A 144,179-nucleotide genomic window follows, 5' to 3' on the forward strand; every position below is an offset into this window, starting at 1 on the left:
CCACGCTGTCGCGGCATGCTACCAGTGTTAAAGACTGCGATGGAGCTCCGTATGCCACGGCAAACTGGCTGACACTGACGGCGGCGGTGCACAAATGCTGCGCAGCTAGCGCCATTCGACGGCCAACACCGCGGTTCCTGGTGTGTCCGCTGTGCCGTGCGTGTGATCATTGCTTGTACAGCCCTCTCGCAGTGTCCGGAGCAAGTATGGTGGGTCTGACACACCGGTGTCAATGTGTTCTTTTTTCCATTTCCAGGAGTGTATATTGTGAATAGCAACGGTCCTAAGACACTCCCTTGCGGCACACCTGAAATCACTCTTACTTCGGAAGACTTCTCTCCATTGAGAATGACATGCTGCGTTCTGTTATCCAGGAACTCTTCAATCCGATCACACAATTGCTTCCAGTCCATTTGCTCTTATTTTGTTCATTAAACGACTGTGGGGAACTGTGTCAAACGCCTTGTGGAAGTCTAGAAACACGGCATCTACCTGGGAACCCGTGTCTATGGCCCTCTGAGTCTCATGAACGAATAGCGCGAGCTGGGTTTCACACGATCGTCTTTTTCGAAACCCATGCTGATTCCTACAGAGTAGATTTCTAATTTCCAGAAAAGTCACTATACTCCGACATAATTCGTGTTCCAGAATTCTACAACTGATCGACGTTAGAGATATAGGTCTATAGTTCTGCACATCTGTTCGACGTCCCTTCTTGAAAACGGGGATGACCTGTGCCCTTTTCCAATCTTTTGGAACGCTACGCTCTTCTAGAGACCTACGGTACACCGCTGCAAATAGGGGTGCAAGTTCCTTCGCGTACTCTGCGTAATCCCATCAGGTCCAGCGGCCTTTCCTCTTTTGAACGATTTTAATTGTTTCTGTATCCCTCTGTCGTCTATTTCGATATCTCCCATTTTGTCATCTGTGCGACAATCTAGAAAAGGAACTACAGTGCAGTCTTCCTCTGTGAAACAGCTTTTGAAAAAGACATTTAGTATTTAGGCCTTTAGTCTCTCATCCTCTGTTTCAGTACCATTTTGGTCACAGAGTGTCTGGACATTTTGTTTTGATCCACCTACCGCTTTGACATAAGACCAAAATTTCTTAGGATTTTCTGTCAAGTCAGTACATAGAACTTTACTTTCGAATTCTTTGAACGCCTCTCGCATAGCCCTCCTCACACTACATTTCGCTTCGTGTAATTTTTGTTTGTCTGCAAGGCTTTGGCTATGTTTTATGTTTGCTGTGAAGTTTCCTTTGCCCCCGCAGCAGTTTTCTAACTCGGTTGTTGTACCACGGTGGCTCTTTTCCATCTCTTACGATCTTGCTTGGCACATACTCATCTAATGCATATTGTACGATGGTTTTTAACTTTGTCCAATGATCTTCAACACTATGTGTACTTAAAACTTTTGTGTTGAGCCGTCAAGTACTCTGCAATCTGCTTTTTGTCACTTTTTCTAAACAAAAAAAAAGATCATCCAACCTTTTTTTGAATATTTCTATTTACGGCTGAAATCATCGATGCAGTAACCGCTTTATGATCGCTGATTCCCTGTTCTGCGTTAACTGTTTCAAATAGTTTGACACCAGAAGGTCTAATATGTTATCGCCACGAGTCGGTTCTCTGTTTAACTGCTCAAGGTAGTTAAAAAAAATTTCACTGGATTCTTTGTCCCTGCCGCCTGGTATAAACTTTTGAGTCTCCCAGTCTATATCTGGTGAATTAATATCTCCACCCAAAACTATAAAATGGTCGGCAAATCAACTCGAAATATTTTCCAAATTTTCCTTCAGGTGGTCTGCCACAACAGCTGCTGATCCAGGGGGCCTATAGAGACATCCAATTACTATGTTTGAGCCAGCTTTAACCGTGACCTTCACCCACGTTATTCCACATTTCGGATCTCCGTCAATTTCTTTCGATACTATTGCACTTTTTATCACTATAAACACGCCTCCCCCTACACTGTCCAGCCTGTCTCTGCGGTATACATTCCAATCTGAGTTTAGAATTTCATTAGTGGTTACATCTTGTTTCAGCCAACTTTCCGTCTCTAGTACTATGTGGGCATTGTGACCGTTTATTAATGAGAACAGTTCTGGGACCTTTATATAGACGCTCCTGCAGTTTACTATTACCACATTAATATTGTTATTCCCTGTTGCATTTTGCCTACTCCTACCTTGCCGCGTTTCAGGAGGCGTCTTGTCGGGTCTAGGGAGGGAATTCTCTAACCTAAAAAACCCACATGTGCACTCCACACGTACTCCGCTACCCTTGTAGCCGCTTCCTGCTTGTAGTGCACGCCTGACCTATTCAGGAGGACCCTACATTTCTCCACCCGATAGCGGAGGTCGAGAAATTTGCACCCCAGACCTCCGCAGAATCGTCTGAGCCTCTGGTTCAAGCCTTCCACTCGGCTCCAAACCAGGAGACCGCAATCGGTTCTGTGAACGACATTACAAATAGTTAGCTCAGATTCCACCCCGGGAGCGAGGCTTTCCGCCTTCACCAACTCCGCCAACCGCGTGTATGAACTGATGATGACCTTTGAACCCAGAAGGCAGGAGTCATTGGTGCAACATTGGAGCAACAATCTGCAGTCGGGTGCACCTAGTGCTCTCTATCGCCGCCGGCAGGGCCTCCTCCACATCTCGGATGAGACCCCCCGGCAAGCAGACAGAGTGAACACTGGCCTTCTTCCCCCAGCTTTCTGCTATTTCCCTAAGGCGCTCGATCATCCGCCTAACATTGGAGTTCCCAATCACTAATAAACGTAAATCGGAGCTTGCTCCAACTAAGGTTGACAACCTTCGACAGTCAAAAATGGAAAGGTCTTTCAGGAAAAAAATTTCACCGTCCTGCTCAAAAAGGCAGGAAAAGGCTACATCGGATTCGGTGGGTAGTCAACTAGAAGACAGCAACGAATCGGAGCGTTTGCAACCATCCAAATGCACACTAAAACACAAAAAGAAGATTAAACATGAGCAAATAAATTATATAGCAACACACAACATAAACTCACTACTTCAGACCGGAAAACTCAAGGAGCTCACAGATGAACTAAATAAACAAAAAATTTTAATAACAGGTATCCAAGAAATGAGAAACACCACAGAGGACCCACTCGAATCACAAGGATACAGAATTTATAGTGGGAAACCAGGACCGAGGGCAATGAAACAATGTCCCCAGTTTGGGACAGGGTTTTTAGTAAACATAAAAATAATAGATTCAGTAACGGATTTCCAAGCAGTATCACCAAGAATTGCGACTCTAAGCTTTAAAACAATGAATAAAGCCTATACAATAATAAATGCTCATGCCCCAACAAATGAAAAAATTGTCTAACAAAAACAAAGGAAGAGGTAGATAAATTTTGGGACCTTCTAGAACAAACTGTGAACAGAGTAAATAAAAAGAATGTAAAAAGCTTATTGGGAGATTTCAATGCTCAGTTGGGAAAAGAAAGGAAATATAAAGATATAATTGGAAAATGGAGTCCACATAAATTTACAAACAAAAACGGTCAAAGACTTGTAGAACTCTGCAGAGAACACAACCTTATATCTAAATCAACATACTTTAAGAGGAAGCCAAGTAAACTTAAAACATGGAAACATCCAGACTGGAGGAAGGGCGAGTGGCAGCTAGACCATGTCTGTATGGACAAAAATTTTCATAAGGAGATCCACAATGTTAAAGTACTGAGAGGAGTAGACACAGGCTCAGACCATTATACGGTTAAAATTCAAATCAAATTCACACCGTTAAAGAAGAGGACCGGAAAAACTAATAAAATAAAATGGAGGTTTGACCCACATCAGCTAATTAAAAATAATAAGTACCAACAAATAACACAAACCATCAAATTAACAGATGATCTAGAACAACTAGCGCCTAATCTTGAAAAAGAAGCAGAGAATCTAGCTCCCTTGAACCCACGAAGGAAACATGCATGGTGGACATCAGAATGTGACAAATTCCATGAAGACAGACACCAAGCATGGTTAAAGTTTCAAACACATAAAACTGAAGAAAATGCCATCAACCTAAAAAATGAAAGCAAAAAATGCACTCAAAATATTAGAAGAATCAAGAGACGATTTCATAAAGATATTATAAAGTCTATAGAAGGTAATTATCATAAAACCAACTCCAGGAACTACTACAAAATCTTTGGGAAACAACTACAACAATATGAGGCCCCTACACTAATACTGAAAGATGAAGATGGAAGAATGACACACAGTAACAAGCAAAATGCAGAAATCATGGCAAAAGCATTTTACAAACTTCTGAACTGCGAGGAACCCAAAGAACCCTTACAAATCAACATAAATACCCCAATAAAAACCAAACCTAACAAACTAGACCCTCCAACTTTCCAAGAAGTAGAAGAAATTCTTAAAAAACAAAAAAATTATAAGGCATGTGGAGAAGATCAGGTTTTTGTTGAAATGTGGAAATATGCAAGTGACACAGTCAAGACCTCCTTACACTTGGCTCTAACAAAAATTTGGGTAACAGAACAATTTCCCGAACATTGGACCACAGCTATAATCCACCCACTACACAAAAAGGGAGATAAGAGCAACCCAGACAAGTACAGAGGAATCTCTCTCCTAGATTGCACATATAAAATTCTATCCAAGATCCTATATGAAAGAATCAAGGAGCAATTAGAACAGGAGTTAGGGGAAATCAGGGAGGTTTCAGACCATGGAGAAGCTGTGCAGAGCAGATAATTAGTTTAAAATTGATTATGGCATACTACAAGAAACGGAACAAACCTCTGACAATAACATTTGTAGATTTTAAGAAGGCATATGACTGTCTCCACAGACCTTCAGTATTAAAAATGTTAAGAAATCTAGGACTCCATCCAAAACTAATTAAAATAATACAACTCACTCTAACCAACACCAAATCAAAAGTGAAGTTTATAGGAGAAATTTCGGAACCATTCCTCATAAAAACAGGCTTAAGACAAGGTGATTGCCTATCACCATTACTTTTCAACTGTGCACTGGAATACATAATGAGAGAATGGTACAAGGACAATCCAAAGAGGATAAGAATTGGAAGTGCAAAAGATGATATTAGCTTAAACTGCTTGGGATTCGCTGATGATCTTGCTCTCCTAGCCAACACCGTTCAAGAAGCCAGGCAACAAGTGAAATCACTACAAGAAATAGCAGAGAAAGTAGGCCTTAGAATATCATTTGAAAAAACGGAGATTATACTAACTGATCCACCACTTGCAAACAAAATTACAATAGGAGAACAGGAAATCAAAATTGTTGACAAATTTAAATATTTAGGCGAAATAATAACATACAATCTAAATGAGAAGCCATCATGGCAAAATAGATTAAAAAAAACTGAACTATGCAAATTATATTACCAAAACTACATACAACAAAAAAAGTCTATCTATAGATGCAAAATTAAAACAGTATAAAACAGTTACACAACCAGAAATAACGTATGCAGCTGAAACTATCTTCAAAACAACTAATACAGCAGAAATTGACAGAATACTAAAAATAGGAAGAAGAATAATTAGGACATGTATAAATAAACAGTATAAAATAAATGGACATTGGAGAATAGCATCAAATGAAACAGTATATAAGAAAATAGAACCAGTCATGAGCACAATCAGGAAGAAACGCATCTCATTCTTTGGACATCTGATGAGAACTCCAGAAAACAGAATTAGTAAAAAAAATAATACAAAAATTGTGGAATAGCAAGAGCTACATTAAATGGCTCACAGAAATTAAGGAAGATATAAAAGAACTTCAAATTACAGTAGATGACCTAAAAAACAAGACAGAGAAAACCAGAATACTCCAAGACCCGCAAACCAGACTACAAATGAAAATCAATAAAAGGAGTACAGGAAGAGTTGTCTCAGATGAAGAAAGAAAGAAAATATCTGAAAGAATGATGAAATATTGGGCAGGCAGAAGAGCAAAACACCTTTCATATAAGAATAGCCTCTAATAATTATATTACTTAAATATATTAAGTTATTGTCGAACTAAATTGTATCCATGTGTAACAACTTGTTTAGAACTTTGTATTTTTGTCTACAGTGGTCCAATGAAGGCCATAAAATAAAAAATAATAATAATAATAAACCCCTCCCCCGTGTGCCTGCTCGGACCTTGCTGAAGGAGCGGCCGCATGTCCACTCACAGGCAGAGCGGGCGATGCCACCCCCAGCCTCCACATCGACCATCCGCCTCGTGCGACGCGAACGCCGCTGAACCCGCCACTCCCCTTGGGGAGAGGGTGGCCCAACCGCGCCCGGTACCCGCGGAGATGTCTCGACAGCAGGGACCGTGGCTGAAGCATGTAACACCTAGGGAGTACCGTGCGACGCACCAGACTCCCCATTGCCGCCACACTCCGAGGCAGCAGCTTGAAGACGGCTCACCGCGGCCATCAACACGTCCAGCTGTTGGTGAACAGTGGCCATCTCCTCCTGCGTCCGTACACAGCGGTCACACATCCTATCCACGCTCTTGACGCTGTGGATTTCGGAGTACAGAATTCCCTAAAGATTTCCGGAAACGAAGGTCCAATGTATTCCGCGTCAAGGTCTGTTAATTCCCATTGTGCGGCCATAATCACATCGGAAACCTTTTCACATGAATCACCTGAGTACAAATGACAACTCCGCCAATGTACTGGCATTTTATACCCTGTGCATACGATACTAGCACTATATGTGCACGTGCGTATCGCTATCCCGTGACTTTCGTCACCTTAGCGTACCGCCAGTTCCGTAAGACGTTTCAGACACGTTTCAGGTGTCGCACTAAAGCCATCCTCACGACACCTATACGTTTTTGTCTTCTTACTACCAAAATATTTCAGTAGTTATATGGAAAAAAATGATGCACTCACAGCGGGATGTTACGCTCCACCATCTTTTGGAAGCAAATCTTACATACGATATAGTGGTAGAACGCACACATTCATATACACGCACCCACGCGTGACCAGATGGTGTTGTATTTCTCATTTTTTTTCTTTATTCGTTGAATATCCTGCGCGTGTCAGGCCACAGCGACGCCTACACAGCATTTACCCTAATCCTTTGGTGACCCTTTCCGTGGGCAGTGAATCCAGTGGTCGCCGTGAAATCGCTTGGGAAGACCAATCAGTTAAGTAAGCTGTTAACTTTGCATTGCAGACGTTTTTTTCTGGACCTATAGGCAAAGATAGTTCAATAATAATGCAATAAATTATTTTTTCTGGAAGCAGGTAGCTCTTATTCAGGGTTCCAATATATCATATCACTCTCTACGCTTTTGGCTACAAAATCCTACGTCCCAACATAACCTCCGTTCAATGCGACGGCCTTACGCCATTTTCCTGGGATGGGCTGTATGTCCGGGAGGTACCACTCTACTGGTTGACGCCGGAGCGAACGGCTTGCTGCCCCAATAAACACCCCTTCATCCACGTACTGCTTCCGCACAGTGCAGCTTTCAATGGGCCAAACAGTTGGAATTGGGGAGGTGCGCGATACGCCTGTAGGATAGACGAGGAAGAAGAGTCCAATTAAGTTTTGTGAGCTCTTATATGCTGTCCAAACTTGAATAAAGCCTTGTGTTGTCGCGGAGAAGAAGAGGTTTGTTTGCAATTTTGTGGCGACGTTTCTTCAATTTCCTGAGCGTGGCACAATACAGGGTGTAAACGGTCTAAGCTACCAAAATTATACAGATTGTCTATCTCGGTGTGCTTGACAAAAAAGCCTAATAAAATACCGTTGTATAACGTTCTTTATTTTTGGATTAATAATAGACAGTTATTTGTAGGTTTGATAGTAGCCGAGTTTCTATATACATTGTCAAGTGACGGCATACGACCTTGCTTGCGTATTGCAGACATCGACGCGACGGTCAGAGAAAGGTAATTGAGGGGCTAGAGCAATGTAAACACTGGACGTGTACAACGACGCAGGACGGCGTCTAGGTACTACCGAAACAAGCCATCGTAAACAGTCACTGCATTGTCAAGAACGTGTAATTCGTTTTACATAAACCATGAATTAAGTACAACCAGACGTTTTCTCTTTTACAACATTACCATAACGAAGGTTGTGGTAGTAAAGAAGGGCTACCATAAAATAAAATGTGTTTCCCTTAGTACAAAATCAAATGATCAGCACGTAATTTGTTGTGCATTATATACAATAAATTGTTTCCCCTTTCTACTATAATACCGTAAAGAAAATTAAATTCAGATTGGTTTCCTTTTCTACAACAGTACTGAAATGGAAATAAAACCCACATTAATTTGTTTCCTGTTACACAAATACTGCCCAACATTCTATTGGACACAGGTTTCATTACAATGAAACCAGTTTCGTAGCACTCGTTCACACACATGCACATTTCCGTATATGGTATTGGTAGCATCGAAAATCCTCTGCGTAAGTTCTCTGAGCAAAATAAGTTCCTTCATATGACCCCAAAAGTAAAAATCCAGTGAATTTAAGTCAGGACTGCGTGCTGGCCATCGACGTGGACCAAACCCACCTACTCATCGTCCTGGAAACCGTCTATTCAAAAATCTTCGTACTCTGTGACCAATGTGGGCTGGAGCACCATCGTGAAGGAACCACATGTTATGACGTACAGCAAACGGAATGTTTTCTAATAAAGTTGGTAGCAATCTTTCCTCTAGAAAGGTTCGGTAATTGTTACCAATCAATCGCGCAGGTAAAACATAAGGCCCAATAATACAATCATCGATTAGGCCCTATACCCTCCAATACAGCTACGGAAAAGCGACGCTGAAAAATGTATTGCTACTGCTTGGTGCAGATTGTGTACACTCGAATCCATCGCGAGTGAAACAGGCTTCATCTGTGACGAGTGTTTTGTTTACAAAATCATGCTGCACACTTTGTAACAAAAGCGACTCTGAGAATTCTCATCGTGTGGTAAAGCAGCAGACGCTCCTCTTTCAAAGTGCGATAAACGGAAGTGTGCAATACACCCACTTGGTGGGCGACGCTTCTAGTACTCCTGTAAGTAGGCTGTTTAGGTTTTTATGTTGGTAACGCCACGTTGCGCTCTGTATGAAAATCACTGACTGTGCTGTGCGCAGTCTGTGGTTGGTTTGCATTGTTGGAAGGATTTTAAGAGCAAGTTTCATACGGCGGCCCTGTCAGGATTGGAACCTGGAATTTTTCTTCTCAACAACAAGTAATGGATTGTTGTATGAGCTTACTGTAGGCTCAATAATGCCCTCGTCAAGCATAGATTGTATTTCTGTTCTAACACGGTCCCTATAATGTGCCGGAATTATGTATGGTGTAACACAAAATTTAGTATGCTCACAAAGACGAAATTGGTATTGAAATCCCTTGATTGTTCCTGTTTTGTGAGTAAAACTGTGGAATGTGCTTGTAAAATCTCGAAAAGGTCCTGCCTATCAGTGTCATTACAGTTCTCAATTGTTTGAATTTTATTCTGAATTAACTCATTAGTATCAAATATGCCGTCGATATCATCCCTGTCAGTACTTGCAGAGTGATTGTTAGTGTTAAATTCCGCCGAAAATTCCGAACTGTTGTCTAACAGGGGGTAAAGCCGATTAATTTGCTCGTCATGGTTAGAGAGCCAATCTTCAAATTTCAAAACTATTGACTTACCTTATTTCTCTAAACTTATTTCAGCATCGAGAAAGTTTAAGATTGCTTTGTATTCATTCAAAAAGTCTACTCCTACTCCCAATATAATTTCCGTCGACAATAATGGAACAATAAGTAAGTCCATAGAGAAGCTGTGGTTTTGACAAAGGAATTCTAAGTTGGTTTGTTCGCGTACATCTACACTTTTTCCAAAAATTGCACCTTGTAATTTAATCTTACGTAAAGGAAGTGTGGGGCAATCGTTCGATTTGCTGCATTTGCTAAAAGCTGTTTCATTAATTACTGAAATGGGACTGCCAGAGTCAAGTACTGGCGTAAATTTTACGTCATTTACTGTAATGTGTATCACAGGATACGCAAGTTGACCAACAGTGTATCAATAAGCGTGTGCATGTGATATCTTTGTTATTGTACGAAAATTATTGTACGTAATTATGAAAAATTTTATCAAAAGAACTGTAGTTTGTTACGAATGAGTTGCAAAATAATCGAGTGAAAGTAGAGAATTGTGCTGATACAAATCTTTGGTGAGCAGCTAGAAATGTTGATCGAGCAGGAAGTCTTGATTGTGGGAGCCGCGCGGGGTATCTGCACGGTCCAAGGCGCCTTGATAAGGTTCGCGCGGCTCCCCCCGTCGGGGGTTGGAGTCCTCACTCGGGCATGGGTTGCCCTTATGATAAATTTTCTTCATTGTGGGAAGTATTCTCGATAAATTAGTATAGCTGCTCTCGCAAGACCTTCTGCCTCGCCGTAAATTAAATGAATATCACGTAGTTCGGTGATAGTAAATCTACATACCATCATAACGTTTAACAGAGTTGCAATAACGTTTGCACAGGTAACTCGACGACTACCGACAATCGGGGTATTACAGTGACTCAACCAGGCAGGCCGTTGTTGCCTACTCATTTGCGACTCACGTTCGCGATGTCAATATGGGCAGTAGTAAATAACACGAATCGATTGCTTACCTAAGTGCACCTGTGCTGGGGGAGGGGGCGGAGCCAGCAACCCGTAGCGTTTTAATTCTGTTTAATGAATTCTCCCACTCTATAATGCATAATGTTTCCACATATCACATCTAATCAGACTGCGGTGTCCAGTGTCTACTTTTCAGAAAACATTTCCGAGGATGAAGCGTTATTTTTTCTGGAACAGCCGTAGGAAATGGAAAAACATGTTACTAGACGTTTTGAATCAATTACTTGTGTTCTACTAAGAGTATATATATATATATATTTTTTTTTTTTGGCGGCCTATACCGTTTAAACCCTGTGTACTTCAGAGTCGATTACTGCACCATGAGAGAGGACATCAATCTGAATGACCTTGTCAGTATCCCAGAAGACAGTCGCCATGACTTTACACTGGTTGAGGGTGCAGCATCGAACTTTTTCTTCGTAGTGGTGGTGTGGCGTAGAGCACTGCAGCTGCATGGCGAATCCGCGTGAATAGCGGCGCTAATGGGCCCGGCAAGCGTTCACATGCAGTTAGAAATAGATTTCTTTTTAACTGTCGAATTTCCGTGTTTTATCTGTGGAAGGTGTGCAGTGTATACCTGAGATTCACCAGTTGTTATCACAGTATAACGAAAATTAAAGTAGGAGAGGTTGAAAATACCGCTTGAGTTGTAAATTACTTTATTTTCACACGACCAGTTTCGGACTGTTGTAAGCCCATCCTCAGGTGTCGTACTGGAAATAGCAAAAGACGGGAGATAATTTTCACTCGCCGCAACACACATAAAAACAAAAAACAAATTTTTCTAAAAAGTTATAAAAACATTTCAAAAGCGCCGGTGTGTTGTTATCTCCTGTATTTTCCTATTTCCAGTACAACAGCTGTGGATGGGCTTATAGCAGTCAGAAGCTAGTGGTGTGAAAATAAAGTAACTTACAACTGAAGCAGTATTTTCAACCTCTGCTGCAATGCTCAGTTGCGGATGTTCTGCCAACAGAATTGTTTATAGAAAACTAAAATGATAAGCGAATATTGAATGCTATTGTAGAACTGTATACTTTTGTGAAACTGTGCTGGCGTAAGCTGTTGCTAGCACACCAGTCGCTGAAGATGTAGCAAGAAGATCGATAGTAAGTGCTGGATCAAGCGCGCCTATCAGGAGAGAGGCCAAAGACAGACTCGCAAGCAACTGGCCGCCAACGCTCTCTCAACTGTAAGTAGTTAGATCGCCTCAGCAGACCGGAGCGCTCAGCTCAGTCTGTCAGTCTGTCACTAGCTCACTTTCAGTCAGTCTCAGTCGCCCAATCACCAGTTCAGTCACAGGGGCACTAACTCGCTTTCTAGTATGGCACCTGCCAGTTCACATCGCCGGCTGCGACAGTGCGACCAGAGTGACGTTTTTAGCGGGACTTGTACTTCACCAGCAGTGAGGCTAATGAGGACTAATATTGAAGAGCTTGTATTTCAACATAAGGACGCTATCAGAGTTAAGGGGCTCCGGAAAGGCTCAAAATCATGAAAAGTTCAATTTTTACTTTTTTGCGTTTTCTGAATCTGCAGACTATTACCTTTTAATAGATATATAATTTATTCAATTCCGAAGACTACAACTATTTTTAATTTTTTTTTGAAATGTGTTCTACATGGGCGTGACCCACTGTGGCGCTGTTAAACTGCTGTCAAATGGTGTTATTATTAACGTCCGTGTTCATCAGGTACATTTTAGTGATGTGAGATAAAGTATGTGTTGTGGCTAACCTGTGATGGTTCAATATATATCGCTGGTGTGATTTTCGATTGTTTCATGTTTATTTACTCTGTCGTTATCTCGAAAATATTCGTAATTAATTCTGTTTCTTGAGTCTCTGTTTTGTTGAAGTATAATAATGAGTAAAAGTAAAGTTATTAGAAATCCTCTGAAGGCTTTTAAGAAAAGGAGAAATGTTGGAAAGCCAAAGGTATGTGTTACTACTCTAAACAATAAAGACGATAACCAAGTGAGTGAACCTAACCTCTCAAGTACACCTGCCCATAGCAGCCAAAGTGGGAAAGAAAATACTTCACAGGAGAAGCTTGGTTCAATGAGTGAAAACTATGAATGTTTTATGGGCGAAGCGGATGTGAATGAAATATTTGATATGTCGGTTCTCAAAGGAATTTTTTCAAACTGTGTAAGATGTATTCATTGTAGTGAAGTTGGTCTGGAACTCTCCATAATAAAGCACGTAGGACTTGCTAGTGAAATACAACTGAAATGTGATAAGTGTTCATACATGACCACCTTTTGGAACAGTGTTGCAGTAACTGCAACTGAAGAAAATGGTAGCAAAATGTACGAACACAACAACGAGCGATGCTTGCTTTAGACAAGGAACGCCTTCGGGCTGCAGACAGGGCTGTAAAGAGTCTAGAAATACAAGCAAGAGTAGACAGGAGGAGGAACAAGAGGAAGCTGGAGGAGGAGTTTGCAGAGGATGAAGATAATCCATCCTATGGACCTGGAATGCACTAAAAAGTTAATCCAATCTTTGTCGCTCGATTCCCAAAACTTTTATTTTTTCATACTAATTACATGTTTTCTAAGGATCTTCCAAACATATTTGTTTCAAACTTTCAGTAAATGTTACACAGTACCTTCTGCATAATTTAACACAGCCTTTTTCCAAAAACCTGTATATTTTTGAATATATAAATAAAAAATTGCAAAAAAATGTTGTGAATATTCATTACAATTGAAAAAAAAAATCATCTTTAATAACTGAACTAAAATTTTGTACAATCCCTGTGTTAATTTGTACCCCATATTCCAATAAATAATCTGTAAAAAGTTCAACTTCCTACCTCAAATACTTTGTGAGGAAAGATGTAATTTATAAGCGTTATTTTAACATTGCAAGTATAGGGCGTTCCGGAGCCCCTTAAGTAGAAGCTATATGTTTAAATAAATAAAGAACAATGTTAATACATGTGCGCATCCTCTCCCTCGATTCCTAAGGTACCACTACAGTGATGTCGAAGATACAACGGAAATAATACCTTATGAATTAATGCTTGCTTCCAGTCAGCTGCTAAGATCGCACGGAGACTTAGACATATTTCAAACAGAACAAATTAAAAAGGTTTACTTTGAGAGTGTGACAACAGACAGGGCAATTGACCCCAAATAACGAAAAGTGTGAGGTCATCCACATGAGTGCCAAAAGGAATCCTTCAACATCGGTTACGTGATAAATCAGTCAAATCTAAAGGCCGTAAATTCAACTAAATACCTAGGAATTACGATTACGAACAACTTCAATTGGAAGGAACACATAGAAAATGTTGTGGGGAAGGCTAACCTAAGACTGCGTTTTATTGGCACGTTACTTAGAAAATGTAACAGATCTACTAAGTAAACTGCCTACACTATGCTTGTCCGTCCGCTTCTAGAATACTGTTGTGCGGTGTGTGATCTGTACCAGATAAAACTGACAGAGCACATCGACAAAGTTCAAACAAGGGCAGCACGTTTTGTATTATCGAGAAATAGGGGAGAGAGTTTCACTGATATGCTACAGGATTGCTGGTGGGCATAATTAAAACAAACGCATTTTTCGTTGCGGAGGAGTCTTCTCATGAAATTACAATCACCAATTTTCTCCTGCGAATCTGAAAAATATTTCGTTGACGCCGACCTACATATGGAGAAACGATCACCATGACAAAATGAGGGAAATCAGAGATCGTACGGAAAGCTATAGGTGTTCATTCTTTCCGCGCGCTATCCGGGATTGCAGTAATAGAAAATCGTGAAGGTGGTTCAGTGCCGCTCTGCCGGGCACTTAAATGTGATTTGCAGAGTATCCATGTAGATGTAGATGAACTGTCAGTTTTGTTTATAATTAACTTTGAAACTTCACTCCAGCTACACTGCAGGCTTTCTTGAGTGTTAGTGTACTAGTTGGATTCGTTACATTTGATAATATGTACAGTAAGAGAAAGGCAGATTAAGGTATAGTGGTGAAAGAGATGGGTTTTATTCGAACAAATTTCTATCTGGATAATTATTCGAATAACTAGGTCATTCAAAGAAATGTATTCGGCAATAAATGTTCTGTAAATTAAATAAGGAACAACATATTTCTCCACTGTATTTTCTTTTTTCATTTCTTGCACAGAATTATTATTTGTTCCCTTGGTTCAGAGCAGTTTCTGTTTTATAAATAACTTATTAATGGCTTGCCTAGAAATGCGACTTTTTGACTCAGTGGCTCAGGGTCCGATCGCCGGTTCGTGCTACGGATTTCTCTGTTCTTATCGCCTTTTTCACCTATAACAATGACAATCATGCCACCTCCAGTTTCAACATACACTCCTGGAAATTGAAATAAGAACACCGTGAATTCATTGTCCCAGGAAGGGGAAACTTTATTGACACATTCCTGGGGTCAGATACATCACATGATCACACTGACAGAACCACAGGCACATAGACACAGGCAACAGAGCATGCACAATGTCGGCACTAGTACAGTGTATATCCACCTTTCGCAGCAATGCAGGCTGCTATTCTCCCATGGAGACGATCGTAGAGATGCTGGATGTAGTCCTGTGGAACGGCTTGCCATGCCATTTCCACCTGGCGCCTCAGTTGGACCAGCGTTCGTGCTGGACGTGCAGACCGCGTGAGACGACGCTTCATCCAGTCCCAAACATGCTCAATGGGGGCAGATCCGGAGATCTTGCTGGCCGGGGTAGTTGACTTACACCTTCTAGAGCACGTTGGGTGGCACGGGATACATGCGGACGTGCATTGTCCCGTTGGAACAGCAAGTTCCCTTGCCGGTCTAGGAATGGTAGAACGATGGGTTCGATGACGGTTTGGATGTACCGTGCACTATTCAGTGTCCCCTCGACGATCACCAGTGGTGTACGGCCAGTGTAGGAGATCGCTCCTCACACCATGATGCCGGGTGTTGGCCCTGTGTGCCTCGGTCGTATGCAGTCCTGATTGTGGCGCTCACCTGCACGGCGCCAAACACGCATACGACCATCATTGGCACCAAGGCAGAAGCGACTCTCATCGCTGAAGACGACACGTCTCCATTCGTCCCTCCATTCACGCCTGTCGCGACACCACTGGAGGCGGGCTGCACGATGTTGGGGCGTGAGCGGAAGACGGCCTAATGGTGTGCGGGACCGTAGCCCAGCTTCATGGAGACGGTTGCGAATGGTCCTCGCCGATACCCCAGGAGCAACAGTGTCCCTAATTTGCTGGGAAGTGGCGGTGCGGTCCCCTACGGCACTGCGTAGGATCCTGCGGTCTTGGCGTGCATCCGTGCGTCGCTGCGGTCCGGTCCCAGGTCGACGGGCACGTGCACCTTCCGCCGACCACTGGCGACAACATCGATGTACTGTGGAGACCTCACGCCCCACGTGTTGAGCAATTCGGCGGTACGTCCACCCAGCCTCCCGCATGCCCACTATATGCCCTCGCTCAAAGTCCGTCAACTGCACATACGGTTCACGTCCACGCTGTCGCGGCATGCTACCAGTGTTAAAGACTGCGATGGAGCTCCGTATGCCACGGCAAACTGGCTGACACTGACGGCGGCGGTGCACAAATGCTGCGCAGCTAACGCCATTCGACGGCCAACACCGCGGTTCCTGGTGTGTCCGCTGTGCCGTGCATGTGATCATTGCTTGTACAGCCCTCTCGCAGTGTCCGGAGCAAGTATGGTGGGTCTGACACACCGGTGTCAATGTGTTCTTTTTTCCATTTCCAGGAGTGTATTTCGGAGTACGTGTTGAAATGAAGTTCCCCCTCTATTTGGCTGTGGAAGAGGAGGGAGGAAGTCAAGGACACACCACCATGCCTAGTAAAGTATTGCAGTACTGAACCCGTTCTTGAAGCTGAGCGCAGCTTTACTTGATTTACAGCGTAACAAAAAAATGGTTTAAATGGCTCTGAGCACTATGGGACTTAACATCTGAGGTCATCAGTCCCCTAGAACCGCTAGACCACCGCGGCCGGCTACAGCGTAACAAATGAAACATAAAAATGCTTATAGGTGGGCAGCCTCAGCAGTTGGGACTATAAAGAACGAAGCAGCCGCCATATTAAGCAACCAATTTAGTCGGCCAGCTGACAGTCAAACGTCACCGTTCAGCAGAACGAGATCGACGTGGAATGTGTTATCCCTTTTTCCTCATAAAAAACTATGTTAATATAATTTTAAAAATTATATTACTTGCTTTACACGCTGTGAATAAAAAGCTTACTTCTATTGATATTGGAGCGTGGGGAAATATATTGACACATTTGTTTTTATGCAATTAGTTTTGCATGATAACCTCGTTAAAATTACAAACATCGGAAAAAAGCGCCATATCAAACAAGGGAGTACCAATACTATGCGTTGTTGTCGGAGGAGAGGCATTTGGTACATCTGAAAATTTAACGCGTCCTTATGGAGGAAGGAGTTTAACAAACAAAAGAATTTTCACTATGCAGCGGAGTGAACGCTGATATGAAACTTGCTGGCAGATTAAACTGTGTGCCGGACCGAGACTCGAACTCGGGACGTTTGCCTTTCGCTGGCAAGTGCTCTACCGACTGAGCTACCCATGCACAACTCACGATCCGTCCTAACACTCCAATTCCGCCAGTACCTAGTCTCTTACCCTCCAAACTTCACAGAAGCTCTCGTGCTCTCGCAGGTAGGAGACGGAGTACTGGCGGAATTGGAGCGATGAGGACGGGTCGTGAGTCGTGTGAGTCGTGCACTTGCCCACGAAAGACAGGGGTCCCGAGTTCGAGTCTCGGTCCGGCAGACAGTTTTAATCTTCCAGGAAGTTTCAAACAAAAGAACCTTTAAGAATGGACCTTCTCGAACTTTGCCGTTTATAGAACACACTCTGGCAAGTAAATGGGGAACGGAGAATTATTCTTCGCTCAGTGCATGTTCGAGATGAATTTGGAATTGTAATAAATGCATGCTCTGTTTTACAAAACAATGTGCCAGAAAGAGACGGCTATAAGCTTGAAGACAATTGCACGTTCCTCCAGAACTGGGAATTCCCTAAGCCCTACAAAGTGTCGAAAGTCGTCACGAAATATGCTTCGGGATGCAAGGAAGGTATGGCTGCTTCGACAATTACACGGGCACTGAAGGCAGCCAGGAAGTAGCTTGCTCACGGCGGGCAGCGAGGAGCCAGCTGGCTGTCGCAGCGCCGCAGTATGCGGGCTACTGCCGTAGACGGTCTGCCTAGTGCGTTGCAGTTCAACTACACTACCGACTCGGTCCCCTTCATCTCTCTATGCACCTGCCAATATGTCTCTCAAAACCTTTTTTAGATTGCTAACAGTATCGGATATGCGTGACTCCTTAGTATAATTGCGCAATCCGTGGCTGAAGTGCTATAAAATAAGTGAACCGAGTGGTTTCCTAACGATTATCATCACGAGAATTTTAAACTAAAATCTCCTACAACGTTTATGGACTGCTGTTAGCTATCCAGAGTTATCCTAAGTGTCTTAGGATTAATTCTGAGCGAGCTTGCCGCTATAGTATGGAATCCGGCGTCCATTTACGCAGTTACGTAGAGCTTTGAGACCATAAATTTTGGAAGAGACACTCGCTTCGAGTATATAAGAGAGTTCGTAATATTGCAGCACACTTGCAAGTTGTGTATCGTGAAAGCGTCAAGAGATGATATTAAGGCGTTTTCGCCTTTCTATACCAACTGCACAAAATTACCCACAATTTAAAAACCAGTGTCTTTATGCCGTCCACGATCAAGGGGGGCTTACGAAAAATTTGAGACTTATAATAGCCAAAGAAATCGGGTCAAGACTTTGGAACGACATTGTTGTTGTTCTTGTTGCTGTTGTGGTCTTCAGTCCAGAGACTGGTGTGATGCAGCTCACCATGCTGCTCTAACCTGTGCAAGTTTTCTCATCTCCCGGTACCTACTGTAACCTACATCCTTCTGAATCTGCTTAGTGTATTCATCTCTTGGTCTCCCTCTACGATTTTTACCCTCCACGCTGCCCTCCAATACTAAATTGGTGATCCCTTGATACCTCAGCACATGTCCTACCAACCGATCCCTTCTCCTAGTCAAGTTGTGCCACAAGATCCTCTTCTCCCCAATTCTATTCAATACTTCGTCATTAGTTATGTGATCTACCCATCTAATCTTCAGCATTCTTCTGTAACACCACATTTCGAAAGCTTCTATTCTCTTCTTGTCCAAACTATCTATCGTCCACGTTTCACTTCCATACACGGCCATACTCCATACAAATACTTTCAGAAACGACTTCCTAACATATCTATAGTCGATGTTAACAAATTTTTCTGCTTCAGAAACGCTTCTCTTGCCATTGCCAGTCTACATTTTATATCCTCTCTACTTCGACCATCATCAGTTATTTTGCTCCCCAAATAGCAAAACTCCTTTCCTACTTTCAGTGTCTCATTTCCTAATCTAATTCCCACAGCATCACCCGTCTTAATTCAACTACATTTCATTATCCTCGTGTTGCTTTTCTTGATGTTCATCTTATACCCTCCTTTCAAGACACTGTCCATTCCGTTCAACTACTCTTCCAGGTCCTTTGCTGTCTCTGACAGAATTACAATGTCATCGGCGAACCTCAATGTTTTTATTTCTTCTCCATGGGTTTTAATACCTACTCCGAACTTTTCTTTTGTTTCCTTTATTGCTTCTTCAATATACAGATTGAATAACATCGGGGAGAGGCTGCAACCCTGTCTCACTCCCTTTCCAACCACTGATTCCCATTCATACCCCTCGGCTCTTATAAATGCGATCTGCTTTCTGTATAAATTGTAAATAACCTTTCGCTCTCTGTATTTTACCCCTGCCACCTTCAGAATTTGAAAGAGAGTATTCCAATCAATACTGTCAAAAGCTTTCTCTAAGTCTACAAATGCTAGAAACGTAGGTTTCCCTTTCCTTAATCTTTCTTCTAAGATAAGTCGTAGGGTCAGTATTGCCTCACGTATTCCAACATTTCTACGGAATCGAAACTGATCTTCCGCGAGGTCGGCTTCTATCAGTTTCTCCATTCGTCTGTGCGGAATCGCGTTAGCATTTTGCAGCTGTGATTTATTAAACTGATAGTTCGGTAATTTTTACATCTGCCAACACCTGCTTTTTTTGGGATTGGGATTATTATTTTATTGTTGAAGTCTGAGGGTATTTCGCCTGTCTCATACATCTTGCTCACCAGATGGTAGTGTTTTGTCAGGACTGGCTCTCCCAAGGCTGTCAGTAGTTCTAATGCAATGTTTTCTACTCCGGGGGCCTTGTTTCGACTCAGGTCTTTCAGTGCTCTGTCAAACTCTTCACGCAATATCATATCTCCCATTTCATCTTCATCTACATCCTCTTCCATTTCCATAATATTGTCCTCAAGTACATCGCCCTTGTATAGACCCTCTATATACTCCTTCCACCTTTCTGCTTTCCCTTCTTTGCTTAGAACTGGGTTTCCATCAAAGCTCTTGATATTCATGCAAGTGGCTCTCCTTTCTCCAAAGGTCTGTTTAATTTTCCTGTAGGCAGTATCTATCTTACCCCTAGTGAGATAAGCCTCTACATCCTTACATTTGTCCTCTAGCCATCCCTGCTTAGCCATTTTGCACTTCCTGTCGATATCATTTTTGAGACGTTTGTATTCCTTTTTGCCTGCTTCGTTTACTACATTTTTATATTTTCTCCTTTCATCAATTAAATTCAATATTTCTTCTGTTACCCAAGGGTTTCTACTAGCCCTCGTCTTTTTCCCTATTTGATCCTCTGCTGCCTTCACTATTTCATTTCTCAAAGCTACCCACTCCTCTTCTACTGTATTTCTTTCCCCCATTCCCGCCAATTGTTCCCTTACGCTCTCCCTGAAACTCTATAGAACTTCTGGTTTAGTCAGTTTATCCAAGTCCTATCTCCTTAAATTCCCAACTTTTTGCAGTTTCTTCAGTTTTAATCTACAGTTCATAACCAATAGATTGTGGTCGGAGTCCACATCTGCCCCTGGAAATGTCTTATAATTTGAAACCTGGTTCCTAAATCTCTGTATTACCATTATATAATCTATCTGATACCTTTTAGTAACTCCAGGGTTCTTCCATGTATACAACCTTCTTTCATGATTCTTAAACCAAGTGTTAGCTATGTAAGTAGGCTGTTTAGGTTTTCTTATTGGTAACGCCACGTAGCGCTCTGTATGAAAATCACTGGCTGTGCTGTGTGCAGTCTGTGGCTGCTTTGCATTGTTGTAATACTCGCCATTGTAGTGTTAGACAGCTGGCTGTGAACAGCGCGTAGCGTTGCGCAGTTGGAGGTGAGCCGCCAGCAGTGGTGGATGTGGGGAGAGAGATGGCAGAAATTTGAGAGCCGATGATCTGGACGTGTGTCCATCAGAGACAATACATTTGTAAGAATGGATGTCATGAACTGCCATATATATTATGACTTTTGAACCCTATTAAGGTAAATACATTGTTTGTTCTCTATCAATATCTTTCATTTGCTAACTATCCCTATCAGTAGTTAGTGCCTTCAGTAGTTTGAATCTTTTATTTAGCTGGCAGTAGTGGCGCTCGCTGTATTGCAGTAGCTTGAGCAGCGAAGATTTTTGTGAGGTAAGTGATTTGTGAAAGGTATAGTTTAATGTTAGTCAGGGCCATTCTTTTGTAGGGAATTTTGAAAGTCAGATTGCGTTGGGCTAACAAAATATTGTGTGTCAGTTTAAGCACAGTCAAGTATAATTGATTAAAGGGGACGTTTCATATGTCGACCCTTAGCCGAGGATACCTCACTGGAATCTTCTGATTTTTTTCTTGTAGTTTGTGTAATTAGTGTAGCTTTTGTTTATTGCTAGCGGGTAATTGTAGAGAAAATCTCCTTTGTAGTTGCAGTCTTTCATTGTTGTTGTGGCATGCATGTAGATTTGCACCAAGTATTTTGCAGCTGCGCTTGCTATTAACTAGATATTATTTTCAATACTATGTTAATGTGTTTTGTTATTTTGCTCTTCAAATTGTGCTTTTCTGTGTTGTCGTGTGAAATATTGTGACAATAATGGCGTGTGAAAAACGTAATACTAGGCTTCAAAGTAAACTGAGAAATGACAGTGAAGACGAAAGCAGTGTGTTAGCGCCACCGAGTAATGAATTAACTAATGTTCAAAGTAGTAATTTGGTAACTGTGCATCGGGAAATGGAGCGGGCGGCAAATAATGGTGTAGACAGTGAAACAATTACTGAACAGGGAAGCATTATCGATCGATCGGTCAGCAACAGTTCGCCTCAGGAATCCGAAATGACAGGACACAATCTTGCAAATACTGTAGATTCAGGTTTTGGGTCCTCACCGTTTTTTCAAATAAGTCAAGACACATTTTCTGCTTGTGAAAATGTGAATGTTGCTGGTGCAACTTCACTGCCGAAAAGCACTGAGGAATATGTTTCAGACACCAGTTCATTGTTATTACAGTTAATGCAACAAATGGGACAAAGGCTACAAAATTTAGACACAATGGACCAAAATCTTCAAAAGCTAGACACAATGGAACAAAATCTTCAAAAGTTAGACACAATGGAAAACACCAGAGACAAACACAGCAACAGTTAGACACAATGGAACAAAATCTTCACACCACGCTTGAACAAACACTACTGAGTTACATAAAATCGAATCGAAATGTCAAAAAGTCTGTAATGACGTAAAAACACAAATTTGTGAGCATTTCCAACCTATTTTTTCGCGGCATGAAAATACATTACAGAAACACAAAGCAGCCATAAAAGAACTGCAAACTATTGTTCATGAAAATCATGAGACCTTGCAAGCTAAAACTGACTTAGTTGCATCTACCGATACGGTTACGCAACTTGCAAAAACTCAGGAAAACTTAAAGGACACAGTAGATTCGATTTCAACACAAATGGACACTCTGAAACTTTGTTCAGAAAAACACACTGAGGAAATGTGTTCACTATCGGAGAAAGTAGCCGAACTTTCGGATCAGATCACTAACTTATCTACAAAGGTAGATGATGATCTGAATGACAAGACCTGTAGCCTTCACTGACACAGAAGAGTATGAACAAATTAGAAAATTCAAACAGAATCAAAATCAAATCAATACACAGTACAAAAGAGAAATCCGGGAAGTACAAGATCAGCTGACTCAGGTAATACAAGAATTACGTATTTCAGAGGCCACTCGCGCTCCAATACGGGAAGAGGGACTTAGAAATACGGAGCAACCACAAAATAATAACACAGGAAACTTCGGAAATTATGAAAGAAATTGGCAAGGTGCACCGAATTTTGAGATGGAACCGCCGAAACGACGTAACAATGACCGATATGCGACTCGCCGACATGATGACTTTGACTATAAGCTGTTCATTACTACACGTAAATTCAAAACATTTAAGAATTCTGGCAACGACATTCATCCACAAGCATGGCTCCATCAATTTTCTCATTGTTTTCCTCCTAACTGGTCATTGGAGCACAGGTTAGAATTTATGTGTGGCTACTTATAGAATGAACCAGCTGTAAGAATGCGATCGGTCATTCACGACTGCCACGGTGAAGGAGAATTTTACCATGCCTTCCTCTCAGCATATTGGTCTCAAGCTACACAAGACCGAGTAAAACATAGCATTATGATGATGAAACACTTTGAACAATCTGAATTTTCCAGTCTTGTCAAATATTTTGAAGACATGTTGCATAAGAATCAGTATCTATCAAACCCATACAGCCCCTCAGAACTCATCCGCATTTGCTTAATCAAATTACCTGAACATTTACGGCATATTATTTTAGCAGGACGTTGCAAAGACAACATTGAAGCCTTTCAGGGACTGTTACAAGAATTAGAAATTGACACAGACAGTCGCGGGATGCGAAAACAGGAAAGCAATCACTACAGGTCACATCCGTCACAATTCCGTGACGACAGAAATAATAAGTGGACACGACAAGGCTACTCTCACAACACAAATCGTGACCAAAACAGACACCACCCGTATGACAACCGTTGGCAGAGTAGTAATAACTACAGGGAAAGATCACCTCTCCGTGGTAATGACTATCACAGAGACAATAAGAGAAACAGACAATATGGGAACCAAAATAAATACTATCAAGGGAGACAGAATAACTTTAGACGCAACGGACCAGCGCGCAGTTACGATTCAGGAAGAAATTCTCCACCACGTGACCGACAAGGAAGAAACTACGGAATCTACCGACATGACGACAGACGATATAATCATAACGACAGACGTCAATTTCATCAGAACTGGCGGGATTCTAACACGGCTGGGCCCTCTCGGCAAGGCGAATTTGTAGAAGTTAGGTCTCCTAATCCCAATAACAACGCGCGCCAACAAAGAGACAGACAATGACTCGCGCCGCAGGCACCCACATGCGCCGGCTGGCTCAGAGAAAAATAACATAGACGCTAACCTTGAGAAAAATTCCAGTATTCTTTACCGACGTATACCGCATGACAATTGCGTTGAAGTTGAAACTCTGCGTACTAGGAAGAGTAAAGGCTTACACCACATTTCACATGTAAAACCGTTTATTGAAAGATAATCTGCTTTTTAACTTTGTCATTGCCATAAAACTTTTCACTTTACATTACTAGTATGCCTGTCAGACTTAGAATCTGTTAACATGCAACAATGTTTGAAGTTAAATATCCAGTCAAGAACCAAGAGAACTTATTGAAACAGAAATGACGAATGCATTGTTATAGTGAACAGACGTCACAGTGTTATTGTGTGTGTACATTCTTGCTTGTTAGTTGCACGATTACGTAACGACTATAAGGCTCACATACTTAGAACATATACTGGCACTGCTAATGAGATTTTCATGCAACATTTTGGTTTACTTGAAAATACATTTGGGATTTAAAGTACTTTCTGTGAGATTAAAGATGACTTAGTATTTGGTTTCTTTGACAGCTACACGGTTATATTACGACACTACTAATGTGTGACATAATTTACATTGTTGCTTTTGCGGTGTATCTGCTTTATATCTGCACAGTTTTTCTGAATTCTTCTGGAAAGCAAAACATGTTTTTTTAGTAACTTTTGTGGTATAGCTACAAGGAGACAGCCTTTTCCATAGCACAACAATACGTTACTGTACAGTACTTTCTTCATCACACCAATAAGCATAATAACTACGATATCTATACGCAAAGCATTTCACTTTTGTTTATCATGAGGTAAGTACATTGGCTTCTGTAGAACTTAGCTTTCGGAGGATGATAACTACGACACTTCCACAGAGATTATCTTACAGCAAGACGCACATATAGCGCTACAGGACACGTATTTGAGTGATTAATTTTATACTTAAAACATTTATTTTCAAAGATTTTTGAATTACAAAGAAAGTTTTCCGTGATATATTTCATTCCATTGGTGTAATCTGTAACACCTGAGGGTATAATTACATTAATCCTCAGGGGGGTACACACTTACTTTGTGTACCATGTGTGTGGCAAGCACAAGGAGCCCTAGCTAATATGGTATTTCCTTATACAACTTTACACATCGGTACCATATTTCTCCAACACAGAATTACACAGCTACCTGATTATTTAACAGAGAAACAAACATTTTTTTTACTATGTCAGTGACGGACGTTTACGCAATTACGCAGTTGGATAACTTCACACTTATGTAACTGTATTTTGTATGTACTTCGTGAACTCTTCACATTTTTTCGGAACCATTGTGATACTATGAGAGCTTTGAATGATGTATTTGGTATGGGATCATGATTTTTAAAGTACGTTTGAGGCAGATGACACTTTTGACATGAGCAGAGAATTGTTTTTAGGTTTTGAAATTATTGGAGGAAGCTATGACGATTTTGAGAGTTGACTGAGGTGTTATGATGTTATTATTACGATGACTATGTGTATTATGCTGTTGCGGTATGTTTATGATCAATGAGCTGATGCTATATGAGTTATTTGATTAAGCCACGTAGCTGTTATGATGAAATATTGAAGAAGTGTCGACGAATAAGGTAAGGAATAATGAGTAGTGTTTAGGGACTCTGATTTGTGGAAAAGGTTGTTGGAAACCAAGAATCGTACTTTAAGAATTATGAAATGTGTGTAAATGAGTGAATGTATCACAATGCTGGCGAAAATTTTTTGGACTCTGTTATATTTACAGGATTTTGTTTCTACAGATTTGTAACGCAAATTCTTAACCTGTGAATTTTTTTTTATATGAGACTGTCACTGTAGCGGAAACTGCTGTCGTAAATATTTCCGTAAGAAAGTTAAGTGACCACCTGCACGTAATGCGTCGTCGGAACGCAGCTGTGTCAGACGCCGGGAGAACAAGTCATTAGTGAGTGCCTCATCAGAAGCACAGGTAGAAAAAAAAGAAAGGGGAGGCCATTGTCCTCGCTATTGACATTTCCTTGTCGAAAGCATACTGTGGAGCTCATAATTTATGATATTTACTGAAATGCCTAATGAAATGACGAGAAATATTTTTACATCTGCACACCTGATTACGACAAGCGTCTTTCTACGAGAGTTGAGAGAATTTCTATTAATTTATGAAATGTCACATGACTATTGAATGATATTTTTATGCTTTGCTTTTCGTAGTTGCTTATTTCACTTGATATCTGGTTTCCAGCTGTGTTGCAGCATTGCTTTTATAAAATAAAATGCATTTGCTAATGTGAACACTTTCTGTCAACAGATCTATTAAATAATAATTTTGTAATCTACATTCTTTAAAAAAAGGAGCACTTGGAAAGGAAAGAACAATAAGAAGGGACTAGTAACAGTAACTGGACACATAATTTTCTTTTCAAGTACATGGTAATATTTTTTTTACAATAAGTTGTTGTGGTGCACCACTTTAATTTCATAGACATTAAGGTGTGAATATACATTTCCCTTATCTGCATTGTTGTTTTTACTGTAATATTTTTTCTGCTTGAGCTATGTCATGTTTAGGTATAAGTTATTTCATTTTCTGTTGTTGGTTGCCAGGCATAGTGCTACTGAATTTCAATTTGTGTTACTCTGCTAAGCCAGATTTATTTTTCTTGTTTGCTGCGCATTGCCTCATATTAGTTGTAATGTTGAATTGCTTGGTAATTTAGATTTACTGTAGCTTGCTTTCCAAATTTCCATTTTTTATTGCTGTTTGTATTAATTGTTTTGTGCTGCTGCATTGCCTCGTCCCTTAGTTTAGCATCTGAGCTCAGTAGATTTAAGTTAGCTTAAGAGTGGGTAGCCTATAAGAGAATGAGTTGCGATGAATTTGAAGAAATGCACTGACAGGCTATACGAAAAAAAGTACAGAAAACAGGTTTAGGTAGGATTTTCTTGGAAATAAATGTTGAGGTAAGAAATGTGTGAACATATAAATACAGAAAGCATGCTTAGATAGAATTTTTTTGGTGGAAACAAAGGATGAAATAAGAGGAAAGATATATGAAGTTTTGGGTTGGACTGCAGTACCAAATGTTACACTGAAAACGAACCCTGTCCTTTCCTATTGGTGTTATCCCACTATGTGTTTGTGTACCCTTGTGTATTTGTTTCCTTCCTGTCTCTGTGTAATTTCATAGAATTTTTTCTTCTTTTAATATTAAGCTACATTCACTATGATGAGGAATACTGTTATCCTCCAATATAATTGGCATTAATAATATGTTATTTACTTTGTAAAGATGTTAGACATTATTAATTCCGTTCTGTTTCAATGTTCATGTGTGAAATTAATGTTTCGAAAACTATTCTCATTATTTTATATAATTGCTTATGTCATAATTCTTGTAACACTGATGTACATGTTTGTTTCTATTCTTTTGTAAATCCTGTTTTACTAAAAATGTTATCTGTATTGTTATGTTCTTTAATGATGTATTTTGTACCTTTGTAATTGTATTCTTATGTTATAAAATTGTAATTGACACCAGCTCATCAAATTAAGTAACTTGTAGGTTACATTTCACTGCACACGTTTCTGTTGGTCGTAGTATATGCACAATATGTGAAAAAAAGGACTGTTAGTGTTTGCAAATGTGTTAATAATTCAGCAAGGGACTCGATAACAGCATTGCTGGTTCTAAGGACATTTCAAAAAAAATTGTTTGTGAGTGGACAAGTGGTGGTTCATGGACTTGCTATACTGTCCGCAAGACTCTTCGATGATGATTCTGCACCTGCACAATCGCAACAGATGGCTGCTGGCCGTCTCTACAAGGACTACAGTGCGTCTGCATCTTTGATGGCCCACTAATACCGTAATCTCTACCAGGACTACAGTGGGTCTACTCTGTGACGACCTACGTACCAATATTCTTCAAAACTTTGATTGACTCTGCTGTGGGTTTGCTCTGTTGTGGCCCATTACCTGCTTGCATGTCAAGAGTCAGCACTGTCTTTCCGTTGGAAGGAAAACACTACTTCTTCAAGACTGCGTGGAAATCCATTACTTCCATGTGCATTTTCTTTTACTGCTCAGACTTTGAGAAAAACATTACTATTTTACCGTGATGACCAATCAGGACTGTCTTTATGGACTGTGAGAAAATTTGAGCTTTTGACCAACATTGTATCAATAAGTGTGTGCATTTGATTTCTTTGTTATTGTAACTACGAAAAATTTTTCCAAATCTGTATTGGCCACTGCCCAATCCAATTTGTAAAATTTTTTGTGGGGAGCATGGGGACTATGTAAGTAGGCTGTTTAGGTTTTCTTATTGGTAACGCCACGTAGCGCTCTGTATGAAAATGACTGGCTGTGCTGTGTGCAGTCTGTGGCTGCTTTGCATTGTTGTAATACTCGCCATTGTAGTGTTAGACAGCTGGCTGTGAACAGCGCGTAGCGTTGCGCAGTTGGAGGTGAGCCGCCAGCAGTGGTGGATGTGGGGAGAGAGGTGGCAGAAATTTGAGAGCCGATGATCTGGACGTGTGTCCATCAGAGACAATACATTTGTAAGAATGGATGTCATGAACTGCCATATATATTATGACTTTTGAACCCTATTAAGGTAAATACATTGTTTGTTCTCTATCAATATCTTTCATTTGCTAACTATCCCTATCAGTAGTTAGTGCCTTCAGTAGTCTGAATCTTTTATTTAGCTGGCAGTAGTGGCGCTCGCTGTATTGCAGTAGCTTGAGCAGCGAAGATTTTTGTGAGGTAAGTGATTTGTGAAAGGTATAGTTTAATGTTAGTCAGGGCCATTCTTTTGTAGGGAATTTTGAAAGTCAGATTGCGTTGGGCTAACAAAATATTGTGTGTCAGTTAAAGCACAGTCAAGTATAATTGATTAAAGGGGACGTTTCAGCTATGATATGCGCAAAATTCTACCAGGCGGCTTCCTCTTTCATTTCTTAGCCCCAATCCATATTCACCTACTACGTTTCCTTCTCTCCCTTTTCCTACTACCGAATTCCAGTCACTCATGACCATAAAATTTTCGTCACCCTTCACTATCTGAATAATTTCTTTTATTTCATCATAAATTTCTTCAATTTCTACGTCATCTGCAGAGCTAGTTGGCATATAAACTTGTACTACTGTAGTAGGCGTGGGCTCCGTGTCTATCTTGGCCACTATAATACGTTCACTATGCTGTTTGTAGTAGCTTACCCGCATTCCTATTTTCCTATTCATTATTAAACCTACTCCTGCATGACCCCTATTTGATTTTGTGTTTATATCCCTGTAGTCACCTGACCAAAAGTCTAGTTCCTCCTGCCACCGAACTTCACTAATCCCCACTACATCTAACTTTAACCTATCCATTTCCCTTTTTAAATTTTCTAACCTACTTGCCCGATTAAGGGATCTGACATTCCACTCTCCGATCCGTAGAACGCCAGTTTTCTTTCTCCTGATAACAACGTCCTGTTGAGTAGTCTGCGCCCGCTGATCCGAATGGGGGACTATTTTACCCAAGAGGACGCCATCATCATTTAATCATACAGTAAAGCTGCATGCCCTCGGGAAAAATTACGGGTGTGGTTTCCTCTGTATTCGTTACTCGCATAAATTTTGTCCAGGTCTGGTGCTAAGCGAGGAGCATCGCGCATGTGCACACTGTAAATTTGCAGCCCGTGTGCAAGCAAGTGCAGACGCGTGAAATACGCGTGGCCCACGTGTCTATGCCAGTCCCGTGTACATGCGCTCACGCGGCTGTCTTTAGAATCGGTAATCTTCGGCAACTTCGCACAACGTTCGCTAAGCGTGTTAGTGCTACTCACACAGCACAGGAGCATGTTGTCCACGTGGATAGAACACGCGGTTGCATATATCTAGTGTGGCACCACACCACGTTTTACCGTCTTGTTTCCGGTTCGATGTGATGAACCCATTTTACATCGCCTGTGTTGATGTTTGACAAAAGATTGTCACGTATAGCCAAGTAAGGCGCAAATGCGAGGGCTATTCGGAAAGTAAAGAAAGACAGGTCGCAAAATGGAAACGAGAGTGAGAATCAAAACTGTTTTATTTGCAACGGTTAGCTACACCTTCCAGCTACTTCTCTGCACAGTCACCACTCAGACTTAGACATCTGTCGTAGCTTTGTAGCAACTTTTCAATTGCCTCGTTATAGAAGACAGCCGCCAGTGCTTTTTGACAATTTTCTACTCTGGACTGCAACTCGTTGTCTGTGTCAAAAAATTGTCTTCATAGTCAGCGGTTCATCTGAGCAGAGATGAACCTCAGGGGTAGCCAATTACAGGCTGTATTGTGGGTGATCAAACACTTCCCATCAAAAATGCTGCAGGAGCATCTTCATTGCCCCAGCAGAGTGCGGCCTAGAATTGTCGTGTACCGAGCGAGGTGGCGCAGTGGTTAGACACTGGACTCGCATTCGGGAGGACGACGGTTCAATCCCGCGTCCGGCCATCCTGATTTAGGTTTTCCGTGATTTCCCTAAATCACTCCAGGCAAATGCCGGGATGGTTCCTCTGAAAGGGGACGGCCGACTTCCTTCCCCATCCTTCCCTAATCCGATGGGACCGATGACCACGCTGTCTGGTCTCCTTCCCCAAAACCAACCAACCAACCAACCAATTGTCGTGTAGAACGAACCGCATGACAGTTATGCTATGTGGATTGCATAGCTTCAGGCGAAATCTTTCGCCAGGCCCTCATACTTGGCGTGAGACGCTAATTTCTAGCCATCGTTATGTTCTCAGTGTCAGCTCAGAACTGTAAAGAGCGACATGATGCGATCGACGGGCTTTCTAGACACAGTGCCCAACGCATCTGTGCAAAGCTTCATCAGATTTTCAGTATATTTTCCATTTCGCGACCAATCGTTCCTTACTTTCCCAAAGCCCTCGTAATTCCACACAGACAGTTCCGCGCTGCTCCTTCTGGAACCCAACAGACACACACCTCTAAGCACCCAAACCGAAAGATGAGTGTATTAACACTGCCAACAGGTATGTCACATTCAGCAGCGAAGGTTTTCATTGCGAATCGTCGATCATATCGAATGAGTGTGTCTGCACGTTCCAAGATTGCAGGAGTCACAGTTGTGTGTGGCCCACCGGCACGCAGGAGATCGGACAGGTCTGCGCGACCTCGTTGCGATGATGACAGACGCCTCACTCAACGTCTCACCGTGCTTTTGTTCATTGCCAGGTCTCTGTACATATTCTGCAGGCACCTGTGAGTATCTGCGATGCTCTGGTTGTCCTCCAAAAGAAAATGAGAACTCTACTTCCAACGCACCTCCATCACAGACGCCATTTTGAAGGATACGTAGAGCACAACCGCCTATCGCAACTTGATGGGGCTGAAGTAGGAATTCTCCACGGTGTCCGACAGCAAATTCCGAATTTTTTCAACCGAAATTGGTCGATAAAAAAAGTGTTGCGCTACTTATTGGACGCCCTCCGTATTTCGTTTCAGTCGGCTTGTCGTATCGACTTTGCCCCTCATGTTGCTACGAATGCTTCCGCTTGCCTATGTATATGACGTCCCACGTAGGGTCAATCGCTAGTTCCTGCAGCAGTTCTCGGTCCTCTGCAGGCTTCCGGCATTCGGCATTCACCGACAGCCACAGACACCCTCACTGGCCTTCCATCGTTATACAGTAGATCATTTATACATACTGCAAACACTAACAGACCTACAACTCACTTTTGGCTGTTTTTAAAGCTGTCGCTTTCATTTCATTAGTTCCATGTAATTTTTGTGCTGTCGTCCTACCCACCAAAGTTATGACTCTCTGAAACACTGAATTTTTTTTCCCGTTCGCTGTTCAAGTTCCTTTAATCCACTATAACCGAGTAATGTTTAGGATTGAGTGCTGGGAGTTTGAAGAAGATACTGATACCAATAATACATCGTCTACCAGTGGTCATTACTTTCCGCGGCTGACTAGGACGCGATTATAGAGAGGGTTTCAGTACCCACGCACTAGGCGCGATGCTCATGATCGTTGTATTACCAAGGTCGTTCAATAAGTAATACCCCACATTCTTTTAAAAAGCCATTAATATACATGCAAAGTCACCCTTGCTGGTGCTTGACATTTGACGTTGGTTCTGTGTGCCGGTGAAGTTTCGAACTGTTCTGGCAGACGGCAGAGCCGTAGTACTGCGTCAAAATGACGTCTACATACGACTCACGATACAAGCAGCGTGCTGTTACTGAATTCTTGTGTGCAGAAAAAGAAACAGTGGTGAACTTCCACAAACAATTTCAGTTTTTCTATAAATACTGTTTACTGTTAAGTGACAGATAGATAACTGCATACAACAGTAATGTTCCGTAGGTTAAGCAGCCTTTTATACATCATCACTCAGCTTCCGGTTTCTAAACGAGTTTAGTAGGACACTGATGGCGTATGTAAAGAAAGCAATCGTTACGACGTAACGTCTGATAGGTAAGGAGCACACCTAACGTTCACGTAATGTGGGTACGAACTTACGTAACAAAAACTACTAGGAAAACTACCGCAGTCTATGTTTACTTATGATAATCTATAGTAGCCTTAGGTAGTTTCACAACTCTACTCATTCTCTTGCGCTAATCTGAAATCCTTTTGACGTTCCATTGGACCGCACTCAACCGTGCACTTAGGTTTATAACGTGTCTATAGACCCACACTACTCAAAAGCGGCCAGTAGATGAAACCACGATACGACTGAAAACTCCTTTTAGGTCTTTGACAATGTACTTCCGTTGATTTTTAGAATATTACACGACGCAAACGCTGTATCCAGCGTTGCGCCGGAAGCAATGTAACGCTATCCGCGCAGGGATCGGCACAAGACACTCTGACCCACCGGTCGTGGTTCTACGTAGGAGCGGCTACGCAAAGAAGTGTGAGAAAAACGCCACGGTACTGAAGACTTTGGTGTGGTGTGTCTGTAGCATGTACTCACAGATCAGTGCACAAATTGTGAGCGAAATCTCACAAAATAATGGTAATCCACCGGCTGATCAATTCAGATATTATTGCTCCACATGACGGCTCAATATGAAGAAATATTTAAATCTTAATACACGTTTCAGATGTCTTGTAAGTACGATATTCTTCATGTAGGAATTGATCACTCTTCATTTCAGAAACGAACTTTAAACGTTTAGCATCGGGCAGAATAATGTAGAGGATGTGTGAAGTTTAGAATAATAGTTAACCAAAAACTGGACAAATATGCACTTAGTAAAGCCGTATGTGATAGTAGGGATCCTCCACAGTACACAGTCTCTGTAAGTAAACTTTGCTGCAAGCGGGTGATAACTCCAAAATTTACGATAAACTGTTTGTCCCACCTATGTCCGCAGTAAAATTAGATGCACCTTTGATGCAATAGTAGAGTAGATCCGCTGGAAACTGATGGTAAAACTTGTGATTGAATCTTTACTGCTTCCTGCGTTTGGGGCAAGAGACACCTCCAGGATGTACCCCTCTCTTGCACCAAAGTGGTTCAGCAATCGCCCAGTAGGGAGAAGCACATTCCGACTCTTGTGCGTGTTGCTTGGCTTCCTCCAGCTGTTAGTTGGAGAAATGGCGGACTATAACGATGTGAGTGAATCTTGTGCAGAGTCAGGCAGCGAATTTAATCCCACCACTGATACAGAAAACTATACGGGAAATGTAAAACTGGGTCGTCAAAGCGGCCGAAAGCGATTTAGAAATCCAATGACTTGGAAAACGAATCTGAGGAAGTCGGAACGTGCCGGGGGTGAAAAACGTACAGGCGCTACTACCACGGAGGAAGCCTGCTAGGCTTCAAACGCAAGAGAAACTTCTTGTCAATATTGAAAAAAGTGATATCTTGGCGTGCGTCTGTGAAATAGAAAAATCAAGGACAGCAAGATTCATACGTAAGTGGTCTCATAACGGTACGTAACGTCGTGACACGCATACCAACAACAGGGACAAGTCACATGTCGAGCTCGCAGTTTCGAGTACAAGTTCGAAATGTAACACTTCCAGAAATGCATGTCGCTACGCAGAGTAGTGAAGTTTCACACTATATTGTTTCTTTTTAAGTCAAGCTCAAATGACTCTGAGCACTATGGGACTTAACGTCTGAGGTCATCAGCCCCCTAGAAGTTAGAACTACTTAAACCTAACTAACCTAAGGACATCCCGAGGCAGGATTCGAACCTAAGACCGTAGCGGTCCCGCCGTTCCAGACTGTATCGCCTAGAACCGCTCGGCCACTCTGGCCGGCGTTTCTTTTAGCTTAGGCCGAGACCAGAGGAATTTAAGCTATGTAAAACAGGATTCTGACTGATATATGGGATTAGCAAGAGGAGTGTAGAGCGCATTTCAAGTTACATAGTACCAAACATTACACTTCCACAGAACAAGAGAGGACAACATGAAACGAGGTCCAGTGCCATTCCAGAAATCATTACACGACAGATAGACTGTCACATTAAAAGTTTTTCAAAGCGTTCATCCCACTACTGCAGGAAGCAGAGTAATAAATGTTATTTGTATCCTCAGTTAAATCCGAGAAAGATGTATGACGTGTCTTTGGAGAAATATGAGCGAGACCAGGATATTTTGGAGGTAGAGGGTAGCAGCTATAAACCTATTGCCTTGCATGATTTCAAGAGAATTTTAGTTATGCATTTGGGAGCCCTCGAACGGACACTTGCAGAACCTGTTACACAGTAGCAAATCAAATGAAAAATACTTAACCCGAGGAAGAGAAGAAAGAACTTGCTACTAAGAAAGTGTCTTATCTTCGAAAAACTGATTACTTCTACAGTGAACTGAGACAGAAATCTGCAGAGGCGCGGGAGGAGACTTCTGTTGAAACACTGTGTATTGACTACCAGCAGAACATACCATTACCCGAGGTTCAACCTACTAACGCACTTTACAGACGTCAGCTTTGGGTATATATTTTCTTTGTCTATAGAGCCAAGAATAAAACATTTTTTTATGCATGATGAATCGACTGGAGAGAAAAGTGCATTAGGTAATCAGCTTTCTGAATCACTGCTTTGAGAATGTAATGGGTGGAGGCATGAGACATGTGTAAAATTCTTAGACGGCTGTTCTGTCCAAAATAAGTATTTTAGTTCCTTCTTAAGCATGTTACTGTTGGCAGATTGGAAACCATTACTCATGGGTTTCCTGAACCAGTTCATGTTTTAATGCCCGGCGATTGGCGTTTTGGTCTAATCGAGAAGATCAAGCCCAGGATAGAGAGGACTTTTCTGCCACAGAAATGTGAAAAAGCAGTTCCATGTAGTCAGCGTGAACACTTCTATGATAAAGAGACTTTGTAAGTCATCTAAAACCTTACTTCCTAAAGACCTTTAAAAGTGATACTAAACATCTATTTCTAGTGTATATTTATCAGGTCTTTCGTTACATTCGTAATAGTGATGTCTAACTTCTGAGAGTTCAGGCTGCTGAAGCAACCTCAGAATATTACACTCACTGCTCCATGTGTATACCCAGACCCGCGCTGCTGCTACGGTCGCAGGTTCGAATCCTGCCTCGGGCATGGATGTGTGTGATGTCATTAGGTTAGTTAGGTTTAAGTAGTTCTAAGTCTAGGGTATTGATGACCTCAGATGTGAAGTCTCATAGTGCTTACAGCCATTTGTGTATATCAAGGAAAGCAGCCATTGAAAATCGCGAAACTAAAAGACACCATGTACTGGCGGAGCAGTACGTACCACGGAATGACAGTTGGTACTAGGAAGCATTGATATGTTCATTACGTGAAGGAAGTGAAGACGATACTGATCCTCTTGCAGAAACCGAAGACAACGCATAATATTGAACATTCCACTTGCTGTGGTGACTATTATGTTTTGTTTGTATATTTTGATTCACAGAGCACAAGTCTTTATTCTACATTCGACAATGGAAATCACTGCATTAAAGACACATAATGTGTACCCACAGGACATATGGCCTGTAATTGGAAAAGTGTCATGATCATTTCTCCATTGGCAGAAGATTACAGAATAGTACCCCATTCGGATCTCTGGGAGGGGACTGTCGAGATGGAGGTGAGCATTAGAAAAAGGTTGAATAATCAATGAAAAGATAATGATCTACGAGTCGTGGCGCGGAATTTCAGAAGCTTGAACGTGGTAGGGAAGCTAGCAAATCTGAAAAGGCAAATGCAATGGCTCAATCTGGATATAGTAGGGGTCATTGAACTGAAATAGAAAGAGGACAAGGATTTCTGGTCAGATGAGTATAGGGTAATATCAACAACTGCAGAAAGTGGTATAACTGGAGTAGGATTCGTTATGAATAGCAAGATAGAGTAAAGATTGTGTTACTGCGAACAGTAGGGTTTTCTCGTCAGAATCAACAGCAAACCAACATCGACAACGATAGTTCAGGTATGCATACCGACTTCTCAAGCTGAAGATGAGGAGACAGAGCAAGTATGTGTTGATATTGAATGGGTAATTTAGTACGTAAAGGATGATGAAAATCTAATAGTCATCGGGGACTAAACCGCAGTTGCAGAGGAAGGACCTCAAGAAAGGGTTATGGGAGAACAGGAATGAGAGAGGAGAAAGACTAATTGAGTTCTTGTAATAAATTTCAACTAGTAACAGCGAATACTCTGTTCAAGAATCACGAGAGGAACAGACTTACTTGGAAAAGATCAGGAATTATGGGAAGACTTCAGTAGGATTACACTATGATTAAACAGAGATTCCGAAATCAGATACTGGTTTGTAAGGCGTACACAGGAACAGTACAGATACAGATCACAATGTAGTAGTAGGCTGAAATTTAAGAGATTAGTCAGGAGAGATCAATACGCAAAGATACGACAGTTAGGAATAGCTCAGTAGGCAGTTCATTTGAAGAAGAATGGACATTTCTAAAAAGTGCAAACACAGAAGTTCGAAAGAAAAACACAGGTACAAGGAAGGTAACTGCAAATAATCCGTGGATAACAGGACAAATACTTCAGTTGATAGATGAAAGAAGAAAGTATACAAATGTTTAAGATCATTCAGGAGACTACAAATAAAAGTCGCTTGGGAAAGAAATAAACAGCGAGTGCAGGGAAGCTATGATGAAATAGGTGCCTGAAAAATGTGAAGGGATCGAAAAAGAAATAATTGTTGGAAGGACTGACTCTGCATATACAGAAGTAAAAACAACCTTCGGTGGAATCAAAAGCAAGGGTGGCAACATTTTAAGAGTGAAACGGGAGTTCCACTGTTAAATGCAGCGGAGACACTGGATAGGTGTAAAATGTGTAATGAAGGGTTTTATGAAGGATATGAGTTGTCTAATGTGTTAGAAGAATAAATAGGTGTAAATTTACGAATGATAGGGGATCAACTATTGGAATCAGAATTTGAAAGAGGTTAGGAAGACTTAAGATCAAATAAGGCAGACGGGAGAGAGAACAGTACATCAGAATTTCTAAAATAATTGCGAGGGGTGGCAACAAAACGATTATTCATGTTGGTGTGTAGAGCGTACGAGCCCGGCTATATACCACCTGACTTCCGAAAAAATGCCTTCGACATGATTCCGAAGATTGCCATAGCTGACAAGTGCGAGAATAATCGCTCAGTCAGCTTAACAGGTCAAACATCTAAGTTTCTGACCAGAACAATATACAGAAGAATGGAAAATAAAACTGAGAATGTATTAGATTACTATCAGTTTGGCTTTATGAAAGGTTAAACACCAGAGGGCCAATTCTGACATTGCGGTTGACAGTCGAACCAAAACTAAAGAAAAATCAAGACACGTTCATAGGATTTGTCAACCTGGGGAAATCGTGCGACAATGTGAAATGATGCAAATTCTTCGAAATTCTGTGGCTAATAGGGCTAAGCTATAGGGAGAGACGGGTAATATACAACATGTACAAGAGCCAAGAGGGAGTAATATGTGGGAGGCCAAGAACGAAGTGCTCGGATTAAAAAGGGTGTAAGACAGGAATGTAGTCTTTCGCCCCCACTGTTCAATCTATACATCGAAGAAGCAATGATGGAAATAAACGAAAAGTTCAGGATTCGGAATTAAAATTCAAGGTGAAAGGGTATCAGTCACAATATTCGCTGATGTGATTGCCATCCTCAGTGAAAGTGAAGAAGAATTACATGATCTGCTGAATGGAATAAACAGTCTAATGAGTACAGAATACGGATTAAGAGTAAATCGAAGAAAGACAGCCCGCATCTCGTGGTCGTGCGGTAGCGATCTCGCTTCCCACGCCCGGGTTCCCGGGTTCGATTCCCGGCGGGGTCAGGGATTTTCTCTGCCTCGTGATGGCTGGGTGTTGTGTGCTGTCCTTAGGTTAGTTAGGTTTAATTAGTTCTAAGTTCTAGGCGACTGATGACCTCAGCAGTTGAGTCGCATAGTGCTCAGAGCCATTTTTTTGAAGAAAGACAATAATGAGAAGTGACAGAAATGAGAACAGCGAGAAACTTAAAATCAGAATTGATGGTCACGAAGTAGATGAATTCTGCTAACTAGCCAGCAAAATGACTAACTACGGATGGAGCAAGTAGAACATAAAAAGCAGATTAGCACTAGCGAGAAGGGCATTCCTGGCCTGGAGAAGTGTACTACTATCAAATACAGGCCTTAATTTGAGGAAGAAATTTCTCAGCATGTTCATTTGGAGCACAGCATTGTATGGTAGTGAAACATGGATTGTGGGAGAACTGAAACAGCAGAGAATCGATACATTTGAGATGTGGTGCTACTGACAAGTGTTGAAAATTAGGTGGACTGATACGGCAAGGAATGAGTAGGCTCTGTGTGGGATCAGAGAGGGGAAGAATACGTAGAAAACACTGACAAGAAGTAGGGACAGGATCATAGGACATCTCTTAAGACATCAGGAAATAGCCTCCACTGTGTTAGAGGTATCTGTAGAAGCTAAAACTGTAGAGGAAGATGGAGATTCGAATACATCCAGCAGATAATTGAGGATGTAGACTGCGAGTGCAACTCTGAAATGAAGAGGCCGCATTAAACCAGCCAGAAGACTCATGACTAAAAAAACAAAAGTTTTGGGCTGTTAGGGGGTGGGGACAAAACAGCAAGGCCATTGGTCCAATTATCTAAGGTGGCAGAAACCAAGCGAGGAACAACACAAACAGCACAGTCCAGTTCAGTCACAGGGAAAGGAACGTCAGTACAGCAGAAGGAGGAAAGAACAGGAAGAGGGTGGGGGGAAATGGCGAGATCAGGGGAGCCCCAGAAACACTTCGCACGTTGGGGCACCAGCACCGCCACCGACCCTTCCCGATCCGCATACCACACCATGACCACGACACAATGGGGGCAGCATCAGAGGAACAGGACAAAAGAAAAGGGGAAACAAAAACATAGGGAAAAAGGAGGAGAACGTGGCCAGTGTGGAGGCAATGGCAAGGCCTCCATAAGTAATGCCAGCGCTAACTGAGGGACTTCAGTTCCAGAATGAAATTCAAGGACTTAACCTGGGAGGAAAAACCACTTTCGCAAACAAAATTGAGAACAGAATAACCAGGACAAGGAAGGTGGGAGGATATATTTAGTGTGAAAGGCCAAATAGTGGGGGCACTCCAGCAAAATATGGATTACTGTGAGGAGAACCTCACAACTAGAAATGGGAGAGTGGGAGAGGTGGCTCATTTCAGAACAGAAAGCCATGAGTCAGCCTAGTCTGTCCGAAACAAAGACAGCTGAGCATAGTAGATTCCCACCAGGAGAGGTGGGGGGAAGAACGTCACATGGAAACTGTGCGAAGTTCATTAAACGGGAGGGTAACCTCCCAATAGTTGGTCCATGAATGATCTAAATGGCATTTGACATACAGACGCAAATCCGCCCCCAGAGGGGTCACAAAGAATTGGGCGCAGGTATTTGCCCCTCTCTGCCCCCTCCCCCACCAGACGATCAGCGAGTACATTACCCGGGATACTTACATGGCTCGGAACCCAAAGAAAATCAAACGAACAAACAACAATGCCAAGATCGGCGAGGAGGTCGTGGATGGCAGAGAGCAAGAGATGGCAGGAAAAACACTGAGCTATAGCCTGAGCGCTATCGTTGTAAAAGACAATGCCACACTTAAACTCTCATTAGAGCATTCAGAACAAACAATGGAACACCACTGAAGTAATGGAAGCTTTCAAACCCCAGAATAAATCCCTCCAAATCCAGGGCTGAGGAACTAACCAATGGGCTATCGTTGGGAGAGAACATGAGGAAGAGGACAAGAAGGGGAGATAGATATCATGGTGGAGCCCAACTAGTAAACCCACCCAAAGGAGGACAGTATGTGGACAACATCCTGAAGCGATGAAAACAACAGAATGGGAGGGGTGAGTGGGGGAAGAGCGGATAGTGCTAGTGTAGGGAATCAGGAACAGGGACCTCCAAACCGAACGGGGAGGGAACCTATTGTCAATGGAAAGATTATTGACAGGGTTAATTACAAGAGGCAATGATGACTAAATAGATACCATGATGGTGAACTGGGTCCAAGAGGATCAGCATGGAAGGGGCAGCTGATCCATAAGCTTGACAGCCATAGTCCAGACGGAACTAATGCCCTATGAAGACAGAAGGGTCAAGCGATATGTGCCCCAATAGGTTAGCTGGTTACTAGAGTTAAAGGGACCAAACTGCGAGACTCTTAATCCTATACATAGTGACCAAGGAATTATTTTCAGCAGAAGGATACAAAAGACAAATCCTTGGAATCCAAACTGTAAGCAAGATAAAATAAGACAGAGATAAATTCAAGGAGAAGTAGGAGGGGAACGAGAGAGTTAAGATTGGTGAGCCACTCTCCCCAGGAGGTGTGATTAAGGAAGCAAAAGACCTAAAGCTTACGAAGCCACCAACCCTCAAGTGACAGACATAGGGCAACCAAGTTAGCTTGTCAAAAAGAAGTCCCAAGAAGTAGAACTGGGGGACTGGCTCAGGTGTTGGGTATTGAGGTAGAGCTCTGGATCAGGGTGGACCATATTGCAGCGACAGAAAAGCACCACCCTCAATGGGAGAGAAATGAAAACCATGCGAGTTTATCCATGTGGTAGTGCATCAGATGTCATCCTGGAGCTGTCGTTCTGTGGGGGCCGCGGAGTGGGGGGTAGCCCAAATACAGAAATCATCCACATTTAGAGCAGGGTGACCAACGTCCATTAGAGTCTACAAATCCATTAATAGCGATGAAAAAAAGATGAATATGGAGTTCTCTAGAGCGCCACTCCTGGGTCTGTGGAGAGTTTAGAATACTGCCAACCCACACTCTGAACGACTGGAGGGTGAAAATCGGGAGGAGTCCCCAAAGACCCCACTCATGGAGGATAAATAGGAAGTGATGGTGCCAAAGTGTGTCATAAGCATTACGAAAATCGAAGAAAACTGCAGCAAGATGGCAGCACTAAGAAAAGTTCTGCCAAACTGCGGATTTCAACTGAAGCAGATGATCAATCAGTCCCCCATAAAGGCTGCACATGTAAACAGATAAAGATCCAGGGTTCGAGGGCCCACATCAGCTGACAAGCCATCATCTGTTCAAGTAACATGCAGGGGACATTGGTCTGGATGATTGGCCAGTAACTATCAAGGGACGAAGGATCCTTGCCGCCCTTACGGACGGGAACAACAACACTGTCTGTCCACTGACAGGGGAAAATACCTTTTAGCCAAATACAGTGAAACACCTGGAAGGGATATTGTCATTGTGGGGGACTGAATTGTTGAAGCAATTGGTTATATGTGAAATCATGGCCAAAGCCTGAATAGTGGGAAGAAGAGAGGGACAGAAGAATTTCAAATTCAGTAAAGGGTTCATTGTAGGATTCCGCCTGACAAGGAATAAAACATAAGTGGGAAGCATCAGTCTGCTGTTCCCAGAGGAGGAAGGCAACTGCATATGAGGCTGATGCCGCTGCCATTGAATAATGTGTCACAAGATGTCCTGCAAGTACTGACGGATCGGTACAAAGGCCACCTGGAAGGATAAGGCCTGGAATTGATGCTGGAGGGTGTAGTATGTAGCCTACACTTTTGATAAAGAGACAGAAGAGACTAGGGTGGAGACAGCATTCCAACACACCTGCTTGCTCTCTTTTATCAAGTAATGGGCTTCGACGCGATAGGTTAAAAGACTGGGAGAGGATAGGTGCCGATTAAAATGTTGAAACGCTCGACGACGATCACGGATGACGAAGGCAACGGCCGTGCTCCACGATCACAACTTCATCTTTCTTGTCTTCTGACTGGTTTGATGCGAAACGCCACGAATTCCTCTCATGTGCTAACCTCTTCATCTCAGAGTAGCACTTGCAACTTACATCCTCAATTATTTGCTGGATGTATTCCAGTCACTGTCTTCCTCTACATTCTTGACTTCTACAGCTCCCTCTAGTATCAAGGAATTCATTCCCTCATATCTTAACAGATGTCCTATCACCCTGTCCCTTCTCTTTTTCAGTGTTTTGCACATATTCCTTTCCTCTCCGATTCTACGCAGAACCTCCTCATTCCTTACCTCATCAGTCCACCTAATATCAACATTCATCTGTAGCACCACATCTCAAATGCTTCGATTCTCTTCTGTTACGGTTTTCCCACAGTCCATGTTTTACTACCATACAATGCTGTACTCCAGATGTACATTCTCAGAAATTTATTCCTTAAATTAAGGCCAATATTGGATATTAGTAGACTTCCCTTGGCCAGGAATGCCCTTTTTGCCATTGCTAGTCGCTTTCGAAGTCCTCCTTGCTCCATCCGTCATTGGTTATTTTACTGCCTAGGTAGCAGAATTCCTTAACTTCATCTACTTCGTGCCCATCAGTCCTGATGCTAAATTTCTCTCAGTTCTCATTTCTACTAATTCTCATTACCTTCGTCCTTCTTCGATTTACTCTCAATCATTACTATGTACTCATTAGACCATTTCGTTCAGCAGATTATGTAATTATGTAATTCTTCTTCACTTTCACTCAGGATAGCAACGTCATCAGCGAATCGCTTCATTGATATCCTTTCACCCTGAAATTTAATTCCACTCCTGAACCTTTCTTTTATTTCCATCATTGCCCCCTCGATGTGCAGATTGAACAGTAGGGGCGACAGGCTACATCCTTGTCTTACACCCTTTTTAATACGAGCACTTTGTCCTTGGTCGTCCACTCTTATTATTCCCTCTTGGCTGTTTTACATTATATAACCCGTCTCTCCCTATAGTTTACCCCTACTTTTCTCAGAATTTCGTACAACTTGCACCATTTTACATTGTCGAACGCTTTTTCCGGTCGACAAATCGTATGACCGTGTCTTGATTTTTCTTTAGTCTTGCTTAAATTATTAACCGCTTTGTCAGAACTGCCTCTCGTGCCTTTACCTTTCCGAAAGCCAAACTGATCATCTTATAGGACATGCTCAATTTTCTTTTCCTTTTTTCTGTATATTATTCTTGCAAGCAACTTGGATGCATGAGCTGTTAAGCTGATTGTGCGGTAATTCTCGCACTTGTTAGCTCTTGCCGTCTTCGGAATTGTGTGGATGGTGCTGTCCCGAAAGTAAGATGGTATGACGCCAGACTCACACATTCCAGACACCATCGTGAATAGTTGTTTTGTTGCCACTTCCCCCAATGATTTTAGAAGTTCTAATGGAATGTTATCTATCACTTCTGCCTTATTTGATCTTAAGTCCTCCAAAGCTCTTTTCAATTCTGATTTTAAAACTGGATTCCCTATATCTTCTAAATCGACTCCTGTTTCCTATACAACCTGACAAAGAAAGTGTAAACACTACCTCAGAGGTATATAGAATCCAATCAGCGTGTTGGAAAGCCCAGTGGGTAATCTGGCCATCCAGAGGCGGGAAGGGAATGAAAGAATCAACAGGATGCGGCTACTATCGCAGTGGTCATCGTGTGGTGACCTGCTTAGGGAAGGAAGAAGGGGAGGGGAAGATAGTGAAAGATCGATGACAGAGAAAGTGCTACCCCCAACTAGACGAAAAAGCACTGTCACACAAAGGGTGATAGGTCTTAAAATCCCCATGGAGAATGGAGGGGGGAGATGCTGAAGGAGGGCAGTTAGGGCAACAGGTGTAGGTGGCCTGTCAAGAGGGAGATAGAGATTGCAAACTGTGACCACTGAGTCCAAGTGGACATAGATGGCAACTGCTTCCAGTGTTGTATGACTAACAACATCCATACAGACCAATGTTCAAATTCCACCAGAGGCTTTCTAAGGGCCAATCCGGTTCCAACAAAGCATGAAACCCATGAAGGGTCAGTGAGTGAGCAGCAGTAACATGAGATTCCTGGAGGATGGCACAAGTTGCCGAGTAAAAGGAAATAAGGTATTGGAACTCCGAAAAGTGATGGTAGTACCCATTACTGTTCCACCCAATAATCTTGGAGTGGCGATCCAAATTTGAGGCGAATGGGATGGAGCCAGTCATGCCACCAGGTCAACATCCATCACCAATGAGGATGGGATGACATCCATAACCAAGAGGTCACACTCAGGTGGTGAGGAGGGGAGAAGGCACATCCAAAGCCACTGGGCAAGTCTTCTTGTGGGACTTATGTTTCTTCTTCTCCGCTTTTGTAGGTCGAGGAGGGCAGGGCAAGGATCTGGAGACTAAAGAGTGTGGGCGACCTTGAGGCACACCTACTGTGTGTCCCGTGGCTGAGTCGTGGTAGTAGGCCCCCATTCTAAGAGACGCTGCTGGGGTGAGGGTTAGCAGGAGGGAGCCATATCACCAGCAACGACTAAGAAGAGGGACACCTCTCTGTCCACAGACTGGAGGTGGCACCAAAACAGCACAGCATTAGAACTGCAGGGGAAGGGGAAGGAAGAGGAAGGAGGAAATGGGGTAACGGGACAGAGGAGATGGAAATAAGTTAACAGAGACGAAGGTATTGATGAAGGGTGAAGTCAGTCGTATTTCTAACGAGCCTCAGTGTAGGATAAGCAGTCAAGGAACTTATACTCCTGTATCTTCTTATAAACGAAACAATCTGGCGAATGTGGGAGTGGCAGTCATGACGATTAACACACACGGGCGGCGGAACACAGGAGCTTCCCCCCCATGCAGTGGTTGTCCGCATTCATCACACAGATGGTCCACTATACAGTGGAAGATATATGCCTGAAACAAAGGCGTCTAAGCAGGATGTAAGGGTTCACGTCACACTAATAACACATACCTTGACCTTCTCTGAATGGATATCTCCCTCAAATACCAGAATAAAGGCGCATGTATTGCTTATGATTGTCCTTATGACTTTCTTGAATACGCCAAATAAACTGAACACCTCATCGTACCCGATTTCTCATTTGTTTGAAGGATGAAATGGCTTCAAATGGCTCTGAGCACTATGGGACTTAACATCTGGGGTCATCAGTCCCCTAGAACTTAGAACTACTTAAACCTAACTAACCTAAGGACATCACACACATCCACGCCCGAGACAGAATTCGAACCTGCAACCGTAGCGGTCGCGCGGTTCCAGACTGAAGCGCCTAGAACCGCTCGGCCACCCTTGCCGGCTGAGGGATGCAATCCCTATGAAAAGTGACTCCCTGAACCATCATCAATGTGTTGAGGACTAATGGACACTGGGACGTCGCCTAGAAGATCAAAAGCTCGAAGGGCTGCAGAATGGGCGGCAGAAGAAGTTTTGATGATCAGCAAATCCGACCACATCTCACTGAGAGATTCCACTTCGCCTAACATGTCATCGATATGTTGCACAAAATATAAAAGCTTGCTAGCGGTGAACGTGTTCCCATAAGGGGCCTTCCGGCCAGTGACACCAAACGCTCATTTCCATTGAGCTTAAGAAAAAGCTGCATGTGGACCAATATGGCCACATGTTACATCATTATGTACTGCATACAGACGAGAAACAGTTCGAAGACGACGACTACTTGTATCAGCGTGACACTACAACAGATTATAAAGCAACATCTGTGACGCAATGGTTTGCGGACAGTAACACCCCTAAAATGGTCTGGCCTGCCCAGCGACCGGATATGAACCCCATACCTCTGGAAGCTGTTGGAATATTGACTTCGTTCCGGACCCCACACTACCTTGTCTGATGCCGGCTCGTAAGAAAGAATGCGGTGTCACTCCCCTACAGGTACACGCATTCAGGCAGCTTATGAAAGCCGGCCGGGGTGGCCGAGTGGTTCTAGGCGCTACAGTTTGGAGCCGCGCGACCACTACGGTCGCAGGTTCGAATCCCTCCTCGGGCATGGATGTGTGTGATGTCCTTAGGTTAGTTAGGTTTAAGTAGTTCTAAGTTCTAGGGGACTGATGACCTCAGAAGTTAAGTCCCATAGTGCTCAGAGTCATTTGAACCATTTTGAAATTTGTTCGGCTGTCAAAAGCTTGAGCGTGAAGCATTCAAAAACTTATTGAAAGATCACTCACAAAACTCAAAGACGTCGTGGTCTTATGTAGACATTTTCTGTGGCACCAATATTTCTGTCGACACACTCAAGGATGACACAAAAGCAGAAACTGAACATACGAAAGCAGAAACAGAAACACTCAACTCCGTTTTCAAATGTTCCTTTACAAGCAAAATCCAGCAATACTACTCTTGTTCAATTGTCGCACCATTCCAAGGATAAATACAAAGGATAATGGTGTCAGTGGCATTGAGAAGCAGTCGAAATTACTGAAATTGAGCAAAGCTCCTGTACTTCATGAAATCCCTGTCAGCTTCTGTACATAATTTTCGTCTTAGTTAGCCATTCTTTTAATCGTAATATAGCGTAGATTGCTCGAACAAAAGTCTTCAACTAGTAGTTGGAAGAAAGCACCAAATGATCCCCTACTGTCCAATCATTTTAATCTGTAGTAGGATCACTGAATATATGCTAGGCTGTAAGATAATGAGGTGTTTCGAATATAATGATCTCCTCCACGACAATCAGAATGGATTTAGGAATCTTAGGTCACGCGGAACAGAATTTTCTCACGTTGCTTCCTGAAAGTCGAGCATCAAGGCCATCGGGCAGATGCAATACTTTTTGACCTCTGAAAGGCATTATCAAGCAAAGTTTTTGGACTAGACTGGGGATATCTTGACAGAAAGGTCACAACATGTTATCATGGAGGGAAAATCGCAGAAAGATGTCATAATAAGCTTCAGCTCCCAATCTTCTAACCCTGCTACCTTCAGAATTTCAAATTGTGCATTCCAGTTAACGTTGTCAAATGCATCCTACAAATCTACAAATCTAGGTTTGCCTCTTTTCATTCTATCTCCTAAGGTAAGCCGTAGACTCAGTTTCGCCTTATTTGCTCCTACTTTTCTCCGAAACACAAACTGATTCCCCGTCATATCGGCTTTTTTTATTTTATTTACAAGTCTAGTTCCGTAGGACCAAATTGGGGAGCAACTCTCCAAGGTCATGGAACGTGTCAGTACATGAAATTACAACATAAAAGTAATAACAGATAAAAATAAAATGTTTATGAACCCGAAAAAATTCAATCCATAAGTTTCATTAAAACGCAATCAACAATACAACAAGAATCAGCTTAGTTTTTCAAGGAACTCCTCGACAGGAGTAATGCATGAGGAAACTCTTCAGTTACGATTTGAAAGCGCATCGATCGCTGCTAAGATTTTTGAATTCGAAAGGTAGCTTATTGAAAATGGATGCAGCAGTATACTGCACACTTTTCTGCACAAGAGTTAAGGAAATCCGACCCAAATGCAAGTTTGATTTCTGCCGAGTAATAACCAAGTGAAAGTTGCTTATTCTTGGGAATAAGCTAATAATGTTAACAAGAAATGGCAATAAGGAATATATATATTGAGAGGCCAACGTCAAAATACCCAGACTCGTGAGTAGGGGTCGATAAGAGGTTCGTGAACTTGCACCACTTATTGCCCGAACCACCCGTTTCTGAGCCAAAAATATCCTTTTGGAATGGGAAGAATTACCGCAAAATATAATACCATACGACATGAGTGAATGAAAAGAAGCAAAGTAGACTAATTTTTGTGTCGAACGATCACTCACTTCAGATACCTTTCGAATAGTAAAATGGTATCATTAAGTCTGTGAACAAGATCCTGAACGTGGGTTTTCCACAACAGTTTAGTATCTATCTGAACACCTAGAAATTTGAACTGTTCAGTTTCACTAATCATATGCCCATTCTGTGAATTTGTTGAATTGTGTGTTAGGAACTGCAAAAATTGAGTCTTACTGTGATTTACCATTAGTTTATTTTCTACAAGCCATGAACTTAGGTCATGAACTGCACTATTTGAAACCGAGCCAATGATGCACACAACATCCCTTACTACCAAACTTGTGTCATCGGCAAACAGAAATATTTCTGAGTTACTCGTAATAGTAGAGGGCATATCATTTATATAAAAAAGGAACAGGAGTGGACCCAACACTAATCTCTGGGGCACCGTCCACTTGACCATACCACATATCACAGCCATTCTGAACATTGTGAATAATGACCTTTTGCTGTCTGTTGCTAAAGTAAGAGGTGAACCAGTTGTGAGCTATTGCCCGTATTCGGTAATGGTCAAACTTCTGGGTATAATAAATAATACGTGTGAAAGTATTGTGAGTATGACTTATCAAACAAATGGTTCGGTGATATTCATACATCCCTTCTTCGTAATTGTAATTATTGCAGTCTTTAAGTGAGAAGGTCTCTCATCTGACTCATATTTTGCATACCACACGTAATAGCCTTGCCGTGGTCTTGATAACTGTGAGCGCTCTGTCAGATGCTTTTCGCAGTGTCGCATCTCTCCCACCTCAGAATGGTAAGTGCTGCTTCACTCCCCGCTGTGGACCGGATGCGACTCGTAGCTCAGCGGTTGTGGTCGCCGCCGCACGCTTTTAATAACGTCGCGTTTCGATTGCGTCGCGTATCGGCGGGCCGCGCTGACGGCGACATACGGCGCCGAATGCAGCTGACGTGAATTGCGGACGGCTCAGATCTGTTAGCGCCGGCCGTTATCTCGCTGCACTGGGGCGGCACAGCCAATAACAGATAATGGTGTTTAGCCTGCGAATCGTACGCGGCTGGGAGCATTTCATTTGCCTCGGCACTCGCTCTCGGTAATTATTTGCCGCGAGGGAGTCAATGCGACACGGAAATTAGCTCGTTGGGCTTGAAGGCGAAGCAGTCAGAACAGTATTGTTGCACCACAAATAATTAATTGGGCGCAAGTGAGTAAATATTAAGATACCTGCCGCGGCTAGCGCAAGGGACCGCACGAGTGGGTCAGACCAGAGCTGGCCGACTGTTGTTGCATCGGGGACTTCTGCCGATACTAGGATTGGATAAAAAGTAATGGCAACATTCACGTAACACGAGGGATTTGCATCAGATGGTATACGCGCTGTCTGTAGCCGATAGCGAAAGGTCACTTGAAGTAGTTCAGTGAGCGGCGACGGCTGTGTTTGTTGAGTCTGTTGCAGTGTGTAGTTTCAAAGAGCGTGAGGCCAGTTCAAGCACGCTAACAGACGGTCACTGCAGACTACTTCTGCCATTTCTCGCGATATCACCTCGCATCTTCCGGCACTGCATCACACCATCCTTCATGACAATACACGATGCCACACGACTAGACCGGTGCGAGAGCTCGTGCCTACGTGGGGGTGGGAGATATTGGAACATCCACCATATTCACACGATACGAGTCGGTACGATTACGACCTATTCTCCAAAATAAATTAACATCTTCGTGGCATGCGCTACAACACAAGAGAAGACATCATCCATGTCGTAGGGTGGTCCTTGCCGTGCATCGACAGAAATTAACGCGTTGACGGTATAAGACGCCTCCGGTGAGTGTGGCGTAGGGTGATCGAGAGCCAGGGCGATTATAATGAGGGCCTGTAATATGATGAACGTCTGTCAGTAAAGTCTGGTATGAATTATGACAGCGTTGCGACTACTTTTTATCCAACCCATGTACATTAGCTGGTCCGGACACCCAGAAAAACATACGTTTTTCGTATTAGGTTCAGTGTGCTCCCACCTACCGCCAGGCACTCCATATCAGCGACCTCAGTAGTCATTAGACATCGTGAGAGACCAGAATGGGGCGCTCCGCCGAGCTCACGGACTTCGAAAGTGGTCAGGTGATTGGGTCTCAGATGTGTCGTACGTATGTACGCGAGATTTCCACACTCCTAAACATCCCTAGTTCCACTGTTTCCGAGCTGATAGTGAAGCGAAAACGTGAAGGGACACATACAGCACAGACCGCCAACAGTAGAAGAGGGTCGTAATGTGTAATAGGCAGACATTTATCCAGACCATCATACAGGAATCCAAACTGCATCAGGATCTACTGCAAGTCAGACGGGAGGTGGGAAAACTTGGATTTCATGATCGAGCGGCTGTTCATAAGCGACACATTGCACCAGTAAATGGCAAACGACACCTCACTCGGTGTAAGGAGCGTAAACATTGTACGATTGAACAGAGGAAAATCGTTGTGTGGAGTGACGAATCACGGTACACAATGTGGCGATCCGATGGCAGGGTGTGGGTATGGAGAATGCCGGTGACGTCATCTAAATGTTCAAATGCGTGTGAATTCCTAAGGGACCAAACTGCTGAAGTCATCGGTCCCTAGACTTACCTTATGCTAAGAACAACAAACATACCCATGCCCGAGGGAAGACTCGAACCTCCGGCGGGAGAGGCCGCGCAATTCGTGACATGATGCCTCAAACCGCGCGGCGAACGTCATCTGCCAGCGAGTGTAGTGCCAACTGTAAAATTCGGAGGCGGTGGTGAAGTCGGTTTTTGATGGAGGGGGCTTGCACCCCTTGTTGTTTTGCGTGGCACTATCACAGCACAGGTAGTGATGGTTTAAGCACCTTCTTGCTTCCCACTTTTGAAGAGCAATTCGGGGATGGCGATTGCATCTTTCAACACTATCGAGCTACTGTTCATAATACACGGCATGTGGAGGAGTGGTTACACCACAGTAACATCCCTGTAATGGACTGGCCTGCACAGAGTCCTCACCTGAATCCTATAGAACACCTTTGAGATGTTTTGGAACGCCGTCTTCGTGCCAGGCCTCACCGACCGACAAGAATACCTCTCCTCAGTGCAGCACTCCGTGAAGAATGGGCTGTCATTCTCAAAGAAACCTTACAGCATGAAACCTTCCAGCACCTGATTGAACGTATGCCTGCGAGAGCGGAAGCTGTATAAGTCATTTTCTGCCAAGTGTCAGGATACTTTTGATCACATAGTGCACGAGAGCTATTCGGAAAGTAAGTAACGATCGTTTGCGATATGGAAACCGCATTGAAAATCAAAACTGTTTTATTTGCAGCAGTTAGCTACACCTTCCAGATACTTCCCTACATAGACGCCGCTCTGACTTAGACGTCTGTCGTAGCGTTTTACCAACTTTCCAATGTCCTTGTTACAGGAGGTGGCCTCCTGTGCTTTCCGACAATTTTCTACGCTGGACTGTAACTCGTTGTCTGTGTCAAAACGCTGTCCTCCAACCCACTGATTCTTTTGAGCGGAGATGAAAATCATAGGCAGTCAGTCACTTCTTATTAAAAACGCTGCGGGAGCATTGTCATTGCTCCTGCAGTGTGCAGCCGAGAACAGTCGTGAAGGAGGAAAAGCACGGCAGTTACGTTATGTGGATTTTCATGGAATCAGCCCAAATTTCACGACAGCCACCCAGGCTTCGCGGGAGACACTGTTTCCAAGGCATTTTTACGCGCTCACTGTGCGCTCACAGCTCAGAAGGGTGGCGCGACGTGATCTAAGGGCATATTAGAGAGACACTTTGCCCAACACACTGGTGCAAAACTTCATCAGATTTTCACTGTAGTTTCCATTTTGCTATCGATCATTCCTTACTTTCCAAATAGCGCTCGTATTTTCAGAAATTTCTTCCTGAAGTTAAGAACTGTGTTTGATACTGAGAGACTTCTTTTTGTGTGGGATGCTCTGTTTGTTTGTGCTAGTCTGTTCCTAACGTCTTTTTTGCTCCGTCTGCCATGCGTTATTTCGACAAGGCAGAGGAATAGGCTCTCTTCGTCTAATTCGTGGTCCTCAATTTTGAGGTTAAATTTATCGCTCATCTCATTTCTGCTATTCCTCATTACTTTATCCTTTCTTTGGCTTCCTCTCATGTCATATTCTGTGTTCCTCTGAACTGTGTATTCCATTCCACACATTCGCTTTACTGCTACCTTTAACTTGCAGATACGCTGCCACCCCTGCTAGTCCCAGGGTTCCGCGCCAGGTGAGGATTCGACCGTAACTACAGGATCAACGTATTCTAATATCCAGCTAACAAAGTGAAAATTCCATGCAAACATAATGCTAAAAAACGATCAAGCGTGTGCAAATAATAAAACATCAAACAGTGTTTAGTGTAAATAGGATGATTTAGCATACGGTAAAATCCCGGTAACAGGATTCTCAAGCGAGACGTACATGAGGAAGTTACAGTTACCCGCCCAGTGCTGATGATAAATCCTTGTTTATTACGATCGATCTGAGTCCTCATACCATCATTCAGAATCATGTATACTAAAGGAGGGAGTACATGAAAGGTGTTTCATATTTGACAGTCGATATGACGCTATCTGTTGTTGTTCATGACAACTTTCATGTTACTATGGGAAATTTCGTGAACAACTACTGCAGCTGTTTGCTTACAATTCTGGGTTATGCAGGCAGTGGTCGTCGTTGAGTGACTGTAGAAGGATACAAGACGGCTTCGACAAAATTTCCAGTTGGTGTGATGGATGGCAGCTTGCTCTACGTGCAGAAAAATTCAGATGAGTAGGAAAAACAATCCCGTAGTGTTCGAGTACAGCAATTGTATTGTACTGCTTGATACGCCGACGTTGTAAAGCGATGTGAAATAGGAAGAGGACTTACGGACGGTAGTAGGGTAGGCGAATGGTAGCCTTCGGTTTATTGGCAGAATTTTAGGAAAGTGTGGTTATCTCTGAAGGCGGCCGTGTGTACAGGACAAGTACGATCCGTTCTTGAGTACAACTCAAGTGTTTGGGGTCCCCACTGTCGGAGTAAAGTAAGACTTCGTGGTAATTCAGAGCGGAATGCTAGCTTTGCTGCCGATAGGTTCGATCAGTGTGCATTACGGAGATGCTTTGTAAACTCAAGTGAGAATCACTGGAGGGAAGACGACGAGCCGGCCGAAGTGGCCGTGCGGTTAAAGGCGCTGCAGCCTGGAACCGCAAGACCGCTACGGTCGCAGGTTCGAATCCTGCCTCGGGCATGGATGTTTGTGATGTCTTTAGGTTAGTTAGGTTTAACTAGTTCTAAGTTCTAGGGGACTAATGACCTCAGCAGTTGAGTCCCATAGTGCTCAGAGCCATTTGAACCATTTTTGAAGACGACGTTCTTTTCACTGAAAATCACTGAGACAGGCGATATAATTTCACGGAAAACTACGGACTCAATGTATAGAACCGGAATCTGAAGCTGATGCAGAACGATGTTACTGCGTACGGAGACACATAGGCAGTCGTTTATTACCGCTCAGTTCGCGAGTGGACGAGGAAAGCAAATGACAAGAGCTGTTTGGTACACTACATAAATCCACTAGTAAATGGTAGAATTACTGGTAGTATTGATAAAATTGATGGACATAGAAACATAAATGTATGTGTGAGAGAGGAACCTCGAGCCGACGTCTTCTGTTTGTTTTTTTGTTTTGACTGTTTCTTTGTTTTGCACAAATTAGAAGCGCATATCGTCCAGTGTTAGTCCTTTGTGTATTTTATAACCTTAAAAAATATAAATTGCATTTTGCAAGTAATGAAAATTAGTTGATTGTGTAACTTCTGCGCGTTTATGTGATTAAAGCAGTTACTTTTGATGCAATTAAATTTACGTGCATAAAAATTTAAAAAATCTGTATAATTATTGTTATTATTTTGTACTGATTGCGACGTTCTTCATGATGATCAAAGGCAAGGGTTTTCTGTTACTATCGATGAGTATGAATTTCTTTATGAATTATGGAAACATATTTTATATAAGCTCGACGAAGTATTGAGGCGATGTACAGTAAATTTTCGTTCCGAAGTTTTTATTTAATTTTACCTTTTTCTAAGGAAACTGCTTGCTCTTGGCGACGAACTATGCCTTTCTTAAATACTTACGAACTGTAGGGCATCAGCTTCAAAAAATAAACTGTACAACAGAGTTAAAGGATCACTTTTCCGAAATCTCGTGATTGTCTTCATTTACGACTCATAAGTTTGTAATTTGGCTGGAAGGTGCTTACAACCTTATTCTAGTAGTGGTGTAAAAGCATAGCGCCCTTAGGCTCGAAGACGCTTCAAAAGACAAGGTGTCAGCACAGGCGGAAAAAAGACCACACTCACAAGTTCATCCGACGTGCGAGGTGGGTTAGTAGTGTCATATTATGATCAAATTGCATCACTATTCTGCCCAACGCCACGTGATCGTATTACACGACCCCCTTACGCACATTCCACCCCTTCTTTTTACGCCCCTGCCATGTAAGTTAGAACCGCGACACCCAGCGCTGAAATCACGCGGTTTTCTAATGGATGCCGAGGAAAAGATTTCAGACACGCCCTGCTCATGATCGACTCGATAAAGCCTCAGGGAGTGGCGTAAAGGACGTCAATGTAACCACCCCTTTCATTGGCGGTGTTGATCCTCGCACATTTCGCTGTCAGTAACGACAGTTCTCATTGGAGTGAGCAACAGGATGTCTATCTTGACAACATTTGACCCCGCTTACATCTCCGGACGCTTCAAGATCTCTCTAATGACATTGTGGATCTTCATTCCCACGGAATGTGATCGCACCCCTTTGTAGAGCAGCGGGATCGCTATTTTTGCCCTCGTGTGCAGGATGGAACCACTAGGGACCGTTTGAAACCGTTCGTCGATTTTTACCCATGAGACTTCGTGAAACGTGTGGAAAACATTGTTTTAGGGAGTCAATAGCTACACGGCGATCATTCGCGCACTTCTTCTTCAACCTTCTGCCCAAGCTCTTCTGAAATTACAGAAAGTCTCCCATTCATTTTTTCGTCGTGGGTGTCGGTATCCACTTGCTAACATTCTGACGATTCATTAACTCACATCCGCACGTCTCCACTGGCGATGGACATTGGCTACCGATTCGTTGTGCCAACTCTGGAACCGAATGACTGAATGATGCTGAAATGGGTGAGAAAACGGAGGGCGCACTGGCGACATTTACGCAGCCTTCTACGACAGTGCTGCTAAAACAGAATCATTAAACAGAGTCTTCCGGAATACTTTCACCAAAGAAGACGACGTACATATTCCAGAATTCAAATCAAGAACAGTTGCCAACATGAGTAACTTAGAAGTGTAGAGAAGCAGTTAATTAGAGCAAGTCTGCGGTCAAGATTTCATGCCAATTACGTTCCTTTCAGAGTATGCTGATGCAATAGCTGCAAACTTAACAATCATATACAAGTGCTCACTCGACAAAAGATCTATACGCAAAGCACAGGTCACGTCAATATTCAAGAAAGCCAGTAGGAGTAATCCACTAAATTACAGACCCATATCATGCAACAGGGTTCTGGAACATATATTGTGTTCGAACTTTACGAACTACCTCAAATAGAACAGTCTACTGACACACAGCCAGCACGGATTTAGAAAACATCGTACTTGTGAAACACAACTAACCCTTTACTCACACGAAGAGTCGAGTGCTATCGTCAAGGGATTTCAAGTTGATTCCGTATTTCTAGATTTCCGAAAGGCTTTTCACGCCGTAACTCACAAGTGACTTGTAATGAAATTGCGCGCTTATGCAATATCGTCTCAGTTATGCGACTGGATTCGTGGTTTCCTGTCACAGTCCGTAGTGATTGGCGGAAAGTCATCGAGTAAAACAGAAGTGATTTTTAGCGTTCCCCAAGGTAGTGTTGCAGGTTCTCTGGTGTTCTTTACCCACATATACGATTTAGGACACAATGTGAGTCCCCATCTTAGACCGTTTGCGGATGATGGTGTCTTTTATCGTCTAGTAAAGTCATCAGAAGATCAAAACAAACTGCAGAACTATTTAGAAAAGATATCTGTATAGTGCGAAAATTGGCAATCGACACTAAATAATGAAAGGTGTGAGGTCATCCACATGAGTGCTAAAAGGAAACCGTTAATCTACGGTTACACAATAAATCCATCAAAACTAAAGGCCGCAAATTCGACTAAATATCTAGGAATTACAATCACGAACTGCTTAAATTGTAAAGAACACATAGAAAATGTTGTGGGGAAGGCGAACCAAGGACTGCGTCTTATTGTCAGAACATTCTGAAGATGCAACTGATCCACTAAAGACACTGCCTACAGTACGCTCGTCCGTCCTCTATTGGAGTACCGTTGCGCAGTGTGGGATCCTTACCAGATAGGGTTAAAGGAGTACACAGAGAAAGATCAAAGAAGAGCAGCACGTTCTGTATTGTCGGGAAACAGGGGAGAGGGTGTCACGGATATGATATAGGATTTGGGGTGGGCGTCATTAAAAATAAAACACGTTTCTTGTTGCAGTGGGATCTTCTCTCTAAATTACAATCACCAACTTTCAGCAGATTTCCACTCCGAATGCGAAAATATTTTGTTGACGCCTACTTACATAGGGAGAAACAATCGTCATAATGAAATAAAGGAAATCGGAGCTCGAACGGGAAGATACAGGCGTTGGTTTTTTTACGCGGGCTGTTCGAGAGTGGAATAATATAGAATTACTGTGAAGGGGTCCGCCCCAATAGCTCAATGGTCAGCGTGACAGACTACCGTCCTAAGGGGCCAGGTTTCGATTCCCGGCTGGGTCGGGGATTTTCTCCGCTCAGGGACTGGGTGTTGTGTTATCTTCATCATGATTTCATCCCCACCCGGCGCGCAGGTCGCCCAATGTGGCGTCGAATGTACCTTCACCAAGGCGGCCGGGCCTGCCCCGTCAACCGGCCGCGGTGGCCGAGCGGTTCTAGGCGCTTCAGTCCGGAACCGCGCGACTACTACGGTCGCAGGTTCGAATCCTGCCTCTGGTATGGATGTGTGATGTCCTTAGGTTTGTTAGGTTTAAGTAGTTCTAAGTTCTAGGGGACTGATGACCTCAGATGTTACGTCCGACAGTGCTCAGAGCCAATTTTTGAACCTGCCCCGTCAGGGACATCCCGGCTCATTTCCATTTCCATTGTGAAGGTGGTTCGATGAACCCTCTGCCAGGTAGTTAAGCGTGAACTGCAGTATATGAATGTATGGAAATTCCGTGTGGCTAGGGCGTCCCGTCGGGTAGACCGTTCGCCTGGTCGATGGGAATGAAATGATGATGATAAGCACAACACCCAGTCCCTGAGCGGAGAAAATCTCCGACCCAGCCGGGAATCGAACCTGGGCCGTTAGGTATGACATTCTGTCGCGCTGATCACTCAGCCACAAGGGGCGGACAGTATGAATGTAGATGTAGATATGCTTTCGGATGTACCTAAATGACAATGGAATTGAAAAGTTGTTGTAATGGATTGACTAACCTCGGGGAGTTGTCATTTGGAGCTGAACACGTTTTATTTATACAACCTGTTATCGCAGTAATAAACACGTAAGGATTTTTAACCCACTTCAAACCTTCTATGGAAGACATAGCACTTACTCCTCATCTGCTGAATATGATTTCTGAATATTAGACGCAACACTTATGAAAACTGTTACTATAATTTTCGTAAACTACGTATCAGTTGCCTAAATCTATGTCCCTTACTGAATCATCAGGAGAAAATGTACAAATTTGTTTTAGTATTGAGGCATAATTGTTGTTAATCCTAACTTAAATGTAAATCATTGTAATAGAATGTTACACATGCACAGCGCTCTCTCGTAGCATTTCTGTCTTAAAAATACCGATCAATTTGGTCAAATTCTTCATCCAGAACGTCATGCCTCTTTTAGGGGAAAGATCCGCTTGAATCGTAAACAAAGAAATAATATGAAAAACACTATACGAATAAGGTAAGTTGACAACAGAAGCAGGAAGGTGGCTGTATTGGAAGTCCGCCTTAGAACGTTTCAGAGCTACAAGCTAATAATCGTTAATTATGGACTACACCAGTAGGTACTGCCTTAGTTTCAAGTTGCGACCCCACTCTTATGCGGCAAAGCACACTTCCAACAAAACATATTAACGTAGGACAAAGCGAATTCGTGAATACGCTGCTATTTGTTGAGATCTGCTGCTTATAGATAAAACAAAAGATGGATTGCAAACAGAATTACATAATTTGCACTGAATTCAATGTGAATGTTTTCCTAAACGTAACAAATGTGATGGCGTTCCGAGGGAGAAATCCCTTTAGGGCCAAAACAGTGATACGTAACCAACTAAATGAACAAGTCTAACCTAGGATATGCACTGAGGTGACACAAGTTAGAGGATAGAGATATTCACATATACAGATGGCGGCAGTATCGCGTAAACAAGGTATAAAAGGACATTGTGTTGGTGGGGCTGTCATTTGTACTCACGCGATTCACTTGAAACGGTTTCCGACGTGATTATGGACGCGCGACGGGAATTAACAGACTTTGAACGCGGACTGGTAGCTCGAGCTAGGAGCATGGGACATTCCATTTCGGAAATCGTTAGGCACTTTTGTATTCCGAGACCGGAAATGTCAAGAGTGTGCCGAGAATACCAAATTGCAGGCATGATCTCTCACCACGGACAACGCACTGCTGACAGCCTTCACTTAACAACCGAGAGCAGCGGCGTTGGCTTAGAATTGTCAGTGCTAACAGACAAGCAACGCTGCGTGAAATAACAGCAGAAATCAATGTGGGACGTACGACGAACATATCCGAAAGGACAATACGGCAAATCTGGCATTACTGAGCTATGTCAGCAGTCGGCCGACTCGAATACCTTTGATAACAGCACGACATCCCCCGCAGCGCCTCTCCTGGGCTCGTGACATATCGGTTGGGCCCTAGACGAATAGAAGACCGTGACCTGGTCAGATGAGTCCCATTTCAGTTAGTAAGAGTTGTGGTAGGTTTCGATTGCGGCGCAGAGCCCCCATAGTCCTGGAACCAAGTTTTCAACAAAGCACTGTGAAACCTGGTGGTGGCTCCATATTGGTGTGGACTATGTTCACAAGGATCACTCCAAATGAACCGATCATTGCATCCATCCATGGACTTCATCTGTCCAAACAACATTGACATGTCACTGTGTCACAGTTGTTCGCGATTGGGTCGAAGAATATTCTGGACAATTAGAGCCAATAATTTGGCTATCCAGATCGCCCGACATGCATCACATCGTACATTCGTGACAAGTAATCGAGAGATCAGTTTGTGCACGGTACCCTACACCGGCAACAAGTTCGCAGTTATGAACTGCTATACAGGCAGCATGGCTCAACATCTGTTCAGGGGACCTCCAACGGTTTGTTGAGTCCAGCCGGCCGGAGTGGCCGAGCGGTTCTAGGCGCTACAGTCTGGAGCCGCACGACCGCTACGGTCGCAGGTTCGAATCCTACCTCGGGCATGGATGTGTGTGATGTCCTTAGGTTACTTAGGTTTAAGTAGTTCTAAGTCTAGGGTATTGATGACCTCAGATGTGAAGTCTCGTAGTGCTTACAGCCATTTGTGTATATCAAGGAAAGCAGCCATTGAAAATCGCGAAACTAAAAGACACCATGCACTGGCGGAGCAGTACGTACCACGGAATGACAGTTGGTACTAGGAAGCACTGATATGTTCATTACGTGAAGGAAGTGAAGACGATACTGTTCCTCTTGCAGAAACCGAAGACAACGCATAATATTGAACATTACACTTGCTGTGGTGACTATTATGTCTTGTTCGTATATTTTGATTCATAGAGCACAAGTCTTTATTCTACATTCGACAATGGAAATCACTGCATTAAAGACACGTAATGCGTACCCACAGGACATATGGCCTGTAATTGGAAAAGTGTCATGATCATTTCTCCATTGGCAGAAGATTACAGAATAGTACCCCATTCGGATCTCTGGGAGGGGACTGTCGAGAGGGAGGTGGGCATGAGAAAAAGGTTGAATAATCAATGAAAGGATAATCATCTACGAGTCGGGGCGCGGAATTTCAGAAGCTGGAACGTGGCAGGGAAGCTAACAAATCTGAAAAGGCAAATGCAATGGCTCAATCTGGATATAGTAGGGGTCATTGAACTGAAATGGAAAGAGGACAAGGATTTTTGGTCAGATGAGTATAGTATAATATCAACAACTGCAGAAAGTGGTATAACTGGGGTAGGATTCGTTATGGATAGCAAGATAGAGCAAAGATTGTGTTACTGCGAACAGTAGGGTTTTCTCGTCAGATGTCCTTAGGTTAGTTAGGTTTAAGCAGTTCTAAGTTCTAGGGGACTGATGACCTCAGAAGTTAAGTCCCATAGTGCTCGGAGCCATTTGAACCATCTTTTTGTTGAGTCCACGCCACGTCGAGTTTCTGCCTCACGCTGGGCAGAAGGACGTCCTACACGATATTAGTAAGTATTCCAGGACTTTGTTTTTACCTCACTGTGCAGTGAACTGTGGAATTAAACTCAGTCGAATGTAGAAAACGAGATTCCATACAAGGAAGTCTGATAGTGACAGACTGAGGGGGAATGCTTTCTCTGTGTCTGCTGAGGTAAGTAGAAGCATTGACGACATTTCAGTGAGATATGAATGGAGTAGAGAGCGATGGTAGTAGAGAAAGGGGCTTTAACCATAGGTACAACAAGGTCAATGTTCAAAACCCAGCTTATAATTGACGATCTTGTCGGTAGTATTGAATGAGAGACGACGAACAAGAATGCAGAAAATGCGTTGCGGATACCGCAGTATAGGTCGTATTGAAACGAAATAAATAGCAACTCCGAAGAAAAACTCGAAATTTTCAAGAGTCACGAGTTAAGAAACTGAAACCGGTACAGTGGAGATAAACGTACGGGAAAGTGTAACATAATGTTTGAGAAATAAGAATTGAAGGTCAAGAACAGATTTGTCACTCGGCAGTTAAGCGAACACTGTTGTAAAACTTCAACAAGGAATTAAATTTTTGTCAGACAGGCACTTGGACCCGGACAATCATCTGCAGCAAACGGTGCTCCGACCACTTGAGTTGTCCACATATAGGTTAGAGTCCAAGTTAAAGTTTGGGCCGGCCAGGGCCTTTACCCTACGTTTCAAGCTCCACTGACGTTTTCCTGCGTACTATACTTAACTAGCATCCTTGGGAGAAAGGATATGGCAGAAAATGTACGAACAGCCATAGCCTAACGGTTGTTACCAGAATATTACATCTCGCAGTGACCATGGAAGAACAGTCGCTCCAAGAGACTTCTGCTTACTCAGTAAGTTCCAGTTCAGGAACGTATAATGCTTGAGCTGGAGTATTCTACAGATCTTATTCCCCCGTACTTCATAAGAGTAATTACAGCAATACACTTTCTGTTCAAGTGATCGAAGCCAGACTAAAACCTGTCATTTTGAAAGAGAGAAGAATAAGACCAAATTTATTTTCAATAGACATTATTAGCAATTTAAAGCTTTCATAGTTATCCAGAACTACGATTTCTGCAAAAGTTCAATAAAATAAAAATACAGGACTCTCCCTAAACCATTACATTTCACTCTTACTCCTAATGCTAACAAACTTCAGAATGGCTCTGAGCACTATGGGACTGAACATCTGAAGTCATCAGTCCAGTAGAACTTAGAACTACTTAAACCTAACTAACCAAAGGACATCACACACATCCATGCCCGAGGCAGGATTCGAACCTGCGACCTTAGCAGTCGCGGGGTTCCGGACTGAAACGCCTAGAACCGCACGGCCACCGCGGCCGGCGCTGACAAACTGTTATAGCACATAACATTAAATGGGAAGTTCTGGAAATACAACGAAAGAATGTGTTTCTCTTCCATTTGCTTGTGAAGATCGATCTACGCGCAGATCAAACTTCATATAAGTAACACTACTAAAGGAACACAGAATTTAGTTGCAAACCAATAGGTTCCAATGGTTCAAATGGTTCAAGTGGCTCTGAGCACTATGGGACTCAACTGCTGAGGTCATTAGTCCCCTAGAACTTAGAACTAGTTAAACCTAACTAACCTAAGGACATCACAAACATCCATGCCCGAGGCAGGATTCGAACCTGCGACCGTAGCGGTCTTGCGGTTCCAGACTGCAGCGCCTTTAACCGCACGGCCACTTCGGCCGGCAAGGTTCCAATGCATTGTGGGCATTGTCAACAAATTTTCCACAATGAAACTAAGTAAAACCGATTGATTAATGCTTTCCAGAACAACTATAACAGTTTCAGCGGATGTGCAGAGGGAGAACTAGCTTGATAGAATCATTCAGCATGGGATACGCAATTAAAATCGTGAGCGTCATTCATATTCTTAATGACTAGAAAATTAATTGCCTCCTGCTAAAGGAGGCACACACGCACGTCTTCGAAGTCAGTTGAGAAATTTTGTTTCGAATATACCGGATACGTGGTTTCCAGTACACACTGGCTACCCAACGCTTCCACCATGTTGTAAGTATTCGCTATCAGGTTTCAAGCAATCGTGGAGCCGCCTTCTACTTCATGCCCGGTCATTTTGTAAGCGAAGCATTGAAGTGAGTGAGCGTGCGAGCGTGGGGTGTGTGACTGCGTGAGGAAGGGGGGGGGGGGGGGGGTGCGAACCAATACTAGGGTTTAATGCACCCCGTCGATGTCTGTCATTAGTGACAGAGCACGAGCTTGCATTCATTGGGCGAGGACGGAGCAGCAAAAACGACTGTGTCTCTTAAAAACTAGTCAGCCCAGCTTTTGATCCTACTGAGTAACGGGAAGCAAAATGTGGGGGGCCGGACGCGGAGCGGGAACAAGCCTCTTCCGAGTTTCCAGATAGCGTTAACCACAACGTTGCCTCAGTCTACCAGTGAGAGGTCAAACTCACCGATTCCGACGACCTTCGACGTACTATTTACATCTCAAATAAAAAGTTTTTGCCTGTAATTATACAGCAGGTCATACAGTCAATGATTTTACGTGTTGCTCGTATTTCACACAAATTCAGTTTTATTACTATTACATTTTTGAGAATTTTACAAAAGGAAAAAACTAGAGAAAAAGACAAATAGAAAAAAGATATAATTTGTTGCCGTCATAGTTTATGATAATAAGATACATAATAGGTTATCACTGTTAGCATTCAACCGCGATTCTTATACATATATTTTAACAACGCGTTTCAAGAGACAATGCTCTCATCATCAGGTTGTAAAGTCTATGTCATGAAATTAAACGGACTAAAAAGGCAAAATACCATCACAAATAGTTGGGAAGTCCATAGAGTAAAACAGAATTAATAGTATATTGGACAGTGGGTCCTCATCTTACACTGAAGTTGTTGACACAAGTCGATGGCCGTCCCATAGCTACCAAGTATGCTGTCGCACTGTGCCGGCTCGGGAGCTGTTGTGCACTGACGTGCGTCGGTGTTGCGGCGTGGTTACAGCCGTGTGCTTGACGGTAACGCTATGCTATTGGGCGCCTTATTTCCTTATTGCATTGGTCTGCCTTCGTTAGCCTCTCGCAACTCCGTCAGTGACATGCTACAAGTTTAAAGTCGCTTACCTACCCTAAAATAATTCTAAAAACCTGCTAAAAAATCTCATTTCTCTAAAATTATCTTGAGCATTTAGAATATTGATTTGTTTCTTTTCATGGATAGCTATCTCTAATTCCTCTAGTAAATCAAGTTTCCTCCCTTTCTTTTCTACGTGCAATATTTCTACGTTATCTTCTATGCTATTAAGGGGATGGCCTGTTTCGTATATATGGTTCGCAACAGCTGATTTGTCATAATTTCCTAACCTGAACGCATCTTTATGTTCTTTATACCGGATCGCGAATGATCTTCCTGTCTGCCCTATATATTTTGCATCACAAGTTCTGCACTGATTCTTATAAACTCCCGATCTTTCAAACTTATTTCTCTTCTCGCCAATGTCGTGTTTAAGGCTATACCTCACTAAGTTATTAGTCTGAAAAGCTATTTTAACATCGTATGGCTTAAAAATATTTGCTATCTTTTGTGAGACTGTTCCGTAGTATGGCATCGTGATAATTTTCACTTTCTCTCCATCAGGTTTTTTCTTTTGCGCTTATTACTTTTCCGTAACAGTTTTTTAACCATATATATTCTGTAACCGTTATTCATCGCTATTCTCTTAACGGTAAAAGATAGGGAGACTGAAATTAATACCACGATGCCATACTACGGAACAGTCTCACAAAAGATAGCAAATATTTTTAAGCCATGTCCAGCTACACAAGGAAACAAGGTTGAGAGTGTGTACAGAGCTAAAGGAACGTTATGAAAGAGAAGGTGAGCACTTCGTTAGCAAAATTCGAACTTGTGATGAAACTTGGGGTCACTGTTATGAGCCAGAATCAAAGCATGGAGTGGAAGCACACCAACTCACTTGTCGAGAAAAAATTCAAAACCGAAGCATAAGCAGGAAAGTCATGTTGACGGTGTTTTGGACTGCTGAAGGTCCAGTTTTTTGTGATTATTTCGAAGAGCAGCGTACAGTGAACAGCTAATACTACTCTGATTTGCTTTTAAACAAGGTGAAGCCAGCCATGTGGATCTCAGAGGGAAGGTGTGATTCTACGGCAAGACAACGCTCGTCCTCATATTGCTCAACTAACCCTGAAATTATCGACAAAACGGGCTGGGAAGTACAGCGTCATCCCCCTTATAGTCCTGATTTAGCACCTAGTGATTTCCATTTGTTTGGTGCACTGAAAGAGGCACTGCGCGGGAAGAGGTTCCAGGGCAACGAGGTCGTGAAGATGTTGAGGGAAATTGGTTCAAACAACAAGATAAATAGTTGACAAACTGCCTATTGCCCTCTGTCTCGGGTTCTTCGGCCGACGTTCATCTAATGATTTTACTGACGTTTCGCCAGCACGAGTGGCTGGCATTGTCAAACCGACAATGGAGGGTAAAGCTTTGACAATGCCAGCCACTCGTGCTGGCGAAACGTCAGTAAAATCATTAGATGAACGTCGGTCGAAGAACCCGAGATGGAAATCAATAGGCAGTTTGTCAACAAGTGGCCACGAAACCCTTAACAATTAAGATAAAGAGTTCTTTGCAGCCGGAATAAAAAAGCTTGTACCCCTTTGGAACAAGTGCATAAATATTCAAGGGGATTATGTTGAAACATAGAAAAAGTGTTGTTTTGTGAACGTAAATGCTTTTTTCCAGACTAATTTGTCTCTTTAATTATTGAATGACCCTCGTATATCGTACATGGCAAAATAGCGCTATCCAAAACTGGAGCCGAGTTAACCGTGGTGCACCACGGGCCATGGATAACAGGGGTGAGCGACGGCCGTGAGCTAATAGACGCGCAACTGCTGAACAAACCACCCCATTCAGCAAGGGGCTATCAACTGCGTATCGTCAACGACAATTCAGCGAACGTCATTGCCTATGGGCCTCTGCAGGAGGCGGGTCAATCCCGCGTCCGGCCATCCTGATTTAGGTTTTCCGTGATTTCCCTAAATCTCTCCAGGCAAATGCCGGGATGGTTTCTTTGAAAAGGGCACGGCCGACTTCCTTCCCCCTCCTTCCCTAATCCGATAAGACCGATGACCTTGCTGTCTGGTCTCCTTCCCCAAAACAACCCAACTCTGCAGGAGGTGCCTGGTTTATGTACCCATGCTGGGTGCTGTTCATTGGCGATGAACGCTGGAATTTGCACGGCAGTACCGCATCTGGTCGTCAACTGAGTGGCGACAAGTGGCCTTTTCAGACAAATAACGTTTTATGCTCCATCGGACCGATGGCTGTTTGTGTGAAAGTATCGTCGGAAGCGCCCAGGTCGGACGAGGGAGCGGTGTGGTCTGGGAAACGTGTTCGTGGTATTCCCTGCCTGATCTCGTCATTGCGGCAGGTACAATGGATCAACAGGAGCCTACATCTATCCCTGGGGACCATTTCCATCGCTACCACCGGGACTTATTCTTCCTGGGGACAATGGGCTACCAACTGGACAGTGCATCGTGTCACACAGCTCGCAGTGTACATGCATGGTTCCAAGAGCGTCTGGATGAGTTTATCGTACTTTCCTGGCCATCAGACTCCCCGGATTTTACCTCACGAATCTGTGGGACCACCTCGATCGGGCTGTATGCGCCATGGGTCCTCAACTGAGAAACCTGGAGCAGCTGACGACGGCACTGTTGTCAGCGTGGCTCCTCAACCCTTCCAGAACATCACTGACTGCCCTCGTGCATGTCTCGCAGTGATCCGCACTCCGAAAGGGATTATTCAGGCTTTTGGCAGGTGGTAACATTAATGTTACTGAACAGTGTACATTGAGAAGTGAATAATTCAGATTCTGAGCCGTGCTCACTCCAAACTATGCGTTTCCTTGAACCTGGCTGTCTATCTGTGTTTGGTTTCCCGCCGTTGTTGCGGTTATGCCGTAGTTCTTCCTCCTTCTACTTGTGGCAGCAGCGATGTGTACCGATATTGCACCATGTACCATCCTGGTCTTGTGCGTATAGTTTCCGGCTAGGGAATCTGCGGGCATTCGGTCGGTTGGTGCGAACCAGGGAGGATATCTCCGTGCGGTGCAGTCGGCTGGGTCTGCTGGCGGTCCCTGCACAGTGTCGGAGCGTGTCTGGAGCTGTCCGATCGCTACGAGCTCCGTGGCTCACCGACCCAGGACGTCAATGTTGAGTGGTGTGTTAAGTACCCAAGTCACGTCCGTTCATGTTGTGTCGTTCGTTTCGGTGGTTCGTTGTTGGGGAGCTTTACCTGTGAGCAACACCAAGTGTTTGTAGTGGTGGTGGAATTAACTATATTGGTTGACTACAATTCAAGTGCACCAAGGGAATTTTCTGCTTGTGGCCGTTAGCGTTCTGGTTACCTGCCCTGGCCACTGACGTAAATTCAGGCAGTGTTCCTGTTTGGTGAAGTTCACTATATTACCTTATTTCAAATTCAAGTGTACAAGTGGAATTTTCTGCCTTGTGGTGGTTAGTGTTCTGGTTACCTGCCCTGGCCACTAATGTTATTTCAGGCAGCGTCCTTTCCTGACCTGTTGTCGCTGTCCAACATGGTGCATAGTTTTGACAGCTTAATACATATTTCATTGTGGATAACCACGTCCGTAACAGTTTGGTTAAAAAAATGGCTCTGAGCACTATGGGACTTAACATCGGAGGTCACCAGCCCCTAGAACTTAGAACTACTTAAACCTAACCAACCTAAGGACGTCACACACATCCATGCCCGAGACAGCATTCGAACCTGCGACCGTAGCAGTCGCGCGGTTCCGGACTGAAGCGCCCAGAACGGCACGGCCACGGCGGCCGGCTAACAGTTTGGTCTTTGAGTTTTTATGTACCGATTGGTAGCTATCAAGTTTTTGTCTGTCGGTCTGTGACTGTCTCTTGGTTGGGTTACCGACGGATCAAGCGTAATTGGGCCCACCACGTGTCTGTTTCGAGGGCAGGTCCACTCCCCCCATGGAGGCATCTGAGTGCCGTTGTCTATACTGTCCTTTTCATGGGTGTTTAAGGGTCTGTTGGTAATATATTGTAGCCAATGCTTTAAAAGGAAATTTTTTTATTGTGTTTTATGTAAATCAATTGTGGGCCTTGAAATATGGCATCCCGGCTAAGACACAAGTTGAAAATATGGTCACTATTTTTTATTTACTTAAATTTGCCATATTTCGTGACAGTACCTTTTCCGTTAGACGTTTGCAAGGCGATATTAGTCTTGGCTTCAGTTGTCTAAGTATGATTCCACAATGCATCTTTGTCGGCTGCAGAAATGACGTGGTTCAACGTGTTTGCCTCATTTTGGTGTTTCAAATACCATTTCTTCAAATGTAATTTATTTTTTTATAGTTAATGCAAAAAAAATAGTAACATAATTCAAAATTATTTATGACGGCGACCTTCACATTCTTCTTCCGTCAACACACACCAAGAGTTAACAGCCGACTGACTATGGTCAACGACGACTCTAACGTCAAAGATATTTTACACAACACACAAGCTTCCACTTGTAATCAGTCTCTTTGCTATTCTTCGATACATTTACTAATGGTAATCAATATGCTTTCACTCTCAAAAACAGAAGTAAATTAACATATAATAAGACAAATTATAATAAATTCCGATAAAAAATATAGGAAAACATTTACAATTCGGTATCGACAAATACGGTAAAAAAAATAACATCTCCCAGATCCATTACAGCCTTCAGCCGCTTAAAACTTTATTCTTTACTGTCGTTGCGTTGCTCTTTTATTTAGTGTGCGTTCCCCCTTTGAAGCCTTAAAAGTTAATGTATTTTTGAATTTTTGGAAAATCAACTGTGGGCCTTCAGCTGCTTAAATCCGTATTCTCAAAATTTCCTCTTAAGCGAGAACACTGCTGCCTTCTGCCTTAAAAGACTATGGCAATATGTTTTAAAACTTTGAAATTTAATGTGGCCTTCAGCCGTTTGTATTGCACCTTGTATATGTTTGTTCTATCCACTTTTGCCTTGAGGCTTTCCGCCTAGATCTTGTTGCTTTTTAAGATTTCTTGTTTGGAGGCCATCAGCTGTGAAAGAATTGGATTCTGAAACTCGTAGTTGTAAAGGTTCGGCTATGTGCCGTTTTGGTTTAAAGGTGTTATTAAATTACAGAAAATTGCAGTTTTGAAGTGAAACTGACCGACACCTTATTTTGGCCGTTTTCACAATCCTAATCACCTGTTCTGCCCAGCGGGATTAGCGGGCGTATCAGACTTGGAAGACTACAATAGATAAAAGAGAAGTAACTAGCAAGCTATCGTTCCGATTAGGCAGCAGTAAGACAAATAGATTTTTTTTTGTTAGTGCTGATACAACTACACGGCCGCTAGGACAAAATGTGATACTCTTTGTTGACAACCGTGGTAGCCCATTTCTTTTCGCAGCAGTAAGTGTGATTACCGAGTACAGGCTCCAGACGAGGAGCACACCTCGTCCTACTAAATGACGGACGGCCTGTCACGCGCCCTGCAGCCCACAGCGTCGGCATTAATTTTTCTCCTCGCGAGAGTGTCTCATATTTCTTCCGGCGAGAGAAACATTCATCACAGCGGTTATCATTTTTGTTTACCAGCCGCCAGATCCTCTGTCTTCATGGTCTAGCAAGTACCGGGGAATTGTACGAAACAGCAAACGCTGTTGCTCTGCTCTGCTATAGGAGGGAGCGTTACTTCATCCTTTACTTCTACGAACCCGAGAGACCGCTCATACAATAAAGTAAGCGCCAGTAACTGTGTCGACCTATTGTTCCTTGCGTTCTGAATAAGCGGGATGAAAATGATGCATAGTGTCAAACGAAAATTCATACCATACTGGGACTCGAACAAGGATTCCTAATTTTCGCGAGCATTAGCCTTAACCGTATTTACTCAATTTTTTTCTCCTTTCTTCTTCTTGAAGCCCTCTCCTTTACTCACGATAATGCTTTCATTGGCATCATCTCACCGGTACGCTTCTCTTCTTGCTCTTCTTTCTTATTAAACGGTGGCACATCTTTGTTACAATCTTGCCGCTCTTTCTGCGCTCCTCTACTCGAAATATTGCATATTACGAAATAAATATAGACGTAAAGAGGGAAATATATGCAAACAGTCAAAAAATATAGCATTGTATAGCGGAAAGTCTGTTTCGCAGTTTCGCAAGGTTACAGAATTTTAAATCTGCATATGATGAGAACATAACTGACTCCAGAGTATAATATTCTTCAACTTGTGCAGGGCAGCTAACACAAAATAAAGCAAAATTTCCATTTGCTAGAGTGTCTGTCAGCATTGAAGTGCGACGAAACTTGTCCTCTTTTTCCGAGTCTCCTCGTGGTTTCAATAATAACAGCAATAACAATAGTAAAAAAGTAAAATAAAATAAAACTTTTCAAAGGTACATATTTTAAAACCAAATTACTTTTGTACCTCGGTTCTATTTAAAGGGCTCTATTTAAAGTTCTCATTGACGGTCGGGTACATCGTGTAGCTGACAGTATTACGTATACTTAATTTTGGAAACAGCTTTCGTAGCTTCTGTAGTGCTTCCACTTGAGTTTCTGACGTCCTTCGATGACACCGCTAACTTTTGTGCTGCTGAGTGAGTGGTGGTAAGTGTGTAGTTGGTAACATGAGCCACCAGCCAACCTAATATGTTGCCTGCAGTACGTGCGCCAATCGGGTCCTAACGTGCCGGTGAAGTGAACAGTACATGTGACGATTTTGTTGAAGTGTGTAGGTTCCTAGATCGGCCATTTGACTTTTGAACACCAAGCTGTGAGCGAAGGATGCGACCGAGCTGCGATACTCTCGATAAGGGATACTCCTTATCTGATGCTGAAAATCCGTTCGTGTTTGGCAGTGATTTCATCTACTAATTATCACCAACTCACTCTGAGTGATTCGGTTATAAGATCTTATTTGTATGTTTTACCGGAAGTTGCTGCAATTCCGTCTTCGAGACTTCCTGACCGTTTAGTCTGTGCACGTTGCGCTTCTGCAGCTGATTGATATGAATCTTAAGAAAACCACTACAGCTGGGATTTTAAGTTCCTTTTATTAAACCACGCCCGACTACATTCTGTACGAACATCCTCAAGCGACAAAGTAGCAGAAATTTGCTGCCGGTGCTGTGATTTAAAAAGCTTAATCGCCCAATAAAACATTATATGAGGTACATGTTGGACTACGACAAGTACAATGTTTTACATCGTTGACTGTGTTCGGTGAAGCACAGTCATCAATATGAAGTATGTGGAGGCCTACCAAGCATCATTGCACACCCTAGGTTAAAATCCCACGGATTCAGCACGGTGGTGGGCAGGTCAAGTTTTCAGCCATCTACCTGTACATCACCGTGATTACTCTGCTATTCACAATAAAGTGCCTGGCAGAGGGTTCAATGAACCACCTTCAAACTGTCTCTCTACCGTTCCACTTTCGAAAGCCACGCGGGAAAAACGAGCACTTAAATTTTTCTGTGCGAGCCCTGATTTCTCTTGTTTTATCGTGATGATCATTTCTCCCTATGTAGGTGGGTGCCAACGGAATGCTTTCGCAGTCGGAGAAGAAAACTGGTGATTGAAATTTCATGAGAAGATTCCGTCGCAGCGAAAAACGGCTCTGTTTTAATGATGGCCATTCCAATTCACGTGTCATGTCTGTGGCATTATCTCCTCTACTTCGGGATAATACAAAACGAGCTGCACTTCTTTGTACTTTTTCGATGTCATCTGTCAGTCCCATCTGATGCGGATTCCACGCCGCACAGTAATACTCCAGAATAGGGCGGACAAGCATGGTGTTAGCAGTCTCTTTAGTAGACCTATTGCACCTTCTAAGTGTTCTGCCAGTGAATCGCAGTCTTTGGTTTGCTCTACCCACAATATTATCTATGTGATTGCTCCAATTTAGGTTACTTATAATTGTAATCCCTGAGTATTTACTTGAATTTCCAGCCTTCAGATTTGTGTGACTTATCGCGTAATCGAAATTTAGCTATTTCTTTTAGTACTCATGTGAATGATTTCACACTTTTCCTTATTCAGTGTCAATTGCCACTTTTCGCACCATACAGATATCTAAATCATTTTGCAAATCGTTTTGGTCATCTGATGACTTTACAAGACGGTAAATGACAGCATCATCTGCAAACAGTCTAAGACGGCTACTCAGATTTTCTCCTATGTCGTTAATATAGATCAGGAACAATAGAGAGCCTATAACACTTCCTTGGGGAACGCCGGCTATTACTTCTGTTCTACTCGATGACTTTCCGTCTATTACTACGAATTGTGACCTTCCTGCAGGAAACCATGAATCCAGTCGCACAAGTCAGGCGATATTCCATAGGCACGCTGTTTGGTCAGAAGACGCTTGTGAGGAACGGTGTCTAAAGCCTTCTCGAAATCTAAAAATATGGAATCAATTTGACATCCCCTGTCGATAGCACTCAGTACTTCATGAGGATAAACAGCTAGTTGTGTTTCGCAACAACGATATTTTCTGTATCCTTGATGACTACGTGTCAACAAATCGTTTTTTCGAGGTACTTCATGATGTTCGAATACAGTATATGTTCCAAAACCCTACTGCAAATCGACGTTAGTGACATGGGCCTGTAATTCAACGGATTACTCCTCCTTTCCTTTTTGGATATTGGTGTAACTTGACCAATTTTCCAGTCTTTAGATACGGATCTTTCTGTGAGCGAGCTGTTGTATATAATTACTAAATATGGAGCTATTGTATCAGCATACTCTGAGAGGGACCTGACTGGTATACAATCTGGACCGGAAGCCCTGCCTTTATTAAGTGATTTAAACTGCTTTGCGACACCGAGGATATCTATTTCTATGTTTCTCATCTTGGCAGTCGTTCTTCATTGGAATTCAGGAATATTCACTTTGTCTTCATTGGTGAAGGAGATTCGGAAAACCGTGCTTAATAACTCTGCTTTAGTGGGACTGTCATCAGTGACTTCACCGTTGTTGTCACGCAGTGAAGGTAATGATTGCCTCTTGCCTCTGGTGTTATGACCAGAATCTCTCTGGGTTTTCTGCCAATGCAGTTTACAAATGTCGAACGGCTCTCATTGGTGTGGATAGTAATTTGAAGGCAGCGAAGTACAGAGACAGGATACTCAGCCCCACTGTCCAGCCATACTGTCAAAATCTCGTGATGACTTTCCCCCACGAGAAAGTAATCATCTGAATCGAATGAACCGTCCTTACACTCTGCATGACTCCGTTGAAGAGAAGAGAAAAATTTTCGTAGCTACGCCGAGACCATCACGTGCATTGTGTGTCACGCGTGATCCAAGAATAATACAATGTATGCGCTGGAGCCACAAGGTACTCAATGTTATCCAGCACCGACTTTTATTTCACATATATCGTCCGTCTGCGACTTAAACTGTTGCTGGAGTATAAGCTACGTCAGCGCAGCGAGCACGGTGGCGCTTTGAACTGACGACTGTGGAGGTTCGAGACCTCCCTCTGGCATGGATGTGTGTGTTGTCCTTAACATAAGTTAACTTAAGTAGTGTGTAAGTCTAGGAAGCAATGACCTCAGCAGTTTGGTCCCTTAAAAATTCACGCACATTTGAACGTAACTGACAACTGTAAACAACAGACGTACATTCGACTAGACATTTCTGAACAAGCAGTGTTATGTAGTGGACGTGCGGCTGTAGTGTGTCAGGGTTATTGTGTCAAAAATCGCAAAGGAGCAAAGAACTGAACGGCTGCAAATCAAGTGTCCAAGACTTTCTCCAGAATGTTTTGAAGAAGAGAAAAGTGCGTACCAAGTTTTTCCCGCACAACTTGACTCCCGAACAAAAACGAAGACGCGTGGCCGTCTGCCGCGGCTTGCTTGATAATCGAAACGCGGACATTATTTTCTGGAAAAAAATCATCACGCGTGGTGAGCTATGTGTTATCAATACGAACCAACCACAAAACGACAAAGTGCACAATGCGTCCCTCACAGGTCGCACAGACAAAAGAAGGTACGAACGTGGCGCGCGAGTTCAACAACAAGGCAAAGAAGGACTTTTCTGACAGTTTCACGTGGTTGTATGAATGTTGCGTTGTACGCAACTGAGGGAAGACTAACGGGGTACGTGCAAAGGCACGCGCTTTTGAAGAAACTTCTTTTACTGTCATTATTGTTTTGTGTTATATTTCGCAGTAGAGTTTTTCGTTTCATAAGCCCTAATCTTTCCTTACCTGCTTCCCTTGAATCCAATCGCAGACAATTTTGTAGATACGCAGGTCGTGTAGAACATGATTTGAACATGTTAGTTTTACAAGTGTTGTAGGAGGCCCTTGGGTTGACAATAATTGCAGAAATGTATACACTTCTCTCGCTCAGGACGATATATACTATATACGAGATTAACGGGTCCTGGAATTTCAGATATTTATTACATGGATTTTTAGCACTTTATTTTCTTTTCGTTAGTGTTTTTGGGTTTTAACAAAGTATTTTATTCTTTTTGGAGTCTCTTAATGAAAAATATAATGAATATTAATATTAAAATAGAAAATTTTAGTATAATTTGTACGGAGTTATTCTATTTCTTTGAGAAAAGTAAACAATTGACAGTCCCTGATATCAGCACTCGAAAAATGCATAAACAGTTGAGATATTTACCCGTGCTACTGTTATTTTCTCTTTTTATAATATTTTAATAAAAAGTCTTTTATTCAAAAACTCTTTGCATGTGTCACTCACATAAAAGTACACACTAGAGATGTATACCTATGTATGACCACAATCCGTGGCATAGCGCTACAACAAACAAGAAATTTTATATTATATTTTGGGATTGCAGTACACAGTTAACCATATTTCTAATCTTTGCAAAATGGAACCATTTCTATTGTCTCTCAGTACATTTTTTTAGGCTGAGAAAGACTCCTCTACAGCACAAGAGATCAATGGTGCTTATTTCATCGACGCAATTGCTCGAGGTCCCCAGTACAATACATGCTGAATAATGGCGGACACTTTCTACATATCTACATATCCGGTATTTATCAGAAGAATATTCCTTAATTTAGTGACACATGTTGTACCGACTGAACCAGGTATTTCCTGCAGATAAATTTGCACTCATAAATCATGTCTTCAGCACCTCTGAGTGGCAGATGCGCGGACTAGGGATGCTGAATCGCGATAGATGTTGGAAGTGAGCTCTTAAAAAATGCTAAGGATGGAACATTCGTGCATTTCTTGAGAGATATTTCGGCTTTTTCAGTAAAAGCGGGCTCACTACAGGCAACTGTGTCTGACTTTTTGGTAGCGTTTGGCATAACATAAATCTGGAATGAGATTTTCACTCTGCAGCGGAGTGTGCGCTGATATGAAACTTCCTGGCAGATTAAAACTGTGTCTCGGTCCGGCACACAGTTTTAATCTGCCAGGAAGTTTCATAACATAAATCTGTTAAGAGCCGGGTGGATCGGCGTGTAACTACAGGGTTTAGGTGGGAGGGGAATGTCTGGAGCTACATCTACATCTACATGAATACCTGCTTATCACATTTAAGTGCCTGGAAGAGTGTTCATCGAACCACCTTCACAATATTTTCCTTATCGTTTCAGTCTCGAGCAGCGCGTGGAAGAAAACCAACACCTGCTATGTCCTTAAAGCTCTGTACATGGGTAGGAGGTTTGAGAAATACTATATTAACAGAGGAAGTGATAGTGATAACCTAAGGAAAATTATTTATGACTTCCTCTGCTAGTCGGCGTAGACCAAGGGTACAATGGACCGTAATGGAATAGAATTCTTTTAGTGTTACTCCCGCTTTTAACATACAGGCGGCACAGTCCGTCACAAACAACAAAAATTTCTCACCCCTGTCTTCTCCTGGTCGTGGGATGCGTAGGGCATCCCTGACAGTCTGGGCTACAGTACTATGATTCGTCTTCTCCAATTCTTGATACAAGAGTAGATGAAGTTTCCCTGGTGTGGAATGTAATTTCCCCAACACAACATTAGCTGCCACAACTGCCAGTGGTCTCGTTAACGGAAAGCCAAATATAGTGTTCACCAATGTAAATGTAATTTTTTTATGATGGCGTGCCAAAAATTAAAACAAGTGAACACCAAAAGATGGCAGCAATTGAAAAAAAGAGAACGTGGTCGTGTAAAATGTCAACTTCAGTTGAATCGCAAATGCATGTCAATTTTGATTTGAAGACACGAGAGAAGAAGACTCGTACATAAAATTAATGGTTAGAATAACATGAGTTTACTTCCCTGTTTTTGAGAAACTTGGCAAAAAATTATTAGGGCGTAAGTTGTGAAACTGGAGTCTTCCCTGGTCGACTGCCGGACAAGGCTAATTTTTGACGACTTCTGTTTATGCATGAGGAAATTACATTTAAAACGCACTGCTCAGTGCGAGTCAACACGCCACGCACCTCTAGCTAGTAACGAAATGGACTCAACTGTCAGTGTCACCTGTTTGTTCCATTATTATATCTCTCGTCGGACGATATTTAAGTGAGGACTGGATGAGTTTGACCCAAAGCAGCGACGAGTGGACGTATTTTCAAAGTGATAATGCGTCATAAACAGTGTTTATTTCAGCGCGAACTATATTTCTTATACCTTCCGAGCTACAAAAATGAGCAAACTCAAATGTGCTGACGAAATATTGAGTTATAAAGACAAGCGACGTTGGGTCGTACACGTTATTGATTTTAGTGCAGAGCATAAATTTATTTATTAAGTCTTTTCTCAAAATGTGTAAATTTACGTTATTTATTTTCCTTTGCATAACTCAGAAAATCTATTTAAAAGCCGAATTTTTCTGCAAAAGTCCTCTTTGGTCCCTATTTTTTTCTGTGAAAGTCCTGTTTAGCCCCTTTTAGGCCTTTGAGTTCGATATTGTCCTTCTTAGAGCGTGAAATTCAAATACTACTGATTACAAATGTTTCCCTCCTCAATCTGTTCGTCAGCATGAGGGCTTCTGTTCGGCCACTGATGTTTGGAGTCCTCCCCGATGGAAACAGGCCTTAGAGTCGATTTGGTTCGAGCACGTGACTAACATATATGGCTGTAATTTTTAAGTCGATTAGAAGACGCACTCTTTGACCGCTAGATAGCGATAACATCTGTGACAACGGTAAAAGACGACGAGGCCAGAGATGAATATTAATGAGCAATCCAGCGTGCACTAATTGATTGGCAGCTGTCTGTCTGTGTTGAGTTCTGAAAGAGATCAGATGCGTATGACGACTTGTGTAAAAGATGCACGCACGCCAAGAATTTTTGACATTGTGAATGTGTTACCTAAAGGTTTTGTATGAAAACAGATTCGGCGAAATTTTAAAAAGTTGTTTGTTATTTATTAATTAGCCCATGAAAGTACATCGTAATAAATGTGTGGACGATCGTGAGGACATGCAAGGACACCCGTAATAATGGAGGAAACACCAACGTGTCACAGCAACGTTGAAGAGGTGTAAGAAATCGTTTGAGGAAGGGACAAAACAACATTTTTAATTTTTATATCTATATATTCGTAACAAATTGTTCAATCTTTTCTTCATTTGCTACGCTGATTGGTGGGATAGCCGAAACCCCTCCTTCATCCGATAATATATCCCAGAGTAATCTTAAAAGTCATGTAACCCTTTAAATATTATCATTTCCAAATCCTTTTCCAATAATTTTACACACAAGCAACACCAACAGGCAGTCTGATTCCTGATTCCTGAGTCAATAGATGCAGTTTTTTATTCGGAAATTTAGCGATGCGCTGTTTGGTCGGCGTAATAGTTTCCAGCCTCAAGGTGTTCAAACACTGTCGTTCCATCCGAGTGACTGTGTGGGAAATTTTATAGAGAGAAATCCCTACTGCTCTCTTTTGCATCCTACGATGTCGATATCTCTTCGGAGGCAGAAACCTCTACGGTAACCGGTCGATGTGGCCGAGCGGTTCTAGGCACTTCAGTCTGGACCGCTACGGTCGCAGGTTCGAATCCTGCTTCGGGCATGGATGTGTGTGATGTCCTTAGGTTAGTTAGGTTTAAGTAGTTCTAAGTTCTAGGGGACTGATGACCTCAGATGTTGAGTCCCATAGTACTCAGAGCCATTTGAACAATTTGAACCTCTGCGGTATCCGAGTCGGCGCCTTCGGATCACGTCCAGGTAAAACGCCTGGGGCGGGCAAGCAGGGCGTGACCTCTAGCGAGCAGGCGCTAGCCGTGTAAGGAGTCTGGAGGGCGCAATTAGAGCCCCGCGCAGCTAGCCGAGATGTCAGGTGCTGCCTGCACATAGGGCCTTCGATTACACGACGACTCGGCGCTGTTCACTGTATGAAATCACCTCCTGTTACTACGGAGCTGACTAACGACTACTTCGGCATGTTACTACTTTTTGGTTATCCTCCCGGCCAACTACGGCACTCTGCCTGCTAACTTGGCTCTGTTCAGCTACGTAATCTTGTGATACCGTGGTTTCAGCGCTTTAGCTTCTGACTTCCGCAGCTATGATGCTCTACACAAGTCACAAGAGGTGACCGCTAGAAAACTCTGCAAGGCATTCCTCTCACCACGTAATAACATCTGCATCTATATCATACTTCGCAAGCCACCTAATGGTGTGTGGCGCAGGGGTCTTTCAGTACCACTACCTGATCTCTCCAACTGTGTACCACTCGCGAACAGTGCGTGGGAAGAATGAGTGTCGGCAAGCCTCTGCACCCGCTCTAATTTCTCCAATTTTCTCCTCGTGGTTATTACGCGAGATGCATGTGGGGGGAAGTAATATGTTGTCCGACCCCTCCTGAAAAATGCTGTCCCGAAAGTTCGATAGTAAATCTCTCCGTGATGCACAACGCCTCTCTTGTAACGTCTGCCAGTGGAGTTTGTTTAGCATCTCCGTAACGCTCTCTCGCCAGCTAAACGATCCCGTGACGAAACGCGCCGCTCTTCGTTGGATCTTCTCTATCTCCTATATCAGTCTTACCTGACAGAGATCCCAGATAGATGAACAATACTCACGAATCGGGCGAATAAGCGCCTTATAAGCCACTTCTTTCGTAGATGAGTTTCATTTCCTTAATATTCTGCCGATGATTCTGGCGTCTGCTTTTCCCACTATCTGTTTTATATGGTCATTCCACTTAAGGTGGCTCTGGATAGTTGCGGCAGACACTGTCTCCAGCTTTTTGTCATCAATAGTGTAGCTGTGCAGTAGTGGACTTCTTTTCCTATGCATGCGCAATATGTTACATTTATTTACGTTCAGGGTCAACTGCCAGAGTCTGCACCATTCATTAATTGTCTGCAGGTCGTTCTGCAAATTGTTACTACCTCCTGGCGTCGCTACTATGGTATAAAAAACTGCATCATCTGCGAATAGCGTTAAAGAGCATCCGACGTTTTCAATTAGATCATTTATATATATTGTGAACAGCAACGGTCCTATCATACTTCCCTGTGGTACTCCGTATACTAACTTTACATCTGTAGATTTAGTTCCGTTAAGAGCGACGTGTTGAGTTCTATTTGCAAGAAAGTTTTGAATCCAATCGCAGGTCTGCTCCGATACTCCGTAAGCTCCTACTTTTTTCGCTAAACGGCGATGCGGGACGGTGTCAAATGCCCGACTGAAATCAAGGAACACGGCATCAGCCTGAGCGCCGTTCTCCACTGCGCTGTGGATCTCATGGAGGAACAGAGTGAGCTCAGTTTCCCAGGATCTCTGTTTGGGGAATTCATGTTGATTTTTATAGAGGAGCTGTTCATTTTCCAAGAACGTCATAATTCTTGAGCATAAAACATGCTCCGTAATTCTAACAAAGATTGACGCCAACGATACAGGTCTATAATTGTGTGGATCTGTCTTACGGCCTTTCTTAAAAACTGGAATAACTTGCGCTTTTTTCCAGTCGTAAGATACCTTTCGTTGCTCAAGCGACCTACGATAAATTACTGCTAGAAGGGGAGCAAGTTCTTTCGCCTAATCTTTATAGAATCTTATAGCTATCTCATCTGGTCGTGAAGCCTTTCCACTACTAAGCGAATGTAGCTGCTTTTCAATTCCGCGATCAGTTATCTCAGTATCTGCCATTTCGACGCAATAAGTGCTACCAGTTCCAGTCATCTCATAGATATCAATTGTAGTTTGACAGTTTGTATGTTTTGGAATAGTTCTTCTCCCGAGAAGAGTTGGACGTCTCAGCTTTAAAGAACAAAATTATAAGAAATTTGCGTTTCACTTTTTCTGCGAAACTGGTATCAGTATAGGTGACTCTCAGGTTTGTTTGTCATTCGAGTCTCCAGAAACTACTGCCAGCATCATTCAGATACTCTCATTCAGAACCCAGAATGAGACAGTGAAATGAACTTCCACAGTTCTGGAAATTTTACGAGATACACTACAGAACAAAAGAATAAAGACGGGAATCTCCTCTCTTTGGGTCCCAGCTAATGTAGGTCGGATCTGCAATTACAGTGGTGATCAGTTGTTGAAAAAGTCCAGTATTTCTGACCGTATTTTCAACATCACTCTGGCGCTCCACTACATCAAGATTGGTTACGGAAACTGGCCTTTAAGGCATGTAAAGAGGACTGTTATTTTTGAGCCTCCATTTTCTTAATATTCTTTTCAGTGCAAGAAATCTGGTCATTTGTTGTTGTCCGCTGTAGCAACAGATTCGCGATAAATGCTTGATAAGAAGTAATTCCAAGCCGCAGACTACTACGTGTAAAATCAAATTGGAATTCCATCTAGGTCTGGTTCCTTATTTGTTCTAAACTCGTTCAGTTGTCTCAATATCTAGGATGCCTATGGCATTCAGCTGAAATTTTGTGCTGCGGTCGAGCTATGGAAAACTCTGAACTATCTTCCCATGTTTATTATTTTTTGTCCTCATATGAACTCACGAGGCAACACAACACAAACTAAACTACGCATGCCCACAGCTCGTGGTCTAGTGGTGCCGGAACGGTAACTCAGTGTGAGCTAATGGATCAACGACGAACTGAAACGTGTGTCTTGCGACGTCCGCACCGAGCAAATAAAACGAACTAAAACGAACAAAATGAGACTTTAAAAAAAAAACTTGGCTAGCGTTGCTGCTCTGAATCACAGGGTACCTGGTTCGATTCCCGCCCAGGTCGGGGATTTTTTTTCCACTCGGGGACCGGTTGTTTGTGTTGTCCGCATCATCTGACCATCATTCGTGAAAGTGGCGAGTATGGACTGTGTAAAGTTTGGCAATTTGTAAGGGCGCCAATAATCGCGCAGTTGAACGCGCCACAAACCAAATATCATCATCGTAAACTACGCAGGGTGGCAAAGTTACAGATAAAACACGTGTCTCACTACGACAAGGATATAACACGGAACGTACATCAGTATTTCAGCACATCCCATCGGTACCTTTCAGAGTGCATCGTATCGCTCGAGTTCGAACTTATGATTAGGATTTCTTAAAATCAAATTTTGAACGTACAGTTATTATTGACTTTAACTGCCTGTGGAATTGTTTTGAAATATTTTTTTACCCATAAATAAACGTTGTAAAGTTATTTCTGGGGCAGTGGCGCATGTAGTATAGCGTAGTGGTTACCGTGACTGGCTGGCGTGCTACTGGTCTCCAGTTCACACCCAAACACCAGCAGTTATTTTGTTTGCAGCATTTATTATTTTGTAGAAAGTTCTTGAAATATCATACGTTTGTAAAGTGTGTATAATCTTAAATATATAAGCATCAGAGTCCTGGAATACTCAATGTCTGCATAAATAGCCTCATTCTCCGTCCATTTCGGTTCAAGTTGTACGTTGGAGTGCGCAGTAAACATGCTTTCAGTCCCAGATGTACTGCATTGGCGACCATGCTTTCGGATATAGACTCGACTGTGGTTTCTAAGTGACGATATTAGTAATATCACCTACAGAGCATGGGCTCAAAGAATATCTGAACATCGTTGAATGCTTTCACATCGATAAATCATCTAGGAGTCATATCAATCCACCGTGCCTGTGATTTCGGTCCCGTGCGAAAGAACAGACACCACGGAGGATCGGCAGCAGTGAGACATTACATGTATATTGAAGGTGGAGGGGGGAGAAAGCAAAGGAAAGGGAAGCCGCATTGGATTTTATGCGGAATCAGCGGTGACGAATGAAAATAAGTGAAGACCGGCATCCGAACCCAGGATCAACTGTGTACTAGGCAGCTGCGTTAAACTATGTGGCAACTGCACACAGCATTTATCGCAAATACCGACCCGTACTTCCACCGAGAGCCACCGTCCCCGTCTCCGTCCATGTGCTCCAAGCTCGCTACTTTGAGATTTCCGCAGGAAGCCGAATGTAATTGCACATCCGCACTGAACGACGGATCCGTAATAACAAGCAATATGTAGTCGTATAAGCGACTCGCAGATGTACAATTGCGTTCGACCTCCTGCGGGAATCTCAAAGTAGCGCGTGTAGAGAATATCTCCGGGAACCGCGAATAGGTGGTGCTAGCCGTGAGCGTGGATCGGCCGGGATGCGTGCGGAGGTAGTCCGCGCAGTCGCGATGCACACTGTGCCTGGATGGCGCAGTGGTTAACGCAAAGGGCTAGAAAACAGGAGATCCCGGCGTTGGGTCCTGGTTCAGCACACATTTTCATTCGTCGCTGCTGATTTCGCACAACGTCCCGATTCAGCTGACAATAACTCCTTTCCTTTCTACTCCTCCACCTCCAGTTTACATAATATAGGGTGACACAGGGAAACGGGGACATTTCCACAATCCAATAAAACTAGAAGTGATGAAGGAAAGAAATTGCATTCGTATTAATTGAAACTTTGCCATTTACGAAACACTGATGCCATTTATCATTTTTTTTTTAAATTACGTCCTTTAGATGGCGTCCTCCTGTACGAATACATTCCTGAAATCTGCTGCTGACATTCCTCATTGACAGCTGCAACACCTCAGCTGGGATAATGTGAATTGCATCCAGAATTCTCTGCTTTAACTCATTCAGGGTTCTTGGTCGACTCGAGTAGACTTTGCTCTTGAGGTAACCCCACAAGAAAAAATCACAAACGGATAAATCTGGCGACCTAGGGGGGCAGGGAATGTCACCGAATCGTGAGGTCACACGGTTGCCAAACAATTTTTCCACATATGCCATTGACTGCCGTGCAGTGAGTGATGTCGTTCCGTCCTGTTGAAACCAGGCTTCTTGAATGTTTGGAGAGATGTTCACTGCAGGTGTAACGAAAGTTCGTAACTTTTCCACGTAACGATCGGCATTGGCAGTTGTTGTGTTTCCCTGTTCATTTCCGAACAAATACGGTCCGATAACCCTATGTGATGAAACACCACACCAAACTGTCATTTTACTAGCGTGTAAAGGGCGCTCATGAACGTTATTAAGATTTGTCTTTGACCAGTAACGATAGTTCTGTTTATTTACATAACCTGTGAGATGAAAATATGCCTCATCTGACATCCACAACTTGTTTAGAAATTCATCGTCACTGTTTATTTTTGTTATCATTTGTTGACAGAATCCTAATGATATCTGGTAATCTTTGTTCTTCAATTGTTGCACCGTCTGTAGTTCGTACGGATAAAATTCTGCGAACACTCTCCGGAGACATTCCAACCACTGCTGCTTCCTTACGAATTGAACGCCGTGGGCTCCGTAAGACAGACTCGCGTACAACAACAATGTTCGCTGGAGAGCGCACACTTCTTGGCCATCCTGTTAGTTTCCTCTTGAGGGGAGATTTAGTCCCTTCTAAGTTATTAATCCAATATTTTATCACATGTTTCGACGGAATAGCAGTATGACGTCCTAAAGAATAAAAACGTCGAAACTCCCTCAGCGCCGCTACCAAACTATCATTGTTTTTATAAAACATTTCTATGGCTAACGCACGCTGTTGTCCGTTCCACTGATCCATGATTACTGAAACGGCGGACTGTTTACTCGCTGTCACGAACCTGCAGTGCTGCCACCTGCCCATGGCTGGCACTACTCATTTCAAACATTCCCGTTATTCTGTCACACCCTATATATATACGAATATTTTTACGGAGCGATTTAAAATCTAACGACAACATGAAACTTATCGCATCTTAGGCACACGCCGGACTAAGATTCATTGGAAAAATTCTAAGTGCAAAAAAGGTCTCTTATAAATCCTCGTTCTACCAGTACATGAATACTGATAGCCGTCTTTGGCCCATAGCAGCTAGGAGCGATAGAGGAAATAGCGAAGATCCAAAGAAGAGTAGCGGGTTTCGTTGCAGATTCATTTAGTAAGCGCAAAAATGTCAAGGAAATGCTCACCCATCTACAGTGGCATAAGCTCCAAAGGAGCCGTTGTGCATCACAGTGTAGTTTACTGTTAAAGTTTCAAGAGGATACGTTTTTGAAAGAGTCAGTCGATACACTGCTTCCTCCTAGGTATATCTCGCGAAAAGACCATCAGACGGAAGCTTACCGACAATCGATCTTCCCGCGAACCATTCGCAACTGGAACAACATAGGGAGGAAGTTGCAGCGGTACACGAACTACCCTCCACCATACACCGTAAGGCGGCTTGCAGAGTGTATATATAATGTTATTTACAAGAAGTACGCTTCACAACTGCAAGTTGCAAAATTACTTAACTTTATTTTTGCTAGAGTGTCAAGGTAGTAGATTGAATCGAGTAAAATGTTTCAAGTATTTCTACATTCACTTTAAGCTATTCAGCACGTCTTAATATCACAAAGTTGCATAGTACTCTTACAGACATTCGGTTACATAATGATCAAAACTTGCTACATCATAGCGCCAGCTAGCTATTAGCTGAGGCTGCGCATAGCCAACTTACACTGATACCTTGTGAGGCAACATCCACCACAGTTTCCTGCATCCCATGTTCTATTAAAAAAAAGTGCCTGACCCCGGCTTCATTAGCGCAATTATGTGTCCCCGCCTGCGACAGGCAGTCGAAGGCCTAAAAAAACTTTTTACCTGTACACAGTAAATATATAATTCTTAAAAGTGTAACTAACATGTTTCTGTCACGTAAATAATTAGAACAATTTGCCAGTTATTATAAAGAAGACAGCCTGGTATCGACCTGATGTCAAGTGTGTGAGAAACAAACATTCTGTTTCAATTTATTTGTACAACATAAACGCGAACTATTGTGCCAAAGTACATGGACAAAAGAAACATGGTCTGTGCTCTTTCTCAGTCGGTAAAGACAAGATAAAACCGCAGAAAATCAAAATTACGGACTGAAACTGACTTATTAATGAAATAATAACTGAGGAACCGTGTGGCAGAGAGCCATCCAACACATGTCTAAATCAGAGAAAACAAGATTTTGCTAGAAATTGCTTTCTATAAACAAAATGTTATATTCCTACACATTTTTTGAACTGATAATGTCCTCCACACATTTTACATTAAAAAAACATCGAAAAATACTTTTTCAAAACAAATTTGATCCATAATAAAGTAAAGCAATGCTGCAAATGGACAGATTGAAAGTAGAAACATTAAGGCATTTGAAACATTTTCGATATACAAATGATACGGGCGATGTTGATTTTCTTCAGAGCGGTCGCTGGCTCGTGCACTGTTTGATGCTTTAAACCACCACGAAACGAATGGTAAGCTTGTGGAATGAATGACCACATTGCTTGCAGAGCTCGTAGTTTTAGCGCATCGATGTCTCTTACTTCGGGAAACACTGACAGAAGCTCAGCCTCATCATTAAACTTACCCTATATTGCTTCGTTTCTTCCCAACAATAGCTGAAGTATTTGCCTATACTTTGCATTCACGTGATATCTTGATGTCTTCCATGCTTTATAACCTTTGAATATTCTAATTTTCATTGATATGATTAAGGAGCGAGGCAGCCGGGCAATACGGGCCTTAGATTTACTAGGCCCGTGTTGCTGGAAAATCAAACAGTGGGTTGCGTAATCTTGACTGATAAATATCATAAATATCTCAATTAATGTTGAAATCGAGAAAGTATAGCGTACTGTCTACATATTAGTACTACAGGATTGAATATTTGGCTCAAAATGTCGTTCTGTAGGTAGAAACTAAGCTTACAACCATACGTCTTCAGATAGTGCGCAACCCCCTCTAGCGCTGACAGTCTTGGCAATTTAAACTGACTGGTCTTTTAAAATGGCTGTAAATGACAGATGCAACATACCACTTATTAGGGATTGTATCATTTATTGGCAGAAGCTGTCGAAATGCCAAAGAAAACTAATATTTTCTATATATATGGAATAGCTCCCCATGGCACTAGGTCCATCCACTAATCATAATTACTCTGAACGTTGCTTTTATGTTTGACTTATTCAGGTTTGTTTCAATTGCTTGGTTTCAATTAAGATCATATATGTCCTGAAAAATCAATATTCTAGAATATACGATAGCTGGCAATACGACTTTATTGATATGAAATATCTCATTTAAAGCACTATGCCGTTCGAAGTTTATTATCTCGGTTGGTTGATTCTGTCAATGTCACCAACCCCGAAAATTCATACAAGTCAACTTGTAAATACACTAAATAAATAATCATTTTGATAATTTATCTGGAAAAATTTGTACACTGCTAGGTATTATTACGATCAGAAATCTAAGGGAGATGATACATAGCATTCATTTCTTCGGAAATTGTCATCAATAAGTTCACTATTTTTAATAATTTTCAGTATATCTGTGACCAGACGAGGATCCCACTGTCAGAAGTGTGGACAGGTAATTTCAGCAGTGACAGACTCGAGTGGTTAGAATCTTGTAGAATTGCTCTGAAACAACTGCCAATTCTAGAATTTCTGATGACATACTATTCCTCGTTGATCTTACTTTGCACGGCGAATCAAGTTTCAGTTTTTTTCAACGTGTCGTCTTCTCTTGTTGTGGTCCACTTTGTTTTAAAACAACATTCAGCACAGTTTCCAAGAGAATTTAAACAAAAAATCTGCATAAAATTCCACAAACTTGATGAAGTTTACGTATCAGCTATATACACTAAATCTATATTATGGTGATGGACCCTGCTATATATTGATCATGGCAGGATATAGGCCATATGAGATTGGAGGATAATAGCAATGTCAACGTACCCGCCGGTTACGAGAGCCCATTACAGCGGATTCATATTAACGTCACATTAGTTCCACATCACAGAATGGCGATGACCAAGTCAAAACACTGGTTGGTTTACGCTACAACTAACATAAGCGTTATGTAGCTCTGGAGAGAAGTAAATAATGTAACAGCAAATGAACCTCAGTGTTCTCAATTAGATAGCTGCTTGTGCAACACTAAAAACCAGTAAAGGTATGTAGAAAATTGCTTTTAAAGAAATTAATACAACAGTATTAATCAAGAATAAGGAAAAAAGGTTACCCGTTATCATACCTCGTAATAAGACTAAATGTTGTGCACAAATCGCCAACTCAGAATACCAGTCGTTTTATAATTGAAAAGAAGTTTCGGTCAAGACGAAATAAGAGATAAATATATGGTGGCCTGAGAAACAAAAGAAACAACAAATAAGCAAAAATAAGCGCGTAAGTCATCAGTTTTTAGTTTTTCAGTGATTACATGCGTAACGTGTTTATTGCCTCTGTTCATGTGGCAGGTTTTGAGCCGTAGGAGTGAGAAGAGAGCTATAAGTTATTAAACTGCTCTTTCAGTACACATTTAATCTTGTTTCGTACTGTTAGGCACTCAGATAAATCTGCACTCGCCCAGTTAATACATGAGGGCACAGTAGTTTTATCTCGAAATAATTGACAACTTGGGCTTCTAAGGCCCGTTGTCACCGAAAGAAATAAAATCTTGTTTTTTCTAAAGCACAAATTACATCCCATCGAATTTCTGATCTATGCCCCGTATTTCGTACGTCTACTGAAGACATAGTAGTGTTGAACTTCAACAAGAATGCCGATCCAACATATGAGGATCAGTGCAAATATTTACTGTATATCGACATGCTCCTTCAATTATCGCATGCAACGGTCTGATGCGCTTAACAACATAATGTTAGTCATGAAAAGAAGCCATCAGCTCATTTATTAGTTTATACTGCAAAGGGATAAACGCTTTGTACTACATACTCCGCATTGAGGGCTTGCGAGTGGCATTGGCGGCTCCGTCAAAGAACTGTCGCTCATATCCAAGGAAAACAGAGCGGAGTAAAAAGATAAAAGCAGCCTATGACTGCAGCAGGTATGTATACACGCACGGCAAATATTCTTAACTCAGTGTGCGGCGTTTAGAAAAGAGCTGGAATCCACATCGTGAAAACAGAGGAATCAAGTACAACACATGATCTCAAAGCACTGACAAAAAGTTGTTGCTCGTAAATACGAAATGCAGGTGCTTGTATCAACATGCTTGCTAATGCTTTCGATTGCAAGAGTGTATTATTTACGTCCAGAATTAACTTTTCGCTGTGCATACCTGTGCCCCATGGCCGGGATTGCGAACACACATCTGTACGGTGGCACTCGACTCTGAGGTGGCCAGTTCGATTTCTGGTGGTGAAAGAAATTTTAACCACCACTACTGGGCTGGATGGACGAGCTGTGTTTGCGGTGAAAATATTCTACTCAACTATCTTTGATCCAAAGTCCTGGATGAAATTATAAAACCTCTCTACAGCGTGTCATAAAGTGACAGTGCCGATGGTGATCCGCCTGTGTGAGGGATACATTAAGCCGGTGTCCCCATGGTGCTTCTCCAGAGGAGAAGGTTATGTGTCGATACTGGGTTTAACCTCTCCTTTCTCTCACCACCCTACAACTCACACATGCCGCCACACTATACACAAACACCGATAAACAATCTACAATCAACAGATACTCTTAACCCAAAACGCCCACATTAGATAGCAGCCCAGCCAACAGTGCCATACGATTCAGTTACTTCTTGTCATTCTGAAACTAAATGTGAGCCCTTTCGAAACTTACTGGCACGTTAGCATTGTATCCGTGACCAGAATCCCAATCCAGAACTTTTATTGTCGTGGGCACACTCTTGGCAATATGGGCGATGAGCAGTTCGGACGAGTACGTAATAGAAACTCTTGAAATGTGCTACTGTAGAATAAATGCTGAAGGTTAAATGGGTATATCGAATAACAAATGAAGAGGTGCTGAATCGAACTGGAAAAGGAGAAAGAAATTTATTGCGCAACTTGATTAACAGAAGAGTTTGGTTGACACAACACATCCTCACGCATTGAGGAATCGTCAGTTTCGTCAAGTAGGGAGGTGAGGGTGTGGGGGGCTGGATTGCGGAGGGGGAGGAATTGTAGAGGGGAGGACCAAGGCTCGAGTATAGTAGTTATGCACAAACGAAGAGAATTGTACTGGACAAGCGTAAAGAGCTGGATCAAACCATTCCTCGAACTGAATACCACAAACACAAATCGACTTTATTTTCATCACAGAAGAAAGCCATTCCTACAGGTAAAGAATGGAGCGATTACATGACGGCTGTTGGGTGAGTCTGAAGTTACTGAAAAGTTCCAGGAGGATACCGCAATACATCATGTCCAGAGGATGTCCACGTGCAGTTCATCACCATCTCGTGGACTTTGAGAAAGCATAAATGGCCATTTTAGCTCGTGTAAGCCTGATCACTGTACTGCAGCTCCGCAGACGGCACGAGAGAATGGGATGTTGTCACTGTAACAATTTAACAAGACTGACGTAACGTTGCGAGGCAAGTTAGCTTGCTGAAACAGCAAACTTAGCAGTTCTGCACAGAATGGTGCAGCAAAAGGCAAGACCGATTTCCATACTGACAGTGGCAGTGGTGTCTTAAAATACGTGGCTGGTAGTAGCAATACACACAGCAATCGCGCCGCTGTCGACTAAAAGTATGAATACATTTCTAAGCTAATTACTCTTATTCTAGCAGTCCGGCATGGATAATGGGGCTGCCAGTGGAAGTAACCAGCTCTACACACTCTCTATAGACTTGGTCTCACGGCACAGCTGGTCATACCAGATCTTCTCAAGCAGCACAGACGACTCCTGCGAAGGGGATAGTGGATCATGCCCCATGCACACCAGCCATTATCTGCCATCGCCAGACGGCGATTTCAGCATGGTGGGCATTCCAGTTCGTCATGACACAGCCATGTGTATCAAGCAGCGCAGATGAGTGAATAAGGAACTTGTTATATATCCAGCTGCGTTTCTCTGGAGGCCTCTTGGGCTTCCAACTCGGCTCCCCCACCAGTTCGCACAATATTGGTTTTCAGCTGCCCCTCCCTGCACGGGGGCACTATACAAATGTGTGGGAAGAAGTGCACGCAAATGTCATTCCACAATTCCTACACCACGAGAGGATCGCAAGACTGTTCAAGTGTCTCTGATTAATAGACAGACGACAACAGTAGAAATTTGCACAGAGGCTGCGGCCAAAGTTTCATCATGAACTGTCTCGAACAGATTACTCGAAATTGCATTGAAGTCTCGAGTTGCCATGCATACTCTACTGCTGACACCCTATATTAGAACACAAAAGATTTGCATGGTGTGGAGCCAGAATCAAGTACGACACTGAGAGACATTTGTCTGGTGATGAGCCTTGCTTCTGCTTGTGTCATTTAGATATACCCCAACTTTTTGTAGACTACGTGGTGACAGGTTATATCGGTCAGAGTTTCTCGAGACCAAGATCTCTCCAACTCCTGGAACCAATGTGTGAGAGCTATTGGATATGTTAACTCGTTTGACTAGACAATTTTTCTAGGGAGGCTGAAAGTTCGCCAGTATGTGGCTTGAATGGTAAACCTTGATTCATTCCCTTAATGACCAGGGTAGTAAATGGCATGTTTCAGCTGCATAATGGAAAACCCAGCACTGTAGTCAGCACCACAAATGCCTTGAGGGATGTACGGGATCTTGACTGGCCTGCCCTGCCTCAGTGATGGGAAGGCATAGACACTGCCAGAAAAAAAAAATCAGTACACCGTTTTAGAGGTTTCCAGTTCTCGCAAGGTTTACTGTTGCAACAGTGCGTATGAAGTACATGAAAGGATACATTGCAGATCAATAGTACAAGCGGTTCTGGGGTACTTGGTATCGACCTATGCTGAAAGCCCCGTATTAGTACCTGATGTATCCTCCACAGTTGGCAATGAGGCAGTGACTCGGGCATCCAGTCGATTGTAGAGATGGCGAAAACTGTCCATAGCTACGTTATGTCACATCTGCTTGACCTGTCGATGTAGTTCTGCAAGAGGTGTTAGATGATGAGTCACTTCTCGTCCTATCATATCCTACATGCGTTCAACTGGAGACAAGTCCAGAGATCTTGCTGGCCAGGGAAGTTGCTGGCCATCTTGCAGAGCATGTTGAGTTTCGCGGATAGTGTGTCTGTGAGCAGTACCCTGTTGGAACAACACATCACAAAAATGGTTCAAATGGCTCTGAGCACTATGGGACTTAACTTCTGTGGTCATCAGTCCCCTAGAACTTAGAACTACTTAAACCTAACTAACCGAAGGACATCACACACATCCATGCCCGAGGCAGGATTCGAACCTGCGACCGTAGCAGTCCCGCGGTTCCGGACTGCGCGCCTAGAACCACTAGACCACCGCGGCCGGCAACACATCACCTTCCTGTTACAAGAAAGGCAAAAGAAGAGATGTAACAACATTCTGCAGGTACCGAGTGCTCGTTGGCCTCCCCTCCAGAAACACCAAAGGTCAACGAGAGTGGTTGCTTATCGCACTCCAGACCATAAGACATGTGACAGGGTCTGGGTGTCTTGGATGAATGCACTCTACGAGACATCGCTCACCAGGTCTACGTCGTACGTGCAAACGATCATTACTAGCGTACAGGCAGAATCTGCTGTCGTCACTGAAAGATGGGGTAGAGGTGTGCGGTTCATAGTCCCACTGCTGGTAACTGGTTCGCAATAGTTCGCGTTGACATGTTTGGGCTGATAACCCCTCTTATCTGTGCTATGGTAACTTTACGATCCGCCACAGTTACACTTACAATACGACGATCCTGGCGGTTATCTGTGCTGCGTGACGTCCAGAACCTCGTCTACAGCTGTAAGAATGTTCAGGTGACCATTGATAGCAGCATCGTTGCACCGCTGACACAGCACGTCCAGCTTGTGTGGAAATTCTCCGATAGGGCCATCCCACCGTTCGGAAAGCTACAATCTGACAACTTTCAAAGAGAGTGTGTCTCTGTGACATGGTTGTCTGCTTGCTTCACACGATTGCACCACACTGGGCCTTGTGGCTGTGATCATTCCCTATTAAAGAGTAGACGTAGGTGGCGCTATGGTAGCTATACCACTACGCTACATGTTAGTGGACGTGTTGAAGCCATTATCAGTACATCCTCTAATTTTATGTGAGCCACACTGCGTTTTTTTTTTTTTTTTTTTTTTTTACTAATTTGTCCCTGATTTTATTCTGAGAAGCTCAGTATTGTATGTAAATTTGATTCAAAAAGTACTTGAAGTGAAGTGAAGCATAGCTGGACAGCAATAAACTTTTTTTAGCGCGCAATCCCCGCAACGATAGTAGTTGTAAATCTTTGAGTATGGACTAAAAAAGAAAACTGATTCATTAAAAAAACGAGAGCTGCTAATCTGTATCTTGTGGGAAGAGGACGTGTTGCTAGGACGTCGCTCAGAACGTATTATTACATTTAATGAAAATTGCTGTTTCAGTGATAAAACCGAGTAAAGTATGTGTAATACTTGCCAAACATACAATTTTCTGGAAGTGAAGAATAGAAATATCTTGTTTTTTGGAAAAGGAGGTGAATTTCATTGCCATCGCCGTCTATAAATCGACAGTACTGTAAGTGTACAAAGTTCACTAATATACAGGAAAGGAAATGCATTCTCTATAGTTTTTATTCAATAAGTAACAACCTCTCATAATTTCTTAATTGCAGTAATTGGATTATGTCCTTGTTTGCTAGTATGGTGCTGAACTCCACTGACCAATTTTGACGCAGCAGGACGTGTAGTGCGAAGGAAGTTTGTGTGCTAAGCAATCTCCTTCTCTCACGAAAAACAGATTGCTGTTTGATCTTATTTACTTACAACAGTGGTCCCTTAGATACGAAAAGCTACGAAAACTTGGGTTCAAGGCTATCCGCAATACGGCCAAGTAACTAACAGAGTCGTATTTTAAACCTTAAAGAACAATAACTTCCTCCAAATTATAATACGTCACCAACTGGTGCAGAAGTTGATCATTCAACAAGGTAGCAACCAGAATTCAGGTACCAGTTACGACTTAAAGTAAAAATCTCAATCAAAAATCAGTCTATCTCTCTCTCCAAACACATATATAGATATTCATATTATAAAGAAAAAAGTCATTTTATATTGGCCGCCGAACTGGTACGCGAAACTATATTAAAAATATTTCATGCTGTTGTTTGAAACGCCTTTGTAATTATTTTATGTTTGTTAGACTTTAAATAGTTAAGATCTAGAAAAAAAAATTTCTATTTCATTGTTGCTAATCGATGTCACTTATTTTCATGTACCACGACAAAATTATGCTGGAAACAACACTGATTTGCTGAGTTGGTAAATAAAAAGCAGAACGGATGATAAATTTTTCCGTGAAAAGAACATATTGGACTTTGAAAAATTCTTCAGCAGTTCCAGACACGCAAGAGTGAGTACCTTTTTTATTTCCGTTGAAAAGCTTCATTAACGCCCTCTCATGTAACAAGATTCTGTGTTTTTCCGTCAACCTATCCAAATCCAGTAGAATGCGCATTGAGATATTTTGTAGGTAGACATTTAGTAGCATTGTATAATTTCAGGTATTGTTTAGTCAGTATTAGCTTAAAACAAATTCATTTGTCTGCACCTCCATAATGCGTACACGGCGTTGTCTACGGCGTTAGCATTCGGTGTTCTCTGATGAGTAGCACACATCGTGTCATTCTGTGCGAGCGTAGGCAATTGTTAGGTATACGTCATCATTACGTCAGTGCATCCCAGAAGGCTTAGCAAGTTACTGCGCAACTTTCTCGCGCAGGAATTTCATCATCATTTGATCATCGGATCAATATCGACGTCGTATTTGCAGTTGTACTAGCTTTTTTTCGGCAGGGTACTTTCATATCAGTCACGATTCAGCAACGTTCATAAAGTGACACAGTATGTGATTTAGGTATGGCAATGATTCCTATATTTGCATTCAGAGGCTGTCTTCTTCCATGTCAAAACGCCCGCAAGAGTGTATTCATGACACTGAGGAAAGAGACGCCAAACTGTTGTTTATGACACCTATCAGTGCCGAATTGAGTACATGTTCAGTTATATAACACGCGTTATGTTATAAAGTTCTCTGTAAAGTTTGATACCAGACTGTTGCTTCATGGTGTAACATATTTCAGTTCCGTCGGTTTATAATGCGGTCCAGCACCTGTCCGTCATTGCGTACGACCCACGTCAATCTACTGGTCTGCGCATGAGCGTGCACACACTCAAACATAACACCTTAGCGGTATGTCCTTCAAGAACTGAAGTGCTGGATGAGAAACTCATTTCCTGGAGCCCGATCATTCTGTACCGTTCAAAGTCATTCTCAAGCTGATGTTACGCCCATTGACATCCATGAACGGCACTGGGAATTCTTTTCACGTATTAACTTCACTTGATAAGGTTTTAATGACTGTGGTGCAACTCTCGCATTTCTCACCACACAAGAGAAGGCTCTGCCAACATTGTGAGAACGCCATTGCTCTGCAACCTCTTTTCGTACACCTATAACAGGCTGTTCGAACAACACGGTATACACAGTATATTTTTTTCTTAATGAAGGGATCTATAAACATTTAATATCACACGTTTTGTTCTACAAAGATAGCTATCATTGCAGAACACATATTTTCAACTACTCTTCCCGTGACCGCACAAAAATTACCTATCAATGAAGTGTAGTTTAATAGGAGTTTAAAGCAGTTATTAGTGGCCAAATCCCTCTGCGCCTTTAAAGAAATTCTTAGCAGGACGATTTGATGTACTTATTACTAACTTAAACTCATAATTTGAGAACTACGTAATACCTCAGCTGCAGACACCTTTAGTGTAGCAATTCAATCTGTGTAAGTACTTCTTGTAAGTTAATTTTGTTCGTGACGATTCGTCGCTGCAACAACTTTAAAAAATTCCTAGAAACTCTTTTTTGAAACTATTTGCCTGCTTGATCACCTTTGAAGCAGAAATTTCCATCGTGAAGATATACACATAGGAACTTTGGTGTTACCAGATGCTAAAACAATTAATCAGGTAGATCACACTGCAGTTGACATCAAGGTAAAAAGGCGATTGGCGGATGTAAAGACGGCATGGGGTACGGAGTACGGGAGCAACCATTTCCTAGTAAAAAGCTGGCTACAAACGCAATCCAAAGACAGTCAGAAAATAATACGGCACCACATCAGTACGATAAAAGACACCACAAAAAAGAAAAAATTTAAGCTCCAGCTTAGCAACCACTTTGAAAGTCTGCAGGAAGGGGATTCACAAAAAATCTCAGATGAAGTATGAAAAGAAGCCGGACATGCTGCAAATGAGGTGGCAAATTCAGTCACCAAGAAGCAGATCAGGGGCAAGAAGAATCGGTTTGGGAGCGAATGGATTGATGCGTTAGCCAATGAGACCTGACTACAAGGCGCAAATTTTGCGCAAGGCAGAGCACAGTTCAAAGGAGTACGGAGAACTACCCAGGCAACCCTGAGGAGAGCAAAGACAATCTATGCCACAGGAGTGATAGAGGAGGCTCGACGAGATTTCATGCGAAGGGATGCTCAAAAGACGTACCGTAAAGTTAACTTCTTTAAGGAAAGGTACCAGAGCCCCCAAAACTTCGTAAGGAATAATAATAGAGCGCTGCTGCCCTATGAGCCCAACGCTGTTGAGAGATGGAAACAGTCAGAGTGCTCCTCAATTATGATAAACCTAAAGATTTGTTCGAATTTTAACCTCCTGGCATTGTACATTTAGGAACTACGCCACCTACGCCGGATAAAATAAAAATCACGTAATGAAACTGAAGAGCAACAGAAGTACAGCAGAAGACGGAGTCCCGGTGGTAGTTATTCAAGCTGGAGGGAAGAGGCTCCACGAGACAAATCACCAATTCATCAAGAGGATACCGATTGTGAAATCATCACTGAACTCTTTAAGACAGCAGTTATGTGCCCCACGCACAAGAAAATGACGAAATGGACTGCACCAACTACAGAGGAATCACCCTTCTCAACGTCTACCATATCTTGCCCATTTGAAGTATATTGTATACTGATTCGAAATTTTACTCGTAAGTCACGCAATCTCTCAAGGAATTTCAAATACCAAGCGTAGAGATCACTAATCAAACCCTTAGGGAAACTAGTAATGTGCAGAAAAAGGGTTAATCTTCTCGTTTCCGAGCGGGAAGTCGTAAAGATCTACAGTCCGTTACAAGATGACATCACTGGGCAAGGATCCGGCACATTTGTGAGCTGGATGAGATCTACAACAGAACAAATATTGTTGCCCCGATGAGAACCAAACGACTTGTATAGGCAGAGCATGTCGCTCGCATGGATAAACACCTACATCGATATCTACATACATACTCCGCAAGACACCGTACGGTGCGTGGCGGAGGGTACCTTGTCACTACTATTCATTTCCTTTCCTGTTCCACCGGCAAATAGAGCGAGAGAAAAACGACTATGTGCCTCCTTATTCTATGAGCAATAAGACCACTAGGCGGGCCAAAGAGCAAGTGGAATGATGGAATCCGCAAGGAACTGCTGCAGATTGGCACAGAGAGTGACTGGCGACAGAAAGCAGGAAAAAGAACCCAATGGAAGTGTAGCCTTGTACCTGCGAGAGATCTTCTGAGGCTGATCGTGTAAAGTAAGTAAGAAAGAATTTGCCTGTTATTTAGTCTTGTATGGAAGTAAAACTTGAATGGTAAATACACCGTTTGCTAAAAATTTTAACATCGAAATGGGGAGAAGGCAACGAAATGAAACTTCATGGATTGAGAGAGTGTCTTATGTCGCTTCAATGATTACAAAATCGAGTCAAATTTACATGGGATTTTTCTGTATGATGAGCCCACTTAGCAGTATGACACACCATCCCCTCTGGCCTCGATGCACTGATTTGATTGGTAAGGGTGTCATAAGTCGTTGCTTCCTCTCCTGAGGGAAGTTGGCCCACAACTGTTGTAACTGGTGGTTGACAGCCTGGATACTGGCACTACGACGGAACACACTTGTTCTGGGATTTTGATGACCATGGTAATACCTCAACATCACAAAGACTTTTCATAGAGACATGTGCCACGTGTGGAAAAGCATCACCCTCTTGAACAATGGCACTACCACACTGTCGGACGATAGGCAACACATGAGAACGTAGGATGTCCATGATGTACCGACAGAGTTCCGTCGGTCACTACCAGTCATGACCTGAAGTCATGCTCTATGATCGCCTGCACCAAGTCGCCAAATCGCCGCTGTGACCCTCCAAAAAATTAGAAGAATGTCATACTCGCTGACGATGGTTATGAGGGGTAGGGCAGAACCACGATTTCTCAGCGAACATAGTGCGATTCCATTCATCAACAGCTCTTGCTTCCCAGTCATCGCAGCCCACGCACAGGACGGTACTTCACCAGCACGGTTGCTGCTTGTCTCTGAACAATGGTGTGGTACGACACAAAGTGTTGCACGGAGTCCGTTACTTGTTCCCATACGGCAGATGCAGGTGTGAAGAGGTTATACTGTGCTTGGTGCACAATACTGCGATTGTTGGTCAGTCATCGTCGACCGGAACCTTGACGACGAGCAGGCCTGCCCTCACTTCCCCATACAGACCAATGTCAGATAGCTGTCTCATCAGAATGCCCCATAAATCTGGCTGTTGCACGATTCGACCAGCCTGGCCCACTAAGAGGCCCACTTTCAAACTGTGACAAGTGCCGACAATGCTGACTCACATGAGTACGCAGCGTCTCCGTAACCTTCACAATGATCGCTCAACGTCTAAGGCTGTTCGCGCCTCTTATATGCCCTTCTAGGCCTGGTAGACATCACTAAAAATGAACAACACTAATGCACTCTGGGGTTGTTCTACCTGTCACAGAGAACTGCATCTCTAATCATTTACGTGCATGGTGTGTACATGCCCGATGTCCGACCATGTCTTCTGGGAGTTTCTCTTTTTACGTCAGGCAGTGCAGTTAAATTAAAAATTAAATGTCATATGGAATTGTTGTGTGGGGTACCCACGGGGTGTGTTCACCCTTATTGGTACCTTTCCTTGCAGATCGTCAGAGATGTGGAATGTAGGTGGGTATAATGGATGAATGTCAAGTAGAGTATTGTGTTTGTGTTATATAGTGATGGTGAGTAAAGTGAGAGAATGAAACCGAGTGCCAGACATAGTCTACTCCTCTCCACTAACACCAGGTAGGCCTCTGAGATTAGAGTCCACATCCGACGGGCGGATTACCATCACCAGTGTCACATCCCCTCACTTCATGACACACTGTGGTGATGTTCGGAATTTAATACAGGGCATTGGTGTAAAGACTTGTGACCAGGAACTCTATATCACCTCATCATCTCCCCTTGTCGGCAAAATACTGACAGTGAAAATTTCAATCACCGCCAGTACTGCAGCCTGCTTACCTTAGAGAAAAGCGAAACCGTGGCTACGCTCGCTAGCGGCCTTGGCTACGGAGTTACGACAAGCAAGTAACAAGACTTTAGAAATTTGGTGCTGCAGAAGAATGCTGAGGACTGACTGGGTAGATTCAATAACTAATGAGGAGGTACTGAACCGAGTTGTATAAGAAAGAGATTTATGGCACAAATTGACTAAATGAAGGAATCGGTTCAAATACACATCCTCAGACATAAAGAATTGTCGATTTAGTTATGAATGGCGATGTGGAGGGCACCAGCCGTAGAGAGAGAAAAATTCTTGACTACGATATTTAGGATCAAATGGATGTAGGGTGCAGTAAGAGACAATGAGACTCGCACAGGACAGACTAGCGTGGGGGAGTGCATCAAGCCAGTTTAAGGACTGAAGACCAATACAGTAACAATAGCAACAACAATATTTAAATGTTTCCTGTGCACTTTCTAATAAGTTCGTGAATGAAAATCTCTACAATATTTTATTCACTTTTTCCATAGCCATGAGGCCCAACTCCTTGCCGCAGTGCTAACTCCAGTTCCCGTCAGATCACCGAAGATAAGCGCTGTCAGACTGTGGTAGCACATGAATGAGTGACCATCCGGTCTGCCGAGCGCTGTTAACAAGCGGTGTGCACTCAGCTCTAGTGAGGCAAACTGAGGAGCTACTTGACTGAAAAGTAGCGGCTCCGGTCTCGTAAAGTGACATACGGCCGGGAGAACGATATGCCCACCACATGGCTCTCAATATCCGCATCCAGTGACGCCTGTGGGCTGAGGATGACACGGTGGCCGGTCGGTGCCGTTGGGCCTTCATGGCCTGTTCGGACAGAGTTAGTTATAAGGTCCAACTGACCTAGGGTCTGTGGAAGAAACATTACCATATCATTAGTTTTCAAGTATATATTTCGTATTTATTGTTTTTTACTGGTATGTTGCATATCATAGAGGATCTCCCCATCCTGAAACTACGGAACGAAGGGTCTATGCTTCGAACCTAATGAGTAAGCATGTGAACCTCCTTTACTTGTTGGCAGGTACATCGTTATCACACGCGGCTACAGAATAGGCTATGTATTTGTCTCACACACAGTGCTGACCTGCTGTCAAGCTGGAACTAGCAGATAAAGAGCGAGAATGGTTTCCAACGGATGCTCATTATTATTTGGCCCGAGAGACTCTATTCAGTTTATGTGACATGGAGTTACAAAGTGGTAAGGACATGAAGAAATTATTTAGAGCATTTGAAACAATTGTCACAAGAAGTCTATGTTACAATAAGTACAGCAATTCCACTACAAAACTGTTTCCTCTAGGTAACAAAAGATCCGCTTCCCTGGATGAGAGGTCAGTGTGACTGATTACCACGCCGAAGGCCATGGTTCAATTCCAAGTACTACCAGATAGTTTCACTATGCAGGAGGACTGAAACAGGGTGCACTGAGCTTCCTGAGATAGCTTCAAATAAATAAATAAATAAAATAAAATAAAATAAATCCGCTACCAACCAGCACAACGAGTCGGAAAACGATGTTATCCATCTTGAATAAAAGTGGTTAGTATTCTAAATCTAACTGGCGGGCCACACAGCTATTACACTAAGCCCCGCTAAACTTATTGAAGTCCAGAAAATTGCTAAGGAACAGTTATTGAAATTTAATAACTGCTTTTAATAAAAAAAAGATGTGACAAGAATTCATTGATTGTAGCGTAATCTGGGATTGAATAGCACGTACTCTTTATTCAGTAAACAAAGATGAATCAATGGTGGCCATTACAATTTTAGGAGTATGGATGAGAATCGCGCTACAAAGTCTAGAACTGGAATAACGTGCAATAATGTTTGAAATCAAGGAACATGTACGAATTCTCTAAACACAGTTCACGTAGTAGGCTCGTAAATACTAAGTCGCTAAGCGCTTTCATTTAAAGAAAGAAAATGTAATGAAATGTTACTAAGAAAACATACGTCCTGCAACCACATTACCAAATTGAACTAATAAGTTTCAAACTGTAGGCAATATTTCCAAATCCGAAAGACTACAATTCTACCAAATATTTGTAGGGATATTCTATTGGGAAAAGGACTTGGAAATGATCATGGAAATATTATTTAAAGGGGTATATGATTTGTTAGGTTATTCTGGAATATATTATCGGATGAAGGAGGGGTTTCAGCTAGCCAAACAATCAACGTAGCTAATGAAGAGAAAGTTGAACAATAAGATTTCGATAAGAATACATAGATATAAAATTTAAAAATGTTCTTCCGTCTATTCTTGAAATTTTTTTTTTTTTTTTTTTTACACCTCTTCAACGCTACAGGGACACGCTGCTGTTTCCCTCCATTATTTCTGGTGTCCTTGCTGACCCTCACGATCGTCCAAAATTATTACGATGGATTTTGATGGATTGATAAAAAAAACATTCAAACGACATTTTAAAACAGTTTTGAATATATTTGCACACACAACCTTTACGTAACAAAAATGGTTCAAATGGCTCTGAGCACTATGGGACTTAACATCTATAGTCATCAATCCCCTAGAACTTAGAACTACTTAAACCTAACTAACCTAAGGATATCACACAACACCCATTCATCATGAGGCAGAGAAAATCCCTGACCCCGCCGGGAATCGAACCCGGGAACCCGGGCGCGGGAAGCGAGAACGCTACCGCACGACCACGAGCTGCGGGCTTTACGTAACACATTCACACAGTTAATCATAGGTGGCGTGCGTACATATGCGTCTAGTCTCTTTCAGATCTCAACTCAGATAGTCATACAAACAGCTACTAATTAATTAGTGCGCGCTGGACTGCTCATTAACAATCATCTCTGGCCTCGCTATCTTTCATCGTTGTCACAGATGGTATCCCTATCTAGCGCTCAGAGAGCGCGTATTTTAATCAACTTAAAAATTACCGCCACACATTCGTGCGAAGTTATATTCGGAAATACTCACAAGATTTTTTTGCCGCTGAAACCAGCAGTAAATTGGCAACACGAAAATTTTTCTGTCAGTTGAAACTGTGCTGGATGCCACTGTGTGTGGTCACAAGTGTAGTATATTGGCGTTGCTCTTGTTTTCCAGCTTATGACTATATTCTTTTAAAGAAATTTGACTTTTCACAATTCGTGAGTGATCAGATCTGAAGATGTGCATTAAATTTGTTCGGAACTACATAGTTCTGAAGTGTGACTAGTTGCGACTTGGACTTAATAAATTTTTTTTTTAAATAAGATTATCACTTACGGGATTCTCAAGACAGTATGTCATCGTTTATTGATATGTCATTTATCCACGAAAGAAGTGGCATACAAAACCTTTGATTCACAAATTCTTGATTATTGTTCATCAGTCTGGAACCGTTACCAGTTTGGATTAACAGAAGAGATAGCCGAGATTCGACTAAGAGCGGCGCGTTTCGTTACGGGATCATGTAGTCGCTGGAGCGTTGCACTAATGCTCAGCAAACTTCATTGGCAGACGTTACAAGAGAGGCGCTGTGCATCACGGAGAGATTTACTAACGGAAATTCCGGAAGAGCGAATTCTAGAAAGAGTCGGAAAACACATTGCTTCCACCCAAATGCGTCTTGGGAAACGACCAGAACGAGAAAATCCGAGAAATTGGAACGAACAAGATGGCTTACCGGCAGTCATTCTTCCCACGCGCCTTTCGCGGATGGAACAGGAAAGGGCGCAACAGAGGGTCGTACCAGAAGCACCCTCCTTCACACATCGTAAGGTGCCTTTCGGACTACGGACGTTGATGTAGATGTACTGCGTAGATATTTACACCCAAGGACATTCCAAGAACCCAGATTTATCATCAGAATAGTTTAAATGCGTAACAAATTTCGTTTCAGTGCAGTCCGAAAATGTAGTATCGTCAGAGTCAAAGACTGAAATAGACACAATAACAGAACGTATATATGGTCACGCACAAATCGCTCGCAAAAGGGTGTTTATTACGAGATGTTGAAAATCGAGACATTCGTGAAATCATTGGAAGGGACGAAGTGATAAAAGTTGAATGCAGTTTTGTTAAAGGACGTAACAAAATCCCAATTGCATATTTGTCACCAAAGTAATCATTTGAACCATTTGAGCCAGAAAAATTGCGATTTTCATACTTTAGTGCCACTTAAAATGTTACTAGGTGCAGGTGAGATGTGAACTCGCGCCACCCAATGTAAAACTTTTTCAGCTCACGACGAGGTTGGTACAGTAACCAGTATGTTTCATACGAAGAAACAAGTAGCCTTGGTTATACTGTTAAATTGCTATTGTTTCCCAATAACGCTTTTCCACCTTCCTTTAGGCATCTTCGAATTGGTCTACGGAAGAAATACAAAATTTCGTTATAATGACGTGACCTCATTTAGTGAGATTTGATTAAACAATTTACTGATACTTGATAGCTATGGGTACCTGGGATACCACACAGGAAATATCCCAGCAGATAAATGCCCTTTGTCAAAACTTTAAAACCACTGCGCGGTGTCCTGTAAAATAGAATAAAACAGAAAATGACCGACAGCTATTTTTAAGGAAATTTGTAACCTGTTTTGTTCCTAAATTTACAACTCACGCTGTAAATAAGAAAGAAGCAGCAGATTACCTTATTACGACATGTGCCGAAGTCTAGGGCAGACTGAATGGAGCCGGCCGCGGTGGTCTAGCGGTTCTAGGCGCTCAGTCCGGAACCGCGCGACTGCTACGGTCGCAGGTTCGAATCCTGCCTCGGGCGTGGATGTGTGTGATGTCCTTAGGTTAGTTAGGTTTAATTAGTTCTAAGTTCTAGGGGACTGATGACCACAGATGTTTAGTCCCATAGTGCTCAGAGCCATTTGAACCGTTTTTGAACTAAATGGAATCACACCTACAGAAAACTTTACATCATAAACATGCTGGAGGTGTAGGTCATATCCCGGATATGAAAACATACAGAACCCCTAAGACGAGCGCACGAGTGCCAGCAACCAGAATATGCCCTACATCTCCGGCATGTTTATGACGCAAAGGTTTATTGTCGGTCTGATCCCGTGTAGTCGGACTCAGCCACATAGCGTAACAAGGTAATCTGCTACTTCCTTCTTATTTCCAGCGTTAGTTGTTAATTTAGGAACAAAGCGCTTTCGGTCATCTTCTGTTTTATTATTTTTTACAGAACAGCGGTCAATGATTTAAAGTTTTGACAAGGGGCATTTACCTGCTGGGATATTTTATGCGTGTTATCCCATGTACTCATCGCTACCAAATATCAGTAAATTGTTTAATATTTTCTTGGTACTCCAATCTCACTAAATGGGGACGCGCTGTTATTATGAAATTTTGTATTTCTTCCGTAGCTCCGACTGAAGATGCCTAAATAAACGAGAAACGCGTTATTCGGAACTAATAAAAATTTTAACACTACAACCAAGACTGCTCGTCCGTTCATAGCATGCAATGTGTTTACAATCGAATACAGAATTTATGGTCAAACATATTAGATCGAAAAATACTGATATGTTACACACATGGAGACTTAGAAGATATAAGGTAATTCCGAAAATTATTGCATTATTATAGAGCCACCCTGTCAGATTATAATATATGCCATAGTTACTGTCAAATAGTAATAATATGTTACATGCTCGCTGTCAAATAATATTATTTGAGTTTTCTTTCACATTACGTATCTTCTAATTACACTGAAGAAAAAGAAATCCCAACACCAAAAAGGATTTCTGCGAGATAAAGAAAGTTGGCAGGCATGTTTCTACGTCTTAAAGATGACTTCTATTCAGATCTCGTGGCTGTGGCATAAGAGTGTTCCTAGTAACGCCAATAGGAAGATGCACATCAGGTTTGGTTTAAGCACTTGCTGTAACGATCGAGAGCGTTAGTTATTTTTGAGAGTGGACGTAAGGGGTTGATGCTATGCATGCATGTTAAGAACACGAACCCGCCATCATCAACAGCTCACTGAGTTTGAACGAGGTCGTGTAGTAAGGCTGCGAGGACAGGATGTTCTTTCCGCGATATTGCAGAAAGACTTAGCAGGAATGTAGCCACTGTGCATGATTGCTTGGAGTGGTCACGGGAAGGTACTATAGCATGAAGGCACGGCTCCGGACTGCCACGCGGTACTACCGAGAGGAAAGACTGTCGTGTTTGGCTCCTAGCTGCGCCGCATCGTACTGCTTCTGCAGTAGCAATTTGACCAACAGTAGGCACCACAATGACAACGAATCGTTACAAATCGATTATTTCAAGGACAACTCCGAGCCAGACGTCATGTAGCGTGCATTCCACTGACCCAAGACAACCGCCATTTGGAACTTCAGTCGTGTCAAGCGAGAGGTCCTTGGCGTGAGGGGTGGAGGTTTGTTGTTTTCCTGATGAAAGCTGGTCTGCCTCGGTGCCAGTGATGGCTGCCTTCCTCCTAACCGTCTGCGGCCTAGACACACTGGACCTGGAGTTACGGTCTGGGATGCGATCTCATATGACAGCAGCAGCAGTCTCGGAGTTATTTCACGCACCCTGACTGCAAATTTGCGTGTCAATCTGGTGATTCGACCTGTTGTGCTGCCATTCACGAACAGCATTCCAGTGTGTACTTCCAACAGGATAACATTCGCCCACGTACCGCTGTTCTAACCCAACATGCTCTACAGAGTGTCAAAATGTTGCCTTGGTCTGCTCGATCACCATATCTGTCTCCAATCGAGCATGACGGCTGTAGGCTATGTTAGTTATTAATGGACCAGTATTTTACATTTGCAATGGCATTTCTAACACTTCTATTAACCTGTGATCTTGCAACACTGATCACTAAAATATCTTACTTACATCAATCTATTCCCCAAACTTCATTGCTCTACTTTCAATACCGGCCGCGGTGGCTGAGCGGTTCTAGGCGCTTCAGTTCGGAACCGCGCTGCTGCTACGGTCGCAGGTTCGAATCCTGCCTCGGGCATGGATGTGTGTGATGTCCTTAGGTTAGTTAGGTTTAAGTAGTTCTAAGTCTAGGGGACTGATGACCTCAGGTGTTAAGTCCCATAGTGCCTAGAGCCATTTGAACCATTTTTTTTCTACTTTCATTATTTCTTGGTGCTGTAATTTTTCTTACTGTCAGTGTACTTTGTTTCAGTGAGAGTAATGTATGATACATAATCTGATATACAAAATAGATTAAAAATACATAAATGGGACAGTAAGTGCAAAATAGTCTATATTCATAAGCTGAATATTCATAAGATTGAAACAAATATTGTAATCTGGATGAAAATATCATGTTTATTAAGGAGGTCAACAATACAAAATTTTATGGTTGATAGTTGAGGGAGGACTATAAGTTACTTTTTTTATTTCTAAAGAATACATACATTATGTGTAGAAATAACTTATTAGACCTACTTGTTCACTGAGAATTTGATGTTGTGAGTTGGAACTGAGGATGAACATCTCTGATTCTTCAAGGAGATTCAGTTTATTTGTTTTGTTGACTATGTGTAGATGGTTCAAAAATTGCTCTGAGCACTATGGGACAACTGCTGAGGTCGTCAATCCCCTAGAACTTAGAACTACTTAAACCTAACTAACCTAAGGACATCACACGCATCCATGCCCGAGGCAGGATTCGAACCTGCGACCGTAGCGGCCGCGCGGTTCCGACTGTAGCGCCTAGAACCACTCCGCCACCAAGGCCGGCGACTGTGTGTAGAATCTGAGAGTTGTCTCTAATGTTTGTTGTTGAGTGTTTATGTTCTTTCAAATGTGTTCCAAAGATGGATTTATCACAGACTTATTTTTTTCTGAAAGGCATCCATGTCTTCCTAGAACATTACAGCGATGTTACTTCCTGTGTGGCCTACATAGAACTTCAGGCGAGTGTCACGAAAAAGCTTATAGATACTTGATTTTGAGTGCCACTGACTATTCTTTCTTTCTACAGTGCATGTTGTGCTGTTGTAACGTATTTCTAATGCTAAAAGGCATTTGTATAGTAATGTTACAAGAGAAATTAGTAGCTTTGTATAAATGTTATCTATAAAGGGGATGCATGAAAATACCAGCCTTAATCACCAGGAGTGTATTGTTTCGTTTAATTTTGTTGAGATGTTTATCAATTATATATTGGTTGTTTGCATTCCTGTTTACTATTTATCTGATAATGTTAATATCCTTCGTTTCTTCATGAGCACCAAATTAGAATTCGTACATACAGTTAAGTATAAACCTGAATAATGCCATTTTTTGTTGTATGAGACGACAGGAGGTGTTATTTATAAAAATATCGCTGGTGAAGTGTTTGTGTTAAATTTAAGAAGCATGTTTGTTTTTTGCCCTGGCTGTTTTAATATCAAGAAAATCAATTTCTATTTCTATTTGATGATCTACTATGAAGCAGATGTACACTACTGAGAGTATTTGCTAGTTTACGATATCATTAGCTATGTTATTGTACAGGATTATGGTATCTGCATACTTTTATAATAAATTATTATATCTTTAAATAAAAAAAATCATGTATTGAATGAATTCTATGAGTTTACTGTGGATATCTGACTACTGCCCATTGTTACACTACCACATCGCTCATGAATTTTAGGTTAGATGTGACATCACTATGTGACAGGATAAGTTCTAACATTTCAGTGAATTCATATATCTCAGCCCTTCTTACATTTACGAAAATTGTTGAGACTATCTTTAAGCTTCCTGTTAGTAACGTATGCAACATTTTGTCTTCATTTGACAATAGGATATGGAGGACTATCCAGCTTTTAAGTTTTTGATTGTGAATGTACTTTGGTACTGATGGATTCATGACAAGGTATTTAGGCACACCAGAGTTCAATAATAGGAAAACAGACGATTCCAGTAGTTTCAACAGCAGGGTTTGAAATCTGGGTGTGGGGTAATTCTGTATCACATGTATGTTATTTTCACTGAAAAACTCATGGGTTTTGTTCATGTGTTGAGATTCACACGTAACTATTGCTGAGTTCCCTTTCCGCTTTTACTATCAGAGCTTTGATTTCAGACAGTTTGCCATTAATATTTCTGAGCAGTGTACAGTCAGTTTTTAGAGAATTGAGTTTTTTCTGATTTGGGGACTTTTGTGAATGCTATATTCTTAACTTCAAGGCCATTACTGTTCATTTTAGCTGAGTCACATGCCATTTTAGAACAGATAATGAAATCCTTGACATCGATCTTATTTAGCAATGGTGCAGTGTTTTATTTTTGAGGCCTTTCTCAAGTAATTTAAATTCATATTTACCAAATTCGATACTTAACACTCAGTCATAAAACTTGTGTTCTGTTATTGAAAATGGAAATACGGTGGTTAAAATGATTACTCTGGTGACAACTGTGCGATTACTATTTGGATATTCCATCTAATGTAAGCACATTCAATTCGTTTCACTTTACCACTTCCACTAGTTTCACTTATTTCTCCAGTTTCAGTGTCATTCAGTTGGCTTTTAGGTTGGACAATGAACACTTAATGTGGAAACATGGAAATACAATAAATGTGAATCACTCTTTCTGTTAGACTGAAAATCCAGTACATCGAAAAGAACGTTTCCGTTCTTTTGTTTACAGTTAAATGGTAAAAATAGTGTTGAAAAAAATGTTCACATGATCAAAAGTGATACACGACAGTACATGAAAGCTGCTCAAAGTGGGAATAAAACGAAAGTACAGATTGTTCACTGCAGTTACTAAATTTCCTGAAAAATAATTTCAAGCATAATCCATCGTTGCTTAGTGGACGACATGCTTTCGATGCATAAAATCGACCAAAGTAATACACCTTGTTCAATTAAAAAAGTAAATGACGCACATTAACGATAATTACGACAAGAAAAATAGGTGTAACATTAATTCTTAGAAGTAAAATTGCAAATCTCGAAAGCTGACAAAATTGTATGGTACTTATACACAAATAATGTGGGATCAAAAAAAGGTAGAACATAGGTACAGAAAGTCTTGAGAGTAGCTAAAAAAGATAAAAAAATTATTTTCATTCGCATTGTAACCATAATGCCTGTTCTTGGCAAAATCGAGACAGCGATAGGAATGGAAAACTCAGTAATGAAGCCCACCTGCTGTCTCATTAGTATGTCACATGCAAGAAAAATCAGCTACAGTCACCACATTTTTAACAAAATCTGCACATATTCTACCATAATTTTGTGTATACTGTACCATAATTTTTCGAATTTCAATTGTAAACGCATGACTTCCGACAGAGGTGTTTCCGTCGTATTGACATCGCAATGAGGGTCCTTTGGTAGCCAATGGAAGATGAAAGTGTGTTACAAAATAGGTATCTTTTTCTCTGCTTCGCGAATGTGAGTTAGTGGAGAACGCGAACAATCTGTTCTTCGGATGCGACTATTTAAGACAACAATGCTCAACCATGACACAGTACATGGTGCACTAATATGTTCTGCTCCAACACCAGTGCTGACATTCATAGCAACTGTGGACAACAATAAAGGCAAAAAGAAGATAAAAAAATCTCTTTTTCTTCCTTTGTACAAAGATGGGTCAGAGAGAACTTACAGATGAGCAACCGTTAAAATAAAGTAGAAGTAACATGGAAATTTGTTTTTTCTTTCCCGATTGAATATGGCATCTACATATGGTTGATGTAAGTTCTATGCAGTTTGTATATTGTTAGAACTCTTAGCACCAGTTTAAGTTTAGTAATTGCGCTAAAAACTGAAATACACGGTATTTGTGCTCCACAATAATAATTATTTCATACTTCGTTGTAAGCCAGCTTCCGGCTTTCAGGCCATCATTACACAAATTAAGATCGAACAGGCAGCCCACACATCAGACACAGCTTCTGTCTGTACAAAAACTGTTATTTCTAAAGATATGTCGCCATTTTACGCATATATAAACCTACATGGTGTCTCAGAGATGTTACGACAGACTTCGAGGAGTTGTGGAGGGTATCTTGAGGAACAAACCAAAGATTGGAACTCATGTCTGGGAACTTCACTCAACGAGACTACAGAACGTCGAACCCATAGGTGCTGGCACCTGCGACTAGGTTGTACTTCCGACAACAAACGTGACTTCATGCGCTGACGAAATGTAGGCGAAACGTCTCGCATTGTTTTTTGCTCAGTGATCGTGGCTGATTCCCACGATTACCTGTGGAGATGCGGAGGTAATTGCTACATAGAGGGGCCGTGTCTCCTATGAACGCGGTTCTCTGTTGCTTTGGTGGACGATAGCTTTGAACACGGATTTTCTCCTGCAGTCTGTTTTTCTTCTGTACACCGAAAAACAACGGAGATTTTAGAGGGTTCCAACAAAAAATTAACAGTGGATGGAAACCCTTGAACCCTTGCACAAAACCATCATCCATCCAGGCAACAGAGCATCACATTCACAGGAGACAAGGCCTGTCTTCGCAGCAGCTGGATCCATCTTCTAAACTGGCGGTCGTGGCGAACAATCGCGATCACTGAACAACTAACAACATTGCGAGACGTCCCGCCTACGGTCTGTCAGCGTACAAAGTCACGTTTGCTGCCGAGGGGGTGGCATAGCTGCAGGCGGCAGGGCCTCTCACTTTGAAGGTGTGTAGTATCGTTGGATGGCGATTCCGGACATGGGTTTCTGTCTTCAATTTGTTCCTCAAGACACCCTCTACAGGCACTCGAAGTTTGACGCAACATTCCTCGGGCTCTCTGAAAAGCACAAATTTCAGTATATCTATTTTAAATTTGTACGAAACAAGAAATACTCCATAATGATGCACCGAAAGTTTTAGACACCAAAGATATGTGTATACATCTTTAAACCCATTGACTTACTGACGTAAACATATTACGCTAAATTGTTTATCCAGATATTGGTTAAGGTCCCTGAACTATGTGCGAACTGATAAACTGTCACTACGCCTATTATTATATTGAAATGGACACAAAGGAGGTATGAAAAAATAAACTTTGTTACAAAGATTGGAAGTAGAAGAATATAAGGTAATTACTTTTTCGGCATGGTACAACTATTACCCATTGCTCACAGTTCGTCGACCCCTTTCTCCCTTCTGCCCCGCCCCCTTTCACCTGTTGATCACTTTGGTGAAAGTAATTTTGTCCATATAACATAGTAGTCTGTGCCAGTAGCCATTTGATGTACTGTTGTAACCTTAAGATCTTACACTTTTAATCTTTGAATGTAATCTAAGGTTTATTCGTTCATATCTTCTTCGTGTCTGTTTAAATATGCTAACCAATATACTTGACAGTTTAGCAGTTCGTTGTGGGATATTAACCAATATTTGAATATCTTCTTTAGTACAATATGTTTGTCATTCAGTCAGTTGGTTTACGGATTTATATTCATATTTTTTGAATCCAAAATATTTAATACATTATTACAGCCGGCCGGGGTGGCCAAGCGGTTCTAGGCGCTACAGTCTGGAACCGTGCGACCGCTACGGTCGCAGGTTCGAATCCTGCCTCGAGCATGGGTGTGTGTGTTGTCCTTAGGTTAGTTAGGTTTAAGTAGTTCTAAGTTCTAGGGGACTGATGACCTCAGAAGTTAAGTCCCATAGTGCTCAGAGCCATTTGAACCATTTTTTAAACATCGTTACAGAATATTTATTCTTTTGTAGCGGTGTAAAACTGAAGCACTGTAATTTGTGTATATATATATATATATATATATATTCGTAAAATAATGACATATCTTTAGAAATAACAATGTTTGTAGAGATAGCAACTGTTCCTGATTTTGTGTGCACCGTCCGTTAAATCTTTAGTTGTCTGTTGATGGCCAAGAAGGCTGGATGCCGGATCACAAGAAAATGTAAAATAAATATTGTGGAATATTAATACTGTGTATTTCAGTTTTTAATATGCTGTGTTCCTCTAAGTGGCGACGGAATATTCCATAAATGCTGGTAATGTAGCTGTGTAGACTGTAACATACTTTACGCTTATTTGTCTTTGTATTTCTCTCTCTTGATTTTCTAACTGACCTCCTGCGATAATGCACAAGGTTCAATTGTAATGTTCGATGTAGCTCTTTGTATTTCACCATGTGCTTAGGCAAAAGATGTTGTATCCGAGCCACTTAAACCAACGATTAAACGTACTTAGAAATGTTAGGAATTAATTGTTAACGGCTAGAAATTGTATGTAAGTGGCCAAAAAGAATACACATAGGAGAATAAAATACGCCGTTGTAAAGGCAATAGACGGACTTCATTATCAAGTTTTCCAAAAAAATAACTCCCGTACATTCTAGATGTACTCGTACACAATCACAGAATACTCACTCGTAAGGAACGAAGCGTCTGCATGGGAGTACCAGGCAACCACATGGACAAAAAGCGCAGTGGTCTCCAAGCCAATCATCCAACGCGACCCTTTGCGTCTTCTCCCCCTCACTTCGCCTTATCGGTAATGCCCGACTGACGCGCCTAATCCCACCCACGGAGAGTCGAGCACCGGTCGGAAGGCGCTGGCCGTGTTTTCACACCTGCTGCGCGCGCGCGGCGTCGCCGGCTTTGTGCTGCGCTGCGCTGCGTGGTCGTGGTGCGGTCGCGTCGCGGCGTGGCGGGCACTGAGCGCGATAAGCCGGCCTTCCTGTGTCGCGCTGACAAACCTCCCCCCACCGCGCGCCGAGCCGCCGTCGGCAGCTGCGGGCAATCGCCTGCACGCGTCAACGACCAGCCGGCAGCCGCGGCCGCCGACGAGCCCGCAACACCGCCGACTGCCGCCCTGTTGCGTCACGTCAGACCGCAGACGAGCGTCGTTCCGGGCCTGCACCTGCAACGCGACCATCACTACAGACAGTGAGGTGGACGCGACTTTTTAATATACACACATCAAAAAAAGTTTTACATCACCCCGGTTCCCAGAACTCCTGAAGCCAGACGTTGACTGTGGATACTGTATCACAGACACAGTCCCTTTGACTGTTCAGACATCTCACTAAACCTGCCCAAAGGTGTAACCAACCATGCTTGAGCAGCGTCGATTAGATGGAGGGGGTCCGACAGCCGATCAGTTCCAGTCATTCCACCAGGAAGGAAGTACATGGCTCTTGTTGTCTGTAATTCAACCATGCCTAGACGGTCAATAGCGCGGTTCGATCACGTCCACATTGTTACTTTGTGCCAGGGACGGCCCTCAACAAGGGAAGTATCCAGGCGTCTCGGAGTGATGGTACAAATGGCTCTATGCATTATGGGACTTAACATCTGGGGTCATCAGTCCCCTACACTTAGAACCACGTAAACTAACCACAGAACATCACACACATCCATTCCCAAGGCAGGATTCGAACCTGCGACTGTATACAGCAGCTCGGTTCCCGACTGAAGCGCCTAGAACCGCTCGGCCACAGCAGCCGGCGTCTCGGATTGAACCAAAGCGATGTCGTTCGGGCATGGAGGAGACACAGAGAGACAGCAACTGTCGATGACATGCCTTACTCTGGCCGCCCAAGAGCTACTACTGCATTGGATGACCGCTACCTGCGGATTTTGGCTCGGAGAAACCCTGACAGCAACGCCAACATGTTGAATAATGCTTTTCGTGCAGCCACAGGACGTAGAGTTACGACTCAAACTGAGCGCAGTAGGCCGCATAATGTGCAACTTCACTCGCGACGTCCATGATGACATCCATCTTTGCAACTACGACACCATGCAGCGTGGTACAGATGGGGCTCAACAACATGCCGAATGGACCGCTCAAGATTGGCATCAGTTCTCTTCACCGATGTGTGATGCATATGCCTTCAACCAGACAATGGTCGGAGACGTGTTACGAGGCAACCCGGTCAGGATAAACCCCTTAGACACATTATCCAGCGAGTTCAGCAAGGTCGAGGTCCCCTGCGGTTTTGGGGTGGCTTTATGTGGGGCCGACTTATGACCCTATGGTCACGGAAGGCGCCGTAACGGCTGTACAATACGTGAATACCACCCTCCAACCGATAGTGCAACCATACCGGCAGCATATTGCATTCGCCTTCATGGACGACAATTCGCGCCCCCATCGTACACATCTTGTGAACGACTTCCTTTAGGATAACGACATCGCTCGACTGGAGTGACCAGAATGTTCTCCAGACATCGAGCATCCCTGGGATCGATTGAAAAGGACTGTTTATGGACGATGTGACCCACCAACCACTGTGAGGGATCTAGGCCGGATCGCCGTTGAGGAATGGGACAATCTGGACCAAAAGTGCTCAGATGAACTTGTGGATAGTATGCCACTACGAATACAGGCATGCATCAGTGCAAGAGGACATTCTACTGTGTGTTACAGGTACAGTTGTGTACAGCAATCTGCACCACCACCTCTGAAGGTCTCGCTTTATGGTGGTACAACATGCAATGTGTGGTTTTCATGAGCAATAAAAAGGGCGGAAATGATGTTTATGTTGATATCTATTCCAATTTTCTGTACAGATTCGGAACTCCCGGAACTGAGGTATTGTGATATGTGTGCATTACAATGATGTAACCAAAGTAATGAGATAACGATATGCGCATATCCTGAATGTGGTATTATCGCATACGCATGGTGCAAAAGGGCAGTGCGTTGGCGGAGCTGTCATTTGTACTCAGGTGACTTATGGCGGCACGACGGGAGTTAATAGAATTTGAACACAGAATTTGTATCTGGACCTACATGCACACAACATTTCGGAAATGATTAGGCAATTCAGTATTCCGAGATCACCGTGTTAAGAATGTACCGAGAATACCAAATTCCAGGCATTTCCTCTCACAACGGACAACGCAGTGGCCGACGTCCTTCTCTTAACGACCGAGAGCAGCAGCGTTTGAGTAGATTTGTCAGTGCCAACAGACCAGCAACACCTTAGAAAACTATCTGAGACGTACGGTGAACGTATCTGTTAGGACAGTGTGTCAAAATTTGGCTTTAATGGTCTATGGCAGCAGACAATCAAAGCGAGTGCCTTTGCTAACAGCGCAACATTGTCTGCAGTGCCTCTCCTGCGCTCGTAACCATATTGATTGGATCCTAGACGACTGGGAAACTTGGCCTCGTACGATTGAGTCCCGATTTCAGTTGTTAAGAGCTAATGGTATGGTGTGACGTGGACCTCATGAAGTCACGGACTCGAGTTGACAACAAGGTACTGTGGAAGCTGATGGTGGCACCATAATGTTATTGACTGTTTCAACATGGAATGGACTGGGTCCTCTGGTCCAACAGAACCGATCATTGACTGGAAATGGTTATGTTGGGCTACTTGGAGACTATCTACAGCCATCCATGGACTTCATTTTCCCAAACAACGATGGAATTTTTATGGATGACAATGCGTCGTGTCAGAACATTCTGGACAATTCGAGTGAATAATTTGGCCACCAAAATCGCCCGACGCAATTGCACCGACCATTTATGGGAGAAAATTGAGAGGTCAGTTAGTGCAAAAAGTCCCCCACCGACAACACTTTCGTAATTATGAGCGGCTATAAAGGTAACATGGCTAAGTATTCCTGAGGGGACTTCCAACGATTTGTTGAGTCGATGCCACATCAAACTGCTGCTCTACGCCGGGTAAAAGGAGGTCCGACACGTTATTAGGAGGGATGCCATGACTTTTGTCACCTGAGTGTAAAGTTTACACTGTTCTCTTTCGCGGGTGATACGTGGAATAATGATTGTTCGGCACTGTATAAAACCTGGCATAGAACCGGTCAGAAATAGGGACGATTTCAATTGCTCTATAATACCATTAGTGCTGATTACAAATTACTGTCGCTCTCTTCTTTGCAAAGATAAGGCAGATGATTGGTAAAAACATACCGTGGTTTCACTTTCTCAACCTCCGATGACAAAATTAAACTTTTTTTACTCACATTTTACTGTGGCTTCGGTGCCTGTCTCGTAAATAAATGTTAGGACACTAATTTTTGTACCAGCGGCAGCCTTATCATAAGACCTGAATTTCCCACGGTTCTGGGAGAGATTGTATACAAATATTTCACTGAAGTAGTTGATGAAGTGCTTGTGTCGCATCCCAAAGGCACCATAGCACATTGCCTTTAACACATGCCTGTCTGCGGATGTGCTATGCTTTTCTTTGTACCTGCTATGCAGTAATGACCATTTATGAAGTAGCTTTCTGATGTTGTTTGTATACCATCGAGCTCTATACGGTATTTTTTAGAGCTTGGCCATCTATTTGGTTGAAGCAGAGCCATAGTTCATCAGTTTTTCCCCTATACCAATCATATGAGTCTAATTGCTGATTGAAAAATGAAGTAATTCCTCTTTACTCACTTACTGATCGCCTAGCTTGGTGATACTGAAGCTCATATGACACATGCAGAGATCATCAACAGCGAAATTGGAAATAACTTAAGTTGCTCGACGTCGGGACCCTCAACCAGTACTTGACCGCTGTGGTTATATAGTGTGGGTTCTGGATCACAAAACACTCCAACAGTACTCAATAAAAGGTCACTGATAAGATAATACTTTACCTGGTGAGTTGTATTCATGCAGTACATAGTCCGACCTCCATAACAAACTCGTCTAAGGTTGCTGATAAGATAAAGGGTTAGTTTACAATTCTGGTGTCAGGTTGCACTCTTAGGCTAGTTACATTAAAAGTCAGCCCCTCTACCGTCCCCTCTCCCCATGGGGAATCTCTGACAACTGATCAATGTCACCCATGCCAGCGCCTGTCCAATCCATGCACCCGGGGCAACTGGACTACTTATATTCAAGGTTGTGATGTAACCCGATACCGGTTAAACGATCTTCTGTAAGTAAAAAAATGGTTCAAATGGCTCTGAGCACTATGGGACTCAACTGCTGAGGTCATTAGTCCCCTAGAACTTAGAACTAGTTAAGCCTAACTAACCTAAGGACATCACAAACATCCATGCCCGAGGCAGGATTCGAACCTGCGACCGTAGCGGTCTTGCGGTTCCAGACTGCAGCGCCTTCTGTAAGTAAAACATGGTGGGAAACCCAGCCCATCTGTCAGCTAATGGGACTACATTAAAATCGCGGAAAACTTCACCCCTCCCGATGCACCAATAAAATTCGTGCTATCTTTCCACTTATCATCCTTTATAACTTCTTTAGAGTTCTTTTCATTCGAGTTCTGTCACTGTAGGGAGAGATTCAGCTTCTTATAAACAAATTACTATTAATGATAACTCTATAGTGACAAGGTTTGGAGATATTAACAGTGATATCACAAACTAACTAATGCTTTTGATAACACTTTTTTCAATACAATTAATTTACAACAATGTTCATTATTTTTATTAAAGTTTTTACTTTCGTTGGTTCATTTAGAAAAGATATTAGTTTCTTATATAAGCTAAATAGCAAACCCATTTTATGACGTATATACACTGATATATTTGCAAAGCTATAATTTTTTCTAATGCTGTATGCACATTACTAATATTATGTTACGCCAACAACTTAAATACTACGTTTCCCATAGAACTTGTTTTATTTTTATAATTCTACGTACAGTATCTACATTTTCGTCCTTTTCTTTTTATGTAGCGTCGATATCAAATCTCTTAGCACAAGTAATAAGAAATACTGAGAAGGCCACCGTCATGAATTGCACTGACAACCACAGGCTGACAGCCACATTACATCGACATGTGGGTCATAACAACATACACGTAAAGGGATTGTGACATGAGGCTAACATCGCTCAGCAGAAAACTGCATCACACAGAAGTTATAAAGGTAGCAGGTTGGTCAATGTCACCATACCAGGGCAAGTCTCTTGTTGTGGGTGATGTGACTAGCTGCCAGCCTCTAGTGGAACAAGAGCTCCTCGGAACGATACAAGTATGTCTAAAATGTAAGACAGAAGTATTCTCAACCCCTGAGTCCAACAGCACTGAGGCCGTGCCAAACAGCGAGATGACCAGGTATTGCCAGTGGCAGTGGGTTTGAGACCAGGAAGCACCTGCCACCGCCAACCCTACGTTCCTCGCAGAAGTTGGTACTACAGCTCTGACAACCAGCTGCCCACACGTGCTGCTACCAGCACTGAGTTCCCTCCTCGGTACTTGGAGCCACAACGCTAGCCACCTGCCAGAGAGAAGCGGATCAAATTTCACATAAAGCAGTATCCACGATGCCACAGTGAATGCCTGTGGAGCTGGGAAGCTGTCCCATGTGACGTCTTCCATGGACCAGTAGCGTGCCACTGACATCAGTTCAGACGGGCCTACAGTCAGCATTGTCGTGCACCTAAATAGCATTTTCTTACGAGATCGGAAGCCACTGTGAGTGTGTCAGCGCCAGAGAGGTCAACCGAGTGAGGCGTGTTTTGCCACACTGAGCCATGACAAAACATGTACCAAGATTGAATCAAAGCCTTCTGTATTGTCAGCAGTGTCTCCACTGGACGCTCCAACATGTCACCACAATCACACACCCCTCAGAGTGCAACTGTACTCTTCAAGATATACAGTATTTACATTTTATTTCTGATCATTCTATGTACATTATTTACATCTTAACGACTAATGAATCTCTACACATTTTCCTATGTATATGGAGAATAAAGACTAGCAGCAGAAGATGACCAAACACCATACAGACACAAATAAGCACAACTGTATACAGTATTTACAGCTATACAAATTGAGCAGACAAGTTGCAAGCGCACACAGAGTGCAATCAGTCATGCATACTCAGACAAACAACTATTTCAAGTGCTTCATCCAACGCACACACACATAATCGCTGCTGACAAATACGCAGCCACACTGTCACTCAGTGAATAGTGTGCGTAGGGGAGATCTGATCCTGAATCCGCAGATGAACCAGTCTTCATCGTGAGGCAAAAGGCCGATTTTCAGCAGCACGCAATACGCACCTTATGAATTAGCAATCGAAAGGCTACCTGATGCGCCACATGTAGGGCAGCGTCAGTGCACTTGAGCTAGCACCTCTTGTAATCCTTGATAATGAGAGGCTTTGAGACTGCTTGATGCACACCCTTGGCCCACCTCTGGATGGTACCATCACGTATGCTGTATGCATACATTTTCGACGTTGACCCCAGAGAACGCCACAGCCCGTGAATCATTGGCATCGTCTTTCAACAGGCTGATATCTTTCTTGTTTTGTGGAGTTATTCTATAAGGATTGTCAGGTGGGTATCCACACATCAGATTCTTCATGACTGTATCTGATTGCTTCATATAGATCACAGATGGTGTTTCAGTTGAGCAGGTACTGAGCTTTAATCATCGAGGGACTGTTATCACCAGCTATAAAGACTTAACCAAATAATTTAAAAATCAAGTGAAAAAGACTTTAAATACTATATCAAGAATCGAATTTATGACGACTGGAAAATAACAATACACTGGTGTGCAGAATTAAAGAAACAAAATGCTATATCCCTGTCCTGTGTCCAATTCACGATATAATCATAAAAACTGTCAACAGACGTCAGTACAATCATGTTCTGCATGGAAGATGGCATTCTGGTCAACGAACAACCACGCCAACGATGACGTCAGGACACCTATCAAACGGGTGGTATTTGCCAGATAGTCCAAATCCACAATCGCTGTTTACACAGTCTCAGAAAAATGGCTCTGAGCACTATGGGACTCAACTGCTGAGGTCATTAGTCCCCTAGAACTTAGAACTAGTTAAACCTAACTAACCTAAGGACATCACAAACATCCATGCCCGAGGCAGGATTCGAACCTGCGACCGTAGCGGTCTTGCGGTTCCAGACTGCAGCGCCTTTAACCGCACGGCCACTTCCGCCGGCACACAGTCTCAGGCGGTGCCATATGGAACAGTGAAGACGCCTTCCAGACTCCCTGTGGTGGAGGGACATAAGAAAAGTGGAATCAGGATAGACGCCAACTGATGTGGCCCGATGGATTAACATGTACCGCTCTGCTGTTTTACAGATGTGGCGACAGTCTGTAGAGACCATGACCGTATCCTGAAGACCAGAGCAAGGCCGACCACGTGTGACATCAGAAAGAGAGGACCATTGTTTGACTGTAAGAGGACAATGGTACCGCCTTAGACTGCATGGCAACTGGCACCTGACCTCACAGCATCCACTGGACATGTTGTATCGAGACAAACGGTGCACAGAAGGCTACCGGAGACACGCTGTGTACCTCTGATGGGTCTTCACAGAAAAGAACGTCTAGAGTATAGTTGTTAACGTGCCACCTGGACAGTAGAAAAATGGGTCGATGTTCTTTCCACAGATGAGTCCCGATTTTGTCTGGAGAGTGATTCCCGACGGATTCGCATGTAGAGGGAACATGGAACACGATTTCGGGACACAAACATTGTGGAAAGAGACCGATATTGAGGAGGGTCCCTAATGGTGTGAGTAGGTCTTATTTTGACCACTCGAACACCTCATCATGAACTTAAACCAGGGACGGCCAAACGCTGCACAGTGTGCAGACGTGCGGAAGTGCTGCACATGTGCGCACGTGTGCGACACCGAGCGACAGCGACATCTGTTATTACACATGTGTCCTAAATGAACGGCGGCAGCTCCTCTTCCCTGTGGTACAAGCAAGAGCGCAACATATCCAGTCTCGTTTACCCCTGGTGACCGTAACCTTAGCAGAGAAGTACTGAGAAATGGCAAGTACTGTGAAAAAGCAAAGGACGGGAGATCTATGTCCTCAGTCGTTTAAAAATGACTGGGAACTGCAATTCTTCTTTGTAGCCGTTGGTGAAAACTCACAGTGTTTGCTGTGCCGCCGAATAATAGGCGTCTAGCGTAAGTTTTCAATTGAAAGACATTACAATACATATCGCAAAGACGAGTGTAGTGTACTCAACAGTGAAGAACGGCAAGCAACATTAAATGTCCTTCAGAAAATGGATGAGACACATCAACTCGATTTTACTGTACGTCAAAGTAAATCATACTTCTTGAACTCTTAGTTATTTGTGTTACATGTCTGTTTTACTGTATGTCTGTTTTACTGTACGCTATACAATGTACTGTTTTCCATTTTCCAGAATGACAATCACACTAAATCTTCACAGCGAGCAGGTTTTAAAATCGCATTAAGAATTGCACAATCTGGGAAACCCTTTTCCGAAGGGGAGTTTGTGAAAGGTTGTCTGATTGATGCTGCAGAACTTGTGGGTCCCACGAACGTTAGCAGGTTTCAAGAAATCAGTCTATCCAAACAAACAGTGACAAGACGTATCAGTGCTATGGCCTGCGATCTGCACAAGCAGCTGATAAATAAGGCTAAATACTTTGTTGCTTTCTGTGATGCGCTCGATGAAGCAACAGATCTTACAGATACAGCCCAGGTTGTGATATACATACGAGGTGTCGATAACGCACTTTGTGTAACAGAGGAACGACATCTGTGCGTAGAAACATGCGCTACATGAACGCTGACGGCTGCGGCGTGCACGCTGTGACCCGGAAGTTGCACATGTGCAAGAGCACCGCAAGCGTGCAGAATTTCTGGCCGGCCATGACTTAAACAGTAGAATTAGCAAGGTTTAGCTGCTGTCAGGTATTGTGATGAGTTCTTGGGATCTCATGTGTGGTCTTTGCGAGGTTCTGTGGGCTTAGACTTCGTACTGATGGACGATAACGCAGACAAACAGACCCAGCCCTAGACAGCAGCAACAGCAGAAGAAGATCACAGTATTTCAACCAGTAATGAAACTCTCTGTATCAGTATAAAGTAGCTCGGGATCAGCGAAGTTTGTCTTCACAAACCCCCACTGGAATTTCTACACGCAGAGTTTGGAGATCTCCAGAATACGCATATGAGTACTGATACAGACAGACTTCTTGAACTGCACTCGAAACTTGACAATCTCATCAAGGAACAGTCCCTCATTGAAGATGGTAGCCTGCTTGAAATCAGGTCTGGCGATGTAATCTCTTGCACCCATCGAGAAATTAAATGAGTTTTGCTGTATTCTCTAAGTTTTCAATGGTTTTTCCAAAAGTTGAATTCCTCATTAACTTGCAAGAATCTTTTGCTAAGTAATAACAACGAGAGCTCTCTGTTCAGTACTTACATCAAAGGACTTCTTCAACCAGCGACACTGCTTGAAGGAAAACCCACAGGTGATTCTAATAAGCTCCACCTCAAACTGAAACATTGTTGGAGATGACAGCAGCTTCAGAAGAGAACCATTCCACGGGAAAAGGCACTCCAGACACAGGGGCATGTCGCTGTGCAGAAACTGCTTACATCTAAGTAAAGAATGTATCTTAAATCGTCAGATGGCCAGAACTCCTCCTCGCCCATTCCTGGGATATTCGCCTTGGCATACATGTCCATGAACTGGCAAAGTCCCTAGCGAGTCCCACGTTCGAAGACGAGCAGGATGTCAATATTGGTCAACAATTGAATACTGACACAGGTTCTTCTTAACAGGGTCCCACGAAAGTCCAGGCACAGTGTAACAAAAGGGGGGTTCCGGAGAGTATGTGCCCATGCATACACTACAGAATTTTTCGAAAATGTCTGTGAGCAACTGCACATTGGTGTTCATGTATAATCCAGTGTATTCTCCTAAATCATGGACGCTGAGCTTCTGCCAGACAAGCACTTCATGCTCGAATCTACCCACTGAATCCAGGTATTGTATCCAAAAAAATCCATCCTAGTCACAAACTGAAACTTTCCATCATCGTCATACGTGGTGATGATATGTGTATCCTCAGAATACATCATCTTACAAGATCCTGCATGGAAAGCTGTCTATCCATGAAGTGGAGAGTTATGGTTGGCATGATCCGCTTGGAAAACGAAATGTACTTTTCAACAGTATGAGATATGGCGCTGACATTATCATCGTTCAAGCTACTCACTTCCCTGTTGAGCACTTGGGTGTGTTTCAGCTTGAAATACACCCAAGTGCTCAACAAGGAAGTGAACATAATACCTGCTGTGGAAGAAGATGGGTGTATGTCGTGGCAGTTGGTGCTTCAAGTTGCATGCATTGCAAGCTGCATTGCAGATTTTCCCTATCAGATGAAAGTGGTCTCCTTGGAGAGTTTATTCTTTCTGTCCCACAACAGCCCTGCTCGATTAACGTATCTTTCGCCTGTGAGTCAGTTATGGGCATGTTGTTGTGATGAATTCCATCAACTATTCACCCACGTTTTTCGAGCTCAGAGGGACAGCTGTATTGCAGGATTGCCTGACATGTAATTAGAATTAGATGAGGATGAAGTCACATGAGAACACAACCTGATATATATACGGTACATGAGGTAGTACGAGAGGCATTGGGTCGCTATCACAATACGCTAGACAAGCTAGTAGACACTTGATGTCATTGTATATGATGAAGGAACTCTGCTCGAAGGGGTGAAAATTCTTCCTCATGTACAGTTCCAGCTTGAGCAGTCTGTGAGGTGTCTCTTAAGATACTGTCTTTCATCAAAAGAGTTGAGGTATCTATGGTGAAATTGCTAGGCACCATGACGTTAGGACAGTCGTGAGGAAAGTAGGTGGGACATGTATTTGATACAAACATAATGTTACTTCTCGACCTTCGGAAATAGGAACACACCTACGAATTTGGGTCATCGACTTGCTGATTTGGAAAAGTAGAGGGTTCACATACTTTATGCTGACCTTGCTCTGCACAGTCTGCTCCTTCTGGCTTGCTATCACCTAGGTGGGAATGAGATGTCTTTGAAATTATATTACCCACAGATATCTGATGTTTCGTATGCATCCATACACACTGTATTTGTTGGGTAATTTCTGTCACAACCCACAAGCAACCATGCAAAACACAATTCATCCACCTTAGCAGTATTCTGGAGATTAATACATGCTTTTTGAGCGGCAGTATCTGTCGGAAGAGTGATGAAATTGGACCCCCACCCCATTAAGTGGATCAAAAACTCGTGATTATTTATAAATGTAGAGTACTTGACTGATCGCCTTACCAATTCTTCTCTCCTGCATTTGGGAAAACTGAATCAGTTTGACTATCTTGGTTAAAGTTCCAAATGACTCTGTGATTGATTTGCCCCATGATATCACACCATTAGCCCTCCAAATCTGAACAATTCACTTTTCCACAACAGCATCACTGCCTTCTTTCAGAGGGTGCATGAATTCACATTGCAGAACTCCTTATCCTTACTGATGGGTTGTCTTGGGTTGTAGACGAATCTGGGGACCTTCATTTCCAAAACAGCTTCACAAGCATTAAGGAAAGTCTCAGGATCTTCATAGCCCACATTGCTGTTGTTAAAGTAAGCTTGTGAGAGCCTATCCCTAAAAGCGCCAGAAACCATAGATTAGTCTAATATGACAATGTGATTTACTTGATGATCACTAAGAGCGGATTGTAGGACTGCTACTAAAAGGCCCATGGCAATGTTCTGAAGATGTCCGATGGAGACGATTGCAAAACGATCAGACAGTAAAGAGAGTGCCAGCACTGACAAAGAAGGTAGTATCACCAGCATGTGTTGATGACACACTGCGCGGCGGTGATATTTATGGGTGCAGCAAATACATCATTGGTAAACTGGGGTAGGGCAATGAAAGTGTCATCATAGAGTAACGTCTTGTAGTTGTCGCAGGCGCAGACTGAAGTCTGTACACATCCATCACATCCTCAAGGAAAAAGATATTGATAAATATTATGCAGAAAAAAAAGATATAAGCGGATTTCCATAATGGTACTTTGTAGTTCGTCTTTTTTATTTACGTTCAAAATTAATGATATCCAAATAAATCCACTAGTTTCTCATCACATCATTATTTGCCTAGATTTTTTGTAATATCTTATTCTGCAGACAACTCCAGCACAATACTATCATCGAGTGCACCTAGATATGAAGAACCATGATGATCACTTGATAGTCCAGAATGCAGAGAGTGTGACTGCATTGGCAAACGAGCCTGTACCATGCTGGTGATGGCAGACTGGGCTGTGGTGATATTCACAGGTATGGCAAATTAATCATTGGCAGACCAGGCTGGGGAGACGAATGCACCATTATCATGTAAGGTCTGGGAACTGTTGCAGGACAAGCCTGTGTCTGCATATGTCCATCACATGTGCAACAGTTGAAGAAGGAGAAGAAGAAGAGGAAAAGAAGAAGAAGATATTATTCATAAGACTGCAGCTATAACAAACGCACACAAACATGGAAAAATTATCTTAAATACATACCTGTAGGATCACTAGCTCAAAATCGGGGTGCTTTTTAGTCCCACAGGGACCACGGGCATAACCAGTTCCATTATACTGCTTCACCTTTGCTGATGCTGTTGACTCAATGTTTCTGCTAGCCGAAACTGGAATGTCTTTTTGCGTCGAAAATCATCATATTTATAGCCGGAAATTTCTTTGTTTATTTCAGCCAATAGTAAAGGATCAATATACACTGAAGCGCCAAAGAAACTGTTATGGGCATGCGTATTCGAATACAGGGATATGTAAAAGGACAGAATACAGCGCTGAAGTCGGCAACGCCTATATAAGACAACAAGAGTCTAGCGCAGTTGTTAGACTGGTTACTGCTGCTACAATAGCAAGTTATCAAGATTTAAGTGAGTTTGAACTTGGTGTCACAGTCGGCGCAAAAGCGATGAGACACAGCATCTCCGAGGTAGCGATGAAATGGAGATTTTACCGTACGACCATTTCACAAGTCTACCATGAATATCAGGAATCCAGTAAAACACCCAGTCTCTGACACTGCTGTGGCCTGGAAAAGGTCCAACAAGAACGGTACCAACGATGAGTGAAGAGAAGCGTCTGACTTGACAGAAGTGCAACCCTTCCGCAAATTGCTGCAGATTTCAATGCTGGGCCATCAATAAGTGTCAGCGTGTGAACCATTCAATGGAACATTAATATGGGTTTTCGGAGCCGAAGGCCCACTTGTGTTCCCTTGACGACTGCACGACACAAAGCTTTACGCCTCGCCTGGGCAATAACTTTACATCTATACTACACATTGGGTAATACTGGTGAGAGGTGAGTAGTTTACAAGGCGGTTGTGTAATAGTTACTTATATGCTGTTGTGTCTGAAGTTTTGAAAAGATTCAAATCGGATAAGTACTGTACATCTACAGTTCCAGATTTCAGCACCTCATTTTGCTTGGGGCACTCAATCACTACTATAGGTGTTAATTCTTTAAACTTCTTAGGACTTAGCATGCAACTAGTTTCATCACATTTACAGTAAGAAAAGTGAAACCTTGCATACGTATCATACAGCAGACTGACATTGTTTTTGTCCAGTTCCAGCTGTAAGTTATCATTCGAAAAAAAACTCTGAATTTGGGTACAATTTACCACTGGTTAGTTTACATTTGAAACAGAGACGATTGAATCCTTTTTGTACTCCCTCTCCTGTCTGTTTGCAGCACCGAAACAAAAAACCATGGCGTTTCAAGTTGAATAGATTTCTTAATTTTTCATGACTGTTTCAATGTCTGGAAGGATTGGATGATCATAAATTTCCCATGAACAGAAAGTTACTGGCAGCTGGACACCTGTATCCAACACATGAAAAAATTTCAGGACCTCTTCGTCTGATACTAATAAGTGCGGTACTTTCAATACAAGTTTATCCAGCGCTATTTTACTCTACTCTCCTAGTCCTCTTTGATTGTATGAGTTGTTATCCATAGGACATCGACTTAGAATCAGCTCCAGCTTAGTGTTCAAAATGATACGACTGTTAATCTTCAAAGACCCAATTAACATTTTGAGAAAGATGCAGGCACTACAGGAGCCATCTATGTGAAGGGTTCATTTCAATAGTGGTATAAGTCCATTAGCTCCACTTTTTTGTCCATTATGCTTCTGACATTAATGGTCCAAACAAACAGAAAGAAAGGTTCATCTCTAGCAAGAAGCCATATGCTTGAATATTTCTGGTATCTCAACTGCAGAATTTTCAGCGCTCATTTAAATTTACGAATCTGTATCTGAGTGAACAAAAGTGGACTTGTACCACTATTGAAATAAGCCCTTCATATATCTGTCTATGTAACATCCTGCATTTTGTGATGCATTCAGGTCCAAAGCTGATTCAAACATGTATGTTCTGAGGGTCGATGTGATTTAAAGTTTTTTGTGCAGTCGAGCTCAATATCATTAAGTTCCTGATATCTTCATTTGTGTGGCCATATTGTTCGTAGTTGCTTTACAATGCCTGGGTATCATCACCACAGATGACACTTTACTTCAATAAAGCAAAATGCGTCTATTCATAAAAACAGTCATTTTCTTGCAGTTGTAACGACAGAACAAAAATACCCCAGAAGATGTTCGTGTCTTATTTCTTGAAACAGAATGCCGAATGCATTACGTTAAGCCACGATGTTGCTCGTGGTAGAACGCTTCCATCTTTCTCCATGGTCAAGAATCTTCCCTGTAAATATAAGAAACTGCTGCTTGGAACTGTTAACTTATCCTGACGTCGATTAAGAAAAATGGTTCAAATGGCTCTGAGCACTATGGAACTTAACTGCTGTGGTCATCAGTCCCCTAGAACTTAGAACTACTTAAACCTAACTAACCTAAGGACATCGCACACTTCCATGCCCGAGGCAGGATTCGAAACTGCGACCGTAGCGGTCACGGGGTTTCAGACTGTAGCGCCTAGAACCGCACGGCCACTCCGGCCGGCTCGTCAATTAAGAATTCTTATGTCTTACTATCGTTAAAGTTCGTTGAAGGAAAAGGTTTATGAGAGGAATACTCTTCATCAATAATCCGGTTGTCATGCTGAACTGGAGTTGATATACTGAGCAACGTCATTGCGATGTTTCAATCATGTTGACTTAAGGAACTAGTAATCCTCATGTCCTAAGGCATTCTTCTCCTACTGCTTCAGATGAAGACATACTATGATTTCCTGACTATGAAAATCAACTACATTCCCATTATACTCTGCGATATTCAACATGAGATGGTCTAGTGTCTGAACAGTCACTGAGAGGCATATTGTATTGCTGGACATGTCTACAGTTTTGTAACCTGGACCAACTGTGGAAAAAGATAGGCAGGTAGTGTGAATTAATCTACCAATCAAATATGAGTTCGTTACACTTAACATGGCTTGTGCTTGTAGGTTAAATAATCATTTGCTGATTCAGCTCATGCACTTCATCTGCAATATCCTCCAACTCATCTCCTTGAGAAACCTAGTAGCAATCTTACTGGATCTTCATGCGTGAAATCTATTCTGTTTTGTTGTTGTTATATCTATTTTAAAAATATTAATGTTTGCATATAACACAAAGCCTTGTACAAAATGATTTACACAAACATTCAAATCATCGGTACCCTGTGAGCCAGGAGGTATTACCACAAGCCACCACCTTCTAGATGTAGCTTATAGTCTTTCTCAGTGATGAAGGTAGTTATGGTACTATACGTTTCCAAACAGATCAATGCAACACATCACTCACTCTTGCTTAGAACTGTTGGGTGAAAGTAGTTCACTCTTAATACTGATGAGCACTCTTTTAAAGTGGGAGTGTATGACATCTTATCTAAATCTCAAATGACGTAGTGACATGCATACTGCTTGTTTTCATGAGTCTATCAGTAGAAACTGTACATTGAAATGATCACAGAGGTACAAACTGAAGTCCTGGTAGAGTCTAAAATTCTAAAAGCTCTGGCTCTTGTCTGTAAAGTATAGGCACAATTCTTCAGGTGGTGTCAAATCATCATATGAGTCAAAGTAGTAGACGGTATTTCAGTTTTTGAACATACACAATGTGGTGAATGCCATACGCTCCTGCAACTTGTAAACTGACAATCCCACATTTCTTGCATTTCCACGTCGTCTCCAGCAACATATTCCGCATAAATATTCCACAAAATCTTAGGATTTTGAGTTTTCTGACTAAATTTAGCAAATCTATATTGGCAAGCTGTCTGTTACGAGGAATTTGTTATAAACAACCCAAGTTCATTCTTGTATGGTTTTAAATGTAGTCCTTTGCCAACAGCTGTTCCATCCATTGACCTTTTATGCCTTTCAGCTTCCCATAGTTCCTCCTCTGCGTTTTGTGCATCCTTCACTGTTAGAGCAATGGCGGAAGCTCCTGTAGCCAAAGAACTGGCCTATGTTAACACTGAGGCGCTAGAATTAGAAACACGTTAATTCCAAATATTGTCTTACTTACTGGTAGAACCTTTGACGTTTTAGCTCGTCGTCTTCTTCTTCTCCTTCTTCTTTTTCTTCTACTTCCTCTTCTTTTCTATTTCAGAGCTCTATGAGACACTGGCACCACTGACCGGATACAATTTTTTTTGTGTGAACACCCTACAGGTTTCTTTTTAGTGTATGATGAGCTGCACTCATAATTTGTGTGAAATTTATTCCAACGCCCAATTTATGTTTGGCCTGCATTGCTTTAGCTACTATAAATGCTGCAAGACGTGGTCCTATGCCTATGTCCTTTCTTTCCTGTGTTTACTTAGATTTGTCAGTTAATATTCGATCTGCAGAGTGACGATCTTTATTTACAGCATAAGGAATATCATGCTCATTGCAGGTGTTGTCTAATACATCAGTTCCCTTATCACCATCAGCTAGATGATTTCTCAGCTTCGCTCCAGGTCCATAGTAGTTGTATCGAGGAACATGCAATTCGAGGGGTAACTTATCAAGAGTACTATCACTAACTCTGTTGTACTTCCTAGGACACATGTCATGTTACTGTATATTAGAGTTTAATGTGTCCTGTTATGCATCAAGCTGTGAACGTTCTCCCAGCTGCTGTGCTCTGATAGGGAGCCAAACCACTTCACTGAAGCCTTGTTCCCTCAATCCCTCAGCATCTTATAGCATCTAAGCTCTCCCAACCAATTTTAAATGCATTTGTACATTTGGAAACAGCTCAATATGAAAGAGCAGAGTCCCCCAGTGTATTCTGGAAATCGGCATGAATGTCCTTTGCTTTCAAAGCTTTCTTTATGAAGTCCTTAATCTCTGCTCCAATCTCGACTTTTTCCATCTTCGTGAATCACTACAAGGGAACAATAACAGAGCCACGTAACCACCACAGCTCTCTTACAACAGCACTGACGTGGCACGTGTTTACAGGTAACAGTCCAATGAATCTCACGTGAACAACTCGTTACTCTAGTGCCGACCTCTCGTGGTGATTCCTAGAAACTTTCAAACCATCCTCGTATATGTAGATTGCAGAAGTTGAGCATTCATTTCTTATTTTCAGTGTCAATGCATTTACCTGAGCTGTATACACGTTTCAAATCAGGTTTAATAATATTACTGTATTTCTTACTATTAGAGCCTTTTATTTGTCCTTTAAGGCCGTTGTCTGTCCTATGTGTGTTGGTCATATGTAATATTTCAGTATGCTTGCTTCTCTTCCAGTAAATATTTGTCAGGACTTGAAGTTTTGAAGAATATTAGCTTGGTATGGCCTGCACCTTAGTAGGTATGGGGAGGGGAGGCTGGCAAAGCTTATAGGTGACAGTGTAGTGGGTGGTGGTGGGATCAGTCATGGAAAAATTCCCGTAGTTGTTGGTGTTAGAGCTGCACCTTTTTTTAGATTGAAGTTAACTGATAGGTATACCTGCTTAAAGGAAGTCCCTCTACCTAAGGAATCACCTTCAGAGGACGTCATCTTTCCAAGTAGAGAAGGAATTACCATTTTTCAACAAAATATAAGAGGTATTAGAGATACAATTAGTGAACTGCTCATAGATGTTGACTCTGAAGTTATGGTATATCGGAGCACCACTTACATAATTTGACAATTTGGAGGCTTCTTTTACCAGGATAAATATTAACTGGTTGTTTTTCAAGGAGTTCAAAAATGGTTCAAATGGCTCTGAGCACTATGCAACTTAACTTCTAAGGTCATCAGTCGCCTAGAACTTAGAACTAATTAAACATAACTAACCTAAGGACATCACACACATCCATGTCCGAGGCAAGATTCGAACCTGCGACCGTAGCGGTCGCTCGGTTCCAGACTGTAGCGCCTAGAACCGCACGGCCACTCCGACCGGCGTCAAGGAGTTCCTTGTGGATTGGGCGAGTGGCCATGTACTTAAAAATCAGTATTCGGTTTGAGTGCATAGATGTATCATGGCACTGCACTGAACAGATATTTGAATATTGTGTAGGGGAAGTTGAATGTAATGAAACTAAACTTCTAATTGTTGTTCTTTATAGGTCCCCTAACTCTGATTTTAGAGAGTTTCTGCTCAAGCTAGAGGGGGTTCTTGATTCACTTTATAGGAAGTACCATAAATCAGTTGTATGTGGTTACTTCAATATTAATTTTGTATGTGACTGTGGAAGAAAAAGGATGTTAGTAGATCTCCTACATTCATATGATCTGATGCAGACTGTGTTTTTTCCAACTAGTGTGCAGAGGAACAGTAGCACAGCCATAGACAGCATTTTTATTCGTTCTTCATTACTAGAGGGGCATTCTGTTGGTAAAAGGGTGAATGGCCTTCCAGACCATGATGCACAAATTTTCAGACTACAAGACTTTTGTACTCAAACAGATGTCACATACAATAACAAACTATGTTTCTACAGGGAATATATAACTCAACACTGAATCGATCATTTTCTGTCGTCTGCATAGCGTTTCTGAGGCCGAAAGTCATGAATTTTCTTTCAAACAGACCGAATGGCGTAATTATGGCCATCTTCGGGATGTCTTCTTTGGCGGCAGGTATCTATGTGTGTGCATTGGCGCAGTCCAACACGCTGTACAGGCGGGCACCACTCAACACATAGTTGTAACCGCGGAGTAACGGAACTGGGTAACGATCGGACACTGTACAGGCGTTAAGTGCTCTGTAGTCCCTGCACAGACACCACATGCCACACTTCTTTGGCATGAGATGTAACAGCGATGACCAAGGGCTACTGGACGGTCACATGATGCCCTCTCGAATTATAGTATCGAACTTGGCCCTGGCGATAGCTAACCGATCCGGGGCTAACGGTCAAGGTTTACAGGATACTGGCGGCCCATCGGTGGTCTTTATACAGTACACTGTGCTATGCTTCACTTCCTTAGGCATACCTGGAGGTTTTGTCAGTGCCGGAAAATCCCACAGTAAGGCGGCGTACTCGCTGTCTGCTGCTTCAATCAGCTTGGCAGTTGGATGGTTGCGTGCCGCCAGAATTCTGCAGCCGTCAGTCTAGTGGCGTGTGTTGGCAATATCAGGCAGAAGGTTGTAATGTGCCAGGAAGTCCGCTCCTATTATCAAATGGTTCAAATGGCTCTAAGCACTATATGCCCTGCTGTGTTTCCGTCACAGATGCAGATGAGGCAGTTGATGATCTGCTACGTGAGCACGGCCAGTATCTCAGTCGGCCACAATCACTGTTGGCGCTATACAGAGACATCAATTGGCTAATCTGTTGCATCAACATGTCGGCCTTTGTTGTCAGAGCATCGTAGTCTGCTAGCTCCACCACCATGTCTAAAGACGTTTCAGTCTGCGACGCTACTATTGCTTAGATGGCAGACAGCAACCGACTGCTCCAGATGGTTTTCAGCAGGCTGTCAGGCACAGTACCAGCATCCATCTTACTTTGCAGGTGCCACAAGTACTGCGACCGTTTACGATCTCTTACGTACTCCTGCATCAGAACTTGGCAGAGGCGTTCTTCTTGCGAAGCTCATACTCTGTCTTGAGCTTGTCGTAGGCATTACTCTCTTGCGGTGTGGTAATCACGTTTTGCACTTCGGCCGCATACTGATGAGCGGGCTGGCTCAGGACCAGTGGCAAACTTGGTATAGTCGGTGGTTATTCCAGAGTAAAAGAAACTAGCTTGAACTTGTGCAAACCATAGCGCTGGATTGTGGGGCCGAAAGGGTGGTAGTCTAACGGCGAGTCTGGACACAGCAGGGTTGGTCCAGATCAGATTTTCCATTATCTTTCAGTGTCACTTTATTTTGTGCGTCAGGCAGGTGATAAATCACGTCGGGGTCGCCAGTTTGGCCGGAGGGCTAGGTACTGACCCGTCCGACCAGTTAGCCTGCTAGTTTGCGATAAATAAAACACAACGATATCTCCAGTGCTGAGATGTCAAGATCTTTATTAATTTGATCGGCAGTTAATACAAGACGTCTTTTAGACACAGTGTACGTCAAGGCAAGACTCGTACGAAAACGAATAAGTGACTTGTTGACTCGTTACTCAAGTAATAAGTATAAAAAAGAAGCTTAAGAACTAACATTTAGAAAACAAGAGCATGTAAAAAACTATATACTAAAAATAAACAGCACAGAGTAACGGACACAACACAGCGCTCCTGGCGCCCGCCACGAAATAATTTATCCGCGCAAAATAAAATCCTTGTGGTGTGACACACTGCCGATGCACTCATGAACCGACCTGCACTGCACTGCTCTGCACTGCTAATTGTGGTCATTACACATGCTTCAACTGTAGAAAGACAATGCAGTTCAGAGAAACGTGGTGACAAGATAAATTGTCATATTCCCACTAGTTCTTCCAGAGTGAGAAAACAATGATGTTATTCCAAATCCACATTACAGCTAGAAAACATTGCATTTTTCAAATGATTTAGCAGTACCCCTACAATACATTCCCAGCCTCAAGACTCCATTGTGTGATACACTAGTAAGTATCCATTTGGTTGCTAAACTACTAGTTCCATACATAGGAACATTGGATGATAATGATGCTGACATGCACTAAGTCCTGTACCTTGAGTCATTTTATTACTGGGGAGTGTGATTATAAGATACCCTTCATTTGAATTCAAACTGCTGTGGTATTCTACCTCAGCACATGTGAGCTGCAAGTTATATTATTTGGAATTGTAAAACATTTGGAAGCAATGTAAAGCAGTACGATACCAAAAACGGAAAGCAATACATATGGAACAGATGTAGATACTACTAAAAGTGAATTCATTAGAAGTTTACTGATGGAGGTTAAAAGTGCTCTGTGCACAACATGCTTAAGATAATATTTTATCTATGTGACTTAGAGTAGAACATAATAGTAGTGCTGGATACTTGTATAATATTTTAAAGTAGTTATTTTAGTTTCAACCACTTTTAGGTTGTTCTCTCCAACAGTATCAGTTGTACGAGGGTTGGAACTTAAATAGTGGCAACTATTTATTCACAACCGATACAAAGGAGTTACATGTTAGCACCTGTTACTGTCCTTGAAAGTAGTCACTAGCGTTGTGTAGAACCCATTGCCAGCGATGTGGAAGGCGTAGTATACCGTTAGCAGAGCCTGTTCTGTTGGTGGTGATAATGGAGCGATCTACTGCCTGTCCAATCTCTGGAACAGCTCTGAAGCGAATGTCACAAAGTGGTTCCTTCATGTTTGGAATCAAATTAGTGGTAAGAACTTAAGTCCGGGGAGTATGGTGGATGGTACAGTACTTGCCAGTCCCATCGTCCAAACAGAGCAGCCAAAGCTAGCACTGTATGCGCCTGCTCATTGTCGTGCAAAATGATGGGTGAGTTGTGCAAAAAGTGCCGCCGCTTCTTTCGCAAAGCTGGTCACAGGTGATGCTCCAAAAACGAACAGTAATACTATGCACTGACGGTCTGCCATGGAGGAAAGTAATGCGGATAACACCATCATAGTCGTACACGAGAATCACAATAACTTCCACCATACTGGGGCTCTGACACACTTTCGACTTTCACGGTGACCCATAATGACGCCATTTGTTGGATTGGCATATCAGTTTTGGCTCATACAATGTGGTCCATGTCTCTTCCAGTGTTACGATACTGTGTAACAAAGCCTCTCCTTCGTGCTCATAGCGCTCCAAGCGCGTCTGAGCAGCATCGTAACGAATCCGTTTCTGCATTTCCGTCAAGTCGTGCGGAGCCCATCGTGATGCAATTTTTCGCATGCCCAGGCGTTCCTTCAGGATGCACAGTCGTATGCGCTAATCAAGTTTTGTGGGTGAGCTCACGAATCATATGGCGTCGATCACTGTCCACCAACGTGGCAACAGCATGCACGTCTTCTTCGGAGACGTTAGGAAGACCTGCCCGATGCATGTCTGCCACAGTTTGTTGACCTTCGTTGAAGGCTTTTACCCAATGTGCCACTGTTCTGTATGGCAATGCCAACTCTTCGCATGCCTTTTGAAGACCTTGATGACACTGTCATGCTTTATGACCTCTGACACATTCAATCTTGATCCAACTCCATTGTTCCCGTTTCGAAAACATAGTGACACCATTACGTTAGACCGCTCACTCACAAGTGACTGTGTTTCCCTCAATTGTGTGCGTGCCAGTAACGTGGGACAGGCGAGTCCATTTGCTCGGAGGTAAGATAGGTATGTCCACAACGTGTGCTATCACCAACAATAGTAAATTCCATTGCATAGTGTCTCCACAGCAGTGTTGTCTCTATTTATGTTCCAACCTACATAGAAAATATACTGCTTTTGACACATATACAATTGACTGTTTAGGAGGAGAATTAACACACGTAGGAGAGAGAGAGAGAGAGAGAGAGAGAAGTCTGGAGATACTGTCAACTCAATTGCTGTCGATATCTCATCGCTATGCTGTGGAAGGCCATGTCTCCCATTGCTGTATTCATGAGGCCTCTCAATAGATCTAGCTGCCAACCTGAGAGCTCCTGTCATAGTCCTATGGTTTTTAATGTTTAACGGTTTACAGTCATGTGTTATTATTTTTTAAAATTAGCAGTCACTCTCTTGCTATAAAGTGGTCTTGGGTTTGTAAGGGGTCCGTAGGCCCTTACTATAAATATGCACTCGGCACAGGTAGATAGGGCGAACAATCGATTGTGTCGTGTTGCGAGAGCGAGTGTGGAGTTGAGCGAGTGCCATGTTGCGGGTAGAGGTGTGTGGAGGTCGTTGTTGAAATACAAGGCTTGAACGGAGAAGGGAGTCGCCATCGCCGTGGTTGGACCCCTTTGTACTAGAATAATACCGGGAAGGTGAAGAAGTATTATTACGAAAGTGATCAGTGACATTTCTAGGGCCGATATTTGGTTTCGCGTCTACCGCGCCGGCATCACCTTGGATTGCAGTGTTGGATTGCAGTGTTGGATGCAGCGATGGATTAGCGTGTGACGATAATGGAAAATGAAGAAGCCTGTGCTGAGAGTAGCCGTAATTAGATACGTATGACGAAGGTAGTGGCTGTCTCCTGTTTTGTGTTTTTGAAACGAATATAGCTTCGTAATTAGTGAAACTGTGTTGGTGTTTTTCTTGTTACCAGGCATTTCATTATTACAGTATTGAACAGGACGAACTGGAAAGTAACAACTTCCGTAGCAGTCAATTCCGATTACCAGCCCCATTAGGTACACGGTCATATTAATAATATATATTGGGCTGCTATTCGATCAGATCAGGTCGGGATAAATAAACGGAGGTGTTACAGGTTGCATTAAATTGTCTTCATCCATTAGAATGTATTTTGGTTTTTTGAATAAAACTAAGCATAAAAAACATCATATCACACCCTACCCTTGGCCCTGAGGTAACCATGTCACAGCTCACACACACACACAAAACAGTGTAAGTGGATTACCAGTACAACGAGTCTTAGAGGATATGACTGAAAGTACTGCCATCTTGGCTCCTTAGTCAAGGGTTTTTGGTACCAGTATGAACTACCAACTAAACTGTGTGAGCCGTAGTAATAAATTGCTGTTTGAAGAGCGCGCCGCAGCGCATTGTGTGAAGCATTCGCCCTCCGTTTCTGGTGGTGGCGCCGCTGTGGCAATCACAGCTTTGGTGTCTCCCTCTGGTGGGAAAGGGCAAAGGTTGCCTGCCTGTTCACGTGCATTTAAGGGGCGCTATGAGCTCGCTAGTTGGTCAGTCTGGGTGAGTCTAGAGTCAGTCTGGGGTCAGTCTCTCGTCCCCAGATTACTAGTCTGTCTCTCGTCCGAATTTGTGGCGCAGTGAGGGAACTCAACGAGTGGTCGCCCGGTCGGGGGCTTAGTTCCTGCATCTGAGTCTGCGTGTTAGGCCGCCAGTCTGCTCGAGTTGCTCGGGCAATGGTCATTGGTGGTTGCATCGATCGGTAGGCCGGTCGCGCACTAAGACACAAGATGGCTTGTCCGCCTTGAGCATCGACGCATGTGAGGTCTCCACGTGAGTCCATTGGGCCACGCCGTATAGCGAGGGGTAGTGGCTTTGCGCCCGACATGAGAGCAACAGGAGCCAACCCACAACATCGGTCTGGCCAGTGCGAGCTGCGACGCTGTGAGACGGGAGATCAGCACTCCTTCCTGCGTCCGTTGATGCGGCATGTCAGCAGACGCCAGGTCTTCACCAGAAATCGCAGTTTATTAGAAGTGATTGGTGATACGTTGTTTCATTTACTTGTTAAATTATAGTTGTTTTCTTGGTGAGGTCACCTGCCGCTTTGTTTTGGGGTCGTCCCACCATTCTTCTCTGTTTGCTTACCCGCGGGAAGGTGGTTATTTATGAAATGGGTGGTCCATTTTTTTCTTGTGGAGTAGGGGCGGGTTAGAGCAACCTGCGTTTCGGGTTGTTCGGTAATCTCCCTATCAATCTGCCGTACGTTAATAGCTGCTTCTGTCATGTTTGTCAGATTCGGTGGGTTAACGAATTTATTGCTTGAAGTGTAATGGCTTAATTCCTGAAATATGTTTTTATCTAGCCTATCATCTTTAGAGGCAGTCTATGTGTACTGTAGAGCATGTTTGGTCAACCTTGTATAATTTTATGTAAGACTGCATTTCATGGGCTTTTATTTTAATGGTCATTTTAGTATATAAAGTTGCTACCCTTCCACCGTAAGACTTCTCTTAGAAGTTAAAATCAAGTTGCACCTTCAGTGGCAAGTTAATCTTTTAATTTTAGTGTTTTTTCCATTTCCATCCCTCCTATGGGGTGCATAGTTTGTGTTCTTGTGTGAATTGTTAAAACTTTTACTTTAAGGTAATCTGGTGTTGCAGATTTGCACCTGTGTAGTCTTTCAGAGGTTGTTGCGAGCGGTCGTGACTACGACCGTGTCAAAAGGGAGCGGCAAGGTTCTCAGCCCGAAAGCTCAAACACTCAAAAATTTGTTTCTTCCTGCCTCTGAATAAATTGTAACTTGATATTTAAAGAGTGCTTACTGCTTATAAATTTTAAATCTGTTGCTTATAAAAAAGGGCTTTTAGGAATAAAATTCCCATTTGTTAAAAGCAATTTCTTTTTGATTTCATCAGTTACTCCATGGCAACTACTTCCACACTCACATAGTGTGATTAAATGTGTTAATGTTCTTGATGAATCGCTAGTAAATAAACTAAATTCTTAAGAAAAAGTTTTGAAAGTAAATTGATGGTTCACTGTGTTTGACAAGTAAGGGTCTAATGCAAAATATTATCTGTCCATCTATAATTTTAATTCTTTAATATAAAAATTGGTTATGCCAACTCATGCTGTTGGTTTACTCATACAAAATATCACAGAGCAAATTATAAACACACCTCATAAAGTGCAACTTTGAGTCTTCATCATATTTTACCTCATGCCAAAAACTAGTAACACCTCAAGACATGCATGTGCCTATTTCTCCGGATGGTGTGCAGCACATACTGTGTGCATAGAGGATTCACAGCAAACAGCAAGCCTCAGAGTGTTGGAAAAATTTCTTCTCTTTCATCACTGTATGTTGCATTCTACCACCATTCTTACGGTGGACCAGTGCTCAAACCTCAACTGAGATATAATCCTGCATTTAAGAATACAGGCAGAAGCTGGGTAAGATAGCGTCACCTAAGCACAGCCACAAGTTGTGTCATTCTGCCTAAGAACCATGTGGCTAGATATTAGCATTCTTGACTCCTACTAGCTGAAATAAACAAAGGAGTGCAGGTTTTGGTACATGATGTGTTTTGGTGAGAGAAGTAATTCCAGTCTGGGACCTGCTAGCTGAGGGTCAATGAGTTGAGAAAGCTCCAGTGGCACTACAGAATAGTTGAACAATATCAGTTCTGATAACTCTGGAATGCTGTATGTGGGCTGCTGCTGTGGAAGTGCAGACAATGGTACGCTGAACACCTGATTGTCCTTGTCCAGCACTCCTGCTGGGGTGCACTCCACTGCTGAAATAAAGAAATAAATATGACACCTTTTATTGTAAAAACTTATTCTATTCTGAGACCTGCTAGAAGCAACATCAATAGCACTGAAAGCATTAGCAGAGATGCTGCAGTACAATGTAAATGGTTATGATGGTGGTCCATCAGTGGCTAATAAGTGTCCCTGGTTTGACTCTAGTTAGATTACACATGTATTTAACATGATTTTTCTCATATTTGTGTGTGTGTTCATTATAGCTGCAATCTGATGATCAACTTTTTCTTCACAGATGTGATGGATGTATGCAGACTCAGGCATGGCCTGCAACAACGTTATGACTTGACATGATTATGATGCGTTCATCACCGTAGCTTCATCCAGTGATGCATTCATCACGCCTACAAACATAATCACATTCAGCCCATCATCATCAACATTTTATGGGCTGATGACATCAGTACAGCCATTCTCTTTGCACCCTGGACCCTCTCACAATCATGATGGACTTTATTTTCTAGACACACTTGATGATATTATCATGACAGATGTTGATCTGCAGGACAAGATATTTCCAGGCATCTCAAGAAATAAAGATGTGTCAAGAAGCTTGTGGACCTATTCCGGTAACACAGAATTTGAATGAAAGCAAAAAAAAATGAAATATCATGGGCTGCTTCTTCTACACATAATACTTACCAATATTTGTTTTTCTTTTCACATGTGATGGATGTGTGTTAACTTGGACTTGTGCCAGCAACAACAGCACCACAACCTTACCCAATGGCAATTCCTTCATTGCCCCTATGATGCATTCACCACAGTGTATCAACGATGTATTCACCACTTCCACAAATACCACCACAGCCCAGTCCATCATCATCAATGTAGTACAGGCTGACAGAACCAGGTCCTTTGTCAATGCAGCCACTCTCTCCATGTCCTAGACCATTTCACAGTCGTCACCACTGGACGTCACTGCAGTATAGCCATGGGACTACCAGCAACAGCAGCACCCCTACATCTCACTCTGTTACAGGTTATCAGGCAAGCCACAAATCCGCAATGGACTACACTGTGGTTGTTGGTGTGTTTGCAGATAGAATCTCAGAAACTCGCATTGACAACACTATTCTGGTGTATCGAAATTCTGAGACATGCCCTAATGCTAGTGCAGCTGTTTTGTAATGGGAGCTCCTCATATTCATCAACTACCCATGGTATCCTGCCACTAAAAGTACAGCAATTCTCTACTGTGAACTCATGCAACCCTCACCCCCTTGAAAGAAGTCAGTTGTGTTCTTATGCTGTTGATCAAAAGAGCATTGTCCAAATTTGCAGGGCTAATGGGGTGAAATCACATGGCAAATCAATCACAGAGTGGTCCACAACTTTTACCAAGTGTTTCGTCTAGAGACATTTTTCCAAAATGCAGAAAAGAGCTTCGAGTGAAGTGCCCAGCTGGGTACTCTACCTTGACATATAGTTGCATGTTTTCGAACCACTTAATTTTGGAGGGTGGTATCCACTTTCATCCTTCTTCTGAAAGATATTGCCACTAGAAAAACATGTATTAATGTACAGAATGCTGCAAAGAAGGATGACTTTTGCATAGCATGGTCACTTCTGGCTTGTGATAGGAATTACCAGACAAACACAGAGTGTACAGATATATACAAAACACGAAATGTCTGTGAGCATTATAATTTCAAAGTCATCTCATTCGCCATAAAACTCCAGGATCTACAAAAATTCAAGATGCAGAATCTAGACTACTCAGTTGACGTTTACAGCCTGGATGTAGGTAATGACAAGTCAGATGAAGATGACCTTAAAAACAATCTACAGAACAAAGAAATCAAGCATAAAGAGCTTGGATCCTCTACTTCCCAAAAGTACACAGACAGTGCCACAGACATGCAAATTTATTGCTCTTTTCCTAGGGCAAAAAGCAACATTGTGTGTGTATCAAAAGCATACCACCCACTTTCCTCCCAGTAGTCCAAAATCATGGTGTTCAGTATTTTCTCCATGGGTGCCTCAACTCTTTTATCATGAGAGACTATCTATAAAGGCACCTCACTGACTGCTCCAGCCAGGAACTAATATGTCTGGAAATTCCCAGGTTGAAAAGTTCTTAAAGTCTAAGAACAGTCATCAACATGAACGATGTCCCTTCACCATATATGCTGACTTTGAATGCCTTCTAGGTCCTTAGTACATTGGGATGGCGACCACAATGCCTCTCTTACTTCCTTAACAGAATGACATATACTATATGAGGCATCTTATCAAATTGTGTTCTTGCATGACTCCATCTTCAGCGAATTTGAATTATACATTGGAGATAATCCTGCATGATGGCTGCCCCACTGAGCTCAAAAAACTTACATGGGAAGTTGATGAGATTTATCTCAAAAACATTCCCTGAGTGACTCCCAGGAGCATGATACCTTAATTGAGCATGCAGCCATTTGTCAAATTTATGAGCTGCTGTGGAACAGAAGAGCAGAAACTCCCTGTAGAAGCCACTGTCATCTAACAGAAAGTTCTATGACAAAACTCACAACACATTCCACAAACTGCCATGGCATACACCCACTTTTTTCCATTATTTGACCAGATATGATGCATACTTCATTGTTGAGCACTTGAGTGATTTTCTCTTGAAAACTGTTAATTTGAGTGTCACACCAAGTAAATCACGCCAAAAATAACTCTCCATTTCCTCAATTCTCTATATTTCATGCATGTATCTTTTCAGAAATTTGTTGAGACAATGCATCAAGAGGATATGCATATCACCAGCACCACATATCCCAATGATGCAAAGTTTCAGCTTGTTACAAGAAAGGGATCTTTCCAAAATAACTCTCCATTTCCTCAATTCTCTATATTTCATGCATGTATCTTTTCAGAAATTTGTTGAGACAATGCATCAAGAGGATATGCATATCACCAGCACCACATATCCCAATGATGCAAAGTTTCAGCTTGTTACAAGAAAGGGATCTTTCCATACGAATACATCAGCTTTATGGAGACTCCATGAAACCATGTGCCCAGAAAACAACAGTCTCCAGTAAAATAACATGTACTGTCATAATGAATGTGAAGTATGAGCACATGGTGAATGTTTAGCAGGAGTCCAACATTTTTTAAATAGGGTACTACTGATGTATGAACGATCACAGACATTTTTGAGAAATTGTGGACCATATGCCTGGGCACATACTTTCTGTATTCTGCCTTCTAGTACACTGTGCCAGGACTCTCATGGAATGCAGTGTTAAGAGTAACATATCAGCATTGAGATATTGCCTGATGTTGACATGTTGCTCTTCTTCGAATGTGGGATTCACAGGGGCTTTGCCTGTGCATGCACAGGTACCCCGAGAAAAATAACCTGTGAATGACAGGAGGATTAGAGGCCATCTGACAATTTAAGCTACATCTCCTTTACTTACATATAAAGAGTCTCCATGGCTATGTCACACAACAAATTCTGCCATTTGAAGCTCTCCAATGGCTATCCAAAGAGAAAATTAGAAGATTGGAGGATGTGGCTGCTGAGTGTGTTCTAGAGGCAGAACTCACATATCTGGCTTTGAATGATGGCTATTGGAATATACAACAATCCCATATGTACCACTCCTATATGGATGATATGTCCCTCTCATCCTGTAACCTTCTCTTCCTTTGCCTAGGTTTATCTAAAGTGGTACTAATACAAGCTGGCACTAATAATGTGGAGCTCCAAATCCAAATTCTTATCTTGTTGTCACTGATTGTGCAGCACTGCAGGTCCACAGGCATATTTTATGTTTGAAATGATGGGTGAGACTGGATGCAAAATGCAAAAACTTTGCATAATGTTGATTTATTTGGCTTCCAGGCTTAAACCACACAAGTGAGATGCATTGGAATAACTCTATGCTTCAGTCTTGACACTTTCACACTAGACACTAACAGTTGGTGCCATCTTGAAAATTACCTGCCCAAAGAGATTAACAGAATGTACAAATTCCATCGCTGACCAAATATTCATCTAAGCCACAAGTTACAAATTCACGAGCATGGTACTGTGTTTGGGTTATAGTGATCATGAGGCACAGCTATTGTGTGTAGAGATGCCAAAAGATAGTAACAGTTTCAATACATAGTTGAAAATGATGTTTATCTGAAAATAACATTAAAATTTTTACTTTCTTACTAGCTAGGGAAAACTAGGAAAACATTTCCATTCAGAACAATGTCGATAGCACGTCTATCATCAGAACATCTGTCCTTACTATTTTAGTGAAGCATTTCCTACTGAAGTAAAAACATTAAAACCAAATAACAAAGGACTATAAAAACCAGTGAAGGACCATCTGTGGGAAACTGGTTGCATGTTTTGAGGCTGATCATGAAAATTTTATGTTGAGCATCATCACAGGCATTAATACATGGGTTCATCACAACAAACCAGTAAGAAAGAAGCAGTCCATGGAGTGGCACCACACCACCTCTCCTCTGAAGAAAAAGTTGAAAGCCAAGCCCTCAGCTGCTAAAGTCATGGTGAAAGTCTTCAGGGAATCTGAAGGAGTTATTTTGCTTGATGTTCTCCCTCATGGTGCAACAATCGATTTATAAGCGTATTGTGCTACCTTAGGAAATTGAATAAATGACTTCAGCGTGTTCATCGCAACCAAGATGCAAACATAATTCTCTTTCTCTGTGACAATGTAAGGCCTAACATGAGCCTGTAGTTCACAAAACTTCACTAGACTGTTCTTTCTCATCCACCCTATGGTACAGATCTCATATCTTCTGACTTCCATGTGTCTGGCCCAATGAAAGACGCGCTCTGCAGCAAGCAGAATGTTTATGATGGAAAGGTTATTGATGAAGCGAGATGTGGCCCTGACATTGCACAGTGGAGTGGAACCAGAAGGACAAACATGTCTGCCCGGCAAAGTGGCATAAGGCCATCACTAAAATGTGTTGTACCGCAGGGCTTAATTCCAAGACCACTACACTTGTTGATCTATGTGGATGACGTTGTTGAATATAAGAGTTCCTAAATGACTATCCATTCTGCTGATGACAGTATCATACTGGTCACTATATCTAGCCCAGGAAATGAAACTAAAGGCACTTTTAAGAAAGCACTATTTATATTCTGCAGAAGAACTTCTGAATATGAATAATAAGTGTTACTTAAAAAGTTTTGATTACAAGAATAATCAGCTAATTTTAATATGACTTCTATTTTATGATACTAAACTTAGATTGTAGGAATATCTTCCTGATTACCTTCACTTATTTCGGCTGATACTAAATATACATGTATCCTCAGTTTAAGCTGTTCAGTATCAGTTCTACAATTTGTGGTGGGCCAATTAAGAATCAGTCACATGCATTGTATGAACTGTACATTGTTGAAGTAGTGCTCAATAATGACTACCATGTTGACAATGTCTTTAACATTATGGAGGTGAAATTTTCTATTTCATTGACGTCTTTTGGTTATTTTTTAATG

Source organism: Schistocerca americana, chromosome 1, assembly GCF_021461395.2.
Source record: "Schistocerca americana isolate TAMUIC-IGC-003095 chromosome 1, iqSchAmer2.1, whole genome shotgun sequence".
In the NCBI taxonomy this organism is placed as follows: Eukaryota; Metazoa; Arthropoda; class Insecta; order Orthoptera; family Acrididae; genus Schistocerca; species Schistocerca americana.